Here is a 127,200-nt window from a genome sequence, read left to right as displayed (position 1 = left end):
AAACCAGAACAATCCTACATGTCACACTTCCTCAGACACCGCCACAGTATCTTAATTTTTGTAAACTTTATTTGTAAGTACATTATAAGTACAACTACAGCTGGTAGATAGCTTCACAACTGTCACATAGACACACGATGCTGAAACCACCCTCCAGTGATTCATGAAGAATTACTTTCCTAGGTAATTTTCAGTGAATTCTCTCTCAATTCAGTGAAAACACTATGAAATGAGACAGTTTTTCAAGTGTTTTCTTATTAATTAAGCTGTCAAATATCAAGAGCAATAATTAATCAGTTGTCATTTCTGCTGTTAAAATTTTTAGGAATAATCAATTTCTAAAACAACTTGCATGAACAAAGTGTGTTGTCCTCATAATCTCTTTAAAATTAATTTCAGTTAAAGAACTATTGGCTTCAAAAGCTTCACATTTATACTTTGATTGGCAAAAGACTTACTACCAATTCTGACCTTAATTCTGCACACATTTTTCTCCAGAAAGTGACTTAAAGTCCATAAGACAACAGCAAGTTAACATCAGAAATTAAATTAATTTTTGCTGGGTAGGTCAAGAAAGCTTCTGTCCAGTGGCCATAAAGTATGCAGTTTCCTTTGTGAGGGCAAATAGCAAATACGTACCCAGATTTTGAATAGTCTTGATTAATTAGGCTTCATGCATGTGATACCAGCTTAAATAACAGCTGACACAGCTGGCTACGTTACCACCTATCCTTGCTCATATTCTGACTGTCAATACCATATTGAGAAAATAAGGCCCCGAGTACTAAAAATGTGGGATTACTTTTTAGTTACCACCTCCTGTGTCTGTCCCCAAGCAAAGGCCACTGTTTGGTGCCTATAGCTCTGCAGAATACCCGACAGCAAAGGTTAATGAGCTAAATTAGTATATTCCCTACCCCTTTTGCTAAACGATCAATGTCAGTCATTTTGCAAATATTAGCATGCTCCATTTTGCAAACTCTACCATCAATATAAGTCATTGATAGAACAGACATTATGGCAACTACAATTTCCTTCATACCTTGCAAAAGGTGTCCGCTGCTGAAGTTTTTGGCCAGTGATTCAAAGCCCAAACAGGTAAATCAGTGGGGGGCTTCACCCCAAAGTCAGTGAACGTGGGGTAATACCTCAGTTGTCGGTCTGGAGAGCCTTGCCTTAGCCCTCGCTCTGGCATGGTACTACAGCTGCAAGGAACCACGTTAACCTATAAATTTATATTGTCACCTGCTTTATAAATGCAAGCATTAATATAATGAAGATCATCAACTACCACGTAAATAAAAATTTTCAGCTTAACTATTAATCTTAGTTACAAAATATAACATGATTCCAATAAAATATACACACAAAGATAGTCACAGATTTTAAGTAAGTTTTTACAACACTGAGTTCAAAATTAGCCCTTAGCCAGATTAAATAGTCTACCTCATCTTAATCATTTTACTTCTTGAGCTTAACATAATTTTCTCACGTGCAATAGATAAAAACACCCAGTTCAATACCTGTTTCTTAAGAAATTCAAGTCATTTTGATGACTTGATTGTATCAGAATACAGGATATTAGAAAGTTGATTATTAGTGAGTTTGAAAAGATAAAAAGCTCTATATCAGTATGTTATATGTTTTACTAAGACCACTTTTACTTAAATAAATTGCAACAGGATGATTGCTAAAGTCCACAGCTGTTTTCAACTTTACGTGGGGCTGCTGCCAAAGTCAATGGGAGGTTTGTATGTCGATAAACCTAGCCCCAGAAGGATTTCAAATTATTCAAATAGAGTAAGAAAATTTTCCAGAAAAAAACATCGTACATTTAGGATGGCTAGTAAAAGATGGAGAAGAATACAGCATTGGACTTGTCTCATTATTATTGTGTATCACAGTCAGTCACTGGTTGATTTATGTGTCACCATGAGCAATAAATCTCTCCCCTTGTATGTGTTTAAAAATTTGTCTTTCTTTCATGGTGCCTTTCTTCTAGAATTAATCTTAAAACAGAGAATAAATATAATTTCCCCTTACTTACATCAGCTCTCTGACACATTGTCATATTTCTACCATCTGAAGCAAGCGAGAGTTGTAAATGCTGGTGCTTGACAAACTCAGTATACAAAATAAAAGTAATACCCTAACATTTCCTGATGACATTTTATAAGATACTAGAAATATGATACTGTGGCTCGTTAAGTGCTAGATATTCAGCTGAATTCTTATAGGCAACTGGCAAAATTTTCTAAAATGTATGTCTAAGTGATGAATGTAGATATGAGTAACTATCTGTCTGCTGAGTATTATATGTACTATACAACACTTTGACTTGAGTGAGTTAGAATAATGATGGTAAATGTAATGCACAATACTTTATTATCTCTGATCATGAAGCGGAACTGTTCTCTTGTCAAACACAAATGCGCGTGTGTGCGTTGTGGGGGATTTTCCATGTGTTTATTTAAATATTTTTGAAAAAGTTTGTAAAGTATGGCTACAATGTGTGCCCAAAATACGGAACTGCATGTGCAAAAATTGTGCAGCTGCTTAGGCAATATGCAGTTTTCTGCAGTTTGTTGGTATCTGCGATCCATATGCAATATCTATTTCTCACACGCATGTTCAATTAACATTGTCTTTGTATCTTGTAAATTTGGCAGGCAGAAAATTGGCAAACAATTAAGGGAATTTAGTCCACTATGTCATTTTGTGGATTCTGAGCTTTTTTCTCCATTCATTTTACAGTTATTTATATAATCTCAGAGCCCTAACTGTGAACTAGGATTCTGTTTTATGTTATGGTTTTGAGCCAGTTTGAATGTGAAGGTCCGGGTAATTGCATTTGGCAAAAACTATAAGAGACTGATAAGCATTTATTGAATAAAGAATAAGTACCAGGTCCTCTCCTGACATAAATCAACATAATAGTTGGTTGCTTCACCTGAGGATAGGGTCCCATTAGATAACTATATCCAGGTTTTATAGATATGTCTTCTAAATATGTAGGGCCCAGTTTTCATGGTATTTACAAATGGAAAGATATAAACAGGATTTAGTGAGTTCCTCATGTGCCCGCTTGCAATGTCAGGCATCCGCATGACTCTTCTCTAAATAGGTTCTATCCCTGGTTTTACCCTTTGAGTAAAAGACCCCAACAACGTCTTTTCAGCAGCCCTCAGACTTTTTATAACCTCCCTTACTTCTGAAAAAAATAAATTCTAGACATTAAAAATGTTCCAGACAAATCCTTATGAAGCCTGATGACCATTGCAGCAGTAGCCACGCGTATCACAGCATCACAGACCAGCTGAGGTTGGAAGGGACCTCTGGAGGTCATCATGTCCAAGCCCCAAGAGGCACATCACTGCCTTTTGCTGTAGTTTACCATCTCAATTTTGCCAATGCATCTGTTTGCTTTGCAATAGTGCTGGGAAATGATCTTAGTCTGCTTCAGGTCAACAATAAAATCTTCCTGGAAAGAATTTTTTTTTTTTTTTTAATAATTTTGGGAAGACATCTTAGACTTAACTTCAAAACCAGCTGCATCAGAACAGCTTTAGAGGTTACAAAACTGGGGCAGAAATAGATGTGAATGGAAAGCCGAGGGTCAGGAAGGTTGGGAACGGTTTTGCTGCCGTTGCAATGATTTGTGTTGTCCTGGCTGCAGCGGGCTTTTCCTAGTGACCTATTTTCACACTGAGAGCTTTCTAGGTCTCTCAGCTGTCCACTTACCCCAAAGAGAAAGGTAAAATTCCCATCAAAGACCAGTAGCTGCCAGAGTCGGGCTGAGGCTGCAAGAGCAGCACAGCCTCCATAGGAGGATCCTTGTTGGGTTGGGAAGACTCTAACGGTTTTCAGATGGGCTATATGGAAACTACTCACATTGTTTGAATGACCAGAAACCACCTACACCTGGATGAGCCTGACCTTTGGAGACAGGCTAATTCTTAAAGCCCAGGAGGTTTAGGTAGCTTGCAGAAAGTAGTTTTTTTCTGGACCTACATGCCTAAGGTTTCATAGTTCCCTTACCCCTCTTAATCCTAAATGGAGAAAGCTCTGAGGGCTCTGAATATTTTGTCCTATACGTTTTAACATGTGCAGTGAATACTTTTGAAACAACCCTTTGGAAACTGCTTGCTTTTCACTAGTATTGGAGCTGTCTTCATTAAATGTTGTTGTGATTAAACGAAGCCTAAAAGCAAAGCCAGAGACTTCACACCTATGTCAGCTCGTTGTTACTTGACCCTAAAAATCACTAAATAATTCAGCACATCACATTCAGCACAGAAAGCTCAGTTAGATCCTGATCCTATGGTCACTATGTGTTTGCTTCAGGGGGTAACCCATGATAGTTAGGGCTTAGCATAGGCTTACGTGTTTGCAGAATCAGGGTTTATGTCTTTGTAACCCACCCGAGCCTGAATAAGTGAGAACAATATCATTTTAGCCTTAAGTCTGTTTTTTTTAAATTTGCTTTTTATGCTTTCAGCGTTCATTCAGTATATCAAAAATCTTTGATGGGTAAAGTTTCTTTATGAAAACCATCCTGCTCAAAAAGGCAGCTGTCCCTGTTGGGGGGTATAAAAGTTTACATGGAGAAAAGAGCTGCTGCAGTCTTTGTAAAGTGTCTACTTCTTACCTGTAGTCCTGGTGTGTACCATGTAAATATGTATGTAGGACTGTTCATTTTTTAGCAAATAATGCTGATCTAATGAACTAGAGAGGTTGCTATAGTTTAACATATATGTCTATATTTATAAAAAAGATGATTAGCCCTATAGACTGTAAGTGCACTTCAGAAATGTGTGTATTGAGAAGCAAATGCATCAGGTGTATGGCAGCATGCATGTGTGGTAATTGTGTAGTAAAATATGATTTTTTTGTTGAAGAAATCCTATTGCACATGGTTTCAATGTACCCAAAGGCACGAGTCCACATGGTTGATTAATAATCTACAAAGATATATAAGGAAAAGGATCTCCATTTGGAGTTATTACTGAATACTAGGAAACTGTTTTGTAGTCACTGTAGTTACACAATTAGACCTTTAAAGCAAACCCTTTTTAAAAATCATACAAATAGCAAAAAATTGAAAGCTTCCATTCTCCTTGGATTTGGGTCCAGCAAGAGTTCCTGAGGAAAAAGAAAAGCAGCGCTTTTGAAAGAAATGCCAGTGCATCCTAGTGCGGTGTTAGTGGGAAGGAGACATGGCCCAGGGTGCAAAGTTGGCTATAGCCTTCCTCTTGCTGACCATCACAGGTAGTCCTGTTTAGTCATATTGCACTGAACGCTCCCTTGAGCTCTTGAACAAAAATTTTTAAAAGTCCTTCTGGAGATCAAAGTGTTTTACATTACCTTCTGACCATGAAATCTTCATGCAAAGACGGGTAATTTCTAGTCCTCCTGCTTTGCTAATGTGATCAAAGAGCTACAGAGGAAAAAAAAAAAAAGAAGAAATCTCATTAATTGAATGACTTTTGTTAGGAAAAAAATGTCAGTAAAATACTCAGTGTCCTTAGGGTCACACAGCAAACATGTGACAAAGCTGGGGACAAGTTCTCCATGCTCTACCATACCGCCCAGCCTCATTTAAGTAAAATAAAGCTACCTGCATCAACCAGAGTAAAGAATGGGTCTTTTTATAACAGAAACCATAGGGCTTCCCAGATAAGATGTTTGAAAAATCATTATCACATATTGCCTTGGAAAATAGAAATAGATAACTACAAGGTGCCTTGATTTACCTTTATTTATACACAGGGCATTTTTCTAAACCTTGGATTTTTTCATGGTGTTTTTATTTTCTTAAGATCATTTTAGTATAAAAAATCCCATATATTTGGCAACCACTAATCATTCCCTTCTGAATTCTTGCAGGAATGTAATGTATTACCAGTCTTTCCAGATATAGTTAGATATAAACATTTTCCCCTAGATTAGATTATTAGATGATTATTTGCTTTAAAAAAAGAAAAAATGTTAGGCCCTGGTTTTACAAATCCTTGCTGTAAGGACAGTGGGGTTGCTTGGATGAGTAAGGACCATTCATATAATGAGAGGTATAAAAGATCCGGCCTGTGTATTTAAACTTTTATGTTTTGTTTTGCAAATAATGGAAATAGATGGTTTCTTATTTCTAAAAGCACCTAGCCAGTCTGAAGAAAGGTAGGTCTGAAATAAAATTAATAATAGCTGCTATAGATAGGGCATGTTTTGCTTATATTATTATAAATATACCATTATAATTTATTGCATTTTACTTTTTTGTATTACAATGGGATGTAATTGCAGGGGCTATTTATTTAGGAAAAAATGGCAATATAAATAAAACCTTTCTAAATTGCATGGATAGAGAGATGCACAGACCAATTTGTAATGACAACGTGCTCAAGAGTGCCATGGGTTAACATGGACTTTAGGGTCCCAGGGAAGCTAAACTGCAATAGTCTCCCAATAGATATTTCAGAGCTACAAATTCATTCATGTAAAGGCAGATACATAAAATTCTGCTATATTAGTACCTACAGTTTAAAGGAATACGATAAAATAAATTTCAGTCCTGACTTTAAATTCTTGAATAATGGGGCCTGTGCTGTCTATTCTGTTTACAATGGCTTGTGCTTTGTGAATACATATCAGATGTTGTAATATATTTTTATTACATAGAGTTAATGGTTAATACAAAGTGACATATATATAAATAAATACTTACTATATATGTATATTGTGATTTTGTTAAATTTACTGTTAATGAAATGTGATTATGATAAATGACTTGGTGTGAGCTATTTTTTCATATAAAAGTTAACATTTTAAAAAGTCTGTTTCACCTCTTTGTTGCAAAAGTTGAGCCTGTAATGTCATCACAATGCTATCACCTGATCAGTCCCGCTCATTTTTGGAAAACAACCACAAAGTCAATTGCAACAGAATATTACTTCACTGCACTATGAGCAACACAAGTGAAATCATTGAGAACCTTAATACATAATGCATATGTCTAGTCTTAAGACACGTGGTCCTACTTAAATTTAGCTGTTCCTTGACATCTTGAGGAGGTTTCACGGTTGCTGTGAAACCCGGTGGGGGGGAGCTGGTAATGTGGGGCTCCCTATTCCTGCTCCCGGAGCATCCTTGCCCACCCGGAGCTCCCACGGAAAGGTCTCCGGAGGTTTCCGACTCATCCTGAACACCAACCCAGGCGGCACACCCTGCAGAGGGAATAGCTGGTAGTCCTCACGGAGCAGAAGTCTTTTATGGTCTATGTAAAGTCCAAAATCTTTGTCCCCAAATGTGTTCTTCTGCTGACTCACAGGGTTTAATCATTAACTGTGCTTTAATAACAACATCATAACTTCAATACTCAGATGTAGGTAAGCACTCACTGAAATCAACAACAGTATCTCCAGTCTTCTCCCTGGGATCTCTAGACAGAGATTTGAGCTGAAGCTTAAATTCCACTCCAGTGCACAGATTAGGCCTCTTAAGGGCTCTTTTGCTTCCCTTACAGGTGTTAAATCTCCTCCGTAAAAAAGCAGAAGAGACCCCAGAAGAGCTCAAAATTCTCAGACATCGAATAATTTCTGATTTAACCAACATGATTACTTTGTGCTATGCCTTTGGTTCCCATTTCCCCCCTTTATTTTAAACAGCTCAGCAAATAAGTTTCTCTTTTCCATCTTTCTCTGTGCGTGCCCTCCCTTCTTCTCACACACAGAGACGGTCTCAGAAAGGCTGGCAGGGCTGGACGAGGTAAATAATTTATTCATGTTCAGCTCACAGCCACTTTCAATTTGTACTGAGGGCAATGCACAAATCAGGCTCCAAATGCAAAGCTCTCACTGTTGTCTTTGGAAGGAGAAGCTGGAGACGTGCTGGCTCTGCAAACCTCGATGCCACAATAATGTCCTCTCACAGGGGGAAAAACATTTCCCAGCATCACGGGTCCGTCCTGGGCTCCAGGCTCAAACAAACACTCAAAGGAAACCTGCTAACACAATGTAAGAGATTCTGGGAGGCTGCTCCCTCTGAATCTGTGGGAGGTTTTATTTTGCTCTGGTCTCCATTACAACTGCTTCTTTTCATCCCTTAGGAAGGACCTAAATATTGCCTTTCACATTACAAAGGCTGATGCAAAGGAATATTAATTCCTGGAAAGTTTTGCGTGGAGATTTAGCAGAGACAGAATAATTATCCTGGAAAATGCATCTCATTTCAAAGGACTTGCCATCCACATGGTTATAAAACATATTTCTTTTGCCAGCATGATGCTAGGACCCAGTTAAAAGCTTCACGCCAAATTCTGCTACCCAGACTTTTGAGGGAAACAAGCTGTAATGCCAGCAACACAGTTGACATGCATCTGGCGTGGCAAGACACCTAAACAATAAAACTACTTATTTATTCTTTTGTATATAGTGGCACATACAATGTAGAAAAGGGGCCCAGCCAGAGCTGCAGGAGTCCTAACACAAAATAAAGAGATGTATGTTGGCTCTTAGAGGTGTAGTCCATCCCTTGAGTCAGTTTGGTCCTCGCACACTGGAGCAGTACATGAGAAGGTAAATCTCAGCACATCATCAGGTGGCCAAGAGGCTTCTGAAGGGGAAAGGCAGTGAGATACTTGGTGGTTTATGGTCCATTAGATAACAACAAGCTGACCTAAACTGATATGATATCCCTGTGTGTGACTGTAAGGCCCGTTTTCCAATGGGTGCGTGCAGATAAGCCATGCAAACGATGCAGGAATACCCGTATCAGTGCCATTTACTCCAATTATTTGTGTTAGCATCCCTCCCAGAGCATTCCCAATGTATTGGGCAGAAAGACTCTAATGAAAGATAAAATTAAAGAAAGCAAACCAAACACAGTTCTCTGGCAGTAAATAAGCAGCTGTTCACGTTTAGCGTTGTGTCAACAGAAAGAAAAAGCGTTCCAGAGGAAGAGAAGATTAAACAACCACTCTTCAACGTAAGAAAAGTGCTTTTGGAGGGAGATACGGCTCAGGAGAAGCTTTTCCAGCTAAGCAAGAGGAAAGAGCAAGCAGCAGCTCCAGCCATTCCTGCCCTGCGTGTACTCTGGCCAGCACAAGTGTAGCCCTGGAGCCCCCCGCTGTGAGCTCTCCTTGACACCGAAATAAGGGAGCACTTGGGTTTGGGGTTTTTTTTTCGTTTGGGTTTTTTGTTTGTTTAATTAAACTCTATAAATTCAGATCATTGCAGCACAGCATTTTCCAGGTAATTTCTTTTTTACTCTTTAAGCTCCATATTTGAATATGCATGTATCAAACCATTCTATTTAATAATTAGGATCAATTAACTTTGATGGTAATTTTGAACATGCAGAGGCTTCAGCTGAAGGAAACACTAGGAGGAAACACTGCATATCATTCTAAATTTAAGCAGTCTAAATGATTCAGCTTTCCAGTTGAGGTTGGACATAGCTAATGCCATTTGCCTTTGGGTTTTGGTAAGGAGTTTTATCACTTTAAATTGCCAATATTTCTTTTCAGATTTCTTTTTCTTTTCTGCACTTCCTGAAAATGCTTTAGAGAACCTACTTCCAAGATGACAAGTGATGTTCTGACATCTTTCCTAATGGTTTCATCATTACATCCGACTTAGTAATTTAAAAATTAATACTGCACCTTTGCTGTCCAGGTATCACATTTAATTCCCATTTTACTAACTGCAGCTACATAGCATTTTCCTATATCTGCCTATATGGGATGTCACTTTTGCTTTCATTAGTTCTGTAAGCTTCTTAAACAGTAAAATAATGATTATATACTTTTTCAACAGAGCAGTAATTCCTGTTGCTATGTATTAACTATCCTGACTTTCATGACATATGGGAAGAAATAATGTCGGCTTGATTTATTCTGTTCTAACTTTTTCTGAAGTTGTGTGCTTGAACCTAATACTGCCAAAATCTTAAATCTACCATCACAAGATTTCACTAACATCTTGGGGTAAACCTCTCATTCTGTTAGTGTTTAAGGAAAAGACCCACTGGGGCAGGATCCAGCCAAAAATGTTTGTATTATTATCTTATCGCTCCTACTTCTTTCTGTTGTAAAACCTCCACTCCTCACAGGCAAACTGTCAAAATCAAATTATTTCTTTTAAAAGCAGGTTGCTCTGGAACCCATACAACTTCATATTGCTCGTAAAAATAAATGTGATATGAACAGCCAGCCCAGCAAAGCAATAGCATCCGAACTCACTCTAGTCTGATTAGTTATCACCTTTTAGACAAACCATACTTAAGTCTTGCATTTTCTCCCTGAAGGGCTGTCAGTCATCCTCTCTGCTCCCGCATTTGCCCCAGGACCACTCATGTTGTGTCCCAGGGTCTGCGCAGGGCACAGCACCTACGCAAGGACCCAACATTTGGGATGCCCACGCAGCCCTGGGTGCCAGGTCAGGCTTCCCTTGGCTCCTCTGTTTTGCAGGGAAGGTTTCTCCACCTTCTCATCTACGTCACCAAGTCCTTGAGTCACCACTCTGAAGTCATCATCGTTAAGATGGACATGAGAAAGGACAAAGTATGTTAAATGCATTTTCATCTTCTCATTCAGTGTAAGAGTTGCCAATAACCATAAACATATCAGATACCTTTAGGATGTCCAGTGCCTTGATAATTTAAGAAGTCGATTTTCCTTCTAACTTTAGGAAATTTAATACTTCTCAATAAATTAATGTAATCTGGCCTACTAAGCATGCACTTGCACGAGACCCTTCACCACTATTTAGAAGAGTCTATGTCGCAGGCTGGTTTTCGGCAGCGAGCAAAACTGGCAGTACTCTGCGGCTCAGGCTTGATGCGAGTTGAGTCTTTTCTGAACTTGGGCAGAAGAGCAAGAGCCAGGGTGGCACTTTGCTTCACTGGTTATTTACAAAGGTCTACACTTTCTCAGGATTGCAGATTCTTGTTTTACCACTGTGAGAAAAAAAATAGTTCATTTAAAGTTTTTAATACATACAAAGTCATGATACGATAATTTTTACAAGGCTGCTTTTTCCTTCCATATTTTCTGGTATAAAGATTGCTTTCAGTGCTTTGTCATCTGTCCTCGTTTAATCCATTTCAAAAATATCTGTGCAGCACGAAACATTGCCGTTGATCTCATTACGTGTCTTCTAATAATTGCAGGTTTTAAGAAAGCTAAAGACAAAAACTGACTGAAATTAAGCTTGCAATGAAAAAGAACAAGAAAAAAATGAGTAGGAGTATGGTAATTACATGCTTATGACTGTGACAGCAGGCAAAAGAAAACAGAGCAGCAGATGGTATCCAAATCTAAAGGAAAATGTAAGTGATGCTGAACTCAGACAGTTCCCTAAATAATGGTGTATTTAGCAGCAGGTAGATGTTTCACCTAAAGAAGTGCTGCCTGATAATTCAAGGACATACATCTGATGTAGGAGGGACATAGGAGCCTTCTTTATTTGGACTAGAAATCGCTTTATCAATTTCTATGTACTGCGGGGCATTTAGCTCACTTTCCTGGCCATCTCTACAATTTTGCTTACCAACAAACTTACATTAGATTTGATATTTGTCACTGGTAGTGACACAAAAAAATCACCTTCTTCTGTGACCTTAGTAGCCTTAACATGGCTATTTGCAACACAGCCTGAGTCAGTAGTAGCTGGCCTCTAGTTCAGTGGGGAAAACAAACATGACACTAAAAGACAACAAAAATTACCATCAGCATTTTAGCACATGCTTCCAGGAAGGCTGGTCAACATTCTAATAAAAGTGTCATGTGAATAAGTGTAATGGAAAAATCAGGGCTTCCCAATTTCCCATGTCTGTGCCTGCAAGAGAACATGAAAGGCCAAGAGAAGGTGGGCAGGAGGTCTAGCCAGCGAAGTGCTGACTTACAAAAGAGGTTTTTTAAAGAAGGGCAGAAAGCAGGGCATGTGTGCAGTCCAACTGTTTCATCAGCAAAAACTTGTGTGTCAGGTCTGATAAAACCAGCCAGCTGCCTAAAAGCCTCTTTCCAGCTATGAATTATTGGGTATGTATAAACACAGTTAATAAGTTTCTTGGGCTTTGTTTTGCTCGTGTTGTTATAATTCTGGAACCAGCAATGTACGACCACTCTGTAGAGCCAGGCAGTATTTGTCTAAAGATATTTTTACTCATACTTTGTTTCTCCTTTGCAATGCAAAAGAAAGAAGAGGAAGGGAATATATATCTATGCATTTTTCATATTTACATACATATATATTTATATCGCATATAAATATGTATGTGTTCTACAAATGTATTCCTCCAAAGGAATACTACGAAGGCAATAAAAATCTCTTATCTGTTAAAAATTAGTCAATTATTTCTGTAAAAAATAGTATTTTGAAATTATAATTATTTTCACTTCTCCTATGTCAAGAGGACCCAAAGAATATTGCTGCCTACCAGCAAACAATCAATATACATAAGCAGTGAGATCATCTCAGAAGAACTTCTGATTACTTTAGATTGTTTTCTCCTCTATTTTTTGGCCAACTTGCACAGACTTCTTCCAGGAACCGAGGCATATTCTTGTCTATGGTAAAAATAAGTAGATTAGATTGAGTTGATTAGGTGGTGAAGATACAACCTGTGCCTTTCTAATTTTACTTTTTCTTCCTCCGTAACCCAAATTCCATGTACGTTCCGAACTCTTCACTGAATTTAAAGAGTTTCCTGAGGGAAGTGAGCATCCAGTGTGGCCCATGTGGATTTCCAGTCTCGTGCTGCTTGCTCGGCTCATCCACACCACCCATGAGCTTCCACACCACAGCCCGAACCAGCCACGTCCTTTTATGTTTTGCATTATGCTCAGGACCTTCATTACATCGTCCCAGGCTGCCTTACAATGTATTTTCACCTTCCCCTTTCCATCTCAGTTCCTATCAGCCCGCACCATGACCCGCAGATAGGCTGACTAGTTACTGCTTGTTATTCTGTGTATTTTGCTTCTTTTAATAGATGCAGGTGCACATGCTGCTGAAGTGTTTTCCCCAGGAGCCTGCAGTTCTTAATCATCCTATTAAAGCGACTGTGTATTTGCCATAATTTTCACATTAAAATTATCTGCTTTAACTGCACACAGAGAGCTGTTCAAATTATTTGTTGTGAACAGCTGATTGAATTTAGCTCTGTTTGTTGTTTATAAATTGTCCCCTGCCTGTTCACAGTTTTAGGGATCTGCTGAGTCACTGAGGTTGTTTAAGATATTATTTCAGCTATTTTGGGCTGGGGACGCATGAGCACTATTGCTTACAGTGAGCTGATCTGAGCATACAGTTTCTGAAATGCCATGGGGCACCTTGCAGACTAGCACCTAACCTGGTGGCATTCCTGGTCTTCAGTAGGCTATCGGAGTTTTTCCCATCATTAATGCATGTCTGCATAGAGTCTTCCTACAGCAGCAGCGTAACAGAAATAGCCTCAGTGTTAACTTGGCAGCAGCAGCCTCTATGGATAGAGCACTGAAGCATTAAGCCATCAAAATAGATATATGTCCAGACTTCTGTTTAGGTAGAGCCTGTATATTTTTGTCTTTCCATACTACGTTTTTCAGTCTTCTGGTCCAACTGGCTGATGCGCATAAAACAAAGGAGCTTCCAGGCAGGCATTTAGTGTCACTTGATGCAGTGTAACTGCTTGCTTTAAATATCTTGCTTGCCTGGACAGAATGGGTATACGAGTACATCGCTCCTACCTTGGAGCAAAGGGACGAAGATGACAACCTCAGATATCTTCTGGTATTTCTTAAGAAACAGTGATAAGAAAAAGGTATTAGCTACCATACTGACCATGAAGACCTACCTTGCTCTGTTGTTTGTTTTTTAAATTGTTTAACATGTTTTTATATCAGGGTTTCAAAAAATCTGGGGGGTTTGTCTTGCAGAAAGAAATGTGCTGAGCTGGCCATGTGCCCAGGTGGCCAAGAAGGCCAACGGCATCCTGGCCTGGATCAGAACCAGCGTGGCCAGCAGGAGCAGGGAGGTGACCGTCCCCTGTGCTGGGCACTGGTGAGGCCGCCCCTCGAGTCCTGTGTTCGGTTTGGGGCCCCTCACTGCAGGACAGACATGGAGGTGCTGGAGCGTGTCCAGAGAAGGGCGACGAAGGTGGTGAGGGGCCTGGAGCACAAGTCTGATGAGGAGCGGCTGAGGGAACTGGGGCTGTTTAGCCTGGAGAAGAGGAGGCTGAGGGGAGACCTGATCGCTCTCTACAACTGCCTGAAAGGAGGTTGTGGTGAGGTGGGGGTCGGTCTCTTCTCCCAAGTAACAAGCGACAGGACGAGAGGAAATGGCCTCAAGTTGCGCCAGGTGAGGTTTAGATTGGATATTAGGAAATATTTCTTCACCGAAAGGGTTGTCAAGCATTGGAAGAGGCTGCCCAGGGAAGTGGTGGAGTCACCATCCCTGGAGGCGTTTAAAAGATGTGTAGATGTGGTGCCTAGGGACATGGTTTAGTGATGAACTTGGCAGTGTTACATTAACAGTTGGCCTCAATGATCTTAAGGTCTTTTCCAACCTAACCGATTCTGTGATTCTATTATTTGAAAGGCTCTATAAATTTAAGAAGACGTCTCCTCTTTAGGAATGCTTCCCATGAACTCAAGAAATACAGTACAGTTCTAGAATTAGTCTCAGCTTTTCCAACATGCATTTGTTTATAACATGCAGATATGTGCATTGTTAAAGCTAATTTAGCTTGCAGAAGTTGTGCCTTTGCTTTTGAAACAACATATCAGTGAACTGAAAACTACCAAACACTGCTGTGACTACAGCTTCCACCATCCCCTCCCCTCTCACTTTGCATTCACAAGAAAAAAACATTAGAGACAAGCACTGGTGATGCTACTCAGTTTATTTGTACATGAAGTACTGTTTGCCTGAACACAGGAGGAATGAAAAACAAGGAACAGTTTTCCTTGCTCCCAAGTCTCTTCTCTCTTTCTTCCTCTCCCTCTGGGATGTTTTGCATGAACACACTGCCAGTGAGTTTCTTCCAGGCGTTCCCTTGTTATTTTCTTGCCCTTTACACAGTTTCTCTCACAGTCATCTACACCATCACAAACAAGTGATCAGCTTCTGAGACACAGCTAGCTGATGAAGGGAGGCAGTTACAGCTGAATTTCAGGGAGTTTTCTGTACCATCCATAATAAATGGACAATGCTGGATGTACCAGTTATCCACATCAGTCCCCACGTCTCCTTACTGTGACACCCGTCTCTCTTGGGACTGTTGCTGTTCTCCATTTCTCCCTTTTGCCAGCAGGACAACATCACAAAACCTTTTTTCACCAAAACAGAGTGACTTTCAGCACTGACTTGCACTATGGGTCTGTCTCTGGCAGGCTAATGCTTATTGATTAAGATATTGTGCATTCAACTTAGAGAGGGAAGAAGGGGCAAAGGCAATAGGGTACCGTGCCCACCATGATTAAAGTGATCTAAGTACAGAAAGCCTTCTTATAAGTTCAATGTTAAACACAAAATTCCTATAAGAAAAGCTGTCTTAGGAAACAACAAGTGAAAAAAAATATCCTCATCATAGTACCAGTTCAATGTCTTAAAAATTTCTAGTCTGGCTCATGCAAAGTCATGAATGCAGCTTAAAAATAATGAAATTAACAGAAAAATATAATTGAGGGCATTGGCTTTTGGCCATGGTTTCTCCAGATGCTTGCAAACTTCTGATCTTTAGCTTTCTTCTACAACTCTGAAGGCTTTTAAAAAACCAAAAGCTGAGATTCTTCCAGCGAGATCTGTAGTATAAATACAAGTGTTGGCAGCATTTTATCAGAGCTCAAATGACATATTTTTATCAGTATTTTGTTTACAGCAGCACCCACAATGTGCTGGGCCTTTTACAAATATTCAAGTGGAGATGGGTCACAAATTTTGATGTAGAAAATCATCATACTTTCACAGTAGGAATCCGATAAAAATTAACTCTTGGCAAGTAATGACCACTGTCTTTGAACTACGGATAAGGAAGTCTATCAAATGCAGTGACAAAGTGGCTAGGCAATTTTATCTTGGTGTCAGTAGGTTTGGTATAGCTTCAACAGATGAGCATTTTTTCTTGTTTCCTCTCTAAAGCCTCTTCATAACCTGACTCATATAAAAACACGGCCAGGTTCCTAAATATTTCCAGGTAGCATTTTCAGATAGGGAAGTCACGGGAAACTTTGGGGTGTTCTTCAGGGTTGCCCTGGGTTTGGCTGGGATAGAGTTAATTTTCTTTCTAGTAGGTTGCACAGTGCTGTGTTTTGGGTTCAGTATGAGAATAATGTTGACAACACACTGATGTTTTCAGTTGTTGCCAAGTAGTGTTTATAGCAAGTCAAGGATTTTTCAGCTTCTCATGCCCAGCCAGCAAGAAGGCTGGAGGGGCACAAGGAGTTGGGAGGGGACACAGCCAGGACGGCTGACCCAAACTGGCCAAAGGGATATTCCATACCATGTGACGTCATGCCCAGTATATAAACTGGGGGAGTTGGCCGGGGGGGATCGCTGCTTGGGAACTAACTGGGCATTGGTTGGGAAGTGGTGAGCAATTGCATTGTGCATCACTTGTTTCGTATATTCCAATTATTTTTTTTATTATTGCCATTTTGTTATTGTTATCATTATTATTGTCTTCCTTTCTGTCCTATTAAACCATTCTTATCTCAACACACAAGTTTTACTTTTTTTCCCAATTGTCTCCCCCATCCCAAGTGAGGGGGGAATGAGAGAGCGGCTGTGTGGTGCTTAGATACTGGCTGGGGTTAAACCACAACAAGTATGCTTGGGTTTTTTTTTTTTTCTTTTCCCCCTCTTTTTTTCTTTTTTGGAGGGTAGGAGGGATGTTAAAACCATTGTTTTACATCTTGAGTTCTTAGGCTGCAGCTTCATCACTGAAATTCAATGAGATATAATCAGGAAAGCTGATAAATACTACAGACTCCTACACTCTGCTCTGATTGTTACTATAATAAGGCTACATTTGTACAGTTTGGTTTTTGTAATGTCAAACAATTGGCAGCTCTGCAGTGTTGATGCCCCCTGAGGGCTGCCTGTCCTCATAATTTCTTCTGTCTACTAACAGTAAACATATGAAGTGTATACAACATGCCCGCACAAGGCACATAAACACACACCCCGGTATTGTTGTGGGTCACAGAGACTCATTTCTACTCTATTATTTTTAGCATCCTTATTTGTTCTTTCCTCGCCCTCCAGAGTTTATTTTTTAACTCTAATAACAGACACTTATTTTATTTTAAATTGGGAATGGATCATTTCAACATCCTCAGCAGTTCATGATACTTCTATAATATCTTTGTAGAAACTCAGCACCTCTCTCCAGACTCTCTGTTATGGGACAGTGATGATTCAGAGCCGTGCCTGTGCCTGGTATGAGCCAAATACTCTGGAAAACAGGAGGCAAACAGAGTCCTGGCTTGGCTTCTTTCACATGTGCTCCACTGACCATCCATCTTCCTGCCACGAAAAGGATATCACACCATTTCCTCCTTCACACCAAACATGAAAATCATGTCGAATCATAAACTCGTTGAGGGAATGTTTCTTTGACCATACCATTTCCTACCCTGAGTTTTCTCCAGCTCTCTTCCAGTTCCCTTGGTGTGAAAAATACCCAGTCGTCTTCTCCTTCCTGCCAGATCCCCAAATTCACGGTAATGTTCTGTTATTTGAAAAACTACAGTTATCAACATTTGGGGAAAAATAATATGCCAGCATCTGCTTCCGAACTCCTTGGCTTGGACTGGAAATCTTCAAATGCCACCACTTAGGCTGTTCTTTGTTGGTCATCTCACTGACTGCTTCAAAAACAAGAACTATTTGAAAATTCAGGAAAAGGCAAGTTCAGGGAAGATTATTCAGGAAAATAGGGGAGTAGAAGATTTCAACTTGAATCCTCTTTTCCATGCTTCATTTTTTCCTCTGAAAAAGTGGTTATCTTTCTCCACCCCCAATGTCATGCTTTTTCTGTTCTCATTTCCCAAACACTAGACCTATGAATCTAAGAAGTTCCCAGCAGATTACAAGGATGAGTTCCAGGGAAGCTCTATTGGTTTATATTTTGTGCAGAACTGGTCCATAGTATTTCTTCTCAACCAGCGTTAATGGTGCATTTTCAAAAGAGGGGAAATTTTGCTCTTTGTTATTGTCCCCAGAGTTAGTACCAGCAAGGACCAAGTGAGTGACCAGGTGAAACCTCATCATTCTCAAGCACTTACTACATTCGATTTTCAGTCTGCTAACAGCAAGTCATCCAGCAGTCAAGGAATTAATAATACATCTAAAAAAAGTGATAATCTGAAAAGTACTCTCTGGAGACTCACACTGCTTTAGGAATGATAGATTGCTTCCGAAGCCAAGATGGAAATTCATCAATTAATTTGTATGAACACTTTCATTAGCAAGAAACTGGTTTTATAATTCCGGATTTTCTCCAAACCACGTATGTTCAGCACATCACTTAATGCTGAAGGTGGCATGGTTATTGACAATATAGTACCATCCATACTCAAATTTAGAGTGACTCAAAGGCATTAAACGGATCCTTGATGACCTTCTTAGGGCAAAAGCAGTATAAAGTCTCCAATGAAACAGTGCTGTGTAATTTCCATAAAACGAGATACCTTCTGTCTCTGGAGAATAACTCTCGAAGTTCTAACACTCAAGCAACATATTTTAGAGTTTTAAAATTACAATATAGCATAAACAATAGAAAAACCATTTAGAATGAAACTGAATACCTAGATTTAACAGCTTACGCTTTGTTTCTGGTGGAGTTGTTGACTTGATGGTCTTGGTCCTTCAGTGCAACCAGAGGGGGTTGAAACATAACCAGAAACCATTACGTTCATTAATTACAGTGGCTCTAGATGCCATTTATTAGCTAAATATAAAAAAATAAACTTTTGCATTTAGGCAGATACAGGGGAGATCATAGAAGCAGAGTCTGTTTTTCAATCGCTTTCCACTCCTTCCCAGATTATACTGTAAATCTACCAGTTCTGCTTGTGAAAGCCTGATTCAACCTTGGAACCACCAGCAGCTGATTAGTGAGCTAGGTCAGAGCTCTGGCATGCCAGTAGGAGCCAACCAAATTAATGATTCCATTCACCTGAGAGTTAGAGGGCTCACGAAACTATAATAAATAGGAATGTGATTTTAACGCCTTTTACATTAAAAAAAATCCTGAAGCCATGTGGTAAGAAATATATCTCAAATTTAAATCCCCCATGTCTATTCAAGTGAGATTATGCTGCCATTGATCCTTATTAACCCAGGTATTGAATTTCTGTCACATCTAAACCTCAAAAAGTAATTCAATTCTTCATATTTTTACTTGCTGACAATAAGGCTGGCTGAAATTTGTTAGATCTTTAAATGATGATTTACCCTGAATGCTCTTTTTTGTTGCTCCTGGGATAGTACAGAGTTAATAAGAATGATTGTGTTGTTGACAGAAGTGGTGTATTGAATTCTAGAAAGCAGCTGCTGCAAATTAAGTGAGAGTTAATGACCAGAATAATTAAAATATCAGGTGGTTGATATTACTTCATATAATAATAGGTGGGAAGTGTTACTAACTGCTTTCTCTAAACCACATCAGTATTTCAGAGTACACAATAAAGAGTTGGAATGGAAAATACTTCAACAGAAAAGAGAAAGCTTTCTGTCATAATTCTGATTTGGTATTACTTTCATAAATATTATTTCAAACATGCAGAGGAGGGTTTTTTGCTTGCTTATTTTGCTTGCAAAAATCAAAGTGTTGTTTTGCATTTTTTTGGTGGTGGTGGTTGTTTTGTTTTTTGGTTGCGGGTTTTTTTCATCTCATTCTCATGGAACAGCCTATTCTGTATACATACTTTTTATCACAAGCCTGGTTGGGCTCCCTCCATATGGGCACTTACCAAGCTGCCATGCTTGAAGCTACATTCTGGGTTTCTATATTTATCTATTTCTCTAGATCTGTATTCCATTTATCTTTTTCTGGCCTTGAAAGCCACTGTGCACATTGTTTCTTTATCATCTGAGACAGCATCTTTCAGCCCCAGTCTACACTGGACATTGCAATTCCTCAGTATGGAGTGAAGGGCAGGATAATTTATTATTTAAGCTACTGGCTAAAAGTGCTCCTTTTTGTATGGAATTCATAGGTGTTGCAAGACAACTTTGAATACACCTATAACTTCTTCATGAAGTCTTGCAGAAATTCTAAGATCTGATTGCAAAGGATTCCTTATGGAGCTATTATTTCATCTTATTTTTTTTCAACATTTGCTCTTCATCAGTCCTTCAGCTTTTTCTTTATCTACGTTCTGATCAGGAAAATGGAGCTTTCTAAATTGCCCACGCCTTCTCTTAGAGTAGTATTAAGCTAAAAGAGTAGGCATTTGCAGAGTAGTGCAATGCTCTTTGTAGTATTTTGCTGAAAAAAACCCACTTTCAAAAGTTCTGGTGTACCTTGAGAACCCAAGTGTTATCTCCAGACGCGATACTGGCACTTCCAGCCATGCTCTGATGATCTTCACAGATGAAGGCTGGACCTTCATCTGGGAGCCTGGCTAACGGGAAGAGGTAAATGCTGGAAAGGTCCCTGAAAATCAGTTTAATAGAGTCAAGCAAAGTAGCTTGAGCAGAAAACTGTGTGCGATATTGTTTAATCCAGCCTGTACAAACCACCAGACACAGGGGAGGGGAAGATGGATTTAACCTCTCTGATCCTGGCACTATAGCAGATGATTAAAGGCACTTGTATAACTGAAAAAGCAGATTAAGTATGTAAACATGCAGCTATAAAGTACCTTTATGTTCACTGCCTAAACTTTTTTCACGGGCTTTCCAAAATGCCATTCCTGGCATTTTTTACTGATAAATGTATTCATTTCAGGTAGTTATGAGTTGAAATGTTATACCAAAAATTGTCCAGTCAATACAGCCCCTCTGAAATTTATGAAAGGCATAAAAATGTCCTTTTTCTGCCTAATGAGCAAGGAACAGATAATGAGCATGAGAGCACTATTTAAAATTTTCATGTGAAGCAGTAATCTAAATCTCCATCAAAATAAAATTGGGTAACTTGTCAGGTTAAGAGGACAGAGAAGCTACCAAAATGGAACAAATTGTCCTGCAGATCTGAATGTGGACTTGGTGGGTTTGTAAGTCTCACCTAGACTAAAACTGGCTATACATGCTGTAAAATGGTGATTATATCGGTGGAAGATGGCAGAGAATGGTTATTTAGTGACTTACTGTTCCAGGCACAAGATTGCATTCACCCTGATGGCTCCATTGAACATAACTTTTGCGGCTCAAAAATTATATTATAGTGTTACAGTGAAATAAAGAAATGTCATCTCAAGGTAAATGACCTTCAAAAAGAAATTAAAGACTAGTAAGCACATTAGACTAAGTGTATAGATGTGATTTAAACTTGGAAAATTAAGGAAATACCAGAATAAAGACCTAAAACTTCTAAAAGTTAATCACCTGAAGCCAAAAAGCATTCATAGCCATTTATTAAGGACTGGAAAGGACTGAGAAAACTGCTTGCCGCTATGATAGCACAAAAAACCACAGGCAAAAGTGGTACTAAAATTATCCATTAAATCAACTGTAAAAATCACAGACCCTCTCTCCATGTATGCACCTGCTCCAGTAAGAAAGGAAAAAGACTTTTAGAAAGTTTTATTCTCTTAGTGAGTATGAAAGAGAGCTTCTTTGGGCTCCTGCTGGGTAGTTGGTAAGTGTACACAGAACTGTTTGTCCCGCGGTGTTTCCATGCCGGCATAGCAGTGTACTGCAGCAGGAGGTGATGCTACCACAATTTATACGACCCGTATGTGCTTTGACATTTCCCCCCTCAGGCTTATAGCTGCAACCTGACTAAATACACACAGAGACTGCTTACAAAGATAAATGGTAAAGAAGCACTTTCGCCTCCAAACTGGGGCATCTTCAAACCCATAGCAAATATATGCCAATTTTTAAAGGAGTGAAAGTCATTGGTGTGAAACCACTTGTACTCTATTTCAAGTTAACTCCTCTCTGTTCCAGTGTTTCTCAAAAAGGTCAACCACCTGCCACTGCATGATAAAAGAGGCAATGAAATCTGGCTGCATAAGTCCGTCACTGACTGCTGAAATCCATGCTTTGAGAGGATGTCCCAAATCCACTGAAAATAATGAGCTGAAGTTAGAGGAAAAAAAGCACAACTATACATGGATAAAAGAAGGGAAAGTAGCTTGTGACAGAAGCTGAAAATACGTGACGGGCTTAAAATATCCAATGAAAAAATGCGTTTCTTCACCAGCAGTGTCAGTAAGTTTATTTACATTCATTTTTATCAGTGTGTTTTACCCACACAGAGCTCAACCTCCTCATAAAAGAGATACTCAGATACTCCTAACAGCCTTCCCGTGCCAACAGATTAAATTTGGGTTAGAGATTACCAAGATCCACTACATTTATACCAACATGTGCAAGCAGATATAGTTTTAGTAGATACAGCTTTATTGGCTTCAGCATTCACAAGCTGATTAGCAGATACTGAGATCTGCCTTTGAGAGGTTAGCATTCTTGTAGTTACTATGATGGATGAGAAAAACTGAGATATGGGCTGATAAAAATTACGACAATTAGATAAAAAATGAATAGCTGGATAGAATGATGTGGATAGTCAAGAAGCCAGCCAGCTCCCGCTGTGTTTTATGATTGTCAGGGCTCTGCATGGGAGCAGATGACTTGATGGCTGGTGTTACCAAGAAGAGTGGAATATGTCCTGGTTTAACCTTTTATTTGTTTAACCTTTACTGTGTGGGTGAGACTGTGCAGCTGAATTTCTTATTACTTGGAAGGGATTGTATTTTTTTCTTTTACATCAGGGATGATCAAAGTTTAGCAAAGTCCTCATATACGTAGCTGTTAAAATGGATCTGTAATTATAAAAGGATCATATCCGTCCTCAAGTTTTATTTCCTGTCATTTCTGTAGGGTTGCCTATTTTCCTAAAACACTGAAAGGAATAGAGATTAAAAGCACAGAATTTAGAAAAAAATTATCTGTTCTAAAGATGTGGAAAAGATAGATAAATAGAAAACACTGGGATCCAGATTTATTGGTTTGTGGTTTGGGTCTATCCAAACGTTAAATAGTGGTGCTATGTATTTCAAAGAAAATGAACATTTTAACTCCCAAGTGCATAACTATAGCAGTAAATAGGGCACACATCAGTTCAGTATTATTATATTCAGGGCAGGCATAAGCATCTTATCTCAGCATGGGATATTCACGCATCTGAAGTTCCTAGTAAAATCCTTTTGAACTTGAGTGTTTTCCAGTGTAAAGGTGCTGGACAATCAAAAAATAATTGCACAGACAAGTACACTTGACAGCTATTAGGCCATTTATTTAGTAATGCCTGGGCTAAAATGGAGTAAGGTCACCTGCATTAGTCATAGTTCTGCTGTGCCCAAGTATGCGTAAGCACTAGTCACGGCCAGTAAAGAGCACCAAGGCCACCGTCTTCAGCATCTGATGTTACTGAGGTCTTCAGCAATCAGAGTCCATCTAATTTTTAGCTAATAGGCATTGAAGAATTTCCCATCAAACCCACTTCTTGTTATTAAATAAAAAACCCCTTCTCATTGAGATAACCTCATACCTGAGAACAAAGCATTGGGACCTCTAGGTTTGTAAAGTAAATCTCAAACCAGCCTGAAACATAATTTCACGGTAGAAAGAACTGACCTGCCAGGACTAAGACAGTGGTTTCCACCTTCAATCTGATTATCAGTGATTTAAATTTGGCTGGTTAGTTCCTCGTTTGCCTGTGCATCCCAACCATCCCCAGCAAGATGACTGGGTAGCCTCCGTGGGACTCGAGAGAGAAGCCACCTAAGAAACTCCATCAGTTCATAACAAAAAAAACCCATAAAAAATCATGTATGGCCCTGATCTATTGTGGTGGTAACAAAATCTACACATGCCAATGAACAAGCCAAATTAAACTGCTAGCAAAACGTCTGCTGTCATTACTCCACATTCCAAACTTATTTCACATTGCTACCTGCACAAATACATCATTAATCCCTTCTCAGCTGCCAAAAACAACCCTTCCTGACAATTTGCTGTTAAATTTGTTATACAAAAATATATGGCATATAGAATGTTGTAAGGGTGGTAAATAGAGTGAAATAAGTAAAATATAATTCCAAATGCTAATGTAATGATTGGATTATTTGTTTACCTCTATTACTTAATTTAAATGATGCTGACTGGGAGCTGGAGTTCCATAATTCAAGTTATAGGAAATAACGTATGCACTCTTCTATTTTCTTTCAGCCCTTGCTGCCAGATACATTGCTGTTATTTAATGGAATCTGCAGAACAAGCATGGGCTGGAATTGTTTAAGAAATTTAAGAATATGACTATTTATTATGCAAGGTTTCATGATTATATTATTCATTCTGCAATCTTTTGCCTTTTATGTGTTTGCAAGATTCATTAACAAGAAAAAAGATTTAATACAGATGGCACATGGTATTTTTACAGTAAGTTTTCTACTTGCACTTTATTTTTCCTCAGTTTTGAATGATACTTTGGTGAATGTCTTTTCCAAGAATCATATCAAATAGGCAAAAACTGTAATAGCAATTAAAATGTTTTAAACAGAATTGTATTTGGAAGTGTACGCTGCAGTCTTTCTACCAAGCATATTAAGAAATGTTTATTTAGCCACAGACTTCTGACTGGCTAAAGTCATACAGCTGGTCCTTCATCTGGTATAATTAAGGTCATAACATTGAAGCTAATGGAGCAAAGCTGATTTTCACCAGCTGATACTGTCCAGTGTTTATTTAGTTCATTCTTTCTTAGATCTGATCTGCATCTTTCCTGAACCTCAATCCTGTCCTGCCGTACAATTCTGTTACTTAAAAGCCAATAATAAAGCACAAATCCTGCTCCCATAGAGTCGTAAGGCCAGAAAAAGCAGCAGCAGCTGCAGTGGCAAGATGAGCAGACCATGCAGAGGAATACCAAATCCCTTGCATGTCATAGAAGACAGTGGCACAAGGTGTGCATGAGCACAAAAGGCACTTATAGGCAGGCCAAAAATCAAGAAAAAAGGTTGTTATCAGTGGATTTGTGAACTATGCACATATCAGTGACCAAGCCTCTCCTCTCATACACGTGATACGACTGGCTGTATCCACAAGAAAAGCTTTGTTTCAAGTCCTTCTCCCAGGTTAGAGAAGGGGAGTCATGCCACATGCCGAAGTGGTCCTTATCCCATACCCTTTTCCCTAGGTTTAGTTCACGGAGTAAAAACACAGCCTTAAAAAGCCAGAGGAGAAAACCTGGCATTAAACTCGAGAATCACAAGATATCCTTAAATATAAACAACCCAAGCAGGAAAGCTAAGGTGGGTTATTCGCTTCAGGTTTTTTTCCCCAAATATTATGGTGCTTGTCAAAAGGTAGACTTTCAGGGAAAGGGGGACCGAAATTTTGACACAAATTTTTTATGATATTCAACAGAAGTTGTCCCCTCTCAGCTTTCCTTCCATATGAGAATAAAATGTAAAGAGTGTCAAAACTTTTTTGAATTGCAAAAATATACCAATTTTATACTTTAGAAACAACATGTTTCAGCTTTTCATTCAAAACAACACTTCTCCTTTACAAGTATCTCTTTTTTTTTTTTCCTTTTTTTCTATTTTTAAAGAAAACAGATTTACAAAGGATTAAATAACCCAACAAGCAAACAATTTCATTCCAGGTTAAGTCAAAACAACTTTCTACATTCTTCCTGCCTCTCCCCCCAACCTGGGGCTTATTTTGGTTCGACTTGAATTTTGCTTCCGATTTTTCGCCAAACTGAAAAACCCCACTATTCATCCAGCTCCACTAACAGAAAGGCCTCGTGCAGAGAAATACGTATGAAGAGACGGGCTATGTAACTCTCACTACGACTACAGCCAGGCTGATAGAAGCAGAGCTCGTGGACGCCGCGGGCTGCCGGGCTGAGATCTATCGCTGCTGCTGCCACTGCCGAGCCCTCTGCCTGAGCCGCCGGAGGGACAGGCTGATCGGCTGCTTCCCAAACTTCTTCATGATCTCCTTGATCCTCGCCAGGTTGGTTTTGGAGATGGTGAAGTCGCACTGGGTAGCTCCCATGTCGTAGCCGACTTCGCAGGTCTTGGTGGCGGTGGTGTAGCCCTCCGCCTTCACGCCCACCACATATTCCCCGGGGTTGAGAAGACGCCAGTAATCCCCATCGGCTCCTGGGAGGAAAAGAGATGGTTTTCAGGACAGGGGCCCCTTCTCCTTGAGGAAGGTGTTGTTTATGAGAATACAGAAATGCCTGCACAGGGGTAAGATGATACCACACGCAGCATCCCAGCATCCTCACGCCTTCCTGGTGTCAACGAGGCTGTCCCCCCATCACGCGTACCCCTCCTCATCCTGCCAACCCTACGGGAAAACTCGCCTCAAACGTATTTTCCAAATGATGAAAAAAGGACAACGGGCTTCAGTCTGGCTTAAGATTTTTGTCAGCTGAAGTCAGAAAGATCCTGCGGCAAAGGGTCACCTTGTAACGGTTGGTGATTCCTTGGGGGTATAAAAGACCTTCCCCAAACTAATTCTAACTAATGAACCACGAGGAGCCCCAGTGGGGTACCCACATAGCACTCATGATCCTGGCCAGACCACCCGGACACGTGTGTTTTGGTGCTATTTGGTATGCAAAGTGTGTGAATGCATAATGTCAACTCAGAGATCTAAGTAAATATCCCCTTCCATAAAATCTTACACTGAGTTTTACTACGCTAATTTTCCCACAAAGTATAATTCCTCAGGGTACTTAACCACTTGCCTACCTGCAAATGCATGAACAGAGCTCTTGTAATCAACTAAACTACTCATGCACAAAGCAAAATGTATTTTAACACCTCGTTGAATCAGCACTTTCTGTTTTCTTCTTTTTTCCCTGTAAATGATCTCAGATTACCCATACGTACATAAGGACTTCTTTTTAAATATTATTTTAACTAGCAAGTATGCCTAGCTGTGAACTGAAAAAGGTGAAACACTAATATCTAAAATTAGTTTTGCACTCTGTCCTGGGAAAACCCACTGTGGAACGAAAGTGCATATTCAAATATGCAATTCTATATAGAAATAAAATGCAACATCTCTTGTATGAAGACGGGTTGGTTTTTTTTAGCACTGATGAGAACTGACAGCCTTACTATCACTAGCCTTGGGTCACTTGCAATGCAGCATGTCGCAAAAACTAAAGATGATTTGCATAAAAATATTATATTTGGGAAAAAATCAGACTAGCTAGCCTCTGTTTAAAGAAATAGGATTTTAATTCAGGGGTTGGTAAGATACAAAACGTTTGCAAACAGCAAGTGTTAGCAAAACAGCAATATCGACTGCACCCTGATATTGCAGTCTCTGAATACAGGTGTGAAGTTGTGTGCAAGAAGCGCGCCTGACCAGGTTAGTTCTTGCATACCAGCTTGATCAGGTTTTTCTTTCAGCCAGTTTGACCCCGCTTGGGGTGATGATCAAGGTCCAGATTTTCTATTTCTCAGGATTCAGGCATTTTTTGGAAGGGCTCTCTGAGAAGCAATTTATTCAGTTCTCCCCTACTATCGGGTCCGTTGGCACCTTAACCAAAAGGCAAAACATAAAGCTGTCCAAGTTTCTTGAATTTATCCCTAAAGGCTCATTTTTGGCTGTAAATTCTCTGGTGATACTACAGGGCTGACAAAAGGCTATGGATCACCCTGTGCGTGGCTGTGAATGCATCCCTGCTCCGAGGCTGGCTTTAGCCCCTCGAGTTCAAAACTGACCCACATTTTTCTGACACATTTAACAGGCAGTTCATCACAACCCTGCACAAGGCCAGAAAAAAATCTACACATTCACACACCACTGGGAAATTATTACAAAGCTGGATATTAAGCTGTTAGCAGGATGCACTTTACCTCCTTTCCATTTACAAGTAAGTAGACATTAGTATTTCTGTCAGCTGTCATTGCCCAGAATTTAATACCAGACTAAAAGGGGTTTTTTTGAAAATCAGATTAAATGCAATAGGTAGAAAATGCAGCAGAGCAGATGGCAAGAGAAACACAATTAAAAATACAGATAAATTTAGTAAATAATAGGATTGCTAAAAGAATAGGCTCCAGAGGGAGCAGGCTGGAGGCAGACTACATCTATCTCCATCTATCGGGTCTGCTTAGATAAAATAACAATGCGTAAAAATACAAAGATAGTATTATTATCAATTAAATGTGTCAGATGACTCCATAAACACTTCAGTTAAGAGCAACACTCTTTGAGCCTGAGAGGACAGACCTTTGTTACAATTGTCATATTTACACCTAAATATACCAAATTTTACTAATTTAAATACATTATAAAAATCTATCCTAATGCTTTGTTACCTACAAAAGACTCTCCAGGAAAGCTAGCTATAGCGCTGCACACCCAATGCATGTAACAATTAAAACTTAACTTTTGTCTACTGAGCAGACAGCCAGGAATGAGACTGGAGAGTTATAATACCAGAATTATGCTTAGCTTAGACTAATGTTATTAAATATTACTAAATGCCACTTCAAAATCTTTGGGTTTGGTTACATAATGTATTCTGAAATCATATGAAACTTATGAAAATATTCAGAAAAATTTCTCTGAACATTGTGTGAAATTAAATTAATTATGGTTTATTGCAAAAAAACCACACAGAAACACGTATGTGTCTTTGAACTCTGGCTGTAAGAAACTGCACGTTTCTTCATCGAGATTTGCTTTGAGATTTCCAAAGTGCACAATTACAGGAAGCAACCCACAAAACTGCCTTTGCACCGTGGGGGAAAAAGGTGTCCAGGTGCATTTGGTCATCCAATTGATGAACTCTTTTCCAAAGGTTACCTCATAGAGCACAGTCCACATCTAACCGTAACAGCATGCAATCACTCAGACTTAATCAATAGTTACATCTGCATCAAGAGAAAATGGAATAATTTTCCACAAAGCTCTTACTCTCAGAATCAATGACTTCAATTAGCCTATTAATATTGTTAGCCTAGTGTCAGCAACCCTCTCTTCCCATAAGATATATTGTACATCCAAGTGAAAAAAAAAAAAAAAAAAAGCTTTCTATGCACTTTTTTTTGTCCACAGGAAGAAGCACAGAAATTTTCTCAAACAAGTAAATGTTATTAGAGGGCCTTTACAACTTTTGTCTGGCTCTACAGGGTAGGTGACCACATTTATGTATCAAAGAAACGCTAGATACCTTACAGCTTAGCTCACTTCAAACAAAACTTATATAAATAGAGATAGCGGCCATAATTCTTCTCCTGCTTGGCCTATTTTTATATCAAGGCAACTCACAGGTTTAAATGGATACATATTTCATTTTAAAAGGTATAAAAGAAAGAAGACTGCTGACAATTTGCTTTCTTTCTCTGGAGTTTTACATGTCATTTTAGCTCTTTGGCTCCAACATAAATTCTCTAATTTCAAAGACTAACGAGACATACATTGTTACCTGAATAATATAAAACAAGATAGAACTTTTATGTTCCCATCTACAAAGTGAATCCCAAACAGTGTCAGCTTAAATGTCCCATTAAAAAGAAGAATTAAAAAGAATGAAATAAGTACTTTTATTTGTACTAAAAAGTGCAGATGGCCTTGAAGCCATAGAAGCTCAGCTCTAAGTCTAGATGTTAATATCTGCAAGATTCCCCCAGCGTTACAAGGTGGATTCTGGGATCTTGCAGATTTATTACACATGCCACTGGGACTCCTTTCCATATGCACGTTTGCTGTCTTTAAACTGTTGATTTTTCTTTCACGTGGCAATCCAGTGTACTGAGAGCTGGAGATTAATCACCCATTGCATTTACTCGGCCTCAACCAGAGCAATATATTAATTCTGTTAACAGAGGAATACAGCCTACAGTTTATGGGCAGTCTTTCCAGACTGCCAAGACTTCCAAGACAAGGAGAAACAACTGATTACTTTAATTCCCACTATCATTTCCCAGTAGTCCTATTTTGAAATATTTAAGGCAGAATCATTATTGCCTAATTAAATATCTGTCATTCAATGTTTTCTTTTACAACAGGGACACAGTAGCACTGAAATAAAATTAATCATAAACTAAGTTAGATAGTCCAAGATTTATTATTGGCTCAGATAATCTACTGTAGCAAACATTAGTGATTTGGAAGTCTCTTACCTAAAGCTCTAAGATACTCCATAGCCTGAAATCAGTTTATGTGTCAAAGCGTGCCATACTGTACCTCAGTGGCAAAGAAAGCGGCAGCAAATGAAAAACCCAGAATGCCAGTCAGGACATGAAAACTACATAAATTAGTGTTCCTCTTTCTAATATTGAACCAAAACTAGACTATGCAACAATATGGTTTGTCTGATTATTCACCATGATGCTACTTTTCCATAAAAGTCCAACAGAAACCTTGTTAACCTCTTGCAACCAGCACTTTAAGTGCAATCACTAAAGACTCCTGATGACATCTTGCTTTGCTCTTTCTTTCTGCGTGCTCGTCTCCTTCCTATATCCCCTCTGTTGTTTCTCCATTTAAGATTACTGTGTGTCTTAAATCATGGTACAGTACCTACACAAACACAATGGCCATTGGACACTATCCCACCTGCTGCCTGTCAAAGCAATTTTCAGGTATTACTATCAATCTTGTAATTAGCTAGTGTCTATTTAAAGCAGTCCTTTATTTAGTACCATAACTACTTTCCAGGCCACTGAATAGGCTTAGAATTTACTCTGAGTATATGTACCTGTGTCTGGGTATAGATCAAGACTGTGCTAACAAGGCAAATAGCCATTTGTGCTTTTTTTTTTTTAAACTATACATATTGAAAAGTAATTCTCTGGGCTGCAATTCACCTGTGCAAAGCAATGTTTCTGCTGAGCCCCATTAAACGATCTTTTACAAAGCTGTAATGTTTTGCAGGAGAATCTTCAGGTTGTGAAACTCCTCTTTCCCTGCAACAGCTGTTTCTCCTCTGGACACAGCTCTAAATCACATCTCCAACACATTCACAGTCCTGTAACTGCTAACAGCCAGAGGAACACTCTTCACCCAACAAGGCATTACCTACACCCTTGTTTTTCAGTGCTATAACTATTCTGGGTTAGATTTGCACTACTTTTACATTAGAAAAGGAGCAATAAGAGTTCTTTAGACGCAGCCTTACATAGGCTATTGATTTGGGGCCGATGAAAGGCTATTTGCTCAATACTTTAAAAGAGGTGGAAAGAGGAAGAGGGGTAGAGAGGAAAGGCATAATCCTGTTCTTGTCCACTCAGCTGCACCATGGAAAGAGGCGACTCCCTCTTCATGTGTCACTACTTCTGCAACACTCTCCTTAGACTGTCTACTATCTGCTGGCTTTTCGCAGAAAAGAGTTCAAAGTTGCAACGAGGTTCTGTATTTTGTTTCTAAACCATAAATCTGTTCATTTGCACTGATGTTTTGGGGTTTGTATTTGTTCTTTTTACCTGTGCGAATGTCATGGTTAACACCTTCTACTGAAATAACAGCATTTGGGATTCCCTTTCCATGCACATCTTTTACTATGCCTTTGATGCCCCGATGGACCTATTGAGAGAATAAACAAACAAATAAATATTGCACAGCAATGAACAGTACCATCATTAGGAAGATATCACAAATCATTAATTCCATATGTGAATTACAGGTATTATATTCCTACTTTATGGTTCACACAGTTTTGAAATATCATTATTAACCCAGTATCAGCCTCCCAGGCATTAGCTCCTTATGAATCAGCTTTACAAATTCTGTTAGGGTTCCTGAGGCATCAAATTCAAAAGATAGATAAAACGAGCAGATAATGCAGCAGACGTAAGGTCTTTTTCTGGCAGTCCTTTCTAGCAAGCTCTGCACTCATGCCAAATTTTGACAAGCTTCATTATTTCATTCTCCTAAGTCAAAACAGCCTGGCTGAAGTGATATGCCAGTATTGCTCGTAGGTAAGGTTTCTATCACAAATACCAATAGTCATGTAATTAGCCATGCAAGAAAAATATCAGAAACCTTAAACTCCCTTCCAATCCAAAAGGAGTCATCAAGTTATTCAGAAGTTACTCTTCTGTTGAATACCTGTTCCATAAAAACAATCAGGGACTCGCGGTTGTTTTCCCATTCTTCAGGCAACTCGCTCTCGTGGGGATACTTGTCACAGCCAACATAGATGGATAGCTCAAAGCAGTTAGTGTGCAGATAACTGAAGTCATTTATGCCTGTCAATAGGGGCAAAAAAGAAACAATTTTGTATCCTCTTTTAATCTATTGATCAGATCTAATTATTTTATGCAAAGTAATATAGAACTTATTTAAACATGAACTGGGTGTTTATTTAGCTGGCTTAGTCAGCAGACCTGGCAGGGCAAAAGATTTTTTAGAAATGCCACATCTCCCATAGCAAAGCACCAGAGTAACACCAGAGCTATACATTTAACAAAACAAGACTTTCTAAAGACAGCGTCCCATCAGCACGTTCAAAACAGAGGACACAAGATTGCACCGTGACAGCATGGGCCACTGTGTCAGCCCAGCACCGCATCCCCAATTCCTTTGCTGCAAAGAGCAGCGTCCTTCTGCCATCACAAAACTTAAAGGAAATACAGATTTAGCAGAAAACAAACAAACAAACAAATTAAAGTCATTCCAGATAACGTCTCTATTATATTGGTGGAGAAGATGGGGACACAACCACAAGATGTTAGGAAAGGTCTCTCTTTACAGCAAAAAACTTGTGCTTTGCTTTTAAGAAAGCACTAAGCTTCACTAATGCTGGACACTTTCCCATGGAGCAGCTCTCACTTATGATTGTTCTGGGCAGAAACGGGATGAGTCTACGTTAGCTTGCATGGATGCGCAGCCATTAACCGAATTTATACAACCCTAAATGCCAGGACACAGAGCAATGTGCACACAGTCATTGTTATGTAAAAGCAATTTATCAGAGCAGTTGATGAAATAGTTTCTCAGTCTAAATGTTTGCCCACATCAGTAATCTAAACGATAGGAAAGCCAGAAAAATCAAGGTAGTAACAATTCTTTTAAGTTATATATGGCATCTGTTAGCTTGTAAGGAATGAAAGGATCTATTCTGTTTTCTCCCTATTACAGCTTTGCAGAGGACTGGAATCTGCACCGTCGCTCTGCAATAGCAATTTCCATCAGAAATATGTCCTAATCAAAACCCAGGAACCTCAGGGCCTCTGACCTCTGAGGAGCTGCGGTTTAAGTCCATGTTACAGAGAGCGCTGCGACCTTTGCAAAGGTCCTGAGCACTAAGGAAGACTGTATTTAGATACAGATCTCAAACATTGCCATTCTGCAGGTTTCTCTCCCGTTTCTCACAATTATTTTTCCTTTGGGAAATTCCATTTGTTAGTTCTCCACAATCACACAGATAACATGATACAGTACACGAACATTACAGGAAGAAATGATGTGAACTTCATTTCTCATTCCACCTGCAGTTCTAATAAAAAAATATTTTAAAAACCATTTATTAATGATCATTAATTGTTATATTTTAAATAGCAAAGATTATCAGGAATTGCATTCACCGAGTGTTTCTGATTGAAAAGAGTTAAAAAAAAAACCAACCCAAGTCCTGTCCAATTACCACAGAGCAGTAGTCAAGTATTTAACGAGCCCTCAGTGCCTTCTGGATGCAGAGCAGGAGAATTATATAATACAGATGTTAAGCTTTACACTTTTGTTGATGAGGAAAGCCTAAATATCAGACAGTGGCATATGCTACTCTGCATAAACGTGCTTACCCTCCGTTTGAGAAACAGCCACAATTATTTTCCCCTCACATACTCTATCGCATCCTGATTAATCTGTTGTGAAATGTTTTGCAATACACAGTAATTGCTCAGTTTTAATACATGTATTTAAGAAAATGGCTTAACGTTGCCAAGAGCAACTCTTCACATAGCGTCTGAACATGCAAATCCAGCCTTGAAAACACTGGAAATGGAATGAAATTCATCTGTTCTTTGCCTTTGTGCAGTTCAACCAGTGCAGAAATGTTATATATAAAATTGCTGAAGAACTTGCACTCATTGCAGTCCAAAATACGTGCAGGAAATAATATGGCTGGGTTTCAAAGGCACACAGAGATGTTCGATATCTGTGCAAGATATCTGCGGTGCACATAATTCTCTAGGGACTCTCTGGTGCTGAAAAAGAATTAGAAAAATCCCTTATAAATGTTCCCATGGCATGAGCAGTGAGAAGTTTATATGTATGATCACTGCAAGGCCAGGCAGCGGGTGGATGGGGAGAGAGAGGATGGGCAGCTTCAAGTTGTGGTACAGCAAGGAGATGCCAGCCACGCCAAAGGACAGGCGGGGAGCTTTCGGCAAGCAATATAGTGGTGGGTCACCTTCAGGTCAGTCGTTAAGTAAGCAGGGGTTTAGTTTAGGAGAAGAAAAAGTGTTACACGTTGATCTAAAAGGTAAAGAAATAGAAAAAGTGGAGTGAGCTATACAACTACATCTGTACAGTCATGGAATTACAGAGTGAAAAAATATAGGAGAAATTTGTCTTCAAATCTGGAACTGTATTTGGACAACCCTTTACAAGGTGCCATTGGTTAACTATCAGCTGCAATACATATATATGTACGCATGTGTATATATATCTGCAATAGAAATCACTCTCTCCCATTTGTCTAAGTAGAGAAGAAGCCTAAAACCATCCTGCAGGTTGGAGGCTGAGCTCAAATGGAAACCACATCTTTTGAGGTTTAGTCTGGAGTCCAAGGTGTAAAGAATTGAAAGCAAAAGCAGTATCCGAGCATTTTTCTCAAAGACAATCTTGGAATTCTTACTATAATGTAAGAGAGCAGGATGTAAAGTATAATGAGTAACATTATAAAGCAATAAAACAAATCAGATGAACCAAATCCAATATGCAATTGTTACTAAGAAATCAAGATACAATTCAGCATCTATATTGTACATCATTACTTAATGTAACTTAGTGTGACAGCTGTTAGTAACATGGCCAGTGTCATCTTTTCTGGATTGATTTATAATCATGTTTCTTATAGCACTTAGGAAAATTAAACTCATAAATTAGGTAATTAAGCGGTCAAGTTAGCATTCAGATTTTTTTTTTAGAATTTGCAGAAATGCATAGAAATGTATTATCAGGCATTGGCCTGGTGATCTGAGTTCAATCTTTCCCCCCCGAATTCAGCCAGCACTTTTTAACGTCCTGAAAAAATATTTGAAAATTTAATTCTTGGCTCTAGCCTTTAAAGGCTGGCCAGCATTAACTTTACACGGGCCAACGTAAAAGCCATAAAAGCTATATCCAACATTTAGAAATGTTTATGCAGTGAAACTACCTGCAAGTTACAAACACAAGCCAGCGCCAGTAAAAAGTGGTCTGCACAGACACTCGCTTGCATCTGTTTGCCATTACCGCTGCAGTTGTTCCTATTGTTATTCAAGTGATGGCAGATGCACAGCTCATTTCTTAATTTCATAGAATATGTTGCCTAACTGATGTACTTATAAAAAACAAAAATTTTGAGCAGAATTCTGATGAATCAGCAGAGTGCCTGATTCTGAGCCTGCTCAAAGTGTACACCCATAGAGATAACCATGCCTATTGCTGTTAAAAATGTGCTTCTAATGGGACTTTCCTGGAAATCGATGCTTTGTCTGCACTACAGGACACGGCTTTCCCTTCGTGCTCCTTAGCGGGGTGACAGGCTTGGGCACATGGTGAATGGTGCAGTCTTTAATTTATTCTGGCAGCAGAAATGTCTATGGAGCCCATGAAAAATTTCAGTATAAGGAAGTCCAGGTCTTTTAAAAACAGGACGGTAGCAGGCAAGCAGCAGCTTTTTATCGCATGTTTTTACAACTCAAAGTGAATGCAAGTGGGGGCTGATCTGCGACAAAGTTCAACGAGAATGAGGCTGAAATTGTGATTTTCCTATCTAAGGGCCACTGGAATCTCTCCTTGGAGTTGCTGCTTCAGCTCTGACACTGGTTACCTTTGATATTCAGCAGCAGTTTTCTGTTGGCACCCTGTGAGATGGCAAAGGCTGACAGGTTCCCCCCTGCTAGTGGGTTTGGACTGGGTTGCTTTTCTCCTAGAAAATCATCTCAAATGTACAGAATCCATAAAACTAATGTATTGCATGTGCACTTTTGGAAACCTCCGTAGTAAATGAAATGGTCACCAGGTCTTAGTGACACCATTTCCTTCAATCCTCTGATACTTGATGAAATGCAGCAAACAGTTTCACATGGGGAAATATTCCTCCTAGGGCACATGTTTTACCACCACTGCCTCTGCAAGGTACATCAGGCAGTGATGGCATTATCATATTTAGCAAGGTAATGCTAATTACAGTTTCTACAGACACTTACTTCCCGCCACGGTATGCCAGGAGGCTCCATTAACAGTTCCATCCTCCTTTTGGAAATCCTCTGTGTGACACGCTCTCCTCCTCGCATCTGTCATCAGCCGGTGCGTGGAGGCATAGGAATACGCAAGCCAGCGAAAGACGTGGTCGTCTGGGGTAGGCGTGTAATCCTGGGTTTTCCACATCGATCGCACCATGTCGTAGGGGTATGCCACCACCAGCTCTCCTCCCTGCAAATTGCCACCCAGCACAAAAGGAATTTTTTCCATCCATGCTATTATTGCCCGTGTCTCAACTGCCACCTGGGAGAAAAAAGAAACAGCAGCTTTGACTCAACCTGTGAAATCTGATAATCTTGTTTCAAAGGTAGACCAGACGCAGGAGTCCCGCTGTGAGTTTCTTAGCGTGGAGTGAGTAGCCAGCACAAGAGATGTGGCCAAGGAGCAGGGCTTCTTTACATTACGGTGCCTGCCAGCCGTGCATAAAAAGACCTAACAAAACCTTAATGTTAGTAATTTATGCAACAGGAACATCCATGTAGAGCGAGGCCAAGAGCAGCAACCGACAGAGATGTCAAGACCATGACATTGCTCCCTCTGCCATCGGCTGAAATGAGTTTTCGAAATAAGGGGTTTTAAACACAGAACTATTTCTAAAGCCCACAGAACTGCCACAGTTAAGTGCCTTCCCCTCAAACTGGGGGAATCTCAGCCACTAGAAATAGTTGCATTATATTTAAAAGGCCACGTAAAAAAAAAGTTAAATTTTTGGCACTACGATCCAATAAATGACTTTAGCATAAGCCACTGCATTGGTTTTGCATATGCCTCAGCATTTGCAGTGTTATTTCAGATAAGAATATATTTCAAGTAAGAACAAATAAGAAAACCTCAGGAGAAATCTGTATGGCAACTGAGTTTGCAAAGAGCTCATCTACGTCGCAAAACTAGGAAGAAGCCCGATTCACGGGACTGAGCTCTGCGGTGCGTTTCTCTTTGTCTACCTGTTGCTGCCTAAAAGTTGCGTATTGAGTCCTCCAGGTTCTCGTAATAGCCAAGGGAAAAGAGAATCCTCCAGGCAGCAGTTCCCTTCCCAAGGGCTGCCTCTAAAATATGGGGGTGAATGGTACTTTTCTGGCACATTTTTATTTCCTGACAAGGAAGCCTAGACAAGTAGCTTAGGTCAGGTATGTAACTTCACCCCCAAGTTACTAATTTCTTGAGAAGTGCAAAGCTCACTCTTTCAGCATGCCCCAGCCTTTGTGTTCCCTGCTCTCTGGTCTTACTCACGGTGGCATTTTCAGAGAGGTACCAGTCAGGGATTGGGATGTGATGGTTTGGAACTTTTCTTTTACTCTTCTTCTGATCTTCCGACTCCCAGAGCAAAGAGTTTAAATCAGGGAAATTATTGTTGATGTCAATGCCGTCCTGAGTCCATCGTCCTAAAGACCAGCCCCCTAATTCTGAACCCTTAGGTTTAAAGAAAAAGGGAGAAAAAATATAATTCAGAAAAAATATCATTCAGAATACGACAACCTGTGAGCCCTCAGCAAAGTATTTGGGGATGTGTCAGAGAGAATTCTATAAAGAAAAATGGAAGGATGAATTATTTAATTAACTGAAGTGAATAACTGGCTTTTTTTCATTTTGTATGAAACCTTGAATGAGGTGAAGCAAAGCCCATGAAAAATTACTTGGGGTTAGCCAAAATATTCTGGTTTGTTTTCAAGGTTTCTATGTAAGACTGGTTTTCCTGTGGGTTGCAATGGAGATAGCATATATTCCCTTCAACGGCTGTGAGTGCAAATTTTGTATTCCAGTCTTGTAAAGACTGCCCTGGAAGATTTTCCAGTATATTTGACCAGCCCCTGCAATTTTTCCTCCTGGTGTCTGTCTTCCTCCAGACTGAATTATTACAATGCCCAACACATTGTGCTCTCCTTAAAGATGCGCTATTAAATTTCAGCTGCAGAGGAATGCAAATTTTCATGTGCTTAGCTTGGTTTCTCATGAGAAACAGACTGCATGAATTTTCCATTTTCCATAATGGTGTTCCCATTGATCTATACACCTCAGTATGGTTTGTTCTGGCAGTCTTTGTGACCCTCCTTTCTATACACATCTTCCTGTTAGCCAATGTCACATAGAATACTGTTTCTTTCAGCTTTTTTTCCGAGTAAGATGTTTCAGTGGTTTGTGCTTGTTTTGATGTGTTTTGTTGGTTTTTTTTTTTTTTTTGATTGCTTGTAAAATATGATCTTTGAAAAAAAAAAAACCCAAAACAACAGGAGCATGTTTCATTCATCTAAGACGTAAAATAACTCCTTGATATGTTCATAATCATATTACCGCTTTATATGCCTTGTCATATCCATCTGGGTTGACTGAGGGCAGGAGGTGGATTCTGGTATCCTCAATGAGATGTACAATGCGTGGGTTCCCAGCCAGGTATTCCTGGCACATAAACTGCATTAGCAAAAGGATTAGCTCGCGTCCAAGCACTTCATTCCCATGAGCTCCTGCAATGTACCGAAATTCTGGTTCACCTGTTGAAAACATATGGAGCAGAAGTGGTGTCAGAGCAGCAAATCAAATATCTAACCAAATTTCATTGATGTCAATCAGCAACATTTTGCTTAAGGAGAGTTGGAAGAATGTTTTAACTGAACAAATGATAGATGAAAATGTAACTGTACAGAAACAAGTAATTACTTTCTGTTGCTATTTTAGAAGAACAGGCTTATGTATCAGTGATATCTTAAGCTACCGTGTAAAACCCCCAAAACCCATTTTCCATGAAACGCATTTTTAATTACACTCACAATTTCAGCATGTTACGGGCAGTTTTTAAAAGTTCTGATAGTCTAAAAATAACATGGAAAATACATTGCTAGTAGTTCTTTGCGACAGATGTTAAGGCTCTTAAAAGCTAACAGCCAGTAACTGTACCTAATTGATCTCCGACTTCACACACTCCTTTTCCTTCACTTACCAAAAAACAGGTTCACATATTTTTTTCAAGGTTATAGTGAATGGCACAATACTTGCACTCAATTACAAAATACTTCAGAGATTATTAGGAATAGTGCCAGCTATTAAAAAAATCCCTGTAATTTCGTTGTCCTTTGTATGAATAACACTTGCAAACATTAACAGGACAGACCCTAACTGGCCAAGCTATGGCTTGTGGCCGGATCCACCCTCCCAATTTGTCTGGCCGATGACACACTCCTTGCATTTTCTGCAGGACTCTCAAAAATAGGTAAGCGGACAGAGCAGATGAGATGAATTATTATTCTGGTGTTAACATCTGACATTCGGAGACTGTAGTTTAAGGTCAATGCCAAGTCTATGGAGAGATTACATCTATTGTGCTCCATCCCTTATGGCAAAGGAGAGAGATGTCTTAGGAGCATGTTGCAGCACTCTTCCTTGCATGGGATGAACACATATCAGGGTATTTATGGACACGGCAAAGCACAAGACACCTTTATTCTCACAGCTGCCTCAGGCACTATCACAGTGAGATCTTCATTTTTCGCCACAGAAGGGCCAAAGACTGAATGAGTTTCTATTCTGAAGAACTATATCACCGTAGGAAATTGCACCCCAATACTCACCAGTGAAAGACGATTTGTGAGGTTTGACCTGTCCTTGCTTGTAATGCATTCACCCATATAAAAAAGGTAAATTTCTATCCAAAGCTACATAAATCCCCAAAACTAAAATCCATTCCCCAGTACTAAAAATCACTTTTAGTTATTGTAAAGAATAAAACTCATTATCATTAAAAAATTTGATCCCACATTCAAAATGCCTTCTATTTGTGCTCACCCTCCTCTTCCCAATTTAGAAATACAGTGCTGAAGTTCCTCCCACATACATTTGAAATCTTTGCTGCCATGAATATAATTCCATCAGTGATAATTACTGCAGATACAGAGAATGAAGATAAAAAAAAGCCACATCCCAACACCCGTCAACAGATTTAGTTAGACTAAATCCTAACCAACTTCGTGTTCTCCTGGGTTGTCAGAAATCTCGACAGCATACAGCTTTAGTCCTTGGTTACTTTTTCCAATATTGTAAATTCTTGTGATATTCGGGCACATTTTGTTCACAGTTTTCATCAACTGCCAACAAAAAAAAATGACATATAGTTAGACAATGCAGCATCAAAATAGATCCACGATTAATTACTTCATTCCAAATTGGTTGTGGCAAAACCTCTTCATTTTCTTTTCTGATTATTTCTTAGTTGTAAAAGCTTTATGTTTAGTTCATGAATTTATGTTGTGTGGTAATTCACACAAATAATGTTTATTCTGCTGGAACAAGCTGAATAGTCTGCTGAAACACTACAGCATAGGTGAGGTTCAAGATCTTTCTTACATGAGATGCATTTGTAATATTATCACACAATTAAGGACTTGAGGGGGAAGTCCAATAGGAATAAAACCAACAGAACCACTGCTACTATACAACCAAACACATTTTGAAAACTTTATGTGATGGAGGATAATTAGCCACCTTAACACTTCCTTCTACATACTCTGTCATTTACTATAGCTGAGTGAGTTGAGATGCCCCAGGGTGTTAGCATGGCAATGCACGTACGTTACGGGTTGCCACAGACACGTTCTGCCCAGTAAAGGAGATTTCTCTCGCCTTTGCCCTATGTGGCAGCAATTCAATTCAAAACAAACTAAGAGAGAATGATATCACCCACTTAAACATGATTTTCCCAGTGAATTCTGATTACACCTGCCTCTGCTGAGGTAGAAACCAAGCCCACCCTTCTTGTATTACAATGTGAAATCTCACATGGCAAAACAGTTAGTTAAGGCAGCGTTGATGTGGCCAAAATAGTGAGATAGATATAAATCTGAATTACTCCATAAACTCAACAGGATATACTCCTTCAGTAAATAATAGATTCCTCAGACTTTGCTTACCAAGTTTCAGCAAAAAATAGAATTAATAATGGAGATGCAAACAGATGGTCTGAAGACATTCCTACCATCAAAATCTATGCTATTCATTGTTTCTGCAGATACTGCATGACATAGTCAAAATATAATCAAATAGCCTGAGTGCTTACTAAAGTGCAGAGGGAAGATCATGGTTAAGGGCATAGGTCTGTTTAAACCGGTGAAGTTACACAGATGTGATCCAAGTAAGTATATCTGGAGTCTAAATTGTCCCACAAACAAACACTTTACGGTGGCATTTCAGGTGAATGTTAAAATTTACAAACAAGACTGAAAATTTATGTGTTAATAATAAGACGTTATTGCAAATAGCTCTAAATGACAAGAATTTATCCGTCTCGATTTTTTTTTCCATTGGAAAGCATTAAAGAAAGAAATAAGGACTTTACAGTAAATTGGAACCCTAGGGACTATTAATTAGACAATCTTTTCCTAAACAAGGGTGCATACATTATTGAAGAAATATTGTAGCATAACAAAACTCTTTACTCACATAGTGTTAATTTAGAAACAATATTGGATGATCACAAGGCTGATGATTTAAAAAATGCAATAATTAGATGTGTCTGATTCCCATGCCACCATTTAGCAAATCTAAGTGGAAACACAATTCACTTTGGGAAGAACATCATTAAAATTCCTCTCATAAAAGGCATCACTTCTATTTATAATCATGTTGCAAAGAGACCAAAAAGATGTTATTTTTGTACGTTTGTTCATCTCGCATGTTGGTTTTATATAGATCTGAGAAACTATTGCTTTTGCAAATCTAAACTCAGCACTTATCTGAAAAATACAGTCAGTTATGCTCTTTCAGTGTATTGTCTAGTTTCATATCTACTTTTTTTCACCACAGTCATCATCAATCAGTGTGCTGGTATTACAGGTACCCAGCTATTTCCATGGAACTCTCTAACATTCTGGGCATACGTAAGTGAGGATGTCATCATTTGTTGTTCCAGCTGAAACACATAGGTGAAGCCAGAAAACACTTTTACATTTTATAGTGTTTGATTTAAACAAGTCAATTACTAACTTTTTGAGACAGACTGCCTTAAATCATCACGGTCAACCTGCTCATAATGAACCAAAAATACTTTCAGTGGATATAGAGCTAAAGCCTCACAGACCAAAACTTATCCACGGTCTACTACGGGGGGATTATTAGTTTACGTCCTCCTGACAAGAGGATGAAATGGATTTTTATTGGATCAGATACCACGTTTTTCTCCAATAGAGACAAATATTAGTTTTTTCACTCTGCCAACGAGTACAGATACCGCATTAAAAGGTCTATTTTAGCAGGCTAAACCCGGCTTTCTGTAATGTATCAAGAATGTTATTGTCTCGGTCCTGTGTTTACTAATTCCTCTCCTTACACTCTCTTCAAACTGCAGGAAACTCCCTCCTGCCTGATGTATCGCTGCATCCAGGCAGGTCCCCAAGATGCGGAATAGGGGAGATGAGCCTGTCCTCTCAGAGCTCTCTCCGAAATCAAGCTGCAGAGCAGAAGCTTTCCGAACGTGCCTGGCACTTCAGTGTGCGCAGGGTACCAAGAACATCAATTTAGGAAAGCAGTTAAAAGGATGTTAAATGTTCATTACTAGTGAGAAAAATGCCTAGAACCAAGTTCAAAGTATATTACAATCAGTGGAAATATTTGTATTGGCCTCAGTAAACTCTCCATCATCTCTTTAATTGCAAGCATGTGATTACTTTCCGAGTCAAACAAAGAACCTTTCCTGAATTAGGGCCTCTGGAGTAGACTTCACTGTGGCTCTTTTGATAACAGTATGGATATAGTAATGTAGTTAAATGTTTATATGTAAATACAATACTGAAAATGAACATATTTCATATTTGCTTTTCTCATACTCATTTCGTACAAACGGCACAATAGGTCACCTGAAATGTCACAGTGTTTTCTTTGGGCTTTGTACAAACTGTCAAAGACAATTGATGATAACAGTCAGTCAGGGCTTTATTAACAACCAGCAGGACTGTAAAACACTTCCACAATTACATTCACTAACAGTTCTTATTTGACAGTTCCTATTTGTTTGTCACTACCAATTATTTACCCTATTAGCGCCCTGGAAAAAGACTGCGTGCAGTCTTTGAAGAAGCCCTGCAAGACTGGCCTCTGAAGGTCCAATTCCTCCATTTTGCAGGAAAGGTGGGTTAAATGTAGGTCTCGGTGCCATCTACGCTTAGAGGAGGCAAAAGGATTGTCAGTCAGTGCCTTTCAGGTTAGGGCTATTCTTTATCCTCTCTGGAGATCATAGAATTATAGGATCGTTTAGGTTGGAAAAGACCCTTAGGATCATGGCATCCAACTGTTAAGCTCACTCTACCAAGATCTCTGTATTTCTTGTTCTGCTGCGAGCCAAACCAGAAACAACCTCCTCCTTGAGCGCGGAGACTATCAGATAGAGGCTGTCAACCTGGCATTGCATGCGACCTTGGATGTTTGCTGGGTATCGCTCCAGCCTTCTACATTTGGTTGTTTAACCCTCAAATAAACCTGTTCAATTGGTAATGTATACTGTGCTCTTCAATGTTCTGTATTATTGTTACATCAAGTCCATAAACACAGCTGACCGTGAAGAGCCACACAAGATTTCAGGGGTGCTTGGAGTCTGGCCTGTCCAAAGATATGAGTCACATCCAGTTAAATGGATTTCAAAATTAACAATCCTATGTCCTAAGAAAGATATGACCTGGGTTTGCTGTTTCAAAGACAAGGTTGTACTCAAATGTCCATCTCAAACTATTTCTGGGGATATCTATCCTACCATTTTAACAGCTTCCTATACAGCATGAATACATCATGTAAATATTTTGGATTGTAAGACAATCCTGACTTCTGCATACAAGGTACAGCAAGCATTGCCATTAACCGAAAGAAGACTCTTGAATGCTCTTTTAAGAGAAAAAAATTGGTACTATAAATTTTATCTTCCTAAAAAGAGAGTTCTATTAAAATAATCTGACACTGAGAAAATCCCTCTCTCTCACAAATACTTGACATATTGCAATGTAATGTAATGCTTCCAAAACATGGCCCAGGGAACACCCTCTCCTCCTCCTTCTTCAGCATTTATAATAAATAACATCAAAGAACAGCGTTTTTCTGAGATGGTTGGCAGTGAAGCAGCTAACAAAACTGACAATAACGCACAGTATTTTTTTTTAAAGTTTAAGTTGACTCTGGAAATTGACAGTTATTGTTCCGTTTTACACTCAGGAAAGAAATTATGAAGTTCTGATAATAGTTTTGGGGATATAAGACTTATTGCAACCCAACCCACAATCTTCTGCCTACTAGCAGCAGAACCCAATTAGAATCCAATGATCTCTAAACAAATTAACTGCTTTGACACAGAGAAAACCAGAAATTGGGAAAGCACAGTCAAAGACAGCTCACAACTGACCAGCTCTTAGCCACAGTTGCAATTTTTCTACTTGTATGAAAAGTGGAAAAATATTCTGGTTTAAAGCTGTGTTTTTTTCCCCAGAGATATTTCTAACCTGACCAACCTGTCTTTCTGCAATGAGAATCTAAAATACACTTTATTTTATTGTTCTTGACAGTAATTATGCCAATTGAGTTTCTACTTGTCTAATCTTTGTGCTAAGAAATATAGGCCACGAAATCTCTACCGAAATAAATGTGTGACTCAGTACACAATTGCTCAATAAAAATGAATGGTGATTCATGCAGTATAAATACATTGAAAATTCAGCACAGCAAATGATTCACACACTTCAAGTCCAAACATATTATCTTTATAGTTGAAGAGAAAGCAGGCAGAAATATTACTTTAGGACAACCCTCACCTATGCCTGTGGTGATATGAAGCAAGATTAAAAATAATAACAAAAAGAACAGCAAGGTTGCTTAATTGAAGTTAAAGGAACAAGATTAACAAGGCTAGTAGATTTAAAATTATGCTAACAGGATTTTTTTTTTCCTAGTTTTTTTTGGTGAGTTTTTGCTGGTTTTCACAACTATGAAAACAGAATTGGACTTTGTATAGTTTATTCTAATTATCCAAACCCACTGAAATATAGGAGAATCCTGATGGCTAAGTCAGGGTCAAATCTGAAAGGAGAAACCACTGTAACATTCACCACTCAAATATATATGTAAGAAAAATGATGGCACATTATGTGTAAAACCTCGCTCTGTCACGTAGTGTCACCTGTTTAAGGTTAGATGATGTACAAATTAAGACTTTGGGATTTTAATAGATTGTTGCTTTTAATAGATTAAAACAGAAAAAAAAAAGATTTTTTTAAAATAAATTGCACCATTTAACAGTATTTTTAACAGGTAGAATTCAGATTCCATAAAAGCTCAAAAGCCTGCACCCATCCACCCTCCATCCAGGAGGTCACACACCAGCTTCTTTGCCTACCTGCCTCATTTCCTTGTAGTTGTGATGCTTAAAGTCAAGATTATCTGTGGTTGTCATTTCATTTCTTCTGTGGTAATAATTATTTGGGTCTGAGAAGAGAAATAAAAGAATTTTCATGTGCTTATGAATTTCAAATATAAAGATGCTTAGCCATAATGCACGCAAGGAACATGGAAATCTGAATTCCACTGTCCTACATGTATTTAAAACAGGTTTTCAAAAGAAAAGCTCAAAGAAACAGCAAATTTGAAAGATTTCTAATTACTGCACAAATCAGCTTATATAGATCCAAACAAAAGCAAGGAGGCAGCAGGCATCAGCTTGCTAGACAGCTACTCTGCATGAACAACTAAACTTCAACAGAAAAGCAGAAGGGCATCCTTAGGCTACAGAAGAGGGCAAAAGACATTGGAAAATGATGAGTCAGATGCAAGATAAGAGAGTGGGAAGAAATCACATCAGAGGAAAAAGCCCCAGTAAATGTTTTGTGTCTACTTGATTAATTCAGTATTACAAGGAATTATCTTTTACTTTTCTTGATGAGTATTTTCAGAGTCTATGCACTGCTTGCAAAATACAGAAAGGATCTACTGTGCATATTAAAAATTCCTGATTATTTTCCTAAACACTGTTTATGAAAGTCAGAGGCCTTTGTTACTTTAAAATCAGCATATTCATTTCTATACGGATATAATTTATAGTTTGATACTTTAAAACACACAAAGGAGAACATGTGGATAGAACAAAAACCTTTGTGTCCTTCACTGTCCAGGCCATTCACCTGGGCAAAAAAACAGGCCAAGACTGTTAGGGCTCAGCTTTATATTTCCTGATATGTGTGCTCCTAGCCTAATCTACTATGACCTATTTTTAGAGATAAACAAGTCTATTTGGAAAACATCAGACACATTCCTCAATTTGCCATATCTGGGATGTCTGGAATTTTGCGTAATTGTTTGTCAAGCCAGTGGTTGTCATGCTGTTATGAAAAATTGTTTCCCTTTGCACAAAATCATCTTCATTTGGTTTAAAATTATTGGAAAAAAGCCAAATATGAAAGCCTAAATGTTATCCTGTCTCATTGCAACACAGCCAAAAGACACTGTCTCTAGAGAAGAAAAATGATTTTTTTAAACAGTATATAACCTATCAGTTGTGATTTTTGGGGGGGAAAACAAGCATAATTATTAGTAGGAAGAATACGTAGATAGTATTCTGCAACAACATTTAATGAAATAATGGAAAACTCATAACACTTAAAAATACCTTATAAGTTGACATTTTTAAGCTTCATATTTCTGACATTGTAACCTCTAAATTCTCTAACTTATTCTTCCCATAAAATTCTAAAAGTATTGAGGTTTTCTTATGTGGAAGGAAAGCAAAATTTGAACTATTTAAGTTATTTATGAAATGAAACATGGAAGTTCCATTAAGCTTCGCTGTAACATTACCCATGTTCTCTACCACTTATTTACTCTTCATTCACATGCTTGTCTTCACTTCCATTCCCTAATCTACAGCAGAAATACTGGAAGGTCAGCTGAATGCTGCTCTACAAATACGACTGAAAAATGTCAAAAAACCATCTTGCTCAACAAAATCTGGTTGTTCAATGCAGTCTGTCCTTTCCAGTGAGAACTTATTCTATAACAAAACCACCTGGAAATGGATTTGAATTAGAGCCTAATCAGGTGAGGAAACAAGATTTGCTTATTTAAAAAAAAAAAAAATAAAAAATTGAAGAATCAAGAGGGTTAGGTTTCACATAATTCACCTGCATTTTTAGGTCTTCTTTCCAACTTAACTGCAGGCTAAATTGATGCAAGTCCACCGACAGCAACGATGCTGCACTAAGCCTGCAGATGACTCTGGAATGCCAAACCCTTAAAGGTCAACCCATGTTAATGCATGGAAATTACTCTTTAATATATTGATGACTGAGAAATGGAAATCATAAAAAACCCACTTCTTCTAGAAAGAGACAATGTGTTTAATGCCACACAGAATATGTTCACCATTGTAAAAATATCCCTCTGTTGTAAAAATACAAAAATAAACATCATAAAACTGCCAAGATGTTGAAGGCTTTCTCTATTACCACGAGCCAAAACATACAGCAACTGATACTTTTTCCTAATACTTTAATCCCATTCCTTTCAAAGTCTGGCACTTTTTCCATACATCAAACATTAATATCATGGGAATGACTGTGAATGCTGTAGAGTTGGTGGAAACTTAAAAAAGCTGTACAATGAGAATGATTGGATCTCTGGTCCTTCCTCAAAAACTGCACAATTTGACAGCTCCCTAGAGAATTAACACTCGTATTTTGCCAGGCTCTACTGCGAGTCTGCTTCAATCACCGTATTTCTGCTGCAGCAGGAATACAGATTAGAAAATTAAAAGCTAAAATGTAAAAAGGCGTACCAGTCTCGCACACAGCTAGTTAGGTCCACTTTGGCAAAAATTATTTTCTTTTATAAAACATAGAATAAGAGACTAAGAAACTCAAACCACAGAAGAATTAGAATTGAAATACACTCATCTATTCATGGCACTACCTCAGACAGCCTTTCTTCCAAGGAGAAAAGATCCTGCCAAACTGTGGCACTCCTATTTATACAGAGGAATATATTAGGTTTTTCTACCACTAATCTATCTTTACATTACCAGTAGAGTTAATTAAGTTTGCAGGTAGAGGTAGCTTGTTACCTTCATACTTCTGTTCTTTGTAATGGAAAGGTATGAAGTGAGCTTTGCAATAACTTGAAGACGAAATCAATGCTCACAAAACAATATTATCAAAATGTTCTCCTTTAGTAAGTAATACTTGCATCCATTCCCAACACGATTTGTTCATATGCTTCATTCTCACAGAAGTCCTGCCATGAGTTGTATGGTATTGTACTGATGGAGCTTGCAAGCTCAGAAGCGGTGCTCATATGGTGCTCCAAATGGACAAGAAAATGAAATTAATCCAAGTGATTTAGATAAGTTTTTAATAGAAATAATATTCTAGTCTAAATCCTTTAGACTGTCTTAAAAATGTGCCATTTTGCAAATGACTGATTTTTTCATTTCCATGTAATATAAGTGAATTTGACTTGTCTTCACAAAATTGAACATGTCACAGGCATCACACGTGTAATCTTGAAAAAATCCGCTGGCAGACATATCAGATAATTGTAAGTTTTCTTCCACATGATCTATTTCGTGTCAGTCATAAGCGTTAACATTTCACATTAAATCAGCAATGAAATAATATTCTTCAACTATGGATGGATTCTTTTCTATATATGTTGATGTATAGTCCAATACCAAACAACTAATTCCAGTTAAGCATAATGAATGATAATAATGGCTAAAAGAAAACCCAAACTCTCAACCCGCAGTAGTCGCTTCTTAAAGGTTTTCTACCAACATTTGATCTTTCTAATGATTTCCTACAGTTTGATTCTGATAATAATGGTAATTCTGAGGATTGTTAATACTTCAGAATAGTATACAGTTCATTTTACAAATAAAATATGAAAGAAAACCTTTACAAATAAAATACGAAAGAAAACCTTTTAATGACACCCACTGCATTGCTGGGGGATGTTACACATCTGTCTTGATGAGTATGGAGAAATATAATACATTGGCCTTTCCCAGGAGAACTATTTAATTTGGTCTCATTTTTATTCAGTCTTTGCTCAGGCAAACTCCCCAAAAAGCTTTAAATTGCCCAACATTAAGTTTTAGTTTTTGCAATGATAAAAGCAGAACACAAGGAGAGACTGTCACACTAAGCAAAAATTTACTCTCACAAGTAGTTCGCTGAATTTAGTACTGCTGTATACACGATCACTTATCATGAAAGATACTTGTAGAAAGTCAGTTTTATACAAAATAAGCACACTTCTAGACTTAACCAGGTAGCCTGGCAAATAAGAGACAAGCAATGAAAATAGCACTGAATGATGCATCCACTGCAAAACACAGTACTCCATTACAGAGTGTTAAAGTTCATTTTTTATCTTGGGTTGAAAGTGATGGCATAATCATGATACCAATGATAGTTTTCTATATAACAATTATTAAAAATTCAATTTCATCACAAATTGATTGCATTAAAATAATTGCCTATTGCCTTGAATACTCTACAGTATAAATAAATGCATGAAGAGCTCAGCTAATTTTCTCTCTCCTATCTCTGGGTACTTTTGATCATCTGCAGTTTCTTTTTGATTTTCCCTAGGTTTGAGAAAGAACAGGCAAGGAAAGTACATCCATCCCTCTGAGGCAACTGCAAAAGATTGTGAGTGTCAGTCTACATCTATGTAAATACCAGCATTTCTGGAAACTGGAAAGGGAATTAAATGCTGGTGCTTTTGTCCTCTTTTTCCCCGGCAAGAAATGGCAGCACTGATCCTCTCCTATAGGTAGGATTTTCTGGCATCTTTCCTCCACAGCCCAATGTTTTTCCTTTGGTGAAACAGCAAATCACTTCTGTTGCCTGAAAGACGGTTCTGACACAGTTGGATAACACAGTTTTCTTTGTAGAGCTACTGTAATAGTCTAGAAAAGGTTGTTTGTCAAAACTAGCCTACAATACACCGAAAATGTATGTTATGAGTAATATATAAGCATTTCACTGATAAAAATTACAATCACCCTATGTAATACCGATTAGATAATCTGTAATTTCTCTGTTCCCATTATCTAAATAGTGTTTTCTCATGATTTGTCCAACTTTTAGCGCACCTAGCATATTCGGAAGGTTTTATTAACAGAGCCCTACCCACAGGAATGGGTCCTAACTGTCTTTAACCATTTCCATCACATACTACCAGTGCTAACAAGCTTTCCTAGAACATTAATATCTTATTCAGGTTTCTTCTTTATCTGGTATTCCTTTCTTACCCTCCCTTGTGAGCCTACATGATGGAAGGTTGATGCAGAGTACAGACTGAATGCAAATTGCTTAATTTATTCAGGGATTAATAAAGACATAAACCCTAACATTACAAGTTTAAAAGACAGGAAAAGAAATTCACAGGCATGCAAAGTGACTTACTTTCCTTCAGCCCCACTTTTTTCCTGGGGTACTTCCCTACACCCCATCTGCCCATGCATTGTCATTGCCTTGGGAGGACATGGCGCGTGGGAGCTCTGAAACACGACCAAACTGCTCCTCCTGATAACTTGATTTCTTGTACGTTCACACGCATGGTGTAAATATAATCAAAACCACACCAGGTATTGAAGGAAACTGAGCATCTCATGACTTTTTTCAAGGGTTTTGGGGCTTTGGAAAGGATAGAAGTGTGTGAACTGACAGAGGTCCACCTCCTGATTTTGATGAATTTGGGAGACTTGCTTAGTTTTATGGAGGAAACCTCTGTCAGAAAAGAACCCTTGATTTCTAGTTGCAGCAATACAGTGTTTGGCAGTGCTATCAAAGAGGCTGGACCCATGGCCAAACCAGTCGGTTATTTAACTTGAAACGAGTAAGATGACAGCAATAAAGGGTGAAGAAGTCCAGTTACAGGGAACTGCAAAAAACAAGTCATGTCCTACAGGAGGAAAATGTGCATGCAAAGGCCTCTGCAACCTGGGGAACAGCTTTGTTTTGAGAGCCTTGCGTGCGATGAATAAAATGAGCTAGAAGAAAGAAATGTCAGTTCTTTCTGGGCTAAAAAGACGGGTCAGCAGCTTATCAAAACCTATTAGTTCTTTCAGTCCAATTACATTTTGAATAAACACACCCATTCTCATTGTGTTTCTCAATGAATGATTCTGGTATTTTCTTTCAGGAATAAACTGAATCAGCCACTGCAGGCAATTAACTCAATAAATGACTACCAAGAAGAAGCACTGATGCTGTTTCCATGCTAATCCAAGACCTGCAACGAGCCGTAACAGCACTCATTGCACCAGTGGTGGAAGTGCAGATATGTTCTCACCTCAGTAGCACCTTCATCCACTGATCCAGTCCCATGAAGCTGAAGGGTGACAAATACTAACACTGCAAAGCAGAATTTGGCCCTATATAGGTGTATACCCAATAAGAAACTAGTGTAAATCAGTGCTGCGCTTAATAAAAATCACCTTTCCAAACATCGACATTTTTGCTCTTTCCTCTTTAAGTACAGTTTTATGGAATAGAAAAGGATTTTGAGAATTTCCCTACAAATTGCTCTTCAAAACAGTTTGAGTGTCATTTTTTTTCATTCCCTGGAGACATCTGTGCCTGTCCTGCATGCCAGGAAAGTCACCATGCTGAAGAAAGCTACTCTTTTCCTTCAGCCTCACACACTGTGTTATAGAGAGTGGATCCTCTGCAAACCCGCACAGGAATTTGGGATAGATCACAGCTCTCCAACAGCCCACCAGTCCTTTCAAGAGCTGAGAGGAAATACTGGCTCTGCAATTGCCCCTGCAGGATAAAAGTTACAATGGGAAACAAGCAACCCTCAGAGCTGGATTTTTCTAAACCCACGGTTGAAATAAATCAGAATCCTACTGAAAACATGAATATTCACATACACAGGACACCCCTGGTCACTGCCATTCAAGTTCAGGATGTGTTTGTTAGCCCCAGAAAAGCAGTTGTCTAAGTTGCTAACCTTCACTGCTTCATGGTTAATACACCTACAGACTAAGTTTTATGACAATACTTGCCCCATATTCTCTTTGACAGAGAATTATCCCTTCCGTGCCCCAGATTGTTGTTGGTTGTTTTTTTTCCATGAGTATTTAAATATCTAAAGGACAAAAATTAGGCTGCCTCTGCTTGGCATGTGAAGACCCTACATCAACAGTGGAATTTGAGGCAGCAAGTCTCTGAACAGCGGCAGGAACAGTTAAAGCAGTAATGATAGGCTCTGGAAAGGCAGTTCTCTTTCTGGCTCTAGTATTTCTGAAAATACTATTCATAGCCCCCTGCAAAAAAAAGAGACAGCTATCCCCAAGGTGCCAGAATTTAGGATCAAAGGGAAAAAAAGCAGATGAGAGATGTGGAATGAGTAGTGGGCAACTTAGAAAAGGTTTGAACAACCAGTTTTTCAAATATTTATATACGTACATACACATGTAGACACAAATCCACCATAAGACTATTTACAATGTGCTTAATAGAAACACGTCTTTGCCATAATCTGCAGTATTAAATGCCCCCCTTTTTTTAAGTGGCCTCGTATAAGGTTTCACTTTGTATACACTGTTTAGCAAAACCCTAACTATATTTTGCACTCATATAAGAGAAACAGCTAACACCTGAAACTTGTGCTAAACATCAGGTTGTGTCTTTTCCACAGTCTTTACCAAGGATAGAGCCATTTACCTTCACCCGAGACTTACCAGGGATCATGCCAGATTCAGTAACACTTGAAATTTGCTAGAAATTCTTTACATCCCCAACTGCCTTCCCTCCCCCTACAAGATAAGCACTAGTTCAGTCACAGTATTTGCCTTCAAATTAATTCAGGGAAATTCTATGGCCCGTACAATGAAATAATAAAAAAATAAAAAAAAAAAAAAATCAAACTACATAATTATGATGGTTCTTTCTTGCCTTAGAAGCTTAAGACTTCTGCAAGTGACTATAATGTAATTCTATTGCCTCTAGTACATGTGCACTCAGTAAGATTAATTGCATTGCACTTCAGCCCAAACAACAGAGAAATCTTGTTAGATCATCCATGCAATTTTGTTTTATTAATAAAGCCACTTATAGATACTATGCGGTTGCATTTGAAGAGTTATCCTGATACTGTCTGTGTAGACGGACAGATCTTCTCGTTTCTTTCTGCATAACTCTACTCACTAAAAACAAGCATTACATCAAAAAAAGCTCACATATCCAAAGGAAATAAAATTTCTGAGTCTTGGCACAGGCAGCCATGTCAACATCAACTGAGAAAGACTCTTACCTGGCAAAGGACACCCTAAGATTTCCAGTCTCATACAGATGCTACCTTCTTCGAACCAGGACCGGGGGTTTATACGGATATAGCGTGCAACCAGTGGCACCGGCAACATATTGAGAACTGGGATCTCTTTCTCACTGTTTCCTTCAAAAATCTATGCAGGCCAAACATACGGAAATAGCAAGATCAGTTCTTCAAAAGTCTTTTAGCACTTTTGGTAATAGAAACAAATAAAGTCACCTGGTACGGCCCCGGGGTGATGGTGGCTCAGGCCAAAACTGCTCTTCAAAGAACGCAATCCCCCCATGCCCCTCAGAGAGGGGCAAAGGGGCCAGAGCTCCACACCCTCTCTCTCCAACAAAAGGCACCTCACGGGCACGAGATGTCCCCAGGGACCGGCAGACTGACGCAAACCCTTCCATGGGCCATGCAACAAGAAACAATTCTTATCACAGGCAAGGCCACTGCCAGGGTGGCATTCACATCCATAGGCAGACACATGCAGATTTGTCATATAGGATATTCTGGGTCCCTCTCTATAGCATGTGATTTGCTCTTAGAAGTAGCGGGATCACTGAGAGATGTTGCCTTGTAGTCTTGCACTGACTAATCTGGCAAATCAAAACTCCACATGGACAGTCCCCACTTTCCCACCTGTGCTTTCTTCATAAAAATATCTGTTTCGTTATACTCACCACATCTCCAGATTCATTTCTGACAGCAGTCCATGCATGACTGTCATTGCTCACCAATACTCTGTAAGAGGTCACCCAGTTACTCCTTGAAAAAGACAAAGAGTATCTAAGTTATTTTTTCATAACTTAGAACGACTACAAATTCTGTTTAATGTAATAAAGCTTGTAAGACTGCTAGCAATGGAAATCCCAGTTGGCAAAGTCATGTCAACGCTTGGCTGAAAAAGTGCCATGAAAATCTAGATTCAACAGATAATTACAAAAGCCTAGCACATAGAAGCAAAAACCAAAGATAATAATCTGGATTTCCAGGAGGTGAGGGATTACTGCTCTCCTTTCCTTTTATATGCAGTTTGGGGGATAAATGGCTTATCTAGAACAGATGCATCCAGTGTTCCAAAATCTTACCTTTTCAGCTACAGAACATTTCTTATTTCTGCTGTTATTATCAGAGAGAATGGAAAAAACCTCATAAATCCTCTAGGATGAAAAGCCCATGAATTTCAACCAGCAAAATTTCCATTTCTTCCAATACAAGAATGACTGGAGCCTGCAGTCATTCTTGTATTTATTAGCAATAGATAGGAACAAAGAGACAATTCTGTCTCTGCACAGCAGAGTCCAATTGATCACAGTACTAGTGCACTGCTGGTATATCTAGATCAATCTTCAGTAGGCTGATCTGTCTAGTGGCCTGTTGTCTGACTTACAGTAAAATCCCCTTTAATCTAAAAAAAGCAAAATATTTATTCGTACTTAAATTGTGCCTTGTCTGTATTCAGCTAAAGAAGAGTATGAGGAGAAATAAAATGCTGCTTCCTATATTCTGAGAGCAGTTAGAGCTATGTAGCTTTTAAACTGTCTAGGTATTCCCCATAGTAATGGGTATACAGCTATGGAGAAGGAAATGCCCTGACTCTCCTCTCATATTTTTTGGTCTGAAAGGGCAGCAGTAATTTATCTTTTTCCCCTAACACCTTCCTGGTTTCAACAGGCAGTGACTTAGAGGAGAGCTGTGTCTTGGAGGTATCTTTGTACTGTACAGTCAGTCCAGGATGATTAAATTCTATATTCATGTATATAAACTGATAGTACGTAACCAGCAGTCCTCTAGAGCAGTCATTCTTGAACATGGGTTCTTAGCTAAGCTACACAGTCAGATTGCTGGGAGTGAAACCAGGGTAAGGAAAGCTCATGGGACTACAAAGAAGAATAGGGGCAATCTGGGCAGTTATGGGAGAAGTAGCAGAACGTATAGATGGGAAGTAACAGAGTACCTGGAAGGACACACACACCTAAGAAAAGCTTCCCCTTGTACTGCACCCATACAAATGTAACTTCGTTTGCTTTTCTTTCTTTTAAAATCAACAAATAATATTAGCAAACTACCTATGAACACACACGTTGACTTCACTGTGCTCACATTTAAAGGGACAAACTAGCTTTTATATGTTCACTAAAAGAGAGTCAGGTTTCTAGTAAAGACCAAAAAAGGGGCAGGGATGGAACAAGAGCAAATTCATCTGCCACAAGATCAGTACAAGTTCACCCAGCTTTGTCTTGTACAAAATAGCGACCTTCAAATAATGCCTAAGTCAACACATGGCAGCAGAAAATTTATAACTTTAGATTTCCATCTGCTATCCCATTTTCTGAGTAACAGTGGTCCCACTTACACAAAAGACTCAACCTGATGTCCAGACTTACAAAGACACCTAAACCCAAAGATTAGGTAAGTGCTTAGTAGGATTTAGAAAAGCACTTCTGTATGTAGCTTATGGATAACCGAAAGTCAAAGACGAGATCAAGCGATTTTGACAAAATGACTGAACAAACCCAGCTCTTTTACACACTAAACCAGTCCTTTGCAAATCTTTCACCAGCCTTCTTCAATGAATAGATTCTGCCATTCATGTTGTTTTAAATGGAAAAATCTTGACATTTGCCAAGCAGACTGAACTTTTTATTATTGTATTGAAAAGATGAATTCATCTGCCACCTGTAACACACACACTACTTCAACATTTGTTAAACAACTTTAACAGGTTAGCAGCCTTCTGAAAACACTGATTGTCTGCCTGTCAATGGAAGATCTCCTGAGGTAGGGGATTTGCCAGAGATCTGTGAAGTGCCATGCTGGCATCTCAAGTCTTTGTGGCTATAAAATGATATACAACAAAAAAGATAGTGACTTCAGCATGCTGTATAAGTTTCTACTAACTCTTGTAAAGAACTTTACTTTCTTCGCTCAACTTCTGCAATAACCTGGCAGGTGCACCAGATTTCACTGCCATCATAAATTGAAGGCAGGCAGATTTACATCTAGCACAGATAGAAATTAGGAATTTTGGAAAAGGCCAATATCAGAACTCCAGGAAGAGGAAAAGTAATTTTTTCTGATTGAAAAAGAAACTGAGGTTGAGAGCAAAACTCATGGGTTTGAATGGGGGTGGTGGTGTACATATTCAGTGCACATAAAAAGGTGGTGTGGGGGTTTGGGGTTGGTTTTTTTTGTGGGTTAGGGTTTTTTTTGGTTTGGTTTTGTTTTGTTTGTTGGTTTTTGGTTTTTTTTTTAATATATTCTTGGCCGTTTCTCAAAATCAGGGTAAATGACCAAAAGAGGCAATGTTACAAACCAAGAAGACGTTGCTTCTGAAGCATTACAGAACTTTTTTTACTTCAACTGCACAAGTAAGATTAGGAGGACAAACACAATACATCCGTATTCATTACTCTACACACGAAAAAAGGTTTTCAAACAGAATATCACAACCACATGAAAACAAGATAACAGTGGACATTCTGTACAATTGAAAATTTTGTGAGAAAATCATGGCATATATAGACAGTTTTCAAAAGAATCAGCTCACTTTATTGGCATAAGAAAATGCTACTCTTACACCAATACTTCCAATCTAGGACTTTTATTTACCATATTTTAATTTTCTCACTCCCTACAGTTACAAAGGTTCAAACTTCTCCCAAAAGAAAATGTATACTAATCAGTCGTACACATATTCCATCTTGAGTGACAAGTAACATGCTTTTCAGAGGCAGTCTGCCAATTAAAATACAAATGGGACTATATCCAGTCTTGTAACATTTGCAGTATAGGACTACAGAGGGTCATGGGATGAGATAAATCAGTGTAATATATTTGGTCACATACCACATCCTATTAACTGTGCTTGCCTGTATGGAATAAGCATCCGCTTTGCGTTTGTTGAGATGCAGAATAAAACCATCACAGTTGACCAGAACCTTCTCCCACTGGCCTGAAATGCAAAACCGCCTCTAGGGCCTTAAATCCTTCCCCCTTTTTTCCAATGTCATAAGAAGAACAACTTCTGCCAATATTAAGAAGGCTGCTGTAAATTCAGATTCCCCTCAGAAATGGCATTTTCTGCCTTGAAATCACATTCCCCACGGTGGGGACGGGGAACACTGCATGCACTCCTGTGTTCGGAGTATCTGGAAAACTAGCAGAAGCTAATGCACGGGGCTTCTGACTGCAGCTGAGTATCTTTAAATCCCACATATTTCTATAGATGCAGACCAGGAGAAGAGCATTCCCGTACTAAGCTGCAGATTTTCTACACATGTGCAGCACAGGAGGTCTGATGCTTCCAGGAAGCAGATGGATGTGTTGCACATGCTCAAATCAACAGCCAGTCTGTTTACAGTAAGCACAGCGCTTCCTGGAATTGAAGAGTTTAATACTTACATGGTGCTCCGTTTATTCACGTAGACACAGAAATCTAAAGCTTTCAGGGAAATCCATCACAGAAACACGACAGCTAAAGCAAAGCCTTGTGCTAGAAGTAGCATTGGGGAACATCATCTGTTTGTGTTGTTACCTGATGACAGGAAGATCCATCTCATTGGGTTTGGGATTTGCAGACGTTAATTTCTGCAGCACGTCACATCGAATCTTTTCGGGGCCCATCGGCATCGAACAATAAAACTATCTAAGGAAAGCTAAAAGAAAGCTATAAAACTTTACAGTACTTAGGATGTCCCTACCGTTGTTTTAGAGAAGCTCTTCTGAATTCACTCTCTAATATCTCCCTGGACCTAGTATTATATTCCTCACATATTTGTTGATTTTATAGAGTCAAGGAGACGTAATTCAGAAAAGAGTGCGTTGATTGTTGAGCTCTTTCTTGGCAGGAAGCTAGGCAATAAAGAAACCATTGCGTGACAGTATCTTCAAAAGTATTCAAGGTTACCTCCAGTTCACCATGCTCTAGCACAAAGTGCTACTTGCACGACTGCCTCATGAATTTCATCGATGCTAGAAAAGGATCACGAGATACAGATTTGACAGGAATCATTTGGATTCAGGTCCTTCGCATTAATAATCCTTTTTAAAATTTATGCCAGCCTTATCTCTTCAGGAGAAAGCTATCTGAAAAATCTCTGTACGTATTGCCAACATTAATCAATTCATTTCACAGAAAGTAAATGCAAAAATCAAAATATGATTCAATTCACTTAATGTGGTGGATTTTTTTATTATTATTAATTAGTTGGTTTTTATCTGTAAGGCATTAGGTTTAGACAAGGCTTATTTGAACATCTTTGATTTTAAATTCAGTTTCTTGTGATGCAGGGAAATGTCCAGCTTGTCCATTTCCATCCAAAAAAAGACAAGCTGAGGGATTAAGTGACTTGCCCAGGGACAGAGAGGAAACCTGAATCAAAGCAGAGAATTAAAAGCAGATCTCCTACAGCCTTGGCAGGTTCCCGTCCAAAGGATCAGCTTTTCTTTATCTAACCACATCATCAGGCTACTGAGCACAGGGAAAGACATCCTGACAGCACCAGAACAACAAAACATCTTTCTGCCTTGCATTCCCCAATACAATTTGCTTACTTTTCTTTACGTGTGTTAGACATATAGATGAAACCCAACTCAGCACAACACGCAGCGAGTGCTAAATGAGAAGCAGTGGAGAGATGCCAGGCTTTTGGCTGCCCAGCCTCCGGCGGGCGAGTACATCAGCTGAGACTTCTGACTATTTGGATAGGGTTTTATTTTGTTGGAACAGCATCTGCCGCATGTAATATTTTAAGGCCAAGCTTCTCAATTATGGAAAGCTGAATAAGCAACAAGTGAAATAAATCTGATACTCTTATCCTAGTCTCTAAGGATGCTTTTCCACATCACTAAAACCCCACATGACTTGAGATAAACAAGGAAGGTCAGCAGAAGCTCAAGCCCACGGTGGCAGAGATGTTGGGGATGAGACTAGCAAACCTTGGCAGAGTTCGCTTCAGCATCATCTACAATGGACCTGGCTCCAGCCAACCCTATTATTCTTCTGCCATCATGATAATCGGATCTATCTGCATTACAAAACCCTAAAATTAATAGAAAATAGAACCAGACAGGCACACAGATGTGTATCCTCCAATAATATATAAATTGACAAGCCAAAATACTTGAAACAGCAGAATCTCTAAACCAAAAATATGCTAGGCAAACCTTAAATTAAACTGTACTCATGCAACAGAATCAGCATGCTGGCAATTAAATGGCTTTCTGCTTGAAAAAGTAATTTGTAGTCTCATGCAATTAAATGTAAAACCATTAATATTAATATTCTATAATAATATTTATGCTGATAAAATATTAATCACCCACTGCCAAACAGTTTCAAAAACAAGCCAAGCCAAAAAACGCTCAGACTAACCACAGGTAGCCCAGCAAGTTTTACAAACTAATTAAAATAAATATGATTTAAGAGATGGAGCTTGACTAGCAAGCAAGGGTATTTTTTTTAATAATTGAAATCTTTGAATGTTTAATTTTTAAAATTGCTTCTAGCTGACTTAAATGAATATACCGCTGTGAAATCTGGCTCTTCAGAGGCCCTACGAAGAAAAGCTCAGGGCCAGAATTTCACTTGCTCAGAATGAATTAAGCATAGATTTTTTTTCAAAGCTCTCTTCTCAGCGAGGAGGAGGTGGGGTTGCAAATGCATTTCCCACCCAAGGGCTGCCACTTACAGCCAGTTTTTGACAAGATTTTAACCTGTGACTGTCTGACCCTTCTAGAAAATCTGGTGCCAGCTCTGGGTGTTTCCTTTTGCCGTTATACATTCAGATAGTAACACCTGAAGGTGCCAGGGCTCCTGCGTGGGGTCAAAGACATCCTCTGCCCCGAAGATTTTGTGGTCTTAACGCCTGTCACGTCGGGCCGCTCTGCAAAGAGATCTGCATGTGTTTGAAATTCTTCCTACACCAGACTTTCCCCTTTCGTATCTTCTATATCTGCTAAACGCAACCAAGCTGCGATTCCTTATCTTCTAAACCTCCTTTTGTGACATTTTTAATTTCCCATTCTTGTTTGCGCCTATCACACCTTTGTAGATCAGTCACCTGTTTGAGGAGAAAAATCTGCGCTACATAAGCACTGCCTCTATACATCTTTTTGCCTCCTTCCCGTGAATATTAAAGTAATGGAAAATGAAAATCTCTGACAGTAAGCAGCAAATACTGCCGTTTGCGTGCACAGCTGTGAGCATATTTAAAGTAATGCCGGAGGGGCTCACATCTACCAAGCGCACCCAAAGACGTGGCCAAGCGCTGCTGGCTGGTGCGCGCAGAAGGGACGCTGACTCGAGAAGGTTGCGCAGGGCACGGGTGGAGGGGAAAGGAGCGGCTGCCCGACATCCCCGAGGTAACTCCCCACGCCATCGCTCTCCTCGCAACAAGTCATAACGCACGTGCAAAATGTACAAATCAAGGCTGCGATTAATCAAGCGCGAGTAATCTGTTCCAGCAGACGCCTGTATTCATCTGATGGAGCCTTTTCCTAAAGGTTTCAGGACATTTGGTTTCGAACCTCCCCTAGTAGTCCCTTCCACGGAGGTTAAAAAGCTTTCCTTCCTCTTCTAAACCACCCCAGCGACCTGCTCCCTCCCAGCACTGCACAGCGAGTCTTTGGCAAAAGCCTCGTAACTGGAGCGAGAGCACCGTGACAAATCATACCCACGACAGAACATCATCGGTTTCGACATTTTTGTCCAACTTGTGAAAGTATAAATACGTTTCCGGGGGTGCTGTCAGAACTCCACCTATGCAGGATTATCTGAGCTGGTCACAAACCCAGCTCCCCAGCGCCGGGAGCGGATGGTGAGCGCTCATCGGCAGCGATGAACGCTGTACCAAAATCCTGTGTAGGGCACAAGAGTAGAGGTGGAAGATTAACAAGGCACAGGGTTGGAAGTTAAGCAACTAGACGGAGAGCACTCGAGGCTGAAGCTGCCAAAGGCTGACTCTTAGTGCTGAAGAACTGAAAGCCCGTGAGATGGCTCCACCAAGCCAGAGTTAACAGAAAATATAAGTTATTGAGAAAACCCCATCATAAACACTAGTATAATATGTAACTAGTGACATTAATATATCAAGGGAGCTTTTCCTACATTGAATTTAGGTTGTTTTGTAACTCACATCAATATACTTGATATGATTTCAGTGGATCTGGAACAAATCACTCTATGAGAGTCTGACTTTGGGGAAGCTGTAATAATCTCTGCAGGCCTGTCACCCAGTCAGGGCAAATAACAGCTTGCACTGATTTAATGCACTGTAACAATTCAAGTCAGTACACAACAGCTGCTTATTTTATTACATGATTTGGATAAAACAGCGAGACGTTTTCATTGAATTTGCTGAAGTTTCATCAGGGTGTGTTTTCACAGCCTCTGTGTGGGGATAGAAGGCACTTTGAAAGTCAGTGCCAAGTATGCCTATTGTCCTGGTGAGCTGGACAAGATTTAGAGTTCATTCTACTCTGCTTTCAAAAGCAGCATTGCACTGTTGTTGTATTTTGCCCCTTAGTGTGTACAGTGCAAAATTCTGTTTTCTTAGGTGGCTGTAGAAACAGCTCAAATACCTATGAGTAACCACTACACTGTCCCGAATGCTAATGCAGTTACACTGAAAGGATTATCACTGCTTTTTATACTCTTATTATTGGAATACTGAAGATTACGTATGTATCATGATTATCTCTTCATGAAGCCAGTCTTACTACTGAGACCATGGTCTTAATACCATGAATGACTGATAAACTGGGGAGGAAGCAAGGATTTTTTTACCCTCTTGCAAGCAAGGAAGTTTACCACCTTGCAGTCCTCACATACAGACTGTCCGTAAAAGCAAATCTCAGCTCCTGAGGAGCTGGCACTGAGTATGGCAATAAATTAAAATTTGGGGCAACACATTCATTTTGTCACTAAAGAATGAGCAGAATGCTGTACCACCAAAATTAGAAGCAAGTAAATGGCACTGACCTAAATTTATCCTCAGCTATATCTCTGGAAGGTACCCAGCTTGCTACAGACCTACAATTCCCTAAGGACAGTTTGTCAAAAGGGATGCTGGGGGATCATGAAGGGCTACACAGCACACAGAAAAGGCTGAGGGTGAACCATAAAAAAATTGCAAAATTATTGCCCTATTCAATTCTAAATATCTTGTCTTTAGCAAAAGCTTGGTCAGACGCAAAATGAAATCTGCTGGATATTTATCGTTTGCTATCCCTGGAGAGTAGCACAAGGAAATCAAACAAGTGACACAGTAGGGAGCATGTAATAGTGTCTACACTAGCTTCTAGTTTTAATGTAGCTTCAACAGTGATGAACAAAGGTGACCAGTTTAAAAGTGTGTCAGTTTAGAAGCAAGCAATATGTGTAAGTCATTGTAATTATTCCTTCCAGCCAGCAACGCCATTGATTTGTTGTCTCCTCCAAACAACTAACCTTCTAAGTGCTGTTGCAGGTTTGCAAGGCATGCGGACTAACATCTACCCAAATCAGACTTGAAAATTGCCATCCCCCCATTTTGTTTTTCTTGAAGACAAATATGTTGCTTAAACTAAAAAAATCTTCAATATTTTCATGAGGCTGAAAGGTCTTAACAACGACATACTTGGAAATAAGTCTCTCTTTTTTTTTTTTTTCTAAAAAATTCAGACTTTTGCTTTGGAATTTGAGCATTCAACACAGATTATTTCATCTGTGCTCTTTCTTATTGTTGTAATTTTGTTGTTTCGTGACATGCAGTAATAGTACATAGTTTACCATGGTTGAAAGGTTAATTCTAAGAAAATGCATCAAGTCACAAATACATCTTACTTGCTGAAACATTGCATCCTCTTCTAAAAATCAAAACATCCTCTGCATTGAAACAGTCTGAAGCTTTATATTAGTCAGGACACACTGCCTATTTAGACATGTGGGTTTTCTCTTGATACAAAAAATGGTGCTGAATTATCAAAAGATAGTTTGGGTTGTGGGAAACATGTTTCCCATGTTTTTTAGATTCTTGCCAAACTGCTAAGAGTGATTAATATTTTCTTTCCCTCTGTCAAGAGGGTGCATATTTTAAACTATCACATCACTGCTTTAAATATATGGCACAATTCCCACAGTGATGCTTCCAGTGTCCCACTCAACAGTCTTGAATAGTTGTTTAAAGATAGTTGGTTCATAAAACTGAAAGATGTATTGGCAGCAACATGAAGAATTACATACTGTATTTCTCCCCCAACTATTCAGCCACAAACCCTCTTGTAGCCCAGCTATGGCACCATCCATCTCTCAGAGGAGCACACCACATGCCTTCCTAAAAGGTCACATCACTCGCACCACTTTCTCTAGCCCGAGAAGGCAAACAAAACAGCTCTGCAGAGATATAACACTGATGTCTATCAAATACTGGATATTCATAGTGAAACATGTGGTAACTGCCCAGAGACATGGATCTCCATATGTTCTCAGTTCCTACAAAGGAACTGATACTCTGCCCACTCTCAAGGTGTTAGCTTTTATTCATATCAACCAACACTTGTGGCATTTCCGAGTTTTGGATATCTTCAGTGAAAAAATCAAAAAGAAGTCCTGGTTCTTCCAGCTGGGCCCCACTTTATCTGTGAAATTCAACATCTGCAGATCTTCTGGATAAGCTAAGCAGAGTTTGCCATTTACAATGGTAAAAGAGTGCTTTGCCGTGATTTGAGGTTTCCCAAGAATGACTGAACACCAACAGCCCTCAAGTCCACATGCTTGCTTTGACTGGTAAAAGGAAGGACTCCTCGAATTCAGCAGTTCTTGTTCAAAGCCTGTTTTTTGCTTTTTACAGGAGGAAAAAAGGAAAAGCTGAAAGATTTGACTATTGTGGAATTCACAGCCAGGCGGTTTGAGCACAAAATTTGACTCAGAAGTGTTTTTCCTTAAAAAGGAAATGATTAAGTAATTTAAGTATTCATTACTAACCAAGCATGGTTTCCTTCTTTCTCTAGTCAGGTCATCGGTGCTTTCAAGATGATGTTTCTCCACCTTGGCCTCCTCTTCCTCAAGGCTCTCATGTCTCAAGCACAAGAGCCCTGGACAGGCAGGCAGAGCCACAGCCCACAGGGGAAGACAGACAAGAAATAGCAACTTCCCAAGTGAGATTGGGAGAAGAATAACTGAGGTGAAGCAGTTCCTGCCAGCATACAGAAAGTGACAGCCCCATGCATTTTTGTGGTCTTTGCATTGTGTCAAGAGTAACCTTCAATTCATCCATTGCCTATAAAGTTCCAAAAAAACCCAGTAAGCCAGGCTGATGTGAATAGACCGTCTCTGGGCGGAGTGGGCCATCAGCAATACCAGACTACAGTTGCCAGTGCTGCTATAAAGGAGTAAAGGGTTGCTTCCACCACCAGTATACTAGCTCTGGCTACGGCATCAGATAAGCCAGCAGAATCAAATGCCAGACTGCTAATAACTCAAATGTTGCAGCCCTGCAGCGAGGGGCAAAGCTATTTGATGCAGGATTCAGCAGGGTGTCCTTGCCTGCCCTCCCTCATCATTTTACATGTCCTCATTAAGTCAGCAGCAGGAAGCTAAAGGGACCAGGACAGGTACAAATCTCATCTAGGCAGAAGCTCAGAGAGGACTTTCAGTTAAGTAAATTTTTCCACTTTGTTAAAGTTTCTTGTTCAATACAAAGAGGAAAAAAAAAAAGGCTGCCTTTCTGATTCTTTATCACTATCACATAATAGCATTGGTGAACTTAGCATATATCCTAGTGTCTTGATTTTTTTTTTTTTTTTCCCTTTTAACATAATGCTGGGAAAGTCTCCAAGGCTTAAATAAAAATCTTACCTTGGCTCTCAAGCTTGGCAGGCTTTTTGCTTCTAATACAACACAGATCAGAGGGGTGGTTTTTGGCTCTCCTACCTGAAATAAGCTTATTCGCCAACATATGTTTCTATTAGTTATGAAAGCACTATATTTTTGTAGCATAACTTCATGAAGTTGGGAAGGTGCCTCAGGTAACAGAATGGCATCTTTTCGTACAAACTTTCATATCACAAATAGTCTCTTTTGATACCATCACAGTCAGTAGCTAAGTATAAGAGAAAAAAGCTAACTAGTCTCTTTTGCTTCTAGTGCCCATTAGAGAAAACAGTCACAAAAGAACCTGCCCACACCAGTAAAAGTCCTACTAGCCTGTTTCTCCTGGTCTGGGTTACAAAAGGCAATTCACTGCACACAAGCAATATGGCTACAGTCAGGTCATCGTCTCCTGAGACTGCCGCACGTACCGAAGCTTCCACCAGTGCCTCCGAATCCTACCCTAAGGCAACTCCTGCTCCAAGCTCAGGGTCTCTACTGTTGTCTGGATTCAATTCCCCTTTGCATAGCTCTTCTCCACACCAGGATTTCATTTTTCTTTTCTTCTCACTTTCTTGACTGCTGGAGGAATTGGGGTAGGAAGTCATACTGAGAAGATCGTCTTTCAGATGCAACAACATGATTAATTCAGAAAACAGCATCTGCCATCTTCCTGGGTATGACGGTCCCAAGCGCTGAGACTCCGGAAACCCAAGGACACCACTCTTGGCTCAGATGAGGGCTGCACACGTCAGCCTAAACTCTTTTGAAAACATGAACATCTACGTTGGTACCTCAGGGAGTACCAAGTTATTTTTAAAACCGAAGGGCTTACACATGTAGAAGCAGAGCACACAAACATCAACTACACTAATTTTATCTGTTCAATCTGCTGAGGGGAGAGAGAAGATGAGGTGGACTCCAGGGAAGGCAGCCCCACAGCCAAGGCTGTATCAAGAGACACCAAGCGAGATGGAGGCCATCACGCTCTTACAAGAACAGCCACCTCCACGGCAGTCCTTGGTGCACAAGCTGGAGGTCGGCAAGGAGGTCACTCTTTCCTGGGACAATTTTTCCCTACTCCCCTGGCCCCTCCATGGGGCAGAACTTGATCTTACAGGCCACGTTTTCCAGGAGACGTTAGCCTGCCCCACAGTGCAGGTGGTCCAGTTGAAACCATCTTTGCTCCTACAAAGCAGAAACGTGCCTGTTTCTCCACGAATCTGAGTAACAATCCAGGAGGAACCTGGACCAGCTCTCCCAGAACCAACCCTGCTCTTCCTGCAGACCCTCAGGGTTCTGCTCACCAATTCTTTGGTGGGGGGAAAGAGGGCAAAAGCAAGATTCAGTAATTTAAAAACCAAACCAAAAAAAAAAAAAAAAAAAAGACAACTGTGAATACCAACTATAAATAGAGCATCAAGTCCTGCTGTAAACTCGCAATAGAGCCGAACTAAAAATAGCAATACAAGACGAAGCAGCGCAGCACTGGTGTTGATAGGAACAGCAATGTCAAGAGTATGAATATGGAAAAGAATAAGACTTTGCTACAGTAATTATCTACCTAACACAGAACAATGTGGAATAAATATAGAAACCTTATTGCCAAAAAGGCTCCTACTCCCACATCAATGTTAGGAGAAATGAAAAAAAACCAGAAAATTAAGTTATAGAAGGAAAATTTTTTTTTCTTAGATATAGTGGTATTTTTCTGGTTTGCCTTTTATTATATGGCACATTCATTTTCTTAAGTGAGAGATCTGACCAGAATCTAAGGCTGTGCATCTCCTGCATACTTGGTCAAAAGGTCTAGCAGCACAAGTGGGATTACTTGCTCACGTAACAGAGTGAGACTCAACAAGAAATTAAGAGACTGAACAAACACGGTAAAGATCAGAAAAAAAACAAACATCACCTCCAGTTCCTGTTTATGTCAGCGGATTGCTCTACAATACAGCCAGTGTGAATCAGGTGAGAATTGTATGAGAGGACTACAGCAATCTGGGCACCCACACTCAGGAGGAGGTCAAAGAAGTAAACGCACACAAATCTGTGCAAAACAGTTATTTCCCAGTGCCGTATACTCGTTCTCTAACACAAGCAGTAACCAGAAAGCTCATGAATGTTTTCGGCATTGGAAGTGGGCATGGGGTACACATGGTTGGATTGCCTCCTTAGACCAATGCAGCAAGGCAGCTGCCTTATTCGTGGCAAGCACTCCTTCCCAAAAGCTTTTTAGCAAGCAGGCTCAAACTGCATGGAGTCTTCCTAGCATCCATAAATAGAGCACAACGCGCCTGCTACCAAACACTACAGTACTGGTCAACACAAACTGTGCAGGTTTTGGTTATATAATAAATTCCTCTTTAGAACAAAAAAAGTATAGCTATAAAATTTGTTTTAACTGCTTATTTAAAAATCACATTGTTTTGGAATTTTACTAATTATTTGGTGATTGCCTATGTATTAGGAAATCTCAAAGATGAGTGGTTATTCTAAACTGATACCCAAAACCCCTAGTATCGAAACTAATCAGGTTAAATATTGGAAAAGAATGAGGAAGTTTAACAGAAACAAATTTGACAAGGTGAGTATAAAGGCATATAATCTAAGGGAGTCATGTTGATTCCTTTGCCAGATGTAGATAATGACTGTAGAAGTCTGCTACCCTTAAACTTGTATTTTATGCCATATATAATCACTTTGCCTTTTACTGTTACTCTGTTCAATTACCTGAGGTGACACAGCATTTCCACTCTTTCTTTTTTTCCTTGAAGAAACTAAACACAATACAACATGAATTCCTTGGTCTGAAACCTCAGAATCTCATGGAGAAAAGTAAGCATGTACTTACGACCAGAGAGAGTTTCTTCCTTGTGTGATGACTCCAGTGAATTTTGTTAGCCTTCGAGCATCTACTTCAATCCACTGATAGGGGTCATTTCTTCCTGCACACCAAGCGCCATCATAGAAATCATTTTCATTAACACCTGCCTGAAAAGAAGGCAAAATCATCTTCATAAATCAGAACCAAGAAACTGAAGGTCTTTCATAGGAAAAAGAAAAGAACACATGAAGTCATCATTCATCCCACTTACTCCTTTGGCACCAGTTTAAGACCCCTGAGACTGCCATTCTCAACAGCTATATGGAGTGACCAAAATGTTTTCTTACTCAAAGCAGGGAGGGAAATTCTGCAGAGTCCCTTTAAAACCTAAGAACCATTACATATAAATTTAAGTTAGAGTTAGAAAGCATAAACAGAGCTTCGGTTCAGTCCACCTGTCTGTGCCTGTGGCCTGATCGAGCCTTTATCCATAACAGATTATCCACATGGTCTTCAGAGTTATGAAAGCCCTAAAAAGCCAGCTCCAACCCATATAAATAATGGTCAGTGCTGGAGCAACCTCCTTTCCCCTGGAAGCAGCAAAGGAGAGTGTAGGGCATATGGGAACAGTAATACTATTTCCCACCAATCTTCACTCCCAGAATTATTTATTTTCATCACTAGGGTGTCAAAGGTTAAAAATTCAGGAATGCCCAGCAGTACCCAAGTCGCGTACCAATCTATATCCCAATTTATGCTGGCAAAACCACCGCAAACAGCCTTCTCAAGGTTTTCAAAGAAATAGCTGCAAGGTATTTTGAGTAAGCTGTATTCCAAATAGATCTGAAATAGCACTTAAAGAAACATAGCATCTGAGGTCTTCAGATATTGATCTCATTACTAAAGCCCAGGAAACATTAGGCACCAAGCTGGCTACTGTCATAGAGAGCACAGAACCTTTTCCATATGGTCTTCTGAGGCTACATATATTTTTATGATACTCCATCAGTGCTTAATGTGGATTTATCATTGCCATCCATGCAATTCCAAGAATGGATATCCTTAAATATTTCCCAAATATAAACGAAGAGTCTGGAAAACTTTGTAAGGCAGATCTGAAAGCTCTGGTATACAGCCACTCTCTGTTCAGTGGTATAGTTTCAGTTGGTGCGTGTGTATATGTAAAACATAAGTGAAGTACCCAAGAACACAACTGTCAATAAAGTTTCCTGAATTATCCCTCAGCTTCCCACTGAGCAGTATTAGCAGATATTACAGTCATAGCTGGGTTACAACGGCAGAGATTGACAGGTCTGTCTACCTCCATGTTTACAGACCATTTCTACCAAAACGGGCATTGGGTGGGTCTAACTCAAAGAGAGGATGCAGTTGTTAATCCCTTTTCCCAATGTGAGTTTGGTGGCATCTGAGGGAAGTGCTGCAACACATAAACACAGATTCAATTCCTAAAACTTCTCATTTTCTCAAGTATTCAAATCTAAGATAGGGCAGCTTAAAAATTACTTGTTTTCCTGCACCTACCAAAATTACATTAAGCTACCTACTTCTATGTATTAACTCTGATATTGTAAAGTGAAGTTTGTATAAAAGTTGAAGTACAAGATAGAGAGAAAAACTTTATTAACAACAAAAGATAAATTCTTCAAGGAGACCTGAACAATGGGAAAACACAAGAATATAAATACTATCACTGACCTGAGTTATAACCTTTTTCAAGAAAAGGTTTCCATGCATTTTAAAATAAGACTGAATTTGAAGTAGCCTTAGGGTTTAAAACCAATGCTTGCCAGGAAGCGTTAAGATCTGCAGAGCACCTTGAACCAGCATCATGCTAATCCCTTTCACACTGATGAAATTCCACCAGTTTCTGCAGATCAAGTAGCCTTATCTCTCAGCGCTTCAGCTGGGATCCTTGGTCCTCGTTCAGATTGAGGATATTTCCTATTAGTGTGATGCTCATCAGGGTGTAAACCTCTTCTCCACATTACAGTGAGGAGAGGGAAGCAGAAAAGAGAAAGAAGAGCTTATTTGCAAAAAATAACCCTAATTACATACTCAAGTCTCCATGGTTTCAACCAGACTTAAATAAAGCTAAGCATATGTTTAAGTTGTATATCGAATATGGAGAGTCTAAAGGGCACACTTATAGTTACACACAGCTTAAAATACTCTGGCCTTAAATAGGGGCAGAGAGAGCAGAAAAAAAAGAAACCGTGCTGCTACTTTTTCCTGCTCTCTTATTTCCTGACATCAGCTCCTCTGAAGCTAAAAGAATATTTTTACTAGGTAAGAAGAAGCAGGTGTCTGTGTATAACTAGCACAGAGCACTACTTGAGAAAGAGGAGTTTAATCAATGAAAAGTTCTTATTGGAAATATTTCTGAAGGAAAAGAATAAAGAACCAATAAATTTATGTTAAAACTTCTCTTTTCAAGCTTCAAGTCTGTATTTTTTTCTTAAGGTGCTTGAAGTTTTGAATTTGCCCTATGGGCACTTCAAAATATTGTTTTTATTAAAAAACCCTTATAAACTCAATCAAATATTTAGTAGTTAAAATTGCTATTAAATTTCTTTGGAAAAATTTTCATTCCTGAAAGATGAGAACAATTATATTAAATATTCAGTCAAAGAATATAGCTCAAGATACCTTTTCTCAGCAAGATGTTTACTTGAATTTGAAGATTGTACATTGAATTAACAGAGATAATGGATTCAAGTTATGACATGCATAACTTTAAGCTATACAGTTTAAACACCTGCATTATCTTCATAAGTAGGAGAGTGAAGGAGCTAATGAAAACTGCAAGTAAGGACTAGGTCTTAAGCAAACCCTTTTTTCCTCCACTGAGTTTTTGAGAATAACTCAAAGTCTAACTCAGCTTATATTCACTTGTTGCCAAATGCAAAAACATTTCTCAATATGCAGTGTCTTATGAAAAAATACCTTTTTGATCTAGGAAAAGGGACTTTTTTTCCCCTGTCACTCCTAAGTTATCTATAAATGTGAATGTTGAAAATTGCAACTCAAATAAAACAAGTCAACTGCTTATAATGTACCCAGAAGCTAAGAAGAAGGGAAATCAAGAGGTTATGATTCCTTTACAAATAATATGACTTCCAATTTTAATTCATGTTTCTCTTCTGAGTTAGACATGTGCAAGACAGAATAAACACTTGCTCACATTGCCACTGTTCCAAAAGCCTTATTCTATAATGAGGAGAAAGATATTACTGCCTGAATGTATTCAAATGAAGAAGTTTTAGTCTTCTGCCACAAGTCAGCTGGAGCAGCAGTAAAAATATACCTAATATCAAACCATTTCTGCTTAAATTCTTTTCTGTTCCCAGCAGGATGATCACAAACATTATTTTACCATAGGAAATTTGGGAGGGAAAAAAAGCACATTAGTCATCACAGGTATTTATAGCAACCACTGCTAGAAGAGAAGAATTAAAGCACACAGGCTGAAAGTAGAACTTCCAATAATTTTGTCTTTTGCTTGTGTTTTAATGGAGCTTTTCAAAATGAACTAGTGAAACAAAGAACTGAAAAACCAAAAAGCAATACATCCCACTTGTTTGCATACACATGCTTGCATTACTTGGTTAATCTTCAACGTTGTTTGGACTTCTCCAACCAGGAAAATGAGGAAGGGGAAGAAACATAATTTGACTAATTATTTCAGGTTTTAACCACTGCTAATTATTGTACAAGTGACAAATACTAATGACTTTCATCCCTGAAGGCAGAACGCCTCAATGAATGTTATTTTAGGCTATGATTTTTCCTGATGATGTTAAATTACTACTGGTTGTGCCACTACTGCAGTTGCAGGCTAGGTCTCCAATATACGGGGCATTGCTCCTGCACTCAAGAGGTCCCAGCTTAATCACCACATTCATACAGGACTGGCAGCAAAATCAGGTCCCACGCAGTGCAAGGTCACAAGAGAAGCAGATCCTAGAAGGGCTTATCCAGTCCCGCTAAGCCTGTCTGTCTTTGGAATAAAGCATACACTGACTGATAATTTCATACACTTCAAATAATCTAAACAGAAAAAAAAAAAACCACCCTCAGAAGCCTTTGAAAAACTTCATTATTCTGCAAATTCCCTGTGAACTGAGGTAGTGCCAGTTACCTGGGGAGAACCCTACGCTTCTCAGCTGACTTCGCATCAGATGATGAGGTTGAGCAGAGAGTGGGTTTTGTCTTATTTCGGGGAGGAACGCAACGGTCACATGAATGTTGTGTGATGGCACTGCGGTGATACGTGGACCATGCCACAAGGGCAGCAGCCCATAAAATTGCTCATCGCTGTACATTTAGCATAGTGCTCCAGTAAAACTTTAGTGGCACAGAGGCCTCTCGGAGCCTCTCTGACTTGGGCCAAGGGTTTTTCTTCATGTGCAGTCAGCATGAAAACACAGCTACATAAATACCAGTGCCTTTTGCCTTTTCCCAGCATGCCACAACCCACCCTTTTGAGCAGCAAGCAGAAATCACCAGGGACCTCATTACCCATCTGACACATCAGTCCCCTGTAGTACCTATTCTTGGTTATAAGCATATATCTTCTAAATACTACCAAAATTCAGAAGTCTTAATGAGAAGTAAAATTAATCATTGAAACTCAAGTGACAGGGAAGACATCTACAAATTCTAAGTGGCTTTGAAAAATTTTAAAGCCCTATTAATTTTAAGCTAATCCCAAAGGAAACAGTATCTAAAGAAAAATAAAAGCAAGCCCATACATTTAACACTGCCAGTCACAGTGGTAACTCTAGGTGGTCAAGCGATTTAGGGCATTACTCTATCTATAGTATAAACTTTCAGTAAGGGTAAAAGCTTTTGATTTGAGGATAACTAGAAATCTTTATTAGAGGTAAAGGCGTAGCAGAAAGCCAGGTGTTGTTGGGTTATTTGTGTAGGAGCCTCCCACAGTCCTGGGATCAGGTAAGTCCCTGTACGAGAAAAGGGAAAAAGCAGCTTTTGGGTGATAAGGAGAATCAATCCATGCAGAATTCGTACAGCTCAGGAAAACAACAAGGCGAAAATCTGAATCAAGCAGAAGCGTGACATTGTGAAGCCTCTGTTCACAGGAAGAAGAGCCCCATCTTCTGAATGGAGAAGAGCAAAAACCCCATTCGCCCCGGACAGAAGGTCCTTTCACCCGAGGCTCTGCGCAGCACTCCAGGGAGGGCTTATTCTCACAATAAAAGCAAAAGAAACCACTGCCACAGAACGGGCAAGAAGCCGTACAGTTATAACCAGCAGGGCCCAGGCGTGGTTGGTACCCAGCAGGGGAAGGTGGGATGGGAGAAGCACCGGCTCGAAGGTCCTAGTTGATGGGACACCGAAAGAAACACACTTGGTCTAATCCGAGCCCGGGAGCTTTTGGGAAGGAAGAGCTGAGTGGTACCTCGCTTCTGCATGCCTCCCAGCAAAAAAAGACTGTCCCCTTGGCTTCTGCTAGAGGCTCTGGATGACATTTTGGGGAAACGTCATCCATAGGTAAGACTCTTGCACTTCTCTGTTTATTTTAATGCAGTGTTACTGGTGCTGACATGACACCGAACCAGATGGACTCCTGGTCTAAACCAGTATGGTCATTCTTGTGTTTAAATAAACTGGACTTTAACACCAGCCTGAAAAATGAGGACCCACAACCAACAGAGAATTCAGAGGTTTGCCTCACAGTCCTTGGTCTTATGCCACTATATAAACAAAACTGTAATAAAATAATTAAACAATCCTATAGAATCCATCTGAATACCATCTGCATACCATTTTTGTATTCATGAGAGCTTTTTTTTTTCCTAGCAAAGAATATGAAATAAAGAAGCAAAATCACTCCGACCTCAAAAGAAATTAAATACGAAGGCTGCAGATAAGACCTCGCACTGCACCCAACCTGCTGTACCTGCACCCTGGCTTGGAAAGGAGGAGCCCATTCCTGCCCCCGTGCTGGTCTCCTGCCACTCACCTCCAACCGGCTCTGCTGTTCATGGGGCTGCAGAGCAAAGTAGTTTACTGAGCTTTCTGACCAACATTAATCCATTGAAACAAATGAAAAAAAAAAGGGGGGGGACTACCTGCCCCCCCAACCAAGAAACCCACAGAGCTTTTTGTAGAGAGGCACCAGAAGAAGCTGCAGCAAAGAGGGATGCTTCCACAGTGGGATTTTAATGAGGAGCGGTTCCTCCTCCCAGCAGCTGCCCACCATTACACTGCAGTGGGCACCATGTGAAATTGCACTGCTAATTAGACCTCATCCTTCCTAGTCCCAGTCTGTTCATTAACTAGCAAACCCCTTCAGCTGGAGGAAAAAAAAAATAATCCAGTGGAGGGTCTAATAATAAAAGGTAACTAATAAATTAAATAACCTGTAGAGTTTTTTCACTGTTGTTGACTTGGTGCTAGTACCCTGTTTATGACTTTTAGTTTTAAGTGTTGCACTTTATTATACAAAAGTAACATTTTTACACTGGAAAAGACTGTAATTCAGAAAACAGCACTAAGGGGAAAACAGAAACACCAGAAATGGGAAAACAGAATTTGGTCCTGCAAAGCACCTAAGCACACCTTTAATATTAATTAAAGAAGCTAAACCAGATTGTATGCTAGTGACTTCTGAATTGAAGCATTTTTTGGTAGTCTAATCACTGCCTCTGAAAAACTGCCTTAGGGCAAGAGCTTCACTCGAAACCACACTTCCAATTAACCATTGTCATTAACTACAGGCAAACAACAAAAAAAGCAACTTGCTGTGCGAGCTTCCTTCCAGGCTGATTATTAAGGGAGCTGGGTTGATTCCTGCAGCTGGGGAGGGAGCAGTTCTGGGCTGCCTCCACCTTTGCTTGCTCAGAGAGGTCTGTTTGGATTTGCACCCTCAGCACACTAAGTTTGGAGTTTTTTTTCTAACTACGCCCCATGAATCTAAAGGTTATCCATCAACATTATTCACTTCTATAATTCCAGTGTTTCCCCTTCATTTGAATTACATGAGCTGACAAAGTAGTCAGAACCGATAACCATCCATTGGTTCTCTTGATACAACAGTACAACCTTAAGCCATTCTCCTACTTAGGAGAAAAAATTGATGTTACCTGAATATTAAGCCTTCCTCTGTGGGCCCCAAGGCCATACCGCTTTGCTGTAGAGGCATGGAGCTGGAAATCAGTAATTTTTAATGTCTCTAGACCAAGTGGAGGACAATCTACAAAACAAAAGATTGATTAAAATTTAATTAAAAAAACCAAAATAACAACACAAAACAAACAAGTATTCAAAGTTTCTGGATTTCAGTTGTGCCAAACTGGCTGGGGTCCTTAGCTGGTGTAAATGAGCACAGCACCGCTGAAGTCAATGAGAAATGGCAGCTCTCATAAAATCAATGAAGCAATGCTGATTTACACCAGCTGAGGATCTGGCTTTTTGAGGGTCTCAGCTAGTTATTACTGCTTGCTATATGCTTCAGTTTTTCATGGATATGCACAGTATTTCCTGTCAAGTGCTTTTCAGTACAAAATGCCAGTAAAATGGCCTTTTATTTTTCTCTCTTTTTGGCATTTTCTTTTTCATTTCTTGTTTTGATTTCCCCCGCCCCATGCTCATTCCAAGCTACTGTATGAAGTTATGTTTCTAATTAAAATCTGTTCTGGAAACTTCAATCACAGTCCCTCACGTTGCACAATAGCATCTGTTACAGAGGGCTGGGAGGCCGGACAGCAGAGCTCTGCAGAGGTAATGACTAAACACAAAGAGGGCAATTTTGAAACAAGGGGCCGTGTCTCTAAGCTCCAAATTGTGCCTTGAAGAAAGAAAAGCAGATGCCATTACTTTAGCAGCTAGCCAGCAATGCAGCAAACTACAGCCTGGAGCTCTGGCTTTGGAAGATAAGACGTTGGAAAGAGTCTACTTCATGATTATCAGAAAAATATTCTGCTCTAAAACGACCCCAGCCACCACAGTATTTAAGTGCCTCGCAATGCTTAGCGTATTTGTCCTCAAAATATCATGGTGGGGTGGGGAAGACCCACTCTCAGTTTCACAGGAGGTGAACAAAAGCACAGGGAAACACTTTGGGAGCACCTAAATTGTACAACAGAGCACACTTTTGGGACCCTGAAGTCAGCGCCAGCTGGAATTGGAAAGTCTGCGTGGGGCAGAGGTGGAAAGAAGTGTCATACTTATCATTTCGATCAGGTACTTGTAAGGTTAGACTAGGTTTTGCACTGCCGTGGCCGTATCACTTCTGGGTTTGGATAGAGGACAGATATTTGCTGCAGTCGAGCATGGGATGTTTGCTGTAACTTGCACAAGGGGCCGTGACAGAGACAGGAGCTGAGCACCGCTCACGGAGCCCAGACCGCATTCCCAATCCCCAGGCCACCCGTCCAGTCCCCAAAGCATCCCTCGTCCCCGCCTGCCTGCCAGCTGGGATCCGTCTCGCTTGTGCCACAGCTGCTGGAGATTCGTCAGAGAAAGAGCTCACTCTCATGCTCTATACCTGTATCCCACTTACATATATATTTTTAATCACTCACCAAATTGTCATGAGGGGACGTACCTAAGAATGTCATCCTGGCCGTCTCTAACTTGCAGGTGTAGTTTTGCATTACTATGCACAAAATGTATGAGATGTCCTATGCTTCTCCTTAGCTCATAACAACCTAAAATCCCTCAGGAAAAACGTTACGTGCTGTCAATTCACGCTCATATTTCTTTGTTCATCCTTAGGAAAGTTCTCTCACAAATCCAGGGCCAAATGTCTCCATCAGAGGCAGTAAGGACAAATGCTAAATATTAAAATATTTTCTAAAGCACCAACAGTGATCTTAGTCTTACACAAGAGACAAAATGTAGACAGTTCCTCATTTCGAAGAGCTTTCAATCTAATTATCCAAAACAGAGAAGAGTCAGGATGTATATGGAAAGCCAGAGGAAGGAATAGCTCAGAGGATTTTTGTTTCATTGGCTGATTGTTTTAATTGCATTTCCTTATAGAGCGTTTCATCTTTCATCATACTCGGAATGGAAGAAGTCTCAGGCTCTGACAGATCTCTACTGGGAGTAAATTATATAGCTGGGAACTGCCTGCCTTTCTTCAACAAGTTCAGTCCTCAAGACGGGTTTGGAAATCAATCTCATGGTGTAATCCTGCAAAATCTTTTGCACTTCGGTATATTTTGCTGTGTGAACAGTCTCGCCGTTCCCAGGCACTCCAAAGCTTCCCAGAAGTACCCGTGCCAGGCCTGAGCTGAAAATAAAAGCAAGCTGCTTTTACATACTCAGTTGAGCCTGGCGGCTGCCTGGTAGACCTGGCTGAAGTTATCTGGAGTGACATACACCTGCCAGTGTATGTACGAGAAGTGGACTTGGTTTTATTCGGACTGAAATGTTACTGATTTACCATAAAACTGCCATATTTTGGGGTTGCCTGTGGATTTCAGGGCGGGTTTCTTAGACTGCAAGATGGGTATTTACAGGCTGAAAAAATTGCCTGCATATATTTGTGTGTATTTATTTCCTCTGTTTCTAGAGAAACTGAAGCCTAATAAGACTCAAAAATGTCCATACGGATCTCAAACATGCCTAACTGCTCTTTATTTTTCAAGGATGAATTATTTGTATTGTCTGTGAACTCATCAGATTAACAGGCCATTATTACGAAATGCTCAATTTAACAGGAGTTTTCAATGGAAGCAAGATTAGGCTCTAAGAGCAGGCAGAAGCTATCTATGATATGCAGTACAGATACCTTTGATGAAAACTGTGCAATGCGTTGTTAGCAGTACGTTGTCCTTTCTCAGTGTGCTCAAACCTTACGATATTTCAAGTGAAATCATTAGGATCTTTACCATCAATTCAATAGTAGGCAGGAATTTATTTTTTACTGTTATTTATATAAATTAGTAGGAGAACAGCTAATTTGCTTTCTCTGGACTTGAACTAGACTTTAAGCTGTGACTTCACTAACTAACTTACCAAATCACGTATAGAATTTTTCTTTTAACTTGGTAAGAAAAATCAAGTATTTTGCTCCAATACTTGACTGAAAATTAGCGAAAAGCATTCCTTTCACAGTTGGCCCCTCTTTCTCCAGTGACCATCCCAAACTGGGAACAGAGCAGCAGGATTCTCCATAAAAGACCACTGACCTTTAGATGTTTCCGTCTGTGCAGCTCTGCACGGCAGTGATATTCTTGGAGTCATCAAGCCTATTGTTTGCAGTAGCTTTGATGTATGGAATTTGTGCTGTTTTCCACAAGAGAAGACCTTTGATTTTGCTTTTAAATGAAATCATGTATTCTATTTATAGCCATAATATTTGACTACTAACACTTTAGGAATATTAATTTTTTCCACATGCACATGAATTCCAGTGTCAATAAAGGGACGAAGAGAGGAGCATGTTAGACCAAAACATCAATCTGTAATGTACAGAGATGGTGGGGGCAAATTTTTCAGTATGGCCTCATCTGATTAAGTCCAAGTTACTCATTATAATGCAACACAATACACCTAAAGTTGCCAATTCACTACTGAAAAAAAAAAAAAAATCCTGAGTCAGACTGTGATTTTAATTTTAGCTAAATTATTTTGTTGGTGTGTGTCCCCCTGCTTCTTAAAGCTACTAGAGATAACCAGGACAACCTATTTTTGAAGAACATACAGGAAAAGAAACTGATTTATGGCATTCATAAAGACTGTACTTTTAAGGTATTGCTTTAGTATATTTTATTTAACTTTAAGAAATCTTCCATATAACAATGAAAATTGCTACATAATCAATAAGACTGTCTTAATGATTTTGTATTCTCCATGCTAGTTTGAAAAACGTTTGCAGAAGCTACAGAAATTGGGTAGCATGAATAATCAGAGCAGTTCATACCTTATAGATTCAACTGGAAATGACCTAGTTATTTGGTCATTTCTTTAACTGGTTGAAAAAGTAATCATTATAAAATACAGGAAATTCAACTATAGCTTTGAAAGACATTTAAAACCACCTACTATGTACATAACAACTTACTAACAAAATGTAGCTAGAGTATTTATGTTTTAGAACAACCAAAAAGCAAGCATTAAGCTTGTAGGTGCAGGGAAGAGGCTGAGTTATGGACGTTTCTCTCTTCCTGGCCCATATCCAGCCATGATTTCGTGTGCGATTTGCAATGTTGAATAGGTATTCACTTTAGAAACAAGCCATTAATAAGATGTCTGGATCAAATTAATTAATTCCAAGACCTAAAAAGAGATGGGGCTCGGATTCAGACTTAATAACATTTGTATCTTGAACAGTGTTCTTGTGAGGTTTCCATTTCGAAATAGCTTTCCTATTAGCTATGTTAAATGGCTATATCTCAGTGTCCATTAGTTTCAATTACACTTCTACTAGCCAGACAGATGATTGTATCCCAGCTAAGGGCAGCAAGGGATTTCTGATACTCCGACACCGTTAGCAATCACCTGTCCCTTGAAGTCAGGAAGGGGAAACACTTGAGAATTACTTCAGTCACAGCCTCATCTCTTGAGATCTGAATTTACCAGTTATAATTTAGGGCTTGCCTATACTGAGAGCACTACCTGAAAGAGCTCCTGAGCTCCCTCCTCAAGCCACCACCAACTCAACTTGCAATCTCACCGTGCCTCTGTGGGAGGATATTTGCCCAGGTTTGAAAGCGGTTTCAGCCTCATGATGGCTGTGCCCTACTGATGCAGCATCTTCCACTGAAAGTCTGGTCAAAAAAAACCAACTTCTGCAGAGCCAGCTTGGTTGTCTTTACACCTGCAGTATAATTACAGCTGCTCTGCTGCAACATTAGCTATTCTTTATGATAAAACTGTATTAGCAGGCAGTCTTAGAAACATATTAATTCCATGAGGAGAAGATGTATGTATGAGCAGGGCAAGGAAAACACTTATGTTCATCTTTATTGTCTAAATTATTCATTTATTTTCTTCTGGTCTAAATAAAGATTGTCAGATAAGCACAGTTTGTCTTTATAGCTCTTGTATCTAATAAGGATGCATTTAGGAAATCATTCTGTACTGTTCTTTTGGAGGCACAGCAGACAAATGATTGTTTTATTTGAAGAATATTTTCCATCAATTTAGAAATATGTTCAGTTTTTCAAATGGAAAGCAAAAAAGAAGCATCGTGTTTCCTCTTCACTTATATTTTTAAGAGCCATACCTATAATTCTTTTCAATTCCTGCAAGTCTGTGCTTGTCTAACTCCTCATGCACAGGGCTACTCAGATCTAGAAATGGAAAAATATCAGCTTTGTGCAGTCTGACGGTCTCCTTGACATTTGGAGGCAGAACATACCCTGACTATTTTTTGTGATTCTACAGGTGTTTTAGCTCCAGGAGCTTTGTCATTTTTAAATACGTAAGAATCCCCTTGCACTTCAAAACGTTTGTTTGGGCAGAAAGGATGTTACACTACAGAGATACGGAAGTTCAGAGAAGACAAGGGTGAGGTCAAGGCAATGCTGATGGTGAGTTAACATGGAATTTTCTTTATGCAAAGAATGGTTTTAGTGCCAGGATTTTTTGTTGCTGTTGGTATCTGTAGCTTTGCATTTGGGGCTTGAGCTTGCAGCACCAAAGTCAACAGAAGAACATCACTGTGATAAATTGGAAGACCTCATCACCCTTCCAGTGTAACTGATTTCTTTAAAAGTCATGCATTTTCCATCAAAACATACGCTGCCAGTGTGATTTTCAGTAATGCAGCACATCCCAAGTTATCACTGCATGCAGCAGCAGCAACGGACGCTGAAGTATCTTTAAAAATGCTGCTGGTTGGTTAAGAGGGTCAAAACCACGTTGCACATCTTGGCCTTAGTGTGGCCAGAGTTTGCCCAAGTTGGGGGATGACAGTGGCCAGTAGGCACCTACAGCGACAGAGATGATCTGTCACTGTTGGAAGGGAAGCAGGTATGGTGCCAGCACGATGTGCTCTAGGATGATATTTCTATTTCTAGTAACAACCTATCACTGTAATTAATACCAGTTTCTTCTTTCTGTATCCCCATTTGCCTATGAGACTTGGCTATAGACTTGTCCTTTCTCTGGACACTTTGTTCTCTGGGGACTCAACACACATCTTGCCAACACAGTATGGTCAGGTATCTCATGGCAAAATCCCATGTAATAAGACAGACTTAGTTTTAGGTTTTGATTCCCTGTTTCTTTTTCCAGGCCATCCCAGGGTAGATGCAGAATTTACGCCTTATTTAAGCACAACACTTAAACATATAGTTAACAAAGAAGATGCAGATCTGTGAAGCTACTGATATAGGTAAGTTAAACACACAATTAAGCATATATTTTGGGGGATGAAGACTTTTAATGCTTATTATACTAATCATACTATTCTTAGATCTTTATGGTCTTGGACAAAAATTCTTAATGAGGTCAATATAATAATTTTTACCCTAAGAGCTAACTTTAGAGCTTTTCCTATGAAAAGTGTGCTTGATAATTCATCTTCCAACAGCAGAAGCTTTCAATGGAAACTCTGGCAGTCTAATTAGTGTGTCTCAAGTAATACTGAGGTCACAGGTATGCAAAGTATTTTAACACTGCACTGCACCTGAAAGGTGAAATAACAGTAAACCCACATTTCTGCTGACCTGCTACTTGCTGAAAATATCTTTTGATTGCTTTTCTGTGATGGACAGCCTTTATAGGGGCTGAATTAAACAGAACAAGGTTCTCCATTTTCTAAATGATTTGTTATATTTACAGCCTTAGGACATTTGTGGGGGGAACATGGTCTAGCTAAATTTTGCTGTTTTGACGATATGATCGTGGAAGTGTGAAATTTCTGCAGATGTTCATGAGTCACACTCTATGCTTGGTATGGCCCAGCTTATCCCTGGAAACACATCCGTGGATTTCAGTCTGAGCAGTTTTCTGAATTTGTTCAAGTCCACAGTGTTGCTAGCAATAAAAATACTAGTTTCTTTTCTGGCCTGAATTCAGGCCACCAGCCCCTATGCACCTCAGATTAACTGAAGCAGTACAGGCAGATGAAGGTTCTTCAAGCACACACAGTTTGCTTTTATTTGCTTTTTATAAACCCATTCCCAGGGCACTAAAAGAACAAAGCAATCAATGTGCACTTACAACAAATCCCCTATATAGAAGTTAAAATACTGAATTATAGTCCCAGATCAAATATCAAATAAAAGATTAAATAGATGCCAAAATTTTCTATCCTAAGACAACATTAATTGTTCTCTAATGTTGCATCAAAGCTGTATATTTTTCTAGGACAAGCAACAAATACTGCATGGGGGTTTAGGACATCGGGGAGTTCTCTCAGAAAGAAAGGGCAGTATTTCTCACAGCACTGCAACATACACTTATCCTTACGGTTGCTGTTGAAGACAAAAACAACAAAAAAAAGGCACAAACACTTGAGCCCAGGTCTGTCAGAGGTCTGACCCAAAGCCTCCTTAAATGAGAAGCAGTATTTTCATGGGCTTTAGGTAAAGGCGAAGCCTGAGTGAGGCTCCCACAAATCTTACCCATCTGATATCTCAGAGCGGCGTCTGATGATCAGATACGCCTCTTCTCCGCAACCATCTTCTCCAGGGGCTGCCTCTGTGTTTTGACAGCCTCTTAGCCTGGCAGGGAGGAAGGGGCTTTTTAATCCTAGCTTGCTCGCTAAGCACCGCTTTGTCTTCCAGGTAAACACGCTCCTTTCCCTGCCAGGAGCCTCAGCAGAGGATTTGCTGCAATGGTCTTTCATGTGTCCCGCACTGCCCATGCTTGAACCAGCTCTTTAGGAAAGGAGGTAGTTGCAGAGAGGTTGCAAAGAGCTCCTGCTTGATGGCACAAGGCCAGTCCTGGACAGGGAAAGGTGTCCACTGGAGCCAGAGGCAAGAGTGAAAGCCCTGAGACAGTCCCAAGTCCACCAAAGCTGTGTCCTTACCATATCTGACACTGGTGACACACAGAGCCCTCCCGTGGTGCAAAGACACCGAACACTTCCATGCTTTCTTTACGCCACCTAAACACTCTGCGCCAGCTGGCAGGATTGGACCCACCAGTTACTTGAAAAGTTGCAGGGTACGGAGTCTATGCAAGGGTAAAAGTGTCTCTTCTCCTGCTTCCAAGGTTGAGGGAAGATTCAGTGATTAAAGGCAAATAAAGAATAAATGAAGAATTATCTTGATCCTCTAGATCAGGTCTGACATGAAACAAAACATTTCTGAGATTCAGAAAGTACACTTTTTTTTCCCTTTCATTACTTTTCACATTTTTGCTCCCTCACAAACCCAGGGTCTGGCTGGTTCTAGATGCAACAAACCAGCACATTTCGCAGGAAGAGCTTCTGTTATTCCTGGCATAGCTGGGAGCAGGAATTTTCAGAAAGCCTGTTCTCTGGGAGTTTTCTGGCCAAGCTTTCAGACTGAAGAGGCCCATCTAAACTCCAGATACCATACACACTCCCCGAGCTGCCTACTGCTGCCATCGTACAGCCTGCCTAGGAGATGACGTGATTTATGACGTGGACGACGCAGGAGCCCGATCCCACATGCACAAAGTCGGCACGCTTGGGCACAAGAATAATTTCCCATTTTTTTCTCCTGGCTCCGTTCCTTGCTGCCTGTGGTCCTTCTGCTCAGGGGGAAGAAGCAACCATAGCCATAGATGCCTGCAGGCAGCAGCCTCCTCCAGGTGGAGAGGCGGGTAGGTATGGAAACGCTGTCCATAGCTCTTGCATGTCTTAAACTGGTTTCATCTCTCTTTCCCCGTGTCTCTTTAGGAGAAGAAAAAGGCAGAGGAAAGGGAGGTGAGGGCAGGCACCCCAGAGTTTCTGCTTCGCTGCCCATGGGAACGTCACCTTGCTGACCTGACACGGGAAAGGACAAAGGTGGGAATCATATTGCAAACCCGCTCACGGCCATTAACAAAAGAAATTATGCGAGGACAAGCTGCGTTCAGTGCAGACCATCAGAATGTGGAGGCATTAAGTATCACTGTAGGCCTGGCCCCAGGACAGGTTTCCAGATGCTCGTGATACTAGGTACCCTCTCATCCAAACCTGACAAGTCCTCTACTTTCTCTGCAAAAGAATATGTGTATTCAGTAGCTCTGAAAAAGACATGTTATTACCTTTAATGGCCAAAAAAAATACAGCCTGAAAAAAATCATATCAATTCTTAACTTTTTATTATGAGCTTTGACTAAGGCTGAATTCTTTGCTATTAATTTTAAAATGTCTCCTCTGATATTTTTCTGAAGCACAGAATGAAGACTTTCTGTAATTCCAGCTAAAGCCACAAAACTGAGTACAGCCATCAAAAATGAGAACCATCTTTTTTTTTCCAGAGCCAAACAAATAGACTTAGCCAAACAATGGAGAAAAGAACTGAGACAGACCGCTCGCACAATAGCTGGGTATAGGACTAAAATTACCATTAAAAACGCATATCTGTCCAATGTCTTCACGCCAGAAGTAGCTTAAAATATCAACTCACTGAGGCATACTGCAATGCCAAAGATTCTACAGTAAGAACATTAATTGTGGCCATTAAAAATACACACCGAAACTTGGAATACCATTAACAAGTACAAAATCAAGACAGAAAATAGCTACTGTCTTAGGATACAACCCTGGCTTAATAAATGAGACACCTTAAAAGTGCTGAAGTTTAACCACTTTAACAATTACATTTGAGTGTATTTTACCAAAAACAGTACAACTGCATAAAAACAGTTGTACAAGTATAAAATTGGCTTATGGTGTAATTATTTTCCTCCCCCTCTATGAAAGCTGTAGTAGCAACTTTATACAGAATATAACCATAGTCAGGTATAGCACGTTCACTATCAGTTGTACACAGTGACAGCATAGTCAGGAAATTCCTTAAACAAAAATAACCTGGAAAATGTCCCTAACTTCAGGCCCTGGAAATACACATCTACCAAGAATTCTGCCAGCTTTAAGGATTTTGCAGCAGAGCCACGCTTCTGGGGCAAAACGGATCCGAGGCAGCACAAGAGAAGTATCCAAGCAGGAGGACGTAGGAAAGTGCTGTATATGCTCCATCATGAGGATCAGAATTGCACACCTGGGGCTATAGTAGATCTAGCGGTGAAATACATGTCAACAGCTTCAGCAGTTCTCTAAAAACACCTAATTTCACTGAAATATGTGGCACTAATATGATATCACCCAGTTTTCACCTTCTCACTCTCCCTAGCATACACATGAAGCCCACACATATAGAGCAGGAAAAACTTGAGAGATTGTAAAGGAGGTCTCATTAGTAGTGACGAGCCATTAAATTTTATTGCCACTACTATAGTTACCTCCGCTCCTGAGAAAGACTGAAATCAGCCACTTCCCAGTCAGTACTACTTAACATTATTCAACTTTTAAGCAAGTTAAGCTCTAGCATAGACCAAACTATATTTCTTTTACTTTTCTGTAAGGTGGAAAATGTGCTGAAAATGATACTGAAACGGATGTGTTAGCTTCCTTTGATGAAGCAGTCCAAAGCCTAACACAAGTAAATCAGGGATGAAGATACAATCACTTTGCTATTTAGTTTGGGGTTTCATAGTAGGCTGTGTTCTACCAGATTAACTTTCTGACTTAGCTCTTGACGGGAGCCAGAGAACTTCAGAGCCAGCATGATGAAGCAGTATGAGCTATGCCTTTAGGCAGCAGGCAGTCATTAATCAACTTAGCTGTGAGTTGAAATGTCATCTTTCATTTTTTCATGATTAAAACTAAAAATACGCATTTACCAACAGAATGCAGAATAGAAGTAGTCTGTACCTGCAATGAGACCTAGGCGAATAGTACAGAATCATCTTTCCAAGAGTCATTCCTCCCCTGCTGGTTTGTGAAAAACCAATCCTTGTCAATTTTAAATCTTCCCAAAGAATATGCTACTAATTAGAAGTGACATTAAAATTTGCCTCCTCTGCATGTAGACAAACACACAGTTGCAAACACACCTCCGTGCACAAGCGAGAAGACCCTCAAAGGCGGGCTGACCACTTCAGCAGAGATTGCCAAGCCAACTGTCATACCCCAGCACCCAGCTCTGCTTATAAACCCTTGAAATTAGTATCCCTCCTCCTCTAGCAGCAGTAAATGTGCTGCCCGCTACGAGGAAGGATCACTAAGGAGGTGGGAGCGACTGTTTAAGCCTCAGAGTTTATTTATGAGTCGTTACCCTGCACAGCCAGGTCTCACTTGCTGCCCAGCCCTCCTCCAGGTTGCACATCTGGGCTAAATACTCGACCTATATAGAGAGCCTGTGACAGGAAATACCTAAAATCAATCCAACTTGGTTTTAAAACCTTTTATAAAGTGTAAGTCTCAGTTTTATGGAGACCTGGTGTGTCTGCTCTAGCAGTGAGTTTAGACATTTATACTTTTTTTTTTCCCCTAACGTCACATCTGTTGTTATCATTTCATATGAAATAATAAGAGGAATGAATAAAAACAAACACTTCTCGTAAAGCATAGAAGTCACCGTAGTCCCTGGAGCTATTGCTCAGACAATGGTTTCAGAAGAAAGTTGTGTGGTTACAATTAACCTGAACTCAAACTTTGTGCTCCTTTCTAACCCTGAAAAAGGAATCCGTTTGTATTTTCTAGAGCACAGTAGAAGAAAAAAATAAGTTTAGTTGGGTTTGTTTGCTTCTCAATTATTCTTTTCGATGAACTTGTTTCTTTAATTGCATGGTTGATTCAAGCACAGCTCTAAAACAGTACTAAAAAGTCAGAAGTGGCTAATACATTTAAAGTCCCAAATGGTGGAAAACTGTTTCAGCGAAGGGATGAAAAATTGGCCAAGTGCACGCAGAAAATAACCAGAGGTTCTTCGGATATACCCAGAAGTTCTGAAAAGCAAAAGATTTAGGAACTCATATAACAGAGCTTTCTTCTTTCCTTTAAAGCACCCTACGTCCAAGCTGTTGCACCCTTGAGAAGCACCCTGAAAGCAGAGTATTTAAGAGATCAAAGCAACAGGAAGTAAAACTTCAAGAAACAATTAAATCTCTAAGATATGAGAAAATCAAATCCAGGCATGGATTGAAATGCGACTACCCTCATTTAAAAAAAAAAAAAGGGAAAGCGTAAAGAGCAGAGGAGTGGACTTGCTGGGGTGCAAGGGGGGGTGCAGGAGGGATGCTTCTCCTGGGAACAGGTCTCTGACTGGCATTTGGGCTCACTGTGGGGACACAAACCTCAGGGCAGCACAGGAATCCCACTGGAAAATGCATCATCGATGAAGAAATCTAAGGACAGAACCCGGCTTGCAAAGGCAATTAATTATTCCCTAAAGTAATTTCTGTAAAAGGCATGATTTTTAAGGAGCTCGGAATACACACACGCACTCTCCAGTCAGGCTCTCCCTTTCCCACATTTCACCAACTGTGCTTCCCATGAGCTTTTGCTCATCTTCCTAAAGGATTGCAGCTTCCAGATGACTTTTTAGCTTTCACATGTCCATTGTGAAGATGGCACTTTGCACATACTGTAGTCCCTCCATTTAATTCCCCCTCTCTGCCTGCCCTCAAACTGTCACGGAAGAGCCAATTTAGGGAACTAAACCAACAACAACAACAACAAAAAATGCCTCAAGCCCAAGCTAGCACCAGGATTCTGTGGTTTTAAAAGCTCGGTTAATATCTTTTAAATTTTGAGCACTCAGCATTTTCACAAGCCTCTGAGCTTCCTGCCTGCAGAAAGAGAAATACTAAAAATACCATGAGAGAGACATGGCTGTCGATATTTCTGAGCTGACCGGAGGGAAGAACTGGAGGTTCAGCAGGGAAGCTGTTATGAAGCTCCAGCTCCATACTTCAGCAAAGGAGCTGAAACAGTTCACGCAAGGTTCAGACAAATATCCCGAAGGGTAGGCAACTCTCCAACTCAAATGACTGAGTGTTCAGAGGTCCTTCTTCCCTAGTCCAGCTTCCTACGATCTTGCAGCTTTATGCAGCCCGCAAGAGATTCCCAAAATCCATTCTGTCTAAACATCTCTTCTGCTTTGTTTAACAGTTCAGCCCTGGTCCAGCAAAGGCTCATAATCACAGGCTAAACATTTAGCCCATAGGAGGCTTCACTGATTCAAAGCTAAGCGTGTCAGAAGCTTCAAATGATATGAAATGTGAGTTATTAGTGAGTTTAAAATTGCATGCATGCACGTCTACTTGCTCAAGGCTGAAAGCCCAAAGATCTAAACTGAAGGCAATGCATTTACCAGCTTGTGGACCCAGTGAGGACTGCTCAGGAAAGCATTCAGAAAAACCCTAATTTATACTACTTGCCCAGTGAAGTTTGACATCCTATCCCTGCAGAAAAGTGTCACGCTAGCAATAGCCCATGCTGTCACCAAGAGAATCCTCGTCTCCTCTGCAAACCATGAATGTGCTAATGTGAAAAGTGCAGGCTGTGATTTGGGACTTATCATTAACTCAGCTGCTGCCCTGGAAAGCCCATCCTCCTTCCCACCCACAGGAGCTGGAAGTATTTACTAAGTATAGGTATTCTGCACTTGGAAAGCTGTGGAATAGAGAAAGCTTTGAGGCAAGCTTCCCTGAGCATACCCCCCCCCCCCCCCCCCGCTATTTTTCAACTTGCTAATTGGGAGGAAAAAATCTGATTCAGGATTAATGAACAGAAGTATGGAATGGTTTTGCAGAGTAATAGTTCTGTCTTATCTTCTCTCCACTTTTTCAAATAGCTCTGTGGCATTATAGCTCCATAACTCCATACTAGCATTTTTCTATCATACTTTGAAAAGTTTCCCATCCTATTCCTCTTGTAAAGAGTGTAGGGGCTCTACATGTATGGTCACCATTTGACTAGCATTCAAGCATCAAAAAACCCCAGTACATATTTGCTGTTTGCATATTAGCAATATCAAACAATTCAGATGTGTCTGCAATATTTTGTATTCCACGTGCTACTGGCCTTCATCATGATTTGGATTATTTAGAAAGTAGACCTACAAGACTTTTTTCCCCCTCTTTTCATTTAATAGTTTAAAATAACACTGAATGCTTTCAGCTGCTGTTGAGAGCTTTGCTCTTTGTTCATTGTGGACTTAAACTATTGCTTGCAAACAGACATCGCTCTTTTTTTTGTAGAAGGGTTTTCAGATCCTAAGCAATAAGCAGTAGTTTTGCAGAAAAATTGGATCAAGAGTGTATTACACCTCATATTTTCTTCTCTTTTTAAATAAAGAATTCAGTCATTCAGGCAGAGAGCAGATGCTATACGTTGTGATTTCAGTGACCAGATACCTCAACGCTCATTCCTCCTGGGCTGCAAGTTTGGCAACTGAGGAATTTATCCATTTTCTTCTCTGAGCCTCATGCATCGCACCCATCTCTGGGCCTCTGCAGTACCTGGGCTCACCTTGTCAGCATTTTCAAAGGTCTTTGGAAGAAGACTCAGCTTTCTGCCTCTATATATGATCCCCCAATCATCTGTTGCACTACAAGATGGAAACAAGATTTTTGGGGGCCCCTTTTTGTCACTTGTATTTATCTAATGAAATACCTGATGCAAAGGAACTGGACCAGATTTGAGACACTCATCTGAGCAGCCTGCAAAAGTTTTGGGCTGCAGTCCTCTGCTGGGTTCCAAAACCATCCAGAGGAGCCTGAGGAAAAAAATACCTGCCAAAACAGCTGTGAGATGTTTTTCTCTTTGTCTTAGCCGGGGTGTGTGCTGGACCTTGGCTATGACCAGCCCTGGCTACTCATCCTCTCCTCTCCTCAGTCCTCTATTTACCAGCAGCGTAAGAGCTATTGCCTCACCTTAGGGGAAGCCTCCTGCTCCAGTGACATGCACTGAAGACTGGGGCACGTCCCCATGCTGTTGGGCCACCTGCATCCCGGAGAGATCCGAGTCCAGAGTTATTATGGGAAATTCCAGCCTTCCCTCCAGCCATGTGTACAGGCATATATAATCTAGAGATAACTTTTGGCAAAGTTCTCGATGGAATTTTTCCTTGGAATTTAAAGTGCGTAAAGAAAGTGCAGTTTAAATACTCTGTGGGATAAAACTGGGTCTAGCCTTTGGGGTAGGGCACTTGCCATCCAGCTCATGATGGCAAATATAATTCTATTTCTGAAATGTTTTCGGTAACTTCACAGTACATAAGCAATTAAGGGGGAAAAGAGAAAAACCATGTCGTCAAAGGCTGAAGTTTTAAGTTCTACTTTTAGGCAATCACATATGAAAGGCTGTTTGGCTGAAACTGAAGTTTGTGTTCTAAGTCAGTAAAAAATCTTTGGGAGGGTTGAAATCTGGTCCTATGTTCGGACATCCTCTGTCATGTGTATGGGGGGAAAAAAAGAGTGTGTTAAATCCAAATCTGGCATAAAGGGTGGTTGTAATGGTGGTGGTAGGGAGTGCTTACATCCAGATTTGAGATCAGCTCTTCTAAGATACTTTGAACTTTTCCCTTCATTTGACAGATGTTTTAGGAGGACCCTGAAAGTAGAGAGGAGCCATAAACCTGTCACCATAAAACACTGTATCTCTGAAGAGGAGAACATAAAAATACTCTAATTTCTGGGAAAGAATGAGAAAGATGGTTTTCAGTTGCTCCCATTGCAAACACCATCTCCCAGCGCACCGCAATGATTAATGCGCTCCGGCAGTTTACAGTAAATCTTAGATGTGTTAGAGGAAGGAGATACTTGGCCTTGCTCTGTGCTCTCTTGTCAAACATAACTCCCCTTGATGTGGGAAACTGTTTTGCTTTCTGAAGTTCATAGGAGGAAACAAGTAAAAGGCAAATCTGGGGGCAACGGAGACCGCAGACCTCCTGAGCCCCTCCACAGGCCAAAGAAAACTCTGGGAGCGGGGACATTTGGGGTTCCACCTCAGGTTCCCTTTTAGGTCCCAGCCAGGAGGATCAACCCTGTAGAGCCAAAAAGAAGGGGAATGACAAGAAAACTGCTAAATCTGTGATATGTGGGAGTGTGAGGAAGAAATCATCTACAGGAAGCACTTAAGCCCCATAATCTAAGCAAGCAAATCAGATTTAGGAAGCTCTGTTGGCCATTGTCTGGATGAGCTATTGAGGTCCAAAAGAAAGAAGAACCACCTGAATACAGGACTCTGGTGCTGAAGCCAACTGAGTCCCAATATGGCACAGGTGAACGCTGTACCTATCGTATCTAGTAGTGTCTCTTTCTGGATGGTGAAGACCTGTCTGCCATGTACTAGGATTCAAAACTGAGCATTTGCCTGTCCATGTCTCCTGAATGGAGGTGATTATTATGGTATTTGTATTAGCTCTCAATGAATGAAATAGAGAAATATTGACTACAGTTTCCATCACTACCACCAAAACAATCACTACCTGTGGCTATATTTCTAAGGACAGGAGCTTTCTTAGATTGCAATCTGTTGTCAAGCACAACGCTCTTTCAAAACTCCCGTATTTTTAGAAGTTTATAACTATAAAAATGCACATAATCCTTTAATATAGACTTCATGAAGTTCTAAGTTGCATTGTTAGTTGAACTTGGTCCTTGGGAATCATGTCGATTATAGAAACCGCTATTGCCAGGTACATACCTCGCATAATTCACAAGCAGCCCAAGTCATGTAAGAATTCTGTCAGGCAATTCATTAAAAAAAAAAAAAAAGATAAACCACAAAATATATCTATAAGTGATTAATCAAAAAAAAAAAAAGTGAGAGCTCCATTAATCAGGTTCACTATTCATTTTGAAAGTAATATTTCCTATGTCAGCAGCTAGAAACTACAGAGTAGGTACATTGTGTAGCAGAAAGAAGTAAAAAGAGATCTAAGCTGCCAGTACATGAACTATGTTTAACTTATGTATACAACAACTTTTATTACATTCCTTGTTTGGACCGTTCGATGCAGCAGCACTTTTGCAGATACAGCATCCTGCTAATTCTTGTGTTAAAGCAGGAGCAGAACTATATCATTAACTATTATTTACAGACCTGTAGATTTAGAGGATTCCCATACTGTAAATAACCACAAGTAAACAGAATATTAATCCTATATCTGGGTGCTTTCACTACTAAATCAGACAGTCGACTTCACCCATGAGCCATAGTTACTGGAAGTCACCATGGTCTGCTGAAGCTCGCCAGCTTTTTCGCGATTTTCTACAATATCAAATCCCAGCAGACACACTGTGACGCAGCCCCACACAGACCATGCAGTGCAGGTTTGGGGCTCACTCATGTGTCGGAATAGGAAATCATTCACTCTTCCTAATCCAAGAGTAAAATGTGTTTCTCCAGCTCTGACACAGTAGTAGTAGCTTATAATTTTTTACAAGACGTTCTTGTAAAATGCACTCTACAGTGTATTGGGCCTGATTCCCGTTTATAAGATAGCTCCTTTAAACACCCCTCCAGAATCAGAAAGTCACTTTTAAGCCTCTTTTTGTTTAGAAAAATGATGTAGATTGCAGTGGAAATAAGGAATGAAAACCTTTATCTTTTCTCCTCTCCGTTTAACCTATAGTAACATACCAGCTTGCCAATGCCAGTATGTTACCCACCACAAGGGAAGTATTTTATGTCCAAAAGGGGACTTAGATATCTATCAGCAGACTCACCAGACTACCCTTTGTAATTTAATTCAAACAGGGCTAGAGAGATTAACAGCTAAACCCGAGTACTCTAAAGATGCTTTAAATGATCCCCACATACTTCCTCTGATGTCTTCATAGGCACTCTGACTCTCTGAGTCACCATCTGGCATCTCTTCATTCCCCCTCTTGTTTTTCTCACCTTTTTTTTGTTGCCATTTTTAGCTATGGGTAGAAAAGAGAAACAGTTTTCCTTTTACACTTGTCAAGTTGATTTAGCACTGCCTGGTGACTGCACGAAGAATAAAATGCCTTGCTCCTCTCTGATGGTGCTCCATCCCTTCCAGCTCACAGCAGACACCCCGAGTACCCTGTTCTTCCCCACACCGGCATGATAAAACCACAGGAGAATGGAATCACAAGTGTTCCTTTGGCTGTGCTACAAGGAAATTAGAAACGTGCTTGCATCAGAAGTAGTGAATTAACATAGCTGTGTATTTTACTAATGACTTAATGTAGGTGTTTTTCATTACTTGATCAGAAATGTAAGAACCCCACCTTTTGAAGTCAACAGAAATAGCCAGAGAAAGGCTTCCAGAGGAGCAAGGCTGGTCCCTGAAAGAGGTAGATGTGCTCAGTGATCAGCATCACCTGTGGCTCGGGAAAAGGTGTCCCCATCAGGAAAATAATCAGACAGCAGCAGTGTTAGAGACCCATCTTTGGGCTGGCCACAGTGTTCTCTAAACATTCTTATTTCCATTTTCCATGCACTTTATTCTTGTCTGGGCATGGATAGTGTGTTCAGGCAGGTTACTGAGAAGTAACTTCTACATTGGAGGTGTAAGTGCACAGATACGACGGCCACGACCACCCCTGAATGAAATCCCATGCAAAAATGAAGGAAACTCGAATGCTCTCTTTGATTCATGGCCTATTGAATTAAATAGGACTAAACTGTCCATTCAGGTAGCTCCCAGGGACAGAAAGATTAAAGGTGATTGTCTGTTTCTAACATGAGTGATCATTCCCGTCACCTCTGTTTTCTCTTGGTGAATGTTTGTTTGAGCTGAGTAAAGGCTATGGAGTGTTTTGCATGTGTAATAACTGGATATTAAAAAGCAAATAATTTTGGCTACATCAGAGCTTTGCTTGTTCCTGTTTTCCTCAAGTACCCCAAAACCTAGTGTTAAAGGCACATATTTATATGTTCATTTCAAAAAGTCTTGCTTTATAAAACAAGCAGTACCGCAAGACATAACCTCACCAGAAGGCTGACAAGAAGATGAGATCTAATGCATCCTTTGCATAATAACAATATGAGCACAAGCAACGACTATGTGTGAATATGATAATCAGGTCTGTACACAGACAACAAATCTTTTGGTAGTCTGCTTTTTACATAGACAGTGAATTGGGCAAGATTCAAAAATCCCAGGAATAAAAAGGCTCAGACATTGAAAATTCAAGAAATTGCTTCTTCTGCACCATACCTTCCACTTCCACTACTTCATCTTTTCGACAGATTCTAAGTTCACATAGCTGACAGAAGTCTTCATTCCAAACCCAAAAGAAATAAATGAAATTTGATTGTGAACCATCGGATTGACCTGTCTAGCCAGCTCACTGAACAGAGAATAACATTAAAAACCAAGAATGAATTCAAATAATGAGTGACCCGTGCTATGCTGGCATTTCAGGAACAAGTCTAGACTCAGGTTCATACTATTAAAATCTGTTCAGTGAAACCATCCCCTTTTTAAAGAGGTATTTTTCTCACCTTAAAAATTAGTTTGAATTCAGAGAAGGCTGCTAGGAGAATTATCATAGAAAACGGTTTTCCCTAGCATAATCAAATGTGTTTATTCTGATTTTTTTTTTTTTCCTCATGTTACATTATTCATTGAAGCCATGGGTAAGGAAAGATGCTAATCAAAAAGGTTTGGCCAGTTTTGAGGGCATTGCTCATTATTCATTCTTAGTCATCCTTTGTCCTCTTTTGTTGTGACATTCTTTAAAGGATGGGCTCTTAAATGGAATGGCTATGTTACATTTCATTATTCTACATATTTGTAGAAGTGCTAAGGAGAAAATAGAAGCTGGTAGATGAAAGAAAGCTCATTAAAAGCCACAGGTTTTCATCTTTGCTTGTCACGTCTGGCAATTAGGATGTGATACAGGTCATATTAAAATTCATGGGATATGCACCTAGGGCCAATGAGTTCATTCTTAAAAGTTGCTAGTATAAGAAGTTTTAAGCAAAAGCTTTAAAATTACAATCTACATTCTAGGTCACAGGAGTGCTCCACTTTCTCTGGGCTTCTCAGGAATGGAAGCGAGCTACAAGGTTTAGGAGAGAGGATACCAGTGGGCTAGAAAACAGCAGCACTGGTAATTACCCAGCACATGGATAATCCTGTGCTTATTTCTTCCTAGTTCCTATATGAGTCATTTATCACTGAATAGCCTTCGCTTAAATACCAGCCTATGCACACAGTCATCCCCCAACCTTCATTTGACCCTCTTGATTCAGTTCCCTAAGCCAAAAGCCTGTTTCCCGTTCCCCCCGAATCTCTTCTGCATTTCCAGCTCCTGCCCCACTTCCCTTCACACCTTCCCCTCTACGCTCCCTGACGCGGTGCCGAAAGCCACCGCCGGCTCTGCTCCCTGCCTGACCCACGCCAGTCGCCCGCCCCGTCTGGCTTTCGGCCCTTGCCTTCCGCTCAAAGGCACCTTGCCAACGTTTCTAATGACTTTTTTCCTAGCCAGAGCTCTGAGGCGTTACCCCACCTTCAACGTGCCAGCAAAGTTCAATACGCTGGACTTCAAATGTCGTTAGAAAACTTTGACTTCGATGACTCTCTTTGCTCCTAGACTTCCTCCTCACTCTAGGTTCGCCTTCAGCCTGCCTGCCTGTTTTCAGACTCCCCCCTTCCCATCTTTGCTCTAGCTAATCCCATCCAAACTCACAATTTTGGCAAGCAATGCTGATTCACAGGCTGCCTTTTCCTTCTATGTTTCCTTCTGTTCTGGCTGGAAACCTGGTGTATCTTGGTGACCCCTTCTTAAGTGCTTTCAGCTATCAGTTCAATGCCTTACATATCACTCAGATCTTCTTCCTAGGAACAAATTCACCATTCAAATGCCAGTAACACCATAAACTTGTCATGTTTTTAACTTCACACCTGCTTCAGGTCTTCATCACCATTTTGCACCAAAAACTTACCAGTTTTTCCTGAATGACATCTCTCTGACTCAGCTTTTCCTCGTCATTCACTCATTGATCTCTCTCCAAGCCTTCATTATCTCATATCTTGATAAATGCCTCAGTTAATGTACTATCAGCCTATTTTTATACATTCAAATTCTTTCTGCAAGACAATTTTCATGGCTGCTTGCATTGGCCTTTTATCCCCTTTTTGCCTTCCCTCGCTGACTCCTCCTCAGACACGTGGTCCAGCGAGATCTTGACCCATCCGAGAGATTCCTATGCACTACATAAATTAAAAAAACCCTAACAAACCAAAAGCCTTAAGAATTACATTGTTGAAGAGGTGGCAACATTACACAAAAATAAACAAATACGGGGCAAGGAAACAGTGATGCATCTGAAGAATTTCATCAAGCCTGGGGAAAGCAACAGATAAGGCAAAAGAAATCATGATTACTACACACGTACACACACGTTGGATTGTGCAGATATTCAGCACTGGAAGACCTGTGAAATACAAAATAGATGTGCACTAGAATCCCATTCTGAGCCCTGCCATATAAATAAACGTTACTCCTTTATTTTCTAAAGGCAGTCAGGACTGAGGTATGGCCAGAACAAGAACTACTATAACAAGTGTAAGTTTTGTAAATCAAATCAAAATTACAGATTTAATTGTGGCAGGTTTGGGCGCAATAGGACTGACGATGGGAACTATTGAGTCACGACCCAGAGCGACGTGCGACACTGAGCAGTGTTCGTGGGGACCTCAGCCCCATAAACCTCGCAGTGATGAATTTTTGCCTGTATGCAGACAGACCCCCAAACCATCTGTAGGAATCTGCCCCACAGATGGTAGCTGAGACGGCATACATTAAACTCTATTAAAGGCCTCATAAAAGAAAAACATTGACATTAACAAGACTCTTTCCACTGATTTGAATGGGCTTTGGATAGTGGCCTAAACAAACAAGGATGGAATTAGAAAATGGAAACATGTATATACAGAAACCTGTCAATCCAACTGTTTACCTTCCAAGGATGACCTAGTACCACTTCATTTATGAGTCATTTAAAGGGCAAGGAGGCAGGCTGATATTTTTAACTGTAATCTGAATCGAGTATTTGCAAATATTGATTCTAATAATACTTTAAAAAAAACCCAACACATTGCAACCCCACTGGCATCAATAGGCTTTCTTTCTACATTAATATTTCACAGATTGAAAATATCTATATTCTCACCACCTTCAGGAATTAGCTTAAATAAATTGAGCCTGTGTCATCTGTTATGTGCCGTGTCCTTCAGACTGCTATATTTGATTGCAACTTTGATTCAAAGCTAGGGCTGATCAGTACCAGCTGCTCAGCCAAAGGGCAGATCACACATTCCCGTTCCTCCGCTTTCTTCATCCCAGCTCCCAGCCAGACTATTGTTTGTTACAACTAATTAATCCCACATGCCCCGGCTGCCAGTGAGCCTCACAAAAAGCAAATTTTTGTATTTACTGCATGTCCAATAAATCAGTTCCACTTCCAGATATATGTATAAACACATAAATGTATACATATAGACACAGCACATATATTTACACAGCCAGATTTATAGTTACTGTTCATGGATATCTGTTTGGGAACTGCTGTTATTATTTCTAGTCATCCTCTTAACAGGCCAGCTGTGAGAAATTATAGGTATGTATTATTATTTAGGCACCACTGTGAGGGGCCAGATTGTCAGATCTTCATTTCAGACCGATCCCTGGTGACACGGTGACATGGCACTAAGCATTGGAGTCACTGCACCGGCAGGACCTGGCCCTTGCCTGCCTTTGGGAGAGGAGAAAGGAGAAATTGCAAATATTATAGCCAGAACTTTTAACATTGTCTGCAGTTAAAATTGCCTGACACTTCCTGCTAAAAACCTCCTGTTTTCACTTACATCTTTAACAAATGGCAACCATTCTCTTTGCTGGGTGTTTGCCTTAGGGCTTATTATGGCTATTTCAGTTAAAATAGTTCAGCTGCTCCCGAGGAAATACACCGCATTTTCCCATATTAAAGTAAGTCTAACAGCCAGTTTGTCGAGTTGGTGTCAAGCCTCCGTGCGCTGGAGCAAGGAGCGAAAGCTTGCTGGAGGGGATCGGTTGTTTGTTGTACCTCTGGCTATTTTTTTAAAAGCTCATAGGCTTTATAACCTCTTCTTGCACATGGCTGGTGAGAGCTTTGAGCTTGGTAGCTCAGCTGTGCCAAAAGAACATGTGCCTGCTGTGGCAGCAAGGACTGAGTTATTTCCAGCTGCTTTTGGTGGTACATCACGAGCCTCTCCCGTGCTCCCCTTCATCTTGCGCTTGGCCATGTGGAAGAAGAGGAGGCGGCTGAGGAAGGTTCTCACCTGACTGCAGAAATAAAATGACTGCCTGGACTCAGAGAGTCAGGTAGGGTGGAAAGTAAAATGCAGTAAATCGGGAGATGAAACTTGCACATGTCAATTGGTTGGCGCACAATGGAGTGTTTTCTGCAGAAGGTTTGGGGAGGTCTTTTTATCCTTTTCTAATTCCACCATTCCCTATATAGAAAAATGAATGTGATTCCATCGGTAAAATCAAACATTCTTAGGAAATGACCAAATTCAGACTACCCGTAAAACCTCGGTATGCTCCCCTAGTAGGTCAGCAGTGTAATATAGTTTGAATTTTGTACTGCTATCCCTACAGTGCATGAACCAAACCAGGTTTGGAAGGGATGAGTGTTCCATGATGATGGAGGTAGTTATTTGTACAGCTGCTGCCTTCTCTGCACCTGTAAGGTGCTCAGTGCAGCGGGTGGGGAACAAGGAAGATGCCTGTCCACAAAGAGAAATGAACATTGCCCTCAGAGATTGGATGCTATCCTCATCGCTGTCATGGTGCTCCATGTTTGGTGGAGTATGTCTGAAGCGGTGGCGCCGGGGAAATTGGGGGAAAAAGCCAACGAGGAAGGTAAAAGCAGAGCTGAACTGCAGAACATCCCACTACAGGCTGGAAAACTATTGTCTCCACCGCAATGAAGAAGAAAAAGCCTGGTACTTAATTAGGTAGCTTTAAAACCCCTACGTTGCCCATGGTTAGATGATAAACCTAATACGCCAGTCCTTGAGACAGTCCAGGCAGTGCCGTGTGCTTGGGAAGCTGCTGCCTAGCTGCTGGTCCCCGAGGGAGCCGCGGGCACAGATGTCTCGTGTCCCTGCTCCCTCAGACAAGGTGTATTTGCTGTCATCCGTGATTTCAGCCTTGAGTTACACGGGCAGTCCAAACTGGCTGCCCCACAAACAGTTTTCCAGATTTCAGAAATGGTATTTTCTTATCACTATTAACTATTATAAACGCTCATATCTTTGCTAATCAAAGGCTAATTAATTTCTGTTAGTGTTAACGTTAAATTGAAAATATTTTATTATCTGCTAGATGTAACGGAAAAGTTAATGTCACTCTACAACCCTTGATCCTCTGTTCTGCTGTACTGCAGGTATTAATGGCTCTAAATTGCAAACTTCGTGCCCTATGCTCGAGCAGCTAACATGAAAAGTTTCCTTCTGAAGTAAAGGGGAGTTCAGCTGTAGGGGAGTGGGATTTGGCCCCAAATTTTAAAACTCTAAAGTTCATCACGTGGGCCAAACTCACTCCTAAGTGTCCCAAACCAGCAAAGTACCTACTGTACATTCAGAAACCACAGAAAGAAAATACTCTTCTTTCAAGGTGGTGCAATGGGAAAAGCTGATCAAGATTCTGCAAACTTCAATAACTGCATATTTTCATCTAATCAAATGCAGAAAATAGAAAATGGAATAAAGGATGGCCTTTTTTATTATAAGGCATTTTTGTTGCTGTGTAATTTCTTTATTTTAGAGGTCAATAATTAAATTGAGCTTGTTATGGCTTAGTCTTTTACAGGAAGATCTTTGTTTACGCATCTTCCTCTGGAGTGCTTTAAAGCGAAATCTCAAAGAAATTCACAGGTTTATAAGTAAAATTAATTCAGGAACCTCTCAGATTAAAATGACAAGGGATAAAGTAGGGTGTTACCATATACAATCAGCTTTTACTACAGAATCTGTCTCTCTTCTTTTCCTTAGAGAACAGCAGCTTTAACAGCAAGCCAGTTGTCAAGTGCAATTAAGAAGGAAAAGTCCCTATACTAGCTAGAGTGCAGCATAAATAATCCATTACCACTCTGAAACCTCTTTACTTGATGAGGAAAGGGTTAAAAACCCCACAAAAGTTCTGTAGCTCTGTTCTGTGAGATATTAAAAATAAATGTGTTGTCATCAGCATCACCACGAGCGCATTTATTGTTATTATTACCAAGACTGCCATTAACTGGATATTCATTAATGTTAAAAGTCACAGTCAGCATGAGATTCAGCAGACTCCACACTCTGGAGGAGGAGGTGGAAAGTTACCTGGTGGAGTTTCAAGAATGGATTTTCCTTTTTTGTTGCCTTTCTTCGGTTTTAACTCTTTCCTGCTCGGTTTGAACCCTGGGTGCTCCTCTGTCGCTGCAGCACGGATAGGTCCTTCCTCTCCAGGTTGCTCCGTGAAAGGAAAAAACTCTTCACCGGGATACGGAAAGGAATAATAATGATCCCTGTTGCTAATCTCCTGCAGGTAATAATCCTGATCGTCCATGGGTACAGCCCGGGACACATCTCCCAGCAATGCCAGCCCAAAGGCGCAGAGAGCGAGGCAGAGTTGAGAAGAACATGAGCCTTTCTTGCTAAGGGCAATCATTATCGTTTGCTTTTGCAGAAATCTCCTCCGCAAGTCCCAGAACTTTATTTGGAAACAGGGAAAACAGCGAGCCTTGGCAGCTGGCGAACCTCCCCCCCCCCTCCAGGAGACGCAGAGGGCTGAAGGAGCCTGCCTGCGAAAAATGCCTCCGCTTTGGGCTAGTTTTGCAAAAGTTGCGAGGAGCGCAGCGGGACGGAGGGCTGCGGAGGGAGGGGGCAGGACAGGGATGCATGTGATCGTCGGGCTCACCAGCCAGACAGACGGACAAGCGCTCTGCTCCGCCGGCGTTTGGCAGGTGGGATCTCCAGCACGGTTAGCTTGCTGCTTTTCCTCCCCTGCCTTTCGTTTTGTTTTTTTTTGTTGTTGTTGTCGTTGCCGCTTTCTCCCCCAAAACGGAGTTACGAGACAGTTTCAGCTAAATCCCCTAACAGTTCCTTTAGTCTTCCCGCACGCAGCTGATCCAAGAGAGCATTTATTCAAAGAAAAGTAAACTTGGCAGCCAGCCTTTGCCTCCCAGCCTGTGTACAAAAGTGTTTCCCTCCCCCAGGAGATGCTGTGCAGATGGGGGTGGGCACACGGAGCCGGGAATGAACCCTGCCTGCGGCTGGCAGGGTTGATCTGCCTGTACTTTGACCCTGGGCATGCATGAAGATACGTGTGATGTGGGTCTGTGGCAAATCATCCTCATTCCAAAGATGTTGTGCTGTATTCCCTTTCATGTTTTTCTTTTTTTTTTTTTTTTTTACCTTTTACAAATGTAGGATCCCTCGCCAGCACTGATCTCAGCCCCCTTTGTTTATATTAGTTTATATATATATATATATAACTTAAGTATAGTTTATGTATAACTTATGCTAATTTATTTTTTTATATATGTATGTTATATATAACTAATACAACTCAACGCACTGCATGTGCCGATTTATAAGATGCTTCTCCTTGGGTATATAGGAGCTCCCTGGATTCAGCCCATCTGAAAACCAAGAAGGACATGTTTCACCAGTGGCCCTTTTTCTCACTCTTTTTTGGAACGATCCTGACTTTTGTTCTCTCTGAAACATCTTCAAAACAGATTAGGACGTATTGTGCTAGCAGCTGCACACATGTAACCCAGTGTCGTTAATGGAATCAATTTGTCTGAGAATAAAATCTTATCTTTCATCTTTTTCATACCTCTAAAATAACCATCAGTGCTGAAGGAAATGTGCAGCAGTTGGCTCGCATGAGATACGAATCCTTACTCCCATGTTGAAAATACCAGCTTATATTTTCACCATGTGTATTGTATTTCTTGCCATTGTCCAGTCAGCTAGGAGAAAGTATCACATCTGTTACCCCACTCTTTATTCTGCCTTTGAAATCACGTTTCGTGTGTGTTTCTCGTAACTTTAATACCATAATAAGTGTAATTTCGTATCTCAGTATCTATATCTTTTGGTATATTTGGTTTCCAGACTGTGGGTGATCCAGTTCCATATATTTAATGATCATCCTTGCTTTCTTAGTCACTATCCCAAAAACAATTTAGTGATTATATTGTGTCTGTTGTCCTTCCTTTTAGACAAATGAAAATATGTTTTCACTAGCAATTCCATTTTCATTCTTCAGTTTTACATTTTTTAAAATCTGGAAACTGTGACAATTTCTATTCTAAATATAGGAATTTTCTTTTTCTAAAATTAGAATAAAATATTCTTTGCTTTTTCACTGCTTTACTGAATGATATATTTTTTTAAAATTTCATTTGATGAAAAAGGTATTCCCATCAAACTTTTCAGATAGTTTTATCTGGAATAGATGGCTTTGTCACCTTTGGCACAGAGTGTGCAGTGACTGGGTGCAGTGTGGGAGCTAAGACCCACTGGATATGGTGTGTGTGAAACAGACTGCTTGTTCTCTGTATTCAGTGGCAGGCTGAATATCCTGGATATCCCGTCTTAGCGATTTCACAGATGTTCTTACTTTATTTTCCCTTTCCAAAGTATCCAGTCCTCTCCTCCCTTGGTCCTAACTTCTGAGGGCAGAGCACAAGCTACAGAAAATACGTATAATTTTGTTACCATTTGCAGCACAGTCACTCTTTTGCAAATATAGTGGACATTCACGTACCTAGAGAAGTAATAGAAAAATAGACTTTTCCATGACATCATTAATGACCTATTTTTTTCGGTAACTAAAGGAGCTTTAGCTGCAAATTATTATTTAACTCATTGCAGTGGTCGAAGAAGGATACATAGGAACAGAAGAGGATTTACATTTCCAAGCATAAGAAGAAGTATTTTCATAAAATGGAGAGTCAAGTGTAGATTAATTAAAGACCCGAGGAATGCGATTCGGGGGAAGTTTACATTATTTGCTTTTGGCAACTTTACACGTGTACCTTTCAATAACGCATGCATGTAAACATCACGTATTTTCTCTCCTTTTCTATATAGGAGACAACTGTGTGGGCCATGCCCGAGCGTGCCTCTGGGGACACCCGAGCCAGAAGAGAAGCTTGGTGAGCTTCAGCCACGAGGACGTACCCAGCAGGACGCAGCGAGGGACTCGAGGAGCGGCAGGTTTGCTTGCACACCTCCACTTCTGCGGGTAAGGACTTTGCAGAACTTCAAGCAGTGCCATACCCACTCCTTCACCTCCTGCAGACAACTCTCTCTTTTTGTCTGTGTGTACTTGCCTTACGGAAGATTTATTCACCCAAACATACCTATCAATATCTATTCCTGGGTCTCGACCTGGGTCACTAACCAGCTCCCCAATATTTCTTTGTCTTGAATTTTAATACTTTCTGTGGGTATGGGTATGGATGCGCTGCTGCTCCTTCCAGACCCACCTCTGTTCTTGGGGTGTGCATGCATCCAGCCAGCTGGAACCACACAAAAGTCTGTCTCTAGGCAGAATTTTGGTCTTCCTCACCACAAGATGGTTTTACCATTTTTTTCTCTCTGTCAGCATCCTAGCAACATACAACTTACAGGAAAGGAGAAGGTTTTTCTTCTTAGAGTGGCACGGGAGTATTAAGTTCACTGAAGGCTCAGATGTTTTTGGCCTAAGGGCTGTTCCTTGGTTTTGCCTGTGAAGTATCACAATAGCTTTTAAAAACTTGCAGTCGATGTGGAAGGAGATAAAGCAAACTAATATTTTTGTAGAACAACTGTAACTAGCATTATCCTCCCCTCTTGGACCAATGCCAGTCATTCTACGCTTTGCTTTAAATCTTTGTCCTGCTGAAGTGAAACACAACATGCTGTTATCTGCAAACGAGCAGGGCTTTCCCCCTCTCTTCCCAAGAAGCATTTATTTGAAAGATGATGGTTTACCCTCTAAGCTGAGTTAACGCTTCTCAACATTGGAGATGCTCGGGTGCCAGCAGCGGGAGGGCACGCGTCAGCCACCCTTTCCTGCCCTTCTTATGCCTCGAGATGGTGTTTCCCAGCTCTTATTTCACATATACCGTTTTGACAATATATGGCTTTAGTGGAACTAGTGGTTTGTGTTTGGGAGAACTGGGCTCTACGTGTCGCGCTCTTCCCCTCCCATGTCTGCAGACTTGTTTTTCCCTATCTGGTTGTCAACAACCACAGCTTTATGAAGTTCAGATTCAGGAATGCATTTTTACCGAAGAGGGGTAGAGTTGTACGTGTAAGCACTGGTTCCCGGTTCAAGGTCTTCATTTGTATTTATACTACACAACCAATGATCGCACGTTTATGCTTAATTCACCTTCAAACTGCTTGGTGACTCCTGCAACTTCTATTTTGGAATACGTGCATCATTTTTTAATTGGAGAAAAGCTTTATGGTTGGAAAGAAAAGATGAAGAAATGGGCATCCCTCTTGCATTGCCATTCCACGGTAACTTTCTGAGGTAGCACATAAGGTTTCTATAAGCCTTGGCAACAAAACAACACTAAAAATAACTTTCCTTCCGAACACCAGTAAAGTTTCTGTTCCTTTGTACTTCAGATCTGTAGTAAATCATGGAGCACAGAATGGAGCAGGAAAATAGAATTACACTTTTTAAACAGTCATTTTCTTTCCTGCATAAAGCATTTACCCCTGCTGTCAACAAGGTCAAACCATCTCAGAGGAAATGGAAACCTAAAACTGACATGGGGAAATACAAAGTAAACTGCATTTAACATTTGTGCATCTCTTAGATGCCCATTTCTTACATATGTAACAGATACAGATACTAGCTAGCTGTCCTTCTGCTTACCTGTGTACACTGCATGCATCTCTGGGGTATCCAGGCATTTAAAAGCCTATTTGCACTTTTTGATAAGGTAGATCCTTGAAAGAGTGGCTCTTACTGCAAAAATGACTGGAAACAAAACCAAGCTCTCATATGGAGACATTTTACTCATTAAGAGGCATTGGACTTTAAAGGGAATGTCATTATTTTACCAGGTGAGGGATGCCAAAAATATGTGGGATCTTAACATCTGTCTTGACCATATCAAATAATGATATGAAATACGAGTGTGTCTAAAGAATAGCCAGTTAATGCTCCCCTCCCTCACGAGCGGGCTGCTGTTTCCTTTAGGAAAACAGATTTTGAAATAAACAAATGACATTAATGAAGGCAATTATTTCCTTTAGCAATTGCTTATTTTAACTGGTTAGAAATGCAGCATGCATCCTGACTGGGGAAATTAGCCCAGTGTATTCTCTCTAACTTCTCTCGTAAGAACAACATGACCTTCAGATAATCATTCAGCGTATTGCCCTTGTGCTTGTGTCTGAAGAAGGAGCTCAGATTGCCATGGAAACAAAAGTTCCTTGTTCTCTTATACTTCCTTGTGCTATGATATCCTTTTCGCTATATGAACCCTTTTCTTAGCAAGAAATGGAATTGTGGGATTTTGATGTTTTGAGCATCCCAAAGTCATCCTCTTAGGTGATGGCTCAGTTTGTGGCAGAAATGCTTGGAATGTGGAGCAGACACTGCACCCATCATCATTATCTTTTAGGGATATTTAGATCAGATACATCTGCATCAGTCCGTTTCAGCTGGAGAAATGAAAAATCTCACGTACTCTTTTCCAGAGTTTTCTTTCTTCTTCTGTGCTGAACAGATGAGAAGAAACAGCATTTTAAGAAAGACAACGTTAGCCAGTGACATAAACAAAGCCGAAAGGAATTTCTGGCATTTTTGCGAAGAATGCAATAGGTCTTTTTTTTTTTTTTTTTTTTTTTGTGATGGGAACTACATTTCTTCATGTCCCAGAATGCCTCTAGATTTTATGTTGACGACACATTGCCCTGGCATTTGGCAGCCGCTGCTGGATCAAAGCCAGCAGGATTATCACTAGGAAAGGGACTGAAGAGGCTGCCTTGTGATTAAAAAATCTGTAATGCTAGCAGTACAAAAAGGAGAACTAATAATACTTTGTTTTCTAATACTATTTATTTCTGGTTGATTTATCAGCATTTGAAAGACTGTAGGTCTGCATTAGTCAATGGTTTAGAGTTTTTTGCATCATTCAAAAATGGGCAAATTTTATGTGCGTTTTAACTGTAAGACTGAGCCAGCATTAAGACAACAGAGATGACTGCATGACCGTAGTTTTATGGAACAGTTGGAGAAAATGGGACGAAATGCCCCCGCTGTGCACACAGCCAGGCTGCGGGTGATGTGCGGCTGGAATGTCCTTTTCAGTTTACTTGTAGGAAAACAGCCACTTCCAGCAAATTCCCATGAACATCACCTACCTGCCAACATTTGAATTTCAAAAAGGAATGACTCTCACATTTCAGTCTGGTATTTCCTGGACCAAAATTGCTGTATATGTGCCATGCGGAGTGTGAGCAGTATGTTTAACACATCCCAGGCAGCAGCAGGGAAATGCAATGCGAAGTTTGTCTGAAACCTACTTAAAGGCCATTTTTCCTGGGATTTCTTCAATATCCACAGCCTATGTGTAGCCTGAGAAGTCATGGACAGAAGTCTGGTGGGAACCGAAGATGGCACATAAATGTAGTAGTCTTTGTCATGTTAAATGCAGTGGAGCTGGCAAATGCAACGTTACCAGAGAGTAGTCCTTAAAATTTCTGTATTTAAGGATTGCGTTTTAAAGACAGAACAGCAAGGAATTACTCTTTTCAGATAGAAGTAGTATTCATGGCTGTGATTCATTTGGGTGAATAAATACATAATGTGATACTTCCATATGATAACTACATCTTTTCATAGCTTATGTCCAATTCCAAATAGATTCAATATAATTTAGTGAAGTTTCATTATTTATAGCTAATGTATTTGTTTGAAGGTGGGAACAGCTGATTTTGTTTATCTTCATAATCACATATTTTTGACAATATGCTGGAAGTACCTTCCATAATGCATTACTTATGAAAACAGTGAAAATGCAAGAATTTATGGGAAAGAAAAGCTCTGAACTGAGTTTTCACTTGTCATACAGAAGGCATCAAAGATTCATGTCAGACTTACATTACCGGATATGCCAATATAATTTCACAGCTGTGTAATAAACTTGTTTGAACTTGACTTATAGCCATTAAAAAAGGGCTTGTTCCAGCATGTTGGATAAAGCTGTTTGAAAGGTGAAGTGATAGGCTCTAAAGATGCAGTGAAGCTTTAAGGCTATGCAGATGTTTACTAATATGTGGCATAACATAAATTATAAAGTTCCAGAGAAATTTTTGCCATCTCATATCACAAATGCCCGACTGTTTGAAATGCACTAATATATTTTTCCACGTAGGTCCTTGGCACTAATTCTGCCAAGGAAGCAGGATGGTGAAAATTGCCTTGCATTTTAAAATCTATCTTAAGTATTTAGTTTCCAAAAATCATAGAATAGCTTAGCTTGAAAGGGACCTTTGGGAGAGCAGCATCTCCCTTTTTAATCCCCTTTGTATGTTTAAACTAGAAGATCTCTAAGACAGAGTTTATTTCTCACAGTGTGGTTGTATATCCCACCCACTAATGGCATCAACACTGTTAGAGATATTATTGACTTCAACAGAGTTATATCGTAAAGACTACCATCAACATTTGGGTTACCGGATTTGAGTTTTGGAAGTATTGAAACTTAGCCAAATACACCCCATAGTGCAGTACAGATTGGTTTTGCTTGCTTCATACTGGTTATGGCAAACACAGTCCAAGTAAAATACCTCGGCTTCACTTGAGGCCAGATAAGCTTGTCAGCTGAGTAGGAAGTAATTTCCAGAAGCATCCATCAGGACTTAAACGGCTCATCTCAGAAATAATGATAATAACAATAATAATAATATTTTTTAAAGGAAATCACTTGTGACTAATAGTAAGAAGAACTGCCGTCTCCTTTGCAACAGTATCCAGACAAGTGGGTTTCTTATTTCTTTTTTACTGCTGTAACTGGATTGATAACAAAACCGGTACAAAGCGATTTCAAAATTCTCCTGGCATTTTTAAGGATGATGTTATGTACTGTTATTGCTTATGACCTTCTCTTCCTCTCCTGCCCACGGTCCCTCCATGTTTGCCTTGGGCTGGGCCTCCTCTTCTTTGGCCATGATGTTGTACGGCATTGACCGCAGCGCATCGCGGGGGAGGCTGAGTCCGGAGGGCTGGCAGAGCAAGGGCCGTGTTGCTTCTCCAGACGGCGAGGCGTTATATAGTCAGGCAGGCTCCCCAGTTCTTCGGTGTCACCCTCCCAGATTTTAATACGAATATTGCTACCGAGACCTGCCTTCACACTCGTGATTGTGTTCTGCTTCATCGCTCCTTTCTGCTTCTCAGTGGCCGCGGTCTCAGGGCTCCATTTCGTGGGAAATCTCAGAAGGTTGGCAGTGGTTTTGGAATGAGATCAGCAGACCTCCTGCAAGGCTGGCAGCCTGGGGAATGGGACGTCTGCAGACCTGAGCCTTGAGGTTGGCCTGATATTTATGTAGGCGTAACACTGCCCCGTGATTATCTTTCCCATCTTGTTTCACAGGTGATTTAAAGCCATATTAAATATGATGCTTTTTCTGAATATAAACAAGCATTTTCAAATGCATTCATCATCCGTATTTTATTAACTTCGGACAAAATCCCAGCAGAAACTCACAAGAGGCTCCAGATCATTTGCAGGGAACATTACCAAAGGCCTCTTTGCCAGCAAATGACGAAAAATGAAAACTTAGCTCCTCTCTCCAGAGAACTCCATCATGCACTCGGGTATTTTGATTATTTAATGTTGAGTGACAGCTTTAGGTTTTAAGGGTACTTTATATGTATTTTAAATGAGATTACAGTCATATGAGGTCATGAAGTTTTATAAATTGTAGAAGTCACTTGCAAACACTCATCTGAAAACTCATTATATCAAAAATGTCACACCCTTCCTATACACCTGGATTATCTCCAACGAGTTCAAACTGCCAAGGGTGTTACAGAACCATCATTTTTCCATCCTTACTCCCTCAAGCCCCGTGGAAGATAATTTATTTAGTAGGGTCTTTGGAAACGCCTGTCCCATTGTGTTGCGCTATCACCAAGTTGTCTGTTCACTCGTCTCCCCAGCTGTCTGTCCATCTGCAGTGTCCTCATCGCTAGTGATGCTGGAATCCCTGATGGATTTCATTTGAACTGAATGGAAAAATCAAGATGGCAAATAAATTCCCTTCACACAGTATGAAAATTGGCTGAATAGTGAAAACACGGCCAAATTAGTAACCCCAGAGATGGAAAACTGCAGTTTGAGTTTAACGATTTTCTGTTCTGTTTAGCTAGCTGATTTCTCAACATACAGCGAGCTTCAGACCAACCCAAGCACATGAATCCTCTTGCCAAGACAGCAATTTGGGGGTGTGGAAGAGAGCCAAAGGTACTCAACGAGGACAGGGGAGCAGGAGATAGGAAGAAAAACTGAAGTCACTGTAATGAGCAGCCATAGGCATCGAGTCATTAGAGAAGAGCCATATAGGGGACATAGAATGGAGATCCAGAAGAAATTATGCTCAGCGTCCTTTCTGCCTCACATGCTACCTGTGCCTCAAGTCCCCCCAGGATGCTCACTGCAAGCTTAGGGTTTTTTTTTTTCTTATTTCTACATCAGCCTCCCTTTTCCCAAAGGCTGCAATGGTCTTCAGTCCCTCTGCCCCTGGCCAAAACGTTGTGTCATAGGTCTCCCTCGGGGGAACATGCGCTGTCTGTAGAGGGGAGGTACTGCTGCTCTTTTCATGGGGGAGACAACCACGGTCCAAAGCTGCTATTTCTACACCAACATTTCTGGTGGGTGATTTCCACACCCCTCGCAAGGCTAACAGGCAGGGGAGGAGGGCAGGCTGCTGAAAACTCTTCCTGAGGGAGCTTCCAGACATGTAGGCAGCACATCACCAAACGGAAGGGAGTTTTATAGGCACATTTGATTTCAATCACATATATTCATCTTAAGAGCAGAGGAAAAAGGAAACTTCACTCACAATACCTGTCCTACCAATGAAGTTGCCATATGTGGAATTCAGGTTGCAGCTAAGAACTTCTGGGCTTTTTAACAGCTGTGAGTACGTCGTGATTGGTTTCGTAAACTAATATGAATACAGTCTTTGGCAGCAGATCATCTTCCCTGAATTTTTACAATGAGCTGAGCTGTCGGCCACTTCTTTCTTTAATCCAGGAGTTGCGGTTGTTTTGGTTCTTGATTCAGCAGGCGCTTTGCTTCGAGACCTCGGTGGGTCCCATTTGAGCAGGGTGGGAAAGTCCTTCCCTGTCCTGAGCGGCTTTGTCAGTCTGTGAACACAGGCGAAGGGCTCCGAGCCATGAGGAGAAGGCGGCTCAGGTAGACACGAGGCTCATCAGCAGTCATCTCCCTTACATGCCCGTACACCTCCTCGCCTGTCTCAGCACTTCAGGGGCAGTATTAGTTATTCAAGACACTCAAGAACCTGCTCTAAGGGTTTTCCAGTGTCGTATTTTCCTGTGTGAAATGCTCCTTGTCATGAGCCTTCCCGTAGCCACAAACATCCACCGCCTCCAGGGCTGCCCGGTGAAGTGTGTCTAAGCAACCCGAGGGCCAGCGCAGCGGGGAAGAAGGATGCGATGTGCCTAGAAAGTTTTCTTCTGCTGTAGCAGATGTATCTTCCCCTTGGTGGTGGAATATTAGCTTCAAAAGTTCGGGTCAGCTGCAGGATCGCTTACAGCTACTTTTTACACGGTTCGCTTCTAACTGTGATCCATCATATATACCAGACTAATGGGTTACATTGCCGCAACTTTACCTTCATATTCCTTTATCTTGGAAAATCTGGGTAATGGTATTAAGTGTATTTTTCCATAAATAATTTGTATGAGGAGGCCAACCTTGTTAATGCACTGGAAAATATTTGTTTCTTGTTATTTCGCCCAATCATGTGTAAATTCCTCCTGCCTACTTGTCTAAGACTGTCACGACAGAAAAAATACTTAAAAGGCAATGTTGAAAATGACCTGGAAAACACCAGAAGCTTAAAACAAAACAGTAGGGTAGAGAAAGGCAAAGCAAGACACAGTAGATTCCAGACAGACAGCCAAATTCCACAGATAATCATTAATCTGGAAAAAAAATCCTTGCAATTTCTAAGATCGTTGGAAGCGGGCGTCGGTTGCTGCTGATTTAAACTTTCTAATATTTAAATACTTACTCCTGCATAAATAGCATTGCCATTGCTCATCTGCTGCAGGGGCGGCAGGAGAGGTGAACCACGCGTGAGCGTTCAGATGCAAACCGCAACCTCATCCCGCCTGTGACCTGCTGGGCATCTGAAGTTCGCTGGCTGCAAACCTTGTGCAAACATCACTCCCGGCTCTAATTTACAACAATTTTCTTTTCAAAAAGCCCTAATGAGATGGTGTTTACAGAGCCCTGGTTGTGCACGTCAGCGGTGCCGGGGAGCCCGGTGGCCGGTGGTGCAGCCCTGCCCGGCGGGCAGCCCCACGGCGCCGAGGCGTGCAGCCAGCTCCGGGCTCCCATCAGGCCCAAAAAACTTTCTTCAGGCCACGTCAATTAACGATCCCGTGAATTTCTCCCTCAATTCCCTTTCAGGCAACCCAGTTATTTTGTAGCTTGGTCCTTAATGCCTGTGCCATCGTTTCGTGTGGCTCCTTACTGCGTTTATTACAGCGTCGGTGTTCTCAGCGCCTCCAGTTTTTCCAATAGCTGTTTTTGTTAAGAAAATAGGATGAAGCCAGAAGGTTTTACTATCAGCCCAGCAGCAATCTATTGAGGTAACACTGCCTTTACAGACAGACATTTCTGTTTGGTCTGTCGGTCTCTTTCATTTCCTTGTCAGAAAATAAATGTCTGCGCTATAAAGAAAGGTTTAAAATGGGACAGTTGTGATTCTGGTCTCTTTGGAGTGGACTGTAATTGTGCTTCTATAAATAAAATATCAAAAGCTATTAATTCCAGAGAAGCAGAAGTGCTCGTTCATCTTTAAACAGATAAGCAGCAATACTGCGCTCTTTCCAAATCAGATTTAGGACTCAAGAGGGAGGAAAACTTGTTTTTTTCTCTAAGTTTCTCCCTTTCCCCCTGGCACAGAAGTGCTCCTCGCATATTTTCCCTTTGTCCAGGTTCTTTGCACTAGCAACAACACGTGGTCCAGCCGCGAGCACAGAAAGCTGAGGAACAGCAGAACTGAGTGTTGCTTTGAACTCTGGCACTGACGTGCTGTGTGAACCTGACCATGTTGCTTAAACTTTTTGTAACTCACTTCCTCTGTTTATCCTCCTGGGAAAAAGTGCATTTTTATGCAGCTGATATAAGCTATTAGCCTTATTCCCTTGTACTTTCACCAGATAATTTTGGTTTTGAAAATTTATATTAGGAACTTTAATTAATAAGTTGACTATGAATGGTGCTCCGCCATCCTAACAAGGAGAAGGCAGGAAAAATCTTGGCATCTGTTCCAATAGTGTCACCTGGCTGCAGTCTGTTCTCCAAATTATTTCTTGAAGAACCTACAACTTGTAAACTACCAACCAGTTTTACAGACATCCTCTTTATAAAAGGGATTATAAGAGTCTCCCTCCTGTTAATATGACTCTTGAGGTCTCATCTCAGTGCAAATTTCCTGGCAAAAATGGTGATAAAGCATAATCATGCTTTTCCTTTGCCAGAAAAGAAAAAAAAGAACAGGTAAAATGCCAGCTATATTAGTAGATGATTCATATAAAAGGTACTTTCCAAAGCAAATGAGGCAAACCTGAATGTTTATACTCTTCACTGAAATTATGATATTTCCCTAATGGAGAAATTTGGCATGCAAATTTTTGAGTTATACTCAAAATATAACTCTCTGCATATAGGAAGTGTATTATGTGCATGCATTTTTATAGAAAGGTATAGGATTACTTGGTGGCTTTATAAGGCTGCGATAAAGTTGTTGAAGTGTAACATTCTTAAATGTTTAGTTATATGATGGTGGCTGTATTTTATATATATGTAAATTTGTAATTGTAATGTATATTGTATGCCCTATATACGATAGCATAATAATACAGACTATTAGGAAACACATCTCTACTAAATAGTACGGATGAAGCCGGGAGCACACAGGTGGGCTGTGTTTGCCAGCAAATCACATTATCGAGGTTGCTGTCGAAAGACAACCTCTTTGATAGACCTCGGGAGAGGGAAGGGGTGGGTATATGAAAGAAAAGGAAGAGAAAGGAAAAGTTAGTTTTCTGAAAGCTTTGCAGTTCCTGCATTTAGGGTTACTATCACAAGAGGACCGCACGGGTATAAATTGGACTTCTCATAGGTAGCTGGCTTTGTCAGTGCTGGTTTCTCGGAGGTGCTGGCCAGGAATCGCTGTCAGTTTAGATGTAAGATGGATCGCTCAGCCTTTGCCCAGCATTAGGAAGAGGTGTTGCGGCGAGAGCCGCCGGCTGCCTGAGCCTGCTGGAGTGTGTGTGCGCCCTGGGCAGCCCAGCCCTGTCTGCTGGGACGGGCTCTGCGGGCTGGATGCGGAGCGGGCTGACCTCCTTTACAAGTCCTGCTAATGAGGGTTTAAAAATGAGGTCAGGGATTTGGGTTTGTCCAGAAAAACATGCAGCTGATAATGATGTGTAACTTCTCCTTTCTCCACACTTATCATTAATTCAGGCTAATTCTGAAGAATAGGCTCATGATCTGGATGGTAAAAATTGTTATAATTGGATATTTAACTCCCTTTACAGAAGCTCAGAGGAGCTGAATGCTCTTGGACAAAAGCAGCAGAAACTCTTAAAAATGTCTGTTGACATTCTTGAAGGCTGATGTCATCATGCAGCTTTTTCTTAATAAAAGGGTGATATGTGTGGGTGCCTACAGTATTAATTAACTCTTCTTTCTGTCTGGCTCTGGATAGTTAATGATTAACACTTCTATCACACGATAGTGGTCAGAACGGATTAGCTCAAATTGCTACTGTTACATCTCTAAATAAATGCAGATCATAATACCGAATAAACAGCAGCAATGGCCAAGGCAACCTTTAAGTATAACATGCAAATGAGCTCAATACAAATAACGATCCTAGGTCATTAGTAAGAGGGTGTGAGTGTCCCTCTCTGCACTGGTAGATGCTGTTTCAGGGGATTTCTTGCTTCTTGCTTGATTGTATTGGTGCTTGTTCTAAAAACAATCCCTCCTGTCCAGACCTGTTTGAGTCCCCGCATCCCCCCAGCATGTATCCGAAGACAAGCCCGGGGCTGATGGATTAATTTAAACTGTAAATGGAATTTTTAGAACATGCCTAGCAAATGCTACCGTATCGCCAAGACGGGCAGTGAATCAGCCCAGCGAACAGCCCAGAAGCGATCTTCATGTGAGAATAGCTGCAGGAGTGTGAAACCCTGTCTGCTTCTGATGGCCGCCCTGAAAGTGCTGTCTGTCCGTCACGATGCCAAGCTTTCACCGGGACCTCGGTGCGCGCTTTGGGGCAGATGGGCTGCGGAGAGTCACTGTCAGTTATTTCAGACCACTTCACTATTCCCGTCTCTTTCAAGAGCAATTAATGGTGGCAGCTCAGGGTTTGTGTTGCTAAACACCAGGTTTCCGTTGTTTCCTTCATGTTGTTGGAATAGTGAGTTGTGATATAATTTTTTCTTCTTTTTTTTCCTTCCTTTTTCTAGTAGTATGTTAATGTGTACAGCCGTCTGCTCTCTGGGGGTTGACCACGTGGACATCGGTGGTTTGGAGTTCCCCAAGTGCATTAGCTTCGCTGATTTTCCCTGAAGTCCATGGGCAACGCTGAGCAGAGCTGCGTGTAGGCAGACACCAAGAAGTAGCTGCGTTCCAAGATCAGGCCAAATATCTGTCTCAAAACCAGAACAGAAACTATGACGGTTTACATTACATAATGACCCATTACAATAAAAATTACGATTAATAATGCTTTATGGTGACCGAGCTACTTACGATGTATCTCCCAGCATAAATTCTCTGTTGTCTGTTAACAAGTCAGTTCAAGCTATGGGCTGTTCCTTACACAGAGCATCAGTAATCTGTATCTCGTAAAAATGAGGATGTGGGAAAGGAAATCAGTAGTAACTTTAAATCTCTGCAGCCTCCATATTCTCTGTGAAAATCCAATGAGCCAGGCCAACTGGAACAAAAGTTATTAGAGAAAACATTCTCACAGTATGGATATAAAAGCCTAATTAATTAACAAAACAGGCTAATTAGAGAATCAAACTGGGATTTGGTAACAACATCCAGAGCACTAATAAAATTAATCACATGTGCACAATTAACATGCTGTGAAGATTTGAGCCAATAGACTGTAACTTTGGAGTCTCCTTTGAACATCAGGAAGAGGTGAGGAAGGTCTTGTGACCGGGCCATTGTTCAGATCAACTGTTGGGCATCAACTAATGCAGGAGGCACGATAAAGTAAGATCCATGGAGATTTCTGCAGTGCCACCAGTGACAGCGACTGAACCACGGTCAGCTTGCATGGCTTGAGGGAACCTATTTACTTTCAGTTTCTTGAACATTCCCTTGAAATTATCTCAGATGTGATGGATCCATTTAAATGACATTGTACATAATGCCCGTTAATTAATAATGAAAGCAGTTGCAAGGGCCATACATGTTCATTTGCCCAGCCTCCAGCATGGCTCATGCTGAGACCCATCAGTGCTGCCACAGCTACGTACACCGGCCATGCTGGTTTGAACTGATCATACAAGACTGAAGCACACGTAGGTATAAATTGCTGCAAATCCGGTGCAGAGAAAATTAGTATTTCATGCTGGCTGCCTAGGTTTTCTGGAATAGATGACCCAGTCCTGGCTTCCGCTAAGTGAATTTACTCTCCAAGCTGTCGGAGGGAAGAAAGACCATCCTTAGCGATGTGTCTGAGGCAGCTTGCCCTGTCCCCTCCTCCCTTCCCTTCCTTGATGTGCCCCTTAATGCTTGTGGTGGGCAGAGGGATGTAACAGGCTGTGACGCTCCTTGTGCCTGTCAGAAAGGGTCCTTGTTTCTTCCCTGCGAGCTTCACCGTGGATTGCTCTGCATGATTCAGCCCCTGGAAGCCCCCAGAGCAGGATGGAGCGTTCCGCTGGGTGACGCAAGGGAAAGCGCAAGGGGATCCAGGTCCAGTCATCAGGGGGAGGGCAGCAGCAGCTGGAATAGAAATAACTCTCAGAGCTAACAGTCAAAGAACATAAACCTGGAGTTTCAACCAGCAAATTGCTTTCACTTTGCAGAAGCAGACCCTTTGTTAAAGGTCCATTTCACACTTTTAATGAGAGCCATATTTTTACGAGAGCCATGAAAATAAATTAGAAAACTTCAGCCCTTGGACTATTGCTAGCCTTGACGACATTTGCAGGCACTGTCATCTCACATTTTTTAAACTTCATGTCTTTCTTCTACTCTGGGTGAAGTGGTTATGCTATGACATACAGTCCAAAACAATACCAACCACACCACGGAAAGATGCCTTCCCTATAAGAGTGAACAGCGTCACATACACATCTTGCGGCTGCCTGGTTCACGCTAAAGACAGCATCTCAACCTGAGCCATTTTTCTCAATGTTGTTTTGAAGAATAACTTTTTCAAGGTGAATTATGAGACTTAAAAAGTTGGAGAAAGGGAGGCAGGGGAGAAAGTATTTTTGAATTTCACCACAATTGAAATGCCAGTGTTTGCAATGCCAACCCACGCAGCTGTTGGCAATTTTAGAAATGTTTCAGAACAGAGCTACAAGAAGGATGCCAGCATAAGAAATGCTGCCTTCCAAAAACTAAAAAAACCTCTCTTTTTCTGCACTGTGCAACTGAGCACTTGACTGTGGGCTAGAAGTCCCCTGGGTGGAAGTAGGTTTCCAACAGCAGAGGGCTCTTTTGGCTCAGCAAATGATGGAATTATCAGCTCTAGTAGCTGAAACCAACTGATAAAACAAATAAAAAGCAGAACAGAAATGAGCTGCAAATTTTTAATGGCAAGGCTAAACTTTATTGGAACAACTTAACTGGTGACAGATGTGATAGAGAAGTGAGAATGTCTTTAAAAGTTACGAATTTTGGTGTAAAAATAACCTAATAAAACTCCCTTTCTAGCCTGTATTGTGTAGTAGATCAAAATGGATAACCATAAAAATCCATCCCAAATTTACAGCTTCTCATTCCTATATGGAAAATGTCATAAGCTGAGGATGGGAAGGTTAACATGATTCAAATTTTTACGTTTTATATATTGGTAATCTAGAAATTTGTTTTGATGGAAATGCTGTCCACAGAATTTTCACATTTAGTTGGGTTTTAGTTACACAAGTTCACCAACCTGATACATTTACAAAGTGTTTGGAAATACCATCTGAGGCTTGAATTTAACATTTGGAGAAATCAGCATAAAGTAGTTGAAATCAGCTAACTTAGGGTTCTTGGTCACTGGAAAATGATACTTTTTTTCCCATATGGGCATGAAGCAGACATTATAGATCTGTAAGTTAGTAACAACAAAGTTACCTAGTCATGCATCTTTTATTCCTGAGGCCACTTCATAGGCTCAGGATCTTGGAAGATAAGAGCAGAAATGAGCAGATGTGCATGTAGATGCAGAAAGTTTATACTCTTGCAGTGGCTGAGTTCATCATGACCTCAACCAAATAGCTGGCATCGATACGACTTCTCTATTATTAGGCACATTTCATCTTCTCTCAGCAGGGCAAGCATTAGGAAAGTGCTCTGATATATGTTCCATCTAAACAATAAAAAGTAGTTCTACTTAATGGGAGACTCCATACCACTTCTAGATCAAAACTTGATATTAATATTTGACGCTTAATGTCATGTCAAGAAGTTTCTTACAATAAAGTAAATAGCATGTATTTGGTGCATAATCCTTTTCTATGAATCGGGATGATTTTTTCTCAGTTCTGAATTTGTTACTGATATTTATTGTAGAAAACATTGCTGTATCTCTCTGTACTGTGTGGAAATTGTGATTAATCTCTGCTTAATCTGAGTCTGCCAATTAGAGGTTACTTCAGCTCAGCATCATGCATAAATACATCAAAACAGTCCAATCATGTATACAGTCTATACGTGGGGTCTCTTCATGGGACGTATTTGAACATAAACTGAATACAGGCAGCTCTTTGAAATTCATAAATAAATACCATATGTCAAACCTTTTCACATGCCCTTGTGTAAATTGTTGTTTTGTTTGCACTATGTAACCAGATGCTGTTATATAAAATACCTCCCATGCTGAGAACTGTTACTAGAGGCTGCAAAGAGCACACACCATTAGCAAAAGAAACGGTCATCTTGCCTTTTTCTCTTCTACGTACAGCAGTTTACAATATTTTATCTCTTACTCAAAATAGATTCAGTCTTGATTTACACACTCCTGAAAGAAGCAGCAGGCTATATTTATGCCATGCCCAGTGCCAGCATTTCCATTAGCCTTGAAGATTGCTCATTCTCCTCTTGCTTCGAGGTAACGTCTCTTTTTAGCTCCCAGCCATTGGGCTGAGGCTCGTGCAGAAACCGGTTCCCTTTCAAGAGCGAGAGCAAGTGAACGGCTGTCCTTCCCTCCTGGGCTACCCTGCCCAGGCAACAGGGTCCAACTGCAAGTCTCAAAAAATGAACAAGTTATTGGCCTCCAGTTGGGACACAAGCTTTCCCTTTGTTGCCGATTCTTTCAGTAGATGTTCTTGGGCTCGCTTTCTCTACTTTCAGACAAAGAAATAATATCAGAAAAACGGAACATTTTCCATTCTGGGGTATTTCACTGCACGTGACTTGACACCACACTTTGTACCTTCGCGGTGTATTGCAGAGCTGCTGCCTGTATGCCACATTCATGTCTGGAGCTGCTGAGCCAGGTGGTGGCTGAAGATCTCTCCTGGTCTTTAACCTTCCTGGGATGAAGGGGTGGCTTTAGGGAATGGAGCTGGAGACTTCGCAGTTGACTTGAAGAATTCGTCCCCTTCTGTTTCCAAGGGCCTCCTTCCTAAGCACTAAAAGGCTGGAAAAAATGGACATTTGTGAATATTTCTCTCTCAAAACAACTGTGGGCATTTCAATGCCAGCAACTTTTCAGAGCTAACCGCTCCTTTTGGAAGCATGCAGTTTTCAACACACAAAGGGATCTGAGGCAGGACCTGCACATGTGATCTCCTCCAAATTATTAATGTTGCAGAGCTTGAACCCCACAGAAGAGGACCTTACAGATTAAAGGGAGAGATAGGGGGGAGCTCACAGTCTTTGTTGAGTGCTCAGAGGGGTGAGAACCCACCTAAGAAGGACCCATTCTCCCTCTGAGAGCAAAAGGCAGATCAAGACACATTTAAGAGTCTTGTGACAAAGGAAAGACTTTCTTCAAATAATGAATACAGTATCTCACAACAATCTTCTGCTTTGATCTGATCAGCTACCCTTATCACTGCTTGCTGCAAAAGCTTTGTGCTGTCGTTCCCATATGGAGATGTTTCCAGCAATTAGAGGAAAGTGAGACGAGCTGTTCTGCCACTTTATTTTGGAGTTCATTGAAATGGCCCTTGTCGTACAATGTAACAGACCACCAACTGCTAGGAAATTCAATCAGAATACAGCATTACAGTGAAAAATTAGCCTACTAAGGAGCAAGTTCAGTTCTGTTTGACTGAACAATGTGTTAAGAATATCTCTGAGCATATGGCTCCCCTATGATCCCCATTTAAAAACAATCTGAACTGATTGATGATGGAAATTAAAGGGTACATGTAAGCATTCCCTACAGCTGTTGAAACAGAAAATTATTTATTTATTTTTTCCCTATAGGAATATAGGACTCACATTTCTGTAAGGCGCCCAGCTATACCAGCACGTTTTTCAACATGATCAGCAGTAGGGGCATAAGGCCTGGGTAATGCTTATTCCATGAATGCTGCTTTTAACTACCTACTGGCTTCCCTCATGTCTATGGCCATCAGATAGCAGAGTCTGTCTCTGGAAATGAAATCATAATGTATTTCAAATTAGCAATGTGTTACTATTTTTATTACTGCTGTAGATATCCCTAAGCCCGTAACAAGAATTTCTGGACTTAGGTTTGGATGCAGAAGTGGATCAAATCAAAGTCGCCAGCTCAGTAAGGGCAAGTCCTCATCGTTTTGGATTTGAACAGGTTTGATGCACTATACTAGGGAATCCTCACACCCAATTTTTGCTGCTGTTGTCTCCATATTTATGTAGATACCTGGAGATTCCCAGAGACTTCCACCCCACAGACTCTGCAGGGGTCGAGAAATGCTGGCTCCACGGCCACCACAGATCACCATCACTGTAGCAGAGCTCGCAAAAGACTTGGATTGTGCTATGGAAAGTGCTTACAGCAAAGGGGACAATGGGCAGACAAAGAAATAACCTGTTACATCACCTCGGCATGATTTTTCAGGGACCTTCTATAGGTATTTGTATCTCTTAGTGTCCTGCCTCATCATGTTCTCCTCAGAAAAGCAGAAAACGGAAGAGATGTGCAGAGGTAGAGACTCCTTGGCTCTATGTCAGTTTATCTACAGGATGATGAAGTATCTTTGCATGGCGATATAATTAAGGGAAATGGTTTTGTTCAGCTCCAGATACTGGGATCAAAATTAAGTCTTGAATTAATGATGATAAAGTCTCCAAAATGTTTTCTTGTTTTTTCTTGAGGCTGAAATAATATTTAAGAAAATAACAAAGGACTTATTGCAAAATCAGCTGGTAATATGATGTACATAAAAAAATCTTTTACTAAAAGCTCAAGGATGAGCTATTCATGTGATTCACGATCCATGGTCCAGATGGAATTGTGTAATAGATTCACTCTAGTCTTAGATTCATCTGGGAAGAAAAGGCGACACAGGGGCCCAAGTCTAAGGATCTGCTGCGTCGGGAAGGTGAGATAACTGCCATTTCTGAGCTGAGCTCAATTTCAGTATTTTGATATGCAATCTACTCGGGCTGGAGATACAGCCCTGCCTGTCTTGTGCTTCTTAAAACCTATATTCATCATTAGTGCAATAGTAATGGAAGAGTTTCTATGTCTGAAGCTCCCAATAATGCCAAAGGTTTGAATTGTCCTTTTGTGGCCTTTTCTTATCTGTGAGTCAGTACTGAGTCAGTATTTGCTTCTCTGATAATGAACAGTAAAATCGATTCATCTTCATAAATATGGGGAAGCCAAATTAGTCTTTTAGGGAAATTTACTGAACTGCTCCAGCGCAAAAGAATGCAGCTAATTCGCATTTCTGATGGTGTAAAAGGCTCTTTGCCTCCTACACATGACCACTTACAGTGTTTTAATAAGAAACAAAACTATTGACAGTGCGAAGGAACAGAAAACCCATAATAACCTATTGTTAAGCAGTAGCCATAACAGTATTTGTTATATCTTTTAATAAGCTAAACAGTCATAATTCAATGAATCTCAGACCACATGGCTGAGGTAGCTACATATTATCAAATGTGAGGTATCAGAAGAGAAAGATGAATCAGGAAGAATGTAACAGTCACTGGTGAAACCTGTAAGCTCTTAAGCCAGCATCTTCAAAAGTAATTTGATGCCCTAATTTTAATAGGAGTTGGGAGTAAGCTGTGCCATAGCAAAACGTAAGTTCTACAAAGAAAAGGAAAAGAAGCAGAAATTTTAAAAAGTATTACATAATTCAAAGGCTAGAAGAGATGCTTTATAATAAGAAACTTCACGTTTGTTCTGCCGAACAAAGTTAAGATTGAGAGTCTTGTTTGCATTGAAAACATCTTTGCAAGTTACAAAGAAAATCAAGTTATCTCTAATCTATTCTGTTTAGAAAGGGAATAAGTGATCTTACTGGTCTCTTTAGCTGGCAAGCCTATGAAAAGACATACAAAGCTTTTTTTCTGAGTTTGGTGGCTCTTAATGACTGTGAGAAATGCACAGCTACATATAAAATCTCCATAGAGTGGAGGAAGCACAAGCATTTCATAACACTTCCACTAATGTCTTTCATCTTCTTCCTTTTCTATTGCTACCCAAACTGCAATTTCTCCATCAGTGCCTCTCTTCCACGCATCTCATCTCCTTTACCTTTCTCACCTGACTACGTTGCTCTGTCCAAAAGGAACCAAAAGGCAATGCTTCTGTGTAATTCAGAGCCTGGAGGATGCCTAGCTCTATCTTAGCTGACAGATGACCCTACAAAACCTTTTATTCTAGCTCCTTCAGAGCAAACCTCAAAGAGTATATTTGCCTCGTTTGCAAGGTGCACTGGTCAGTGCTGGCTCCTTTGTGCTCTTTTGGCTTTTGTGGCCTGAGTAACAGGATGATTTTACTAAGGATGCTGGAGAGGGTTATGGCACTGGACTGCTGTGTGAAAAAGGACAGCGTATCCCCTAAAATGTTTTTTTAAAAAGTCAATAGAAGTCAGTGTTCTTAAACTAGAAAATGTGTTGCATTGCTTCTCAATCCCAGCTTGTCCTAACATTGTCACTGCTGCTATATATTGATCAGAGTTGGTATCCTGATTTCCTGATTAATATCAGGAAATAGATAAATCTTAATACATATTATAGCATGCAGTGTGAACAGCACTGTTTCTATCAAGGTGCCTTTTTTGCTGGCTTGTGCTAATGATAAAACTGCTTACATGTTGTAATTGATTGTAAGTAGAGCTGACTTGAACCATTCATGCTGTCTGAGTGATTAAAATTCTCCAGATGGATCCTCAAAATACAAAGGTCATGTAATTAGTCACCCCTTAAATAAGAAATTCTTTCTTCAGGGTCTATCTGCAAAATAGAGTGGAGTATATAATATACATATCTGTGCATAGTTCAGTTTGGAGTGTCTTTATGCTGTAACACTTCTCAGGTTAGGAGAATGGTCCCAATTTGAAAGACGGACACATCGTACTTACTACTGCACAGAGTTGGTGTATTTTCCTGTCATGCTTATGAATGTCATATGAGCAGCGAAGACCTTTATTATGAAGTTGTTAAGTAACAAGCTTAACTTTTTATGCCATGTCTTTAATCTCAATTCGTCTGCTCCTCTAAATCCTCCCCTAGATTGCCATGAAGAATTTTGTGGGGGTTTTGATTTATATTAACTACAGATGCATTTGCAACAAGAAAATATGCCTTTAAAAAGATGCCAGATTTTTTTCCCTAATTGTAAGTAATGGAAATAAATACTTGTTAAATTATTAAAAATAATCTAGAAAAACTTAGAAAAGTTATTGGCCCTTCTACTCAAAATGTTCTGTTTTTCCAAAAGTTTGCATTTGGATTAAATCACCAGATGTTGAAACCAAGTGTAGATCTAACCCATCAGTTTTATCCTGTATTCTCTGCCACATATTGCCTCTGATGTATCTAGAGATGGTTGAAATTTTTCTCATACATAGGACAGGTACAAGCCCTCAAAATAGAACTTAAGTGCAACTTCTCTAGTAAAGCAGCAATGGATTTCCACTCAGATCAGAAGACAAATTTTAGTCAATGCTTTCTGAGTTGCAGAAGGGTTAAGAAATATTTAATCTACAAAGCTTCAGGCAGAACTTTGTGATGATATGTGTGGCAATGTAAATACAGGCAAAGTGATTATAAATAAAAGCTTCACCTTTTGAGATCTCACAAAACGCATGGAGTAAGGGACTCTTCATTTAGTTATGTACAATCTCAGCATCATCCACCACATATTTCTTTGTCACCACATTATTTTGCCCTACTATTTCCTTCACCTTGCACACCAAATCACTGTGTCCTTAAGTTTCCCCCTAAATGTTTTTTAATTTGCTTAAAAATTCTAACTCTACTGTTTTTTAACTCTAATTTTACTTCAATTCTAGATATAGTTATTTTCCTGCGGTTTGAGGTAGATGTCTTTATTTGGATATTGAGGAATGTCAATGGCAGATGTACAGTGCTTGTTGTGCTCTAGCTTTGGACTCCTTCAGGCAATTTTCCCTGTAGATGCCAGGGCTCTCACTGTGGCCAGACTGGATATTTTTGTTCTCCAGGAAGGCTCCATTAGAAACTGAAGTCCTTTAAATTATTATCTCTTTCTACAGATCTCCAGTTTTATAACATGACTAATTCAATCTCACTTAAATGTAATAGTAATCTCATTCTAAAAGCTGACAAGATTCTGTTCCTGAAAACTATCTTATGGTTTTAAAGGACGATATAATTTTTAGCAAGGGTGTTCCATTAATCGTTTATTTCTACAGTTTCTCTCTTTTCTTTCAGAGTTATAGTCATTGTCTTCTATACTTCCATCTTTTGCTTCTCTCTTTCCCTTTGAGTTATCTAGTTGAAGGAGGAAAACCTGTGAGGCTATTATTAAACTCCACCTAGAGTTGTCTATCCTGGATAGGTTCAGATATCAAGGTCACCTTTCTAAATTTTGTCCAGTGTGAATTATATAAAGAACAGAGTTTAAGACATCTGAACTTTTAGTTATCATATTTAACAAAGTGCACATCTTTGTACGTTTAAAAATGCATATAATGCTTCTGATGTTTAAAAAGTATCCTAATGATATATATATATTTATAAAAAATACAAATCGAAGAGAAAAACAATGGTCACATTAATCCTTGAGAACTCGACTCCAGTATTTTATCATGGATAAACCTATATGTCATCTAAGGGAGAGAAATAAAGCACATCTAAAAAGTTGAAGAGTTTGGGTAAAGCAGGAGCTGAAGATCTTGAAAAGTTAAAAAGGAAGGTTCTAATTTTTAAAGACAATCTAAAATCTCTCTCTCTCAACCTTTAAAAATATATTTAAGAACGTATAAGCTTCAATCAGCATTTCAGTTTAGAATTCCTTTCTAAAAAATACATGACATCCATTTTAAAACAGAAATAAGAAGTCTGGGACAGTCAATGAATAGTAAAATACTAAGGGGGTTTTTTGCAAGCTGAAGGTTTTGCCTTAGCCTAATTTCTTGTCACATTGACCTGTGAGACAGTACATGCAGCTAAAGTAAACAGTGTGAGCCTGCCGAAGAGGATGGCATGGGACTATCCACGATGGACAACTATGGAAGAATGTGTCCTCAGAAAGAGTTCCCTGCCACAGTTGGCCAATCCACAGGGAAACAGGGACATTTCCAGTAAATCTTTGATCCTCACTAGTCATTCTCATAAGCTGTCTTTTCTTCAAGAATGCAAGGAAAGCAATAGGATGCTCTTCAGCCCTCATTAATGAGCACGAAGCTCATCTAGGTGCCACCAGGGATGAGCTTTCTTCTCGCCTTCCAGATGCAAAACCGAGGAGTTGCCCACACTCCAGCTGTCACCACAGCTACTTCCCCAGGACCGCAGATGGACTCAAAGCAAAGCTCCTGCGCCAGAGCTGCTCCTTCAAGGCTGATGGGTGATCTGTCTTCTCTGCCATTTGGATGGAAGGATTTGGGTTTCCCCCTTCGTACAACGTGGCAACAGCTTTACATGTACGATTTTGCACATGCACTTCTCCGCTCGGCCCTGGGAAACAAGCTAAATATTGTTTTCAGCCAGTCATCTGCACTAAATAAACCCTCTGCTGCCTTTGAAATATGCTCATAAATTTAAATCAATACTGAGCCTGGAGTCTCCACTCCTTGATAAGAGCACATTTTTCATGTTGCAAGCATATTGTTGAGACTCTAGAGGCTGAATCCTTGTCTGCCGGCCAACATCTGGGGTGTTATTTTTTAAGGCAAACATTCTGGGTCATTATAAACTGCACTAATCTCCCTTGTTGAAATTTACATTTCTAAACCAAAGAGGGATCATGATGCATTTGTCCTGTCACATGCTATGGCATTTAACCAGGAGGTTAATTCATTGATTGACTTACCGCCTCTCTTCAGCTTGCTTTGCTACTAATCTTCCATACAAATGGGGTTAAGGAATATAATTTAGATTTACCAGCATAAACAAAGCGTACAGGCACCCTGCTAGGATGTAAAGCTTAGGGAATTCAGGGGATAAGAACAAAACAGCATAGCTGAAGAAGCAATAAAATTAACAGTAAAATCCACATGCTGAAAATGCTGAAAATTAGAAGGAACAAATTGGGGAAAGTTTCTGCTTCCAGCAGCCAGGGCTGGGCACAAAGGCAGAGGGGATGGAGAAGAGAGCAATGTCCCTCCCGCCTTGTAGTCTGTGTTCACGAGCCACCCTGGCTGCAGATCACAAGCTCCCCCTTCTTGCGACGTCTGAAATCGGTGCCCGATGGGTAGGGCTGATGGTTCCCCTTTTCCCCTAGAAGTCCACGGTGGTTTGAAGACCCCCAAAGGACACTGCCGTGAGCCCCGAGGTGGCTGTCACTGCTGAGCCGTGTCGTGGCAACTGCACCGCCATGGCTGTAACGGGCAGAAATCTGCTCCGGTTGACTTAAAGCCCCCCAAATACACAAACTAAATGAAAGAAAGAAATTAATCTCATTGCTTTGAACACCTTCCGGCAAAAGCCCCCAGCTGAGAGGGTTTGCTTCCTGGGAAAAGGCAAAAAATAGAAATGCTGGGTTTGTTTCTAGCTCAGTTTCCCTGCCCACCTCTCCTCCTGCACTGGCGCAGGGCGATCCTACCCCAGCAGACTCCGGGGGAACCGTGAAAACCCAGCACCTCTCCGTATCAAT

General features: G+C 40.2%; 1 protein-coding gene across 1 annotated transcript; it reads right to left on the bottom strand.

Annotated features, from left to right (window-relative positions):
* Nucleotides 1-21,542: 21,542 nt before the first annotated feature.
* Nucleotides 21,543-101,677, bottom strand: CPXM2 (carboxypeptidase X, M14 family member 2). The gene is made up of 13 exons (XM_030030843.1): nucleotides 100,828-101,677; nucleotides 75,697-75,806; nucleotides 68,597-68,736; nucleotides 54,572-54,656; nucleotides 53,880-54,030; nucleotides 45,961-46,049; nucleotides 40,558-40,681; nucleotides 38,898-39,094; nucleotides 37,839-38,018; nucleotides 36,554-36,851; nucleotides 32,244-32,383; nucleotides 31,619-31,718; nucleotides 21,543-26,326 (listed from the first exon to the last, which is right to left on the bottom strand). The coding sequence occupies exons 1-13, from the start codon at nucleotides 101,153-101,155 to the stop codon at nucleotides 26,073-26,075; spliced, it is 2,196 nt and encodes a 731-aa protein (XP_029886703.1). The 5' UTR covers nucleotides 101,156-101,677; the 3' UTR covers nucleotides 21,543-26,072.
* Between the last annotated feature and the right edge of the window lie 25,523 nt (nucleotides 101,678-127,200).

This window comes from Aquila chrysaetos, chromosome 11 (assembly GCF_900496995.4).
Source record: "Aquila chrysaetos chrysaetos chromosome 11, bAquChr1.4, whole genome shotgun sequence".
Taxonomy (NCBI): domain Eukaryota; kingdom Metazoa; phylum Chordata; class Aves; order Accipitriformes; family Accipitridae; genus Aquila; species Aquila chrysaetos.
Note: the sequence above shows the minus strand (reverse complement) of the source record. Positions and strands in the feature narration are given on the sequence as shown.

Coding starts and splice junctions, on each gene's coding strand:
- CPXM2 (XM_030030843.1), bottom strand. CDS start 101,155: ATGATTGCCCTTAGCAAGAAAGGCTCATGTTCTTCTCAACTCTGCCTC. Junction 39,095..40,557: donor CCCAGGAGAACACGAAGTTG/GTTAGGATTTAG, acceptor TGTTTTCAACAG/GTGAACCAGAATTTCGGTAC. Junction 32,384..36,553: donor CTGGCATACCGTGGCGGGAA/GTAAGTGTCTGT, acceptor CCCTATTGACAG/GCATAAATGACTTCAGTTAT.